The 137,046-nt window shown below is 43.0% G+C and overlaps 1 protein-coding gene across 1 annotated transcript; it reads left to right on the top strand.

The window, feature by feature from the left end:
- Positions 1–37,067: 37,067 nt before the first annotated feature.
- Positions 37,068–120,104, top strand: LOC138667804 (alpha-2-macroglobulin-like protein 1). Its single transcript, XM_069755895.1, has 36 exons — positions 37,068–37,296; positions 46,427–46,610; positions 47,931–48,090; positions 48,194–48,246; positions 49,972–49,992; positions 52,427–52,583; positions 53,083–53,167; positions 53,932–54,088; positions 55,630–55,744; positions 56,233–56,339; positions 60,553–60,714; positions 61,863–62,072; positions 62,734–62,806; positions 66,110–66,255; positions 68,752–68,907; positions 70,291–70,455; positions 72,488–72,608; positions 74,255–74,339; positions 76,845–77,070; positions 78,578–78,698; positions 82,219–82,340; positions 91,903–91,954; positions 93,006–93,089; positions 93,199–93,375; positions 94,989–95,064; positions 98,267–98,423; positions 99,211–99,285; positions 99,977–100,139; positions 103,687–103,868; positions 103,993–104,208; positions 109,745–109,869; positions 112,089–112,179; positions 115,190–115,258; positions 116,976–117,078; positions 117,836–117,877; positions 119,982–120,104. The coding sequence occupies exons 1-36, from the start codon at positions 37,229–37,231 to the stop codon at positions 119,993–119,995; spliced, it is 4,320 nt and encodes a 1,439-aa protein (XP_069611996.1). The 5' UTR covers positions 37,068–37,228; the 3' UTR covers positions 119,996–120,104.
- The last annotated feature ends 16,942 nt before the right edge of the window (positions 120,105–137,046 follow it).

Below are 137,046 nucleotides of genomic sequence, written 5' to 3'. Positions count from 1 at the left end.
AGGTACTGCAGTCTACAGAGATTCCACGTCTCAGAGCTCGTCCTATTGTTTTTGGTTATTGCCAGATCTCTGTATGTGCGCTGATTACTGCACGCTGTGTTGCCTGATTGCCAGCCATAACAGAACACCTTGGAGTGTAACACACCATCTCTCTCCACCCGATACCCATTTTGTAGGCCTAATGCAGTGTAGTTTTCTACAACTACTAAACAAGAGTCGGAAGATCGAAGCAATGGCGAGGAAACCTGGAGAACACCTTGGAGTGTAACACACCATCTCTCTCCACCCCATACCCATTTTGTAGGCCTAATGCTGTGTAGTTTTCTACAACTACTAAACGAGAGTCGGAAGACCGAAGCAATGGCAAGGCAACCTGGGGAACACCTTGGAGTGTAACACACCATCTCTCTCCACCCGATACCCATTTTGTAGGCCTAATGCAGTGTAGTTTTCTACAACTACTAAACGAGAGTCGGAAGACCGAAGCAATGGCAAGGAAACCTGGGGAACACCTTGGAGTGTAACACACCATCTCTCTCCACCCGATACCCATTTTGTAGGCCTAATGCAGTGTAGTTTTCTACAACTACTAAACGAGAGTCGGAAGATCGAAGCAATGGCGAGGAAACCTGGAGAACACCTTGGAGTGTAACACACCATCTCTCTCCACCCCATACCCATTTTGTAGGCCTAATGCAGTGTAGTTTTCTACAACTACTAAACGAGAGTCGGAAGACCGAAGCAATGGCAAGGAAACCTGGGGAACACCTTGGAGTGTAACACACCATCTCTCTCCACCCCATACCCAATTTGTAGGCCTAATGCAGCCTACTTTCCGACAACTACTAAACGAGAGCATGAAGATCGAAGCTCAGGAAAGGCAACCTGGTGAACACCTTGGAGTGTAACACACCCTCTCTCTACACCACGGAAGGGCTGATTCTTAGGAAGGAAGGCTGTCGGAAAGAAGCAGGGCGCGTCCGAGGGTGATTATATTCTTATTAGGTATATACTCACCCTCGGACGCGCCCTGCTTCTTTATTTGTAATGAATGTTTATTTGCAATGTGGTTTTGACTTACTCTATTTTTTTGGTAAATAATGATTTTATTATTTTCATTGTTTTGCATCTTCTTGGCAATAATATAAAGAAGACGCGACAGGACAACACTCGGTGGATGCCATATCTGTGTTTTAAGTTGAAAAAAACTTTCAGTTAACTACTTGCAGGAGAAAGTTATTGTAGCTGGTGGCCATTTTTAGTACTGTACCAGTTTTTTGTTGTATGTGTTTGTTTTTAATGTTAAAATGTCTGCATTTGATATCTCTCCAGTATTTTCTTTTTTATAAGCAAAATACTTATTTTTATATTTTCTGATGTTGGTTCAAGGGGTACACGGGCAGCAGTAGACAGGTCAGTGGAGGCCTAGTGGAAGGAGGGACCGCAGACAGGCTTCGAAGGCCTAACATAATAAATTGGGCTGGCTGTAGGCAATTTAAAATTGGTTCCAGGGGAACACAGGCAGCAGTGGCCTGGTCAGTGTAGTAGTAGTGGAAAGAACGGGCCGCAGACAGGCTTCGAAGGCCTAACATAACAAAAATTGGGCTGTAGGCAATTTAAAATTGGTTCCAGGGGAACACGGGCAGCAGTAGACAGGTCAGTGGAGGCCTAGTGGAAGGATGGACCGCAGACAGGCTTCGAAGCCCTAACATAATAAATTGGGCTGGCTGTAGGCAATTTAAAATTGGTTCCAGGGGAACACGGGCAGCAGTAGACAGGTCAGTGGAGGCCTAGTGGAAGGAGGGACCGCAGACAGGCTTCGAAGCCCTAACATAATAAATTGGGCTGGCTGTAGGCAATTTAAAATTGGTTCCAGGGGTACAAGGGCAGCAGTGGTATGGTCAGTGGAGGCCTAGTGGAAGGAGGGACCGCAGACAGGCTTCGAAGCCCTAACATAATAAATTGGGCTGGCTGTAGGCAATTTAAAATTGGTTCCAGGGGAACACGGGCAGCAGTGGCCTGGTCAGTGTAGTAGTAGTGGAAAGAACGGGCCGCAGACAGGCTTCGAAGGCCTAACATAACAAAAATTGGGCTGTAGGCAATTTAAAATTGGTTCCAGGGGAACACGGGCAGCAGTAGACAGGTCAGTGGAGGCCTAGTGGAAGGAGGGACCGCAGACAGGCTTCGAAGCCCTAACATAATAAATTGGGCTGGCTGTAGGCAATTTAAAATTGGTTCCAGGGGAACACGGGCAGCAGTGGCCTGGTCAGTGTAGTAGTAGTGGAAAGAACGGGCCGCAGACAGGCTTCGAAGGCCTAACATAACAAAAATTGGGCTGTAGGCAATTTAAAATTGGTTCCAGGGGAACACGGGCAGCAGTAGACAGGTCAGTGGAGGCCTAGTGGAAGGAGGGACCGCAGACAGGCTTCGAAGCCCTAACATAATAAATTGGGCTGGCTGTAGGCAATTTAAAATTGGTTCCAGGGGAACACGGGCAGCAGTGGCCTGGTCAGTGTAGTAGTAGTGGAAAGAACGAGCTGCAGACAGGCTTTGAAGGCCTAACATAACAAAAATTGGGCTGTAGGCAATTTAAAATTGGTTCCAGGGGAACACAGGCAGCAGTAGACAGGTCAGTGGAGGCCTAGTGGAAGGAGGGACCGCAGACAGGCTTCGAAGCCCTAACATAATAAATTGGGCTGGCTGCAGGCAATTTAAAATTGGTTCCAGGGGTACAAGGGCAGCAGTGGTATGGTCATTGGAGGCCTAGTGGAAGGAGGGACTGCAGACAGGCTTCGAAGCCGTTACATAATAAATTGGGCTGGCTGTAGGCAATTTAAAATTGGTTCCAGGGGAACACGGGCAGCAGTGGCCTGGTCAGTGTAGTAGTAGTGGAAAGAACGGGCCGCAGACAGGCTTCGAAGGCCTAACATAACAAAAATTGGGCTGTAGGCAATTTAAAATTGGTTCCAGGGGAACACGGGCAGCAGTAGACAGGTCAGTGGAGGCCTAGTGGAAGGAGGGACCGCAGACAGGCTTCGAAGCCCTAACATAATAAATTGGGCTGGCTGTAGGCAATTTAAAATTGGTTCCAGGGGAACACGGGCAGCAGTAGACAGGTCAGTGTAGTAGTAGTGGAAAGAACGGGCCGCAGACAGGCTTCGAAGGCCTAACATAACAAAAATTGGGCTGTAGGCAATTTAAAATTGGTTCCAGGGGAACACGGGCAGCAGTAGACAGGTCAGTGGAGGCCTAGTGGAAGGAGGGACCGCAGACAGGCTTCGAAGCCCTAACATAATAAATTGGGCTGGCTGTAGGCAATTTAAAATTGGTTCCAGGGGAACACGGGCAGCAGTGGCCTGGTCAGTGTAGTAGTAGTGGAAAGAACGGGCCGCAGACAGGCTTCGAAGGCCTAACATAACAAAAATGTCAATACAATGGTATTGACAGTGCCAGGCATTGAAGGATGTCAGCGCTTAGACTAAACATTGGTGGAGCTGTGAGAGAAAATTTTGCAAGTGGTAGAGTACTGTTTGAGCTGGGGGGGGGGATTGTCTTGTGGCCGGCGGTACAGGCCCAGGGCCCCTCATATTACAACGGTGTGTCTGACGTTGGGTGCGCACCACCACCGCCAGACACTTTATTGTACTATGAGGGACCAAGTGGCAGTGCCGTCGACCAAAAGCGGGCACACCCACCTCTTCAGACAAACAGTACTCTCACGGGTGCTGGCGCCAAGTGGCGATACCACGGCCCTGTGTGGGGACTTTGGCCATTTAGGGAGGTGTTAACATGTCGGATGCTGGACAATCAGGTGCTGCAAATTACGATATTGGAAAAGTCGTTCAGAATAGTCCACAGGCAAGAACTTTACATAGGAAAGCTAGGTGTCAGCCGGGCAAGGTGGGGCAAAAGATTTCGAAATCCAGTTGTGGTTCATTTTAATGAAGGTTAGATCATCTACATTTTGGGTAGCCAGACGAGTCCTTTTTTCTGTTAGTATTGAACCTGCAGCACTGAATACTAGGGTTGAGCGAAACGGGTCGAACATTTTCAAAAGTCGCCGACTTTTGACAAAGTCGGGTTTCATGAAACCCGATCCGACCCCTGTGCGGTGTCGGCCATGCGGTACGCGACTTTCACGCAAAAGTCGCATTTCAATGACGTGAAAAGCGCCATTTCTCAGCCAATGAAGGTAAACGCAGAGTGTGGGCAGCGTGATGACATAGGTCCTGGTCCCCACCATCTTAGAGAAGGGCATTGCAGTGATTGGCTTGCTGTCCGCGGCGTCACAGGGGCTATAAAGGGGCGTTCCCGCCGACCGCCATGTTACTGCTGCTGATCTGAGCTTAGGGAGAGGTTGCTGCCGCTTCGTCAGAAGCAGGGATAGCGTTAGGCAGGGTCCATTAACCACCAAACCGCTTGTGCTGTAGCGATTTCCACTGCCCAACACCACCTTCGGTGTGCAGGGACAGTGGAAGCTACATTTTTTTTTTTTTCCCCTCAGCACTGTAGCTCATTGGGCTGCCCTAGAAGGCTCCCTGATAGCTGCATTGCTGTGTGTACGCCGCTGTGCAAACCAACTGCTTTTTTCAAAGCACAAATCCTCTTGTTCCTTCCTTTCTGCACAGCTATCTTGTTTGTTTGTCCACACTTTTTATTTAATTTGTGCATCAGTCCACTCCTTATTGCTGCCTGCCATACCTGGCTGAGATTACTGCAGGGAGATAGCAATTGAAGGACAGTTCCTTTTTTTTTTTTTTTGTGGGAGATTAAGATTGGCATTTCTGCTAGAGTGCCATCCCTGTCTGTGTCATCTCTCACTCAGTGGGCCATAGAAAGCCTATTTATTTTTTTGCTTGATTTGGGTTCCAAAATCTACCTGAAAAAATCAATAAATCAATCAGTGGGAGAAAAATATTGGCCTTTGGGCTTGTGTGCCAGTCCTAAGCGTGCCATCTCTCTCTCTCAGATAGTGGGCCATAGAAAGCCTATTTATTATTTTTTTTATTGGGTTTATAAATTTTCCCTGGAAAAAAAAAAAAAAAGTGGGAGATTAATATTGGCCTCTGGGCTTGTGTGCCAGTCCTGAGCGTGCCATCTCTCTCACAAATAGTGGGCCATAGAAAGCCTATTTATTTTTTTGCTTGATTTGGGTTCCAAAATCTAACTGAAAAAATCAATAAATCAATCAGTGGGAGAAAAATATTGGCCTTTGGGCTTGTGTGCCAGTCCTAAGCGTGCCATCTCTCTCTCTCAGATAGTGGGCCATAGAAAGCCTATTTATTATTTTTTTTATTGGGTTTATAAATTTTCCCTGGAAAAAAAAAAAAAAAAAAAGTGGGAGATTAATATTGGCCTCTGGGCTTGTGTGCCAGTCCTGAGCGTGCCATCTCTCTCACAAATAGTGGGCCATAGAAAGCCTATTTATTTTTTTGCTTGATTTGGGTTCCAAAATCTACCTGAAAAAATCAATAAATCAATCAGTGGGAGAAAAATATTGGCCTTTGGGCTTGTGTGCCAGTCCTAAGCGTGCCATCTCTCTCTCTCAGATAGTGGGCCATAGAAAGCCTATTTATTATTTTTTTTATTGGGTTTATAAATTTTCCCTGGAAAAAAAAAAAAAAAGTGGGAGATTAATATTGGCCTCTGGGCTTGTGTGCCAGTCCTGAGCGTGCCATCTCTCTCACAAATAGTGGGCCATAGAAAGCCTATTTATTTTTTTGGTTGATTTGGGTTCTAAATTCTACCTGAAAAAATCACTTAATCAATCAGTGGGAGATAAGTATTGGCCTCTGGGCTTGTGTGCCACTCCTGACTCCTGTGTGCGTCCTCTCTCACTCAGTGGGCCCTAGAAAGCCTATATTTTTTTTTTTTCTAAATTCTCCCTGAAAAAATCATTTTATTTTATTTGGTTTCTAAATTATTCCTGAAAAAATCATTTTTTTTTTTTTTTTTTCTAAAGTCTCCCTGAAAAAAAAAAAAACAAACAAATCAGTGGGAGATTAATATTGCCCTTTCTGCTTGTGTGCCAGTCTTGACTCCTGGGTGTGCCATCTCTCTCTCTCCAATTGTGGGCCATAGAAAGCCTATTAATTTTTTTTGCTTGATTTGGGTTCCAAAATCTACCTGAAAAAATCACTTAATCAATCAGTGGGAGATAAATATTGGCCTCTGGGCTTGTGTGCCACTCCTGACTCCTGTGTGCGTCCTCTCTCACTCAGTGTGCCCTAGAAAGCCTATTTTTTGTTTTCTTTGTTTTCTAAATTCTCCCTGAAAAAATCATTTTATTTTATTTGGTTTCTAAATTATTCCTGAAAAAAATCATTTTTCTTGTATTTTTTTTTTCTAAAGTCTCCCTGAAAAAAAAAAAAAAAAATCAGTGGGAGATTAATATTGCCCTTTCTGCTTGTGTGCCAGTCTTGACTCCTGGGTGTGCCATCTCTCTCTCTCCAATTGTGGGCCATAGAAAGCCTATTAATTTTTTTGCTTGATTTGGGTTCCAAAATCTACCTGAAAAAATCACTTAATCAATCAGTGGGAGATAAATATTGGCCTCTGGGCTTGTGTGCCACTCCTGACTCCTGTGTGCGTCCTCTCTCACTCAGTGGGCCCTAGAAAGCCTATTTTTTGTTTTATTTGTTTTCTAAATTCTCCCTGAAAAAATCATTTTATTTTATTTGGTTTCAAAATTATTCCTGAAAAAAATCATTTTTTTTTTTTCTAAAGTCTCCTTTTTAAAAAAAAAAAAAATCAGTGGGAGATTAATATTAACATTTGCTCTTCAGTGACAGTCCTGCGTGTGTGCCATCTCTCTCATTTGTTGCCACCAACAACAGAGTGTGTAACATTGTGCCTGATTTTCGTTGTGGTCTCACCCACCTGTAAAGGGGTAGCTAAATCATACTGAATTTACAGCTCACCGTGTAAGTTGTGTGACAGCAACAAATACCGTTAGTTTGGTAACGTTTTTAAAACAATGAGGAAGTCTGGTGGAAGAGGTCGTGGCCGGGGGCGTTCATTGTCAGCTGGTAATGAGGGTAGTGGTAGTGGTGGAGCATCAGGTGGTCGTGGGAAAAAAAATATTGCACCTAAGTCTGGAGCTGTGGAGCCAGGTTCGTCGTCTGGCTACACAAGGCCTCGAACGCTCCCTTTTCTGGGAGTAGGAAAACCGCTTTTAAAGCCGGAGCAGCAAGAGCAAGTTTTGGCTTATCTTGCTGACTCAGCCTCTAGCTCTTTTGCCTCCTCTCGTGAAACTGGTAAAAGTAAAAGCAGCGCGTCGTTACTGGATGTTCACGGTCAGGGACAAGTCGCTTCCTTGTCCTCTTCAGCAAAAACGACAACAGAGAAGAATGCAGCAGGCGACACAACGGGTTACTCCATGGAGCTCTTTACACATACCGTCCCTGGCTTAGAAAGTGAAGCAGTTAACAGTCCATGCCCATTACAAGTTGAATCTGACATGGAGTGCACTGATGCACAGCCACAGCCAGACTACTATGCTGGTCCTTTGACTCAGACCACAACATTGCCCTCGCAGGGTGCTGATCAAGAATCAGACCCTGATGAGACTATGTTGCCCCATCACGAACGCTATACCACCGACCGACAAGGTGACACAGACGAAGTTGCACACGAGCTACAAGAAGAGGTAATAGATGACCCAGTTCTTGACCCCGATTGGCAGCCATTGGGGGAACAGGGTGCAGGCGGCAGCAGTTCTGAAGCGGAGGAGGAGGGGTCGCAGCAGGCATCAACATCGCAACAGGTTCCATCTGCCGGGCCCGTATCTTGCCCAAAACGCGTAGCAAAGTCAAAACCTGTTGGAGGACAGCGTGGCCATCCGGTTAAAGCTCAGTCTGCAATGCCTGAAAAGGTATCCGATGCTAGAAAGAGTGCAGTCTGGCATTTTTTTAAACAACATCCATTTGATCAGCGCAAAGTCATCTGTCAAAAATGTTCAACTACCTTAAGCAGAGGGCAGAATCTGAAAAGTCTCAATACAAGTTGCATGCATAGACATTTAACCACCATGCATTTGCAAGCTTGGACTAACTACCAAACGTCCCTTAAGGTTGTAGCACCCTCGGCCAATGAAGCTAGTCATCAACGCAACATCCCTTCCGGCAGTGTAGGGCCAACATTTTCTGCACCACCTGCAGTATCTGTGCAGGTTTCTTTGCCAGGCCAAAGCAGTCAGGGTCAGGGAATCACCAGTTTCGTAGTAGGAAACACTGCATCTAGGGCACCGGCGGCAACAATACCATCTCCCACCGTCTCTCAGTCTGCCATGTCCACCGGCACCCCCGCTAGTTCCACGATCTCCAGCTCTCCAGTCCAGCTCACCCTACATGAGACTATGGTTAGAAAAAGGAAGTACTTAGCCTCGCATCCGCGTACACAGGGTTTGAACGCCCACATAGCTAGACTAATCTCGTTAGAGATGATGCCCTACCGGTTAGTTGAAAGCGAAGCTTTCAAAGCCCTGATGGACTACGCTGTACCACGCTACGAGCTACCCAGTCGACACTTTTTTTCCAGAAAAGCCATCCCAGCCCTCCACCAGCATGTTAAAGAGCGCATCGTCCATGCACTCAGGCAATCTGTGAGCACAAAGGTGCACCTGACAACAGATGCATGGACCAGTAGGCATGGCCAGGGACGTTACGTGTCCATCACGGCACAGTGGGTAAATGTGGTGGATGCAGGGTCCACAGGGGACAGCAAGTTTGGGACAGTTCTGCCTAGCCCACGGTCTAGGAAACAGTTGGCTGTAGCCGTTCGCACCCCCTCCTCCTCCTCCTCGTCCTCCTGCAGAAGCGAGACCTCGTCCACAGACCGCAGTCGCACAACCACTCCATCCGCAGCTGCCACTGTTGCACACCAGGTCTCCCATTATGGGGCAGCTACTGGCAAACGTCAGCAGGCTGTATTCGCTATGAAGTGTTTGGGCGACAACAGACACACCGCTGAAGTTCTGTCCGAGTTCTTGCAGAAAGAAATGCAGTCGTGGCTGGGCACTGTAGATCTTGAGGCAGGCAAGGTAGTGAGTGATAACGGAAGGAATTTCATGGCTGCCATCTCCATTTCCCAACTGAAACACATTCCTTGCCTCGCTCACACCTTAAACCTGGTGGTGCAGTGCTTCCTGAAAAGTTATCCGGGGTTATCCGACCTGCTCCTCAAAGTGCGTGGACTTTGCTCACATATCCGCCGTTCGCCCGTACACTCCAGCCGTATGCAGACCTATCAGCGTTCTTTGAACCTTCCCCAGCATCGCCTAATCATAGACGTTGCAACAAGGTGGAACTCAACACTGCACATGCTTCAGAGACTGTGTGAACAGAGGCGGGCTGTTATGTTTTTGTGGGAGGATACACATACACGGGCAGGCAGTAGGATGGCAGACATGGAGTTGTCAGGTGTGCAGTGGTCGAAGATTCAAGACATGTGTCAAGTCCTTCAGTGTTTTGAGGAATGCACACGGCTGGTTAGTGCAGACAACGCCATAATAAGCATGAGCATCCCCCTAATGCGTCTGCTGATGCAAAGTTTGACGCACATAAAGGATCAGGCGTCTGCAGCTGAGGAAGAGGAAAGCCTTGATGACAGTCAGCCATTGTCTGGCCAGGGCAGTGTACAGGACGAGGTAGCGGGCGAAGAGGAGGAGGAGGATGAGGAGGATGATGGGGATGATTATATTTTTAATGAGGAAGCTTTTCCGGGGCCACTGGAAATTGGTGGCGCGGCAAGGCCGGGTTTTGGTTTTTTGAGGGACACAAGTGACGTGGATTTGCCTGAAACTGCCCCTCAACCAAGCACAACCGCAGATTTGAGAACTGGAACTTTGGCCCACATGGCGGATTATGCCTTACGTATCCTCAAAAGGGACACACGCATAACTAAAATGATGAATGATGACGATTACTGGTTGGCCTGCCTCCTTGATCCTCGCTATAAAGGCAAATTGCAAAATATAATGCCACATGAGAACTTGGAACTAATATTAGCAACCAAACAATCAACTTTTGTTGACCGTTTGCTTCTGGCATTCCCTGCACACAGCGCCCGTGATCGTTCTCACACGAGCTGCAGGGGCCAGCAGACCAGAGGAGTTAGAGGGGCAGAAATCAGAAGTGGCGTTGGCCAGAGGGGTTTTCTGACCAGGTTGTGGAGTGATTTTGCTATGACCGCAGACAGGACAGGTACTGCAGCATCAATTCAAAGTGACAGGAGACAACATTTGTCCAGTATGGTTACAAACTATTTTTCATCCCTTATCGATGTTCTCCCTCAACCGTCATTCCCATTTGATTACTGGGCATCAAAATTAGACACCTGGCCAGAATTGGCAGAATATGCATTGCAGGAGCTTGCTTGCCCGGCAGCTAGTGTCCTATCAGAAAGAGTATTCAGTGCTGCAGGTTCAATACTAACAGAAAAAAGGACTCGTCTGGCTACCCAAAATGTAGATGATCTAACCTTCATTAAAATGAACCACAACTGGATTTCGAAATCTTTTGCCCCACCTTGCCCGGCTGACACCTAGCTTTCCTATGAAAAGGTCTTGCCTGTGGACTATTCTGAATGCCTTTTCCAATCTCGTAATTTTCTGCACCTGATTGTCCAGCATACGACATGTTTACACCTCACTAAATGGCCAAACTCCCCACACGGGGCCGTGGTATCGACACTTGGCGGCAGCACCCGTGAGAGTGCACTTTGTCTGAAGAGGTGGGTGAGCCCGCTTTTGGTCGACGGCACTGCCACTGGGTCCCTCCTAGTACAATAAAGTGTCTCTGGCGGTGGTGGTGCGCACCCAACGTCAGACACACCGTTGTAATATGAGGGGCCCTGGGCCTGTACCGCCGGCCACAAGACAATCCCCCCCCCCAGCTCAAACAGTGCTCTACCACTTGCAAAATTATCTCACAGCTCCACCAATGTTTAGTCTATGCGCTGACATCCTTCAATGCCTGCCACTGACAATACCATTGTATTGACATTTTTGTTATGTTAGGCCTTCGATGCCTGTCTGCGGTCACTCCTTCCACTAGGCCTCCACTGACCACACCACTGCTGCCCGTGTACCCCTGGAACCAATTTAAAATTGCCTACAGCCATGTGTTATTATTTTAGGCCTTCGATGCCTGTCTGCGGTCACTCCTTCCACTAGGCCTCCACTGACCACACCACTGCTGCCCGTGTACCCCTGGAACCAATTTAAAATTGCCTACAGCCATGTGTTATTATTTTAGGCCTTCGATGCCTGTCTGCGGTCACTCCTTCCACTAGGCCTCCACTGACCACACCACTGCTGCCCGTGTACCCCTGGAACCAATTTAAAATTGCCTACAGCCATGTGTTATTATTTTAGGCCTTCGATGCCTGTCTGCGGTCACTCCTTCCACTAGGCCTCCACTGACCACACCACTGCTGCCCGTGTACCCCTGGAACCAATTTAAAATTGCCTACAGCCATGTGTTATTATTTTAGGCCTTCGATGCCTGTCTGCGGTCACTCCTTCCACTAGGCCTCCACTGACCACACCACTGCTGCCCGTGTACCCCTGGAACCAATTTAAAATTGCCTACAGCCATGTGTTATTATTTTAGGCCTTCGATGCCTGTCTGCGGTCACTCCTTCCACTAGGACTCCACTGACCACACCACTGCTGCCCGTGTACCCCTGGAACCAATTTAAAATTGCCTACAGCCATGTGTTATTATTTTAGGCCTTCGATGCCTGTCTGCGGTCACTCCTTCCACTAGGCCTCCACTGACCACACCACTGCTGCCCGTGTACCCCTGGAACCAATTTAAAATTGCCTACAGCCATGTGTTATTATTTTAGGCCTTCGATGCCTGTCTGCGGTCACTCCTTCCACTAGGCCTCCACTGACCACACCACTGCTGCCCGTGTACCCCTGGAACCAATTTAAAATTGCCTACAGCCATGTGTTATTATTTTAGGCCTTCGATGCCTGTCTGCGGTCACTCCTTCCACTAGGCCTCCACTGACCACACCACTGCTGCCCGTGTACCCCTGGAACCAATTTAAAATTGCCTACAGCCATGTGTTATTATTTTAGGCCTTCGATGCCTGTCTGCGGTCACTCCTTCCACTAGGCCTCCACTGACCACACCACTGCTGCCCGTGTACCCCTGGAACCAATTTAAAATTGCCTACAGCCATGTGTTATTATTTTAGGCCTTCGATGCCTGTCTGCGGTCACTCCTTCCACTAGGCCTCCACTGACCACACCACTGCTGCCCGTGTACCCCTGGAACCAACATCAGAAAATATAAAAATAAGTATTTTGCTTATAAAATAGAAAATACTGGAGAGATATCAAATGCAGACATTTTAACATTAAAAACAAACACATACAACAAAAATCTAGTACAGTACTAAAAATGGCCACCAGCTACAATAACTTTCTCCTGCAAGTAGTTAACTGAAAGGTTTTTTCAATTTTAAACACAGATATGGCATCCACCGAGTGTTGTCCTGTCGCGTCTTCTTTATATTATTGCCAAGAAGATGCAAAACAATGAAAATAATAAAATCATTATTTACCAAAAAAATAGAGTAAGTCAAAACCACATTGCAAATAAACATTCATTACAAATAAAGAAGCAGGGCGCGTCCGAGGGTGAGTATATACCTAATAAGAATATAATCACCCTCGGACGCGCCCTGCTTCTTTCCGACAGCCTTCCTTCCTAAGAATCAGCCCTTCCGTGGTGTAGAGAGAGGGTTTGTTACACTCCAAGGTGTTCCCCAGGTTGCCTTTCCTGAGCTTCGATCTTCCGGCTCTCGTTTAGTAGTTGTTGGAAACTACGCTGCATTAGGCCTACAAATTGGGTATGGGGTGTAGAGAGATGGTGTGTTCCACTCCAAGGTGTTCTCCAGGTTGCCTTTCCTGAGCTTCGATCTTCCGGCTCTCGTTTAGTAGTTGTTGGAAACTACGCTGCATTAGGCCTACAAATTGGGTATGGGGTGTAGAGAGATGGTGTGTTCCACTCCAAGGTGTTCCCCAGGTTTCCTCGCCAATGCTTCGATCATCATGATCTCGTTAAGTAGTTGTTGGAAACTCCGCTGCATTGGGCCTACAAATTGGGTATGGGGTGTAGAGAGATGGTGTGTTCCACTCCAAGGTGTTCTCCAGGTTGCCTTTCCTGAGCTTCGATCTTCCAGCTCTCGTTTAGTAGTTGTTGGAAACTACGCTGCATTAGGCCTACAAATTGGGTATGGGATGTAGAGAGATGGTGTGTTCCACTGTAGAGAGATGGTGTGTTCCACTCCAAGGTGTTCCCCAGGTTTCCTCGCCAATGCTTCGATCATCATGCTCTTGTTTAGTAGTTGTTGGAAACTACGCTGCATTAGGCCTACAAATTGGGTATGGGGTGTAGAGAGATGGTGTGTTCCACTCCAAGGTGTTCCCCAGGTTTCCTCGCCAATGCTTCGATCATCATGCTCTCGTTTAGTAGTTGTTGGAAACTACGCTGCATTGGGCCTACAAATTGGGTATGGGGTGTAGAGAGATGGTGTGTTCCACTCCAAGGTGTTCTCCAGGTTGCCTTTCCTGAGCTTTGATCTTCCGGCTCTCGTTTAGTAGTTGTTGGAAACTACGCTGCATTAGGCCTACAAATTGGGTATGGGGTGTAGAGAGATGGTGTGTTCCACTCCAAGGTGTTCTCCAGGTTGCCTTTCCTGAGCTTCGATCTTCCGGCTCTCGTTTAGTAGTTGTTGGAAACTACGCTGCATTAGGCCTACAAATTGGGTATGGGATGTAGAGAGATGGTGTGTTCCACTGTAGAGAGATGGTGTGTTCCACTCCAAGGTGTTCCCCAGGTTTCCTCGCCAATGCTTCGATCATCATGCTCTCGTTTAGTAGTTGTTGGAAACTACGCTGCATTAGACCTACAAATTGGGTATGGGGTGTAGAGAGATGGTGTGTTCCACTCCAAGGTGTTCTCCAGGTTGCCTTTCCTGAACTTCTATCTTCAGGCTCTCATTAAATTGTGGTTAAATGGAACAACTGCATTTGGCGTACTAGTTCGTTTGGGGCCTACTATCGGTGTCTGCCGCTCCTTGCTGTTCTCCTGGTTTCCTGTCCTGAAATTCCGTTTTCAGGCGCTCGTTAAGTAGTTGTTAATGTTAGACTGCATTTGGCCTACTAGTTGGGTTGGGGCCTACTATCGGTGTCTGCCACTCCTTGCTGTTCTCCTCCACTGAACAAAGCTGTGCCGCCTGTTTACTACTGTTGCCAATTTTGAACTGCATTTCGACTACTTACTGATTTGGGCCTACTCTCTGTGTCAGCCTCTCATTCCAGTTGTCCTCCACTGCAATGCCCCCTGGTTATTCCTGTGTTACCAATTTTGAACTGCATTTAGCCCACTTTATTCTTTGGGCCTATATCTGTGTTTCCTCCTCATCCTGCCCATTGCCCAGCCAGTGATAGATGAGTCTGCTGGTACATTGACCCATAACGCAACATTCCCCGTGCACGCTACACAACAACATTGTGACCCTGCTGAAAGTCAGGTTGCTCTTCCCGCATACCATACCACCTTACACGGGGACAAAGAGGAAGGTGCAGATGAAAGTGCAGGTTCCTTCATCAGGTGGGGGGAGGAATACTAGTTGGCGACGTCACTGGCACAGGGCCTCTCATAGTACGCAAAAGTGTTGCTGCTGGTGGGAGGCGCCCCCGCCGTGCAAACACATCGCTGTACTTTGAGGGGCCCTGTGCCAGTGCCAATGCCAATGAGTGGGCCCCCCCTGCTTGCTCAGGATCACAGCACTTGCAAAGTTGAAATACTTACCTCTCCCTGCTCCACTGCCGTGACGTGGTCCAGATTTCCTGGGCCCACTAATTACTTGAACCAGCCCTACCCACCACAACTTTAGCCAAATGACCCCCAATTTCAAATGCCGTCCAATTATTATAAGGTAAATTACGCTTGACAAGCTTCATTAAGAAGAATGGATGGTTTTGACATTAAAATGGGCACTCTAGGTGTTTTTCTGGCCCCCACTCACTGCCGACTATGCTGCCCCATTGACTTGCATTGGGTTTCGTGTTTCGGTCGATCCCGACTTTACGTCATAATCGGCCGATTTCACTCGACCCGACTTTTGAGATAGTCGGGTTTCGCGAAACCCGGCTCGACTCTAAAAAGGTCAAGGTCGCTCAACTCTACTGAATACTCTTTCTGATAGGACACTAGCTGCCGGGCAAGCAAGCTCCTGCGATGCATATTCTGCCAATTCTGGCCAGGTGTCTAATTTTGATGCCCAGTAATCAAATGGGAATGACGGTTGAGGGGGAACGTCGATAAGGGATGAAAAATAGTTAGTAACCATACTGGACAAATGTTGTCTCCTGTCACTTTGAATTGATGCTGCAGTACCTGTCCTGTCTGTGGTCATAGCAAAATCACTCCACAACCTGGTCAGAAAACCCCTCTGGCCAACGCCACTTCTAATTTCTGCCCCTCTAACACCTCTGGTCTGCTGGCCCCTGCAGCTCGTGTTAGAACGATCACGGGCGCTGTGTGCAGGGAATGCCAGAAGCAAACGGTCAATAAGAGTTGATTGTTTGGTTGCTAATATTAGTTCCAAGTTCTCATGTGGCATTATATTTTGCAATTTGCCTTTATAGCGAGGATCAAGGAGGCAGGCCAACCAGTTGTCGTCATCGTTCATCATTTTTGTTATGCGTGTGTCCCTTTTGAGGATACGTAAGGCATAATCCGCCATGTGGGCCAAAGTTCCAGTTCTCAAATCTGTGGTTGTGCTTGGTTGAGGGGCAGTTTCAGGCAAATCCACGTCACTTGTGTCCCTCAAAAAACCAGAACCCGGCCTTGCCGCGCCAACAATTTCCACTGGCCCCGGAAAAGCTTCCTCATTAAAAATATAATCATCCCCATCATCCTCCTCGTCCTCCTCCTCCTCTTCGCCCGCTACCTCGTCCTGTACACTGCCCTGGCCAGACAATGGCTGACTGTCATCAAGGCTTTCCTCTTCCTCAGCTGCAGACGTCTGATCCTTTATGTGCGTCAAACTTTGCATCAGCAGACGCATTAGGGGGATGCTCATGCTTATTATGGCATTGTCTGCACTAACCAGCCGTGTGCATTCCTCAAAACACTGAAGGACTTGACACATGTCTTGAATCTTCGACCACTGCACACCTGACAACTCCATGTCTGCCATCCTACTGCCTGCCCGTGTATGTGTATCCTCCCACAAAAACATAACAGCCCGCCTCTGTTCACACAGTCTCTGAAGCATGTGCAGTGTTGAGTTCCACCTTGTTGCAACGTCTATGATTAGGCGATGCTGGGGAAGGTTCAAAGAACGCTGATAGGTCTGCATACGGCTGGAGTGTACGGGCGAACGGCGGATATGTGAGCAAAGTCCACGCACTTTGAGGAGCAGGTCGGATAACCCCGGATAACTTTTCAGGAAGCACTGCACCACCAGGTTTAAGGTGTGAGCCAGGCAAGGAATGTGTTTCAGTTGGGAAAGGGAGATGGCAGCCATGAAATTCCTTCCGTTATCACTCACTACCTTGCCTGCCTCAAGATCTACAGTGCCCAGCCACGACTGCGTTTCTTTCTGCAAGAACTCGGACAGAACTTCAGCGGTGTGTCTGTTGTCGCCCAAACACTTCATAGCCAATACAGCCTGCTGACGTTTGCCAGTAGCTGCCCCATAATGGGAGACCTGGTGTGCAACAGTGGCAGCTGCGGATGGAGTGGTTGTGCGACTGCGGTCTGTGGACGAGGTCTCGCTTCTGCAGGAGAACGAGGAGGAGGGGGTGCGAACGGCTACAGCCAACTGTTTCCTAGACCGTGGGCTAGGCAGAACTGTCCCAAACTTGCTGTCCCCTGTGGACCCTGCATCCACCACATTTACCCACTGTGCCGTGATGGACACGTAACGTCCCTGGCCATGCCTACTGGTCCATGCATCTGTTGTCAGGTGCACCTTTGTGTTCACAGATTGCCTGAGTGCATGGACGATGCGCTCTTTAACATGCTGGTGGAGGGCTGGGATGGCTTTTCTGGAAAAAAAGTGTCGACTGGGTAGCTCGTAGCGTGGTACAGCATAGTCCATCAGGGCTTTGAAAGCTTCGCTTTCAACTAACCGGTAGGGCATCATCTCTAACGAGATTAGTCTAGCTATGTGGGCGTTCAAACCCTGTGTACGCGGATGCGAGGCTAAGTACTTCCTTTTTCTAACCATAGTCTCATGTAGGGTGAGCTGGACTGGAGAGCTGGAGATCGTGGAACTAGCGGGGGTGCCGGTGGACATGGCAGACTGAGAGACGGTGGGAGATGGTATTGTTGCCGCCGGTGCCCTAGATGCAGTGTTTCCTACTACGAAACTGGTGATTCCCTGACCCTGACTTCTTTGGCCTGGCAAAGAAACCTGCACAGATACTGCAGGTGGTGCAGAAAATGGTGGCCCTACACTGCCGGAAGGGATGTTGCGTTGATGACTAGCTTCATTGGCCGAGGGTGCTACAACCTTAAGGGACGTTTGGTAGTTAGTCCAAGCTTGCAAATGCATGGTGGTTAAATGTCTATGCATGCAACTTGTATTGAGACTTTTCAGATTCTGCCCTCTGCTTAAGGTAGTTGAACATTTTTGACAGATGACTTTGCGCTGATCAATTGGATGTTGTTTAAAAAAATGCCAGACTGCACTCTTTCTAGCATCGGATACCTTTTCAGGCATTGCAGACTGAGCTTTAACCGGATGGCCACGCTGTCCTCCAACAGGTTTTGACTTTGCCACGCGTTTTGGGCAAGATACGGGCCCGGCAGATGGAACCTGTTGCGATGTTGATGCCTGCTGCGGCCCCTCCTCCTCCGCTTCAGAACTGCTGCCGCCTGCACCCTGTTCCCCCAATGGCTGCCAATCGGGGTCAAGAACTGGGTCATCTATTACCTCTTCTTGTAGCTCGTGTGCAACTTCGTCTGTGTCACCGTGTCGGTCGGTGGTATAGCGTTCGTGATGGGGCAACATAGTCTCATCAGGGTCTGATTCTTGATCAGCACCCTGCGAGGGCAATGTTGTGGTCTGAGTCAAAGGACCAGCATAGTAGTCTGGCTGTGGCTGTGCATCAGTGCACTCCATGTCAGATTCAACTTGTAATGGGCATGGACTGTTAACTGCTTCACTTTCTAAGCCAGGGACGGTATGTGTAAAGAGCTCCATGGAGTAACCCGTTGTGTCGCCTGCTGCATTCTTCTCTGTTGTTGTTTTTGCTGAAGAGGACAAGGAAGCGACTTGTCCCTGACCGTGAACATCCACTAACGATGCGCTGCTTTTACTTTTACCAGTTTCACGAGAGGAGGCAAAAGAGCTAGAGGCTGAGTCAGCAAGATAAGCCAAAACTTGCTCTTGCTGCTCCTGCTTTAAAAGCGGTTTTCCTACTCCCAGAAAAGGGAGCGTTCGAGGCCTTGTGTAGCCAGACGACGAACCTGGCTCCACAGCTCCAGACTTAGGTGCAATATTTTTTTTCCCACGACCACCTGATGCTCCACCACTACCACTACCCTCATTACCAGCTGACAATGAACGCCCCCGGCCACGACCTCTTCCACCAGACTTCCTCATTGTTTTAAAAACGTTACCAAACTTCAGTATGATTTAGCTACCCCTTTACAGGTGGGTGAGACCACAACGAAAATCAGGCACAATGTTACACACTCTGTTGTTGGTGGCAACAAATGAGAGAGATGCCACACACGCAGGACTGTCACTGAAGCGCAAATGTAAATATTAATCTCCCACTGATTTTTTTTTTTTTTAAAAGGGAGACTTTAGAAAAAAAAAAAATGATTTTTTAAGGAAGAATTTATAAACCAAATAAAATGAAATGATTGTTTCAGAGAGAATTTAGAAAACAAATTTAAAAAAAATAGGCTTTCTATGGCCCACTGAGTGAGAGAGGACGCACACAGGAGTCAGGAGTGGCACACAAGCCCAGAGGCCAATATTTATCTCCCACTGATTGATTTAGTGATTTTTTCAGGTAGATTTTGGAACCCAAATCAAGCAAAAAAATTAATAGGCTTTCTATGGCCCACAATTGGAGAGAGAGAGATGGCACACCCAGGAGTCAAGACTGGCACACAAGCAGAAAGGGCAATATTAATCTCCCACTGATTTGATTTTTTTTTTTTTTTCAGGGAGACTTTAGAAAAAAAAAATACAAAAAAAATGATTTTTTCAGGAATAATTTAGAAACCAAATAAAATAAAAAGATTTTTTCAGGGAGAATTTAGAAAACAAATAATACAAAAAATAGGCTTTCTAGGGCCCACTGAGTGAGAGATGACGCACACAGGAGTCAGGAGTGGCACACAAGCCCAGAGGCCAATATTTATCTCCCACTGATTGATTAAGTGATTTTTTCAGGTAGATTTTGGAACCCAAATCAAGCAAAAAAATTAATAGGCTTTCTATGGCCCACAATTGGAGAGAGAGCGATGGCACACCCAGGAGTCAAGACTGGCACACAAGCAGAAAGGGCAATATTAATCTCCCACTGATTTGATTTTTTTTTTTTTTTTTCAGGGAGACTTTAGAAAAAAAAATACAAAAAAATGAATTTTTCAGGAAGAATTTAGAAACAAAATAAAATAAAATGATTGTTTCAGGGAGAATTTAGAAAACAAATAAACAAAAAATAGGCTTTGTAGGGCCCACTGAGTGAGAGAGGACGCACACAGGAGTCAGGAGTGGCACACAAGCCCAGAGGCCAATATTTATCTCCCACTGATTGATTTAGTGATTTTTTCAGGTAGATTTTGGAACCCAAATCAAGCAAAAAACTTAATAGGCTTTCTATGGCCCACAATTGGAGAGAGAGAGATGGCACACCCAGGAGTCAAGACTGGCACACAAGCAGAAAGGGCAATATTAATCTCCCACTGATTTTTTTTTTTTTTTTCAGGGAGACTTTAGAAAAAAAAATACAAAAAAATGAATTTTTCAGGAAGAATTTAGAAACAAAATAAAATAAAATGATTGTTTCAGGGAGAATTTAGAAAACAAATAAAAAAAAATAGGCTTTGTAGGGCCCACTGAGTGAGAGAGGACGCACACAGGAGTCAGGAGTGGCACACAAGCCCAGAGGCCAATATTTATCTCCCACTGATTGATTTAGTGATTTTTTCAGGTAGATTTTGGAACCCAAATCAAGCAAAAAAATTAATAGGCTTTCTATGGCCCACAATTGGAGAGAGAGAGATGGCACACCCAGGAGTCAAGACTGGCACACAAGCAGAAAGGGCAATATTAATCTCCCACTGATTTGATTTTTTTTTTTTTTCAGGGAGACTTTAGAAAAAAAAATACAAAAAAAATGATTTTTTTCAGGAATAATTTAGAAACCAAATAAAATAAAATGATTTTTTCAGGGAGAATTTAGAAAACAAATAAAACAAAAAATAGGCTTTCTAGGGCCCACTGAGTGAGAGATGACGCACACAGGAGTCAGGAGTGGCACACAAGCCCAGAGGCCAATATTTATCTCCCACTGATTGATTTATTGATTTTTTCAGGTAGAATTTAGAACCCAAATCAACCAAAAAAATAAATAGGCTTTCTATGGCCCACTATTTGTGAGAGAGATGGCACGCTCAGGACTGGCACACAAGCCCAGAGGCCAATATTAATCTCCCACTTTTTTTTTTTTTTTCCAGGGAAAATTTATAAACCCAATAAAAAAAATAATAAATAGGCTTTCTATGGCCCACTATCTAAGAGAGAGAGAGATGGCACGCTTAGGACTGGCACACAAGCCCAAAGGCCAATATTAATCTCCCACTGATTGATTTATTGATTTTTTCAGGTAGAATTTAGAACCCAAATCAAGCAAAAAAATTAATAGGCTTTCTATGGCCCACTATTTGTGAGAGAGATGGCACGCTCAGGACTGGCACACAAGCCCAGAGGCCAATATTAATCTCCCACTTTTTTTTTTTTTTTTCCAGGGAAAATTTATAAACCCAATAAAAAAAATAATAAATAGGCTTTCTATGGCCCACTATCTAAGAGAGAGAGAGATGGCACGCTTAGGACTGGCACACAAGCCCAAAGGCCAATATTAATCTCCCACTGATTGATTTATTGATTTTTTCAGGTAGAATTTAGAACCCAAATCAAGCAAAAAAAATTTATAGGCTTTCTATGGCCCACTGAGTGAGAGATGGCACACACAGGAGTCAGGAGTGGCACACAAGCCCTGAGGCCAATATTTTTCTCCCACTGATTGATGTGATTTTTTCAGGTAGATTTTGGAACCCAAATCAAGCAAAAAAATAAATAGGCTTTCTATGGCCCACTGAGTGAGAGATGGCACACACAGGAGTAAGGAGTGGCACACAAGCCCTGAGGCCAATATTTTTCTCCCACTGATTGATGTAGTGATTTTTTCAGGTAGATTTTAGAACCCAAATCAAGCAAAAAAATAAATAGGCTTTCTATGGCCCACTGAGTGAGAGATGACACAGACAGGGATGGCACTCTAGCAGAAATGCCAATCTTAATCTCCCACAAAAAAAAAAAAAAAAAAGGAACTGTCCTTCAATTACTATCTCCCTGCAGTAATCTCAGCCAGGTATGGCAGGCAGCAATAAGGAGTGGACTGATGCACAAATTAAATAAAAAGTGTGGACAAACAAACAAGATAGCTGTGCAGAAAGGAAGGAACAAGAGGATTTGTGCTTTGAAAAAAGCAGTTGGTTTGCACAGCGGCGTACACACAGCAATGCAGCTATCAGGGAGCCTTCTAGGGCAGCCCAATGAGCTACAGCGCTGAGGGGAAAAAAAAAAATGTAGCTTCCACTGTCCCTGCACACCGAAGGTGGTGTTGGGCAGTGGAAATCGCTACAGCACAAGCGGTTTGGTGGTTAATGGACCCTGCCTAACGCTATCCCTGCTTCTGACGAAGCGGCAGCAACCTCTCCCTAAGCTCAGATCAGCAGCAGTAACATGGCGGTCGGCGGGAACGCCCCTTTATAGCCCCTGTGATGCCGCGGACAGCAAGCCAATCACTGCAATGCCCTTCTCTAAGATGGTGGGGACCAGGACCTATGTCATCACGCTGCCCACACTCTGCGTTTACCTTCATTGGCTGAGAAATGGCGCTTTTCGCGTCATTGAAACGCGACTTTGGCGCGAAAGTCGCGTACCGCATGGCCGACCCCGCACAGGGGTCGGATCGGGTTTCATGAAACCCGACTTTGTTAAAAGTCGGCGACTTTTGAAAATGTTCGACCCGTTTCGCTCAACCCTAGTGACTGCTCCCGGTCAGGAAAAAGTTGCTTCCTTGCGTCCTTCACCCAAACCAAAAGTGAAGGATGCGGCAGGCGACACTACAGTTTACTCCATGGAGCTCTTTACACATACCGTGCCTGGGTTAGAGAGGTAAATTGTTAACAGCCCAGGTATCTGGACCCGTAGAAGCGCATATTGCGTGAAACGGCCGTCGTCCTGCTTCATTTGCCTGCATAACCTGCACTTGTTTTACCCGTAATACCTTGTCCATGATCTTTATTATGCAATAAAGGACTAAGGTTGTTTTTTCACCAAGAAGTGGAGTGTTGCTGCTTTTTTCTGTTTTATTGGACCCTGTATGCACCTTCTTCATAGGAAGCACCTCCAGCAAGGTGAAGGTTTCTGGAATGTGTCCGTGATTCAGAGCTCATTCATCCTTTATCAGTGAGTACTAAGAGCGGTTTTTCTCAGTGCCATTCATATCTCTTTTTATTGATTTGCATGTACTGGCCGAGTACTTGCAGCAACAAACTCAGTCATGGCTGGGCAGTGTACATCTTGATGCAGGCAAGGTATTCAGTGATAATGGAAGGAATTTTATGGCTGCCATAGCCTTTCAGAACTGAAACACATACCTTGCCTGGCTCACACCTTGAACCTGGTGGTGCAGTGCTTCCTCAAAAATTATCCAGAGTTACCATCCCTGCTCCTGAAGGTGTGAAAACTTTGCTCGCACATCCGCCGTTCGCCCGTACACTCCAGCCGTATGCTGAACCATCAGCGATCGCTGAATCTTCCCCAGCACTGCCTAATAATCTACGTTGCAACAAGGTGGAACTCCACACTGCACATGGTTCAGAGGCTGTGCGAACAGAGGCGTGCTGTAATTAATTTGTGGGAGGATACACATACACGGGCAGGCAGTTGGATGGCAGACATGGAGTTGTCTGGTGTGCAGTGGTCGAAGCTGCAAGACCTCTGTCAAGTCCTTCAGTGTTTTGAGGAATGCTGTTATGAAAGGCAATTCAGTATCACAATGGTCATGGAGGTCAGAGCACATACAGTGATCTGACAATAACCCAAAATCATAAAACGAGCTCTGAGACGTGGGAACTCTGCAGACCGCAATCCCTAATCCTCTCCAAACAACACTAGAGGCAGCCGTGGATTGCGCCTAACTCTGCCTATGCAACTCGGCACAGCCTGAGAAACTAACTAGCCTGAAGATAGAAAATAAGCCTACCTTGCCTCAGAGAAATACCCCAAAGGAAAAGGCAGCCCCCCACATATAATGACTGTGAGTAAAGATGAAAAGACAAACGTAGGGATGAAATAGATTCAGCAAGGTGAGGCCCGACTTTCTTAACAGAGCGAGGATAGGAAAGATAACTTTGCGGTCTACACAAAACCCTAAAGAAAACCACGCAAAGGGGGCAAAAAGACCCTCCGTACCGAACTAACGGCACGGAGGTACACCCTTTGCGTCCCAGAGCTTCCAGCAAAACAATTAGACAAGCTGGACAGAAAAAATAGCAAACAAATAGCAAAGAAGAACTTAGCTATGCAGAGCAGCAGGCCACAGGAATGATCCAGAGAAAAACAAGTCCAACACTGGAACATTGACAGGAAGCCAGGATCAAAGCATTAGGTGGAGTTAAGTAGAGAAGCACCTAACGACCTCACCAGATCAACCGAGGGAGGAAACTCAGAAGCCGCAGTACCACTTTCCTCCACAAACGGAAGCTCCCAGAGAGAATCAGCCGAAGTATCACTTGTGACCACAGGAGGGAGCTCTGCCACAGAATTCACAACAGTACCCCCCCTTGAGGAGGGGTCACCGAACCCTCACCAGAGCCCCCAGGCCGACCAGGATGAGCCACATGAAAGGCACGAACAAGATCGGGAGCATGGACATCAGAGGCAAAAACCCAGGAATTATCCTCCTGAGCATAACCCTTCCATTTAACCGGATACTGGAGTTTCCGTCTTGAAACACGAGAATCCAAAATCTTCTCCACAATATACTCCAATTCCCCCTCCACCAAAACCGGGGCAGGAGGGTCAACAGATGGAACCATAGGTGCCACGTATCTCCGCAACAATGACCTATGGAATACGTTATGTATGGAAAAAGAATCTGGGAGGGTCAGACGAAAAGACACAGGATTAAGAACCTCAGAAATCCTATACGGACCAATGAAACGAGGTTTAAACTTAGGAGAGGAAACCTTCATAGGAATATGACGAGAAGATAACCAAACCAGATCCCCAACACGAAGTCGGGGACCCACAAGGCGTCTGCGATTAGCAAAACGTTGAGCCTTCTCCTGGGACAAGGTCAAATTGTCCACTACATGAGTCCAAATCTGCGGCAACCTGTCCACCACAGTGTCCACACCAGGACAGTCCGAAGACTCAACCTGTCCTGAAGAGAAACGAGGATGGAACCCAGAATTGCAGAAAAATGGCGAAACCAAGGTAGCCGAGCTGGCCCGATTATTAAGGGCGAACTCAGCCAAAGGCAAAATGGACACCCAGTCATCCTGATCGGCAGAAACAAAGCATCTCAGATAAGTTTCCAAGGTCTGATTGGTTCGTTCGGTCTGGCCATTAGTCTGAGGATGGAAAGCCGAGGAAAAAGACAAGTCAATGCCCATCCTACCACAAAAGGCTCGCCAAAACCTCGAAACAAACTGGGAACCTCTGTCAGAAACGATATTCTCTGGAATGCCATGTAAACGAACCACATGCTGGAAGAACAATGGCACCAAATCAGAGGAGGAAGGCAATTTAGACAAGGGTACCAAATGGACCATCTTAGAAAAGCGATCACAGACCACCCAAATGACTGACATCTTTTGAGAAACTGGAAGATCTGAAATAAAATCCATAGAGATATGTGTCCAAGGCCTCTTCGGGACCGGCAAGGGCAAAAGCAACCCACTGGCATGAGAACAGCAGGGCTTAGCCCGAGCACAAATCCCACAGGACTGCACAAAAGTACGCACATCCCGCGACAGAGATGGCCACCAAAAGGATCTAGCCACTAACTCTCTGGTACCAAAGATTCCAGGATGACCAGCCAACACCGAACAATGAACCTCAGAGATAACTTTATTCGTCCACCTATCAGGGACAAACAGTTTCTCCGCTGGACAACGATCAGGTTTATTAGCCTGAAATTTTTGCAGCACCCGCCGCAAATCAGGGGAGATGGCAGACACAATTACTCCTTCCTTGAGGATACCCGCCGGCTCAGACAAACCCGGAGAGTCGGGCACAAAACTCCTAGACAGAGCATCCGCCTTCACATCTTTAGAGCCCGGAAGGTACGAAATCATAAAGTCAAAACGGGCAAAAAACAGCGACCAACGAGCCTGTCTAGGATTCAAACGCTTAGCAGACTCGATATAAGTCAAGTTCTTATGATCAGTCAATACCACCACGCGATGCTTAGCTCCTTCAAGCCAATGACGCCACTCCTCGATTGCCCACTTCATGGCCAGCAACTCTCAGTTGCCCACATCATAATTTCGCTCAGCAGGCGAAAACTTCCTGGAAAAGAAAGCGCATGGTTTCATCACTGAGCAATCAGAACCTCTCTGCGACAAAACAGCCCCTGCTCCAATCTCAGAAGCATCAACCTCGACCTGGAACGGAAGAGAAACATCTGGTTGACACAATACAGAGGCAGAAGAAAAACGACGCTTCAACTCCTGAAAAGCCTCCACAGCAGCAGAAGACCAATTGACCACATCAGCACCCTTCTTGGTCAAATCGGTCAATGGTTTGGCAATACTAGAAAAATTGCAGATGAAGCGACGATAAAAATTAGCAAAGCCCAGGAACTTTTGCAGACTTTTCAGAGATGTCGGCTGAGTCCAATCATGGATGGCTTGGACCTTAACAGGATCCATCTCGATAGTAGAAGGGGAAAAGATGAACCCCAAAAATGAAACCTTCTGCACACCAAAGAGACACTTTGATCCCTTCACAAACAAAGAATTAGCACGCAGGACCTGAAAAACCGTTCTGACCTGCTTCACATGAGACTCCCAATCATCCGAGAAGATCAAAATGTCATCCAAGTACACAATCAGGAATTTATCCAGGTACTCTCGGAAGATGTCATGCATAAAGGACTGAAACACTGATGGAGCATTGGCAAGTCCGAATGGCATCACTAGATACTCAAAATGACCCTCGGGCGTATTAAATGCAGTTTTCCATTCATCGCCTCGCCTGATTCGCACCAGATTATACGCACCACGAAGATCTATCTTGGTGAACCAACTAGCCCCCTTAATCCGAGCAAACAAATCAGATAACAATGGCAAGGGGTACTGAAATTTAACCGTGATCTTATTTAGAAGGCGGTAATCTATACAAGGTCTCAGCGAACCATCCTTCTTGGCTACAAAAAAGAACCCTGCTCCTAATGGCGACGATGACGGGCGAATATGCCCCTTCTCCAGGGATTCCTTCACATAACTGCGCATAGCGGCGTGCTCAGGCACGGATAAATTAAACAGTCGACCTTTTGGGAATTTACTACCAGGAATCAATTTGATAGCACAATCACAATCCCTATGCGGAGGTAGGGTATCGGACTTGGGCTCATCAAATACATCCCGGTAATCAGACAAGAACTCTGGAACCTCAGAAGGGGTGGATGACGAAATTGACAGAAATGGAACATCACCATGTACCCCCTGACAACTCCAGCTGGACACCGACATGGATTTCCAATCTAATACTGGATTATGGGCTTGTAGCTATGGCAATCCCAACACGACCACATCATGCAGATTATGCAATACCAGAAAGCGAATAACCTCCTGATGTGCAGGAGCCATGCACATGGTCAGCTGGGTCCAGTATTGAGGCTTATTCTTGGCCAAAGGCGTAGCATCAATTCCTCTCAAGGGAATAGGACACTGCAAGGGCTCCAAGAAAAACCCACAACGCTTAGCATATTCCAAGTCCATCAAATTCAGGGCAGCGCCTGAATCCACAAATGCCATGACAGAATACGATGACAAAGAGCAGATCAATGTAACGGACAGAAGAAATTTTGACTGTACTGTACCAATGGTGGCAGACCTAGCGAACCGCTTAGTGCGCTTAGGACAATCAGAGATAGCATGAGTGGAATCACCACAGTAGAAACACAGACCATTCAGACGTCTGTGTTCTTGCCGTTCAACTCTGGTCAAAGTCCTATCACACTGCATAGGCTCAGGTTTAAGCTCAGGTAATACCGCCAAATGGTGCACAGATTTACGCTCACGCAAGCGTCGACCGATCTGAATGGCCAAAGACATAGACTCATTCAAACCAGCAGGCATAGGAAATCCCACCATGACATCCTTAAGGGCTTCAGAGAGACCCTTTCTGAATATAGCTGCAAGCGCAGATTCATTCCATTGAGTGAGTACAGACCACTTTCTAAATTTCTGACAATATACCTCTATCTCATCCTGAGCCTGACAAAGAGCCAGCAAATTTTTTCCTGCCTGATCCACTGAATTAGGCTCATCGTACAGCAACCCAAGCGCCAGGAAAAACGCATCAATATTACTCAATGCAGGATCTCCTGACGCAAGAGAAAACGCCCAGTCCTGAGGGTCGCCACGCAAAAAAGAAATGACGATCCTAACCTGTTGAACTGGGTCACCAGAGGAGCGAGGTTTCAAAGCCAGAAATAGTTTACAATTATTTTTAAAACTCAGAAATTTAGTTCTATCTCCAAAAAACAAATCTGGAATAGGAATTCTCGGTTCTAGCAAAGAATTCTGAACCACAAAATCTTGAATATTTTGAACTCTTGCCGTGAGCTGATCCACACATGAAGACAGACCTTTAATGTCCATTGCTACACCTGTGTCCTGAACCACCCAAATGTCTAGGGGAAAAAAAAGGCAAAACACAGTGCAAAGAAAAAAAAATGGTCTCAGAATTTCTTTTTTCCCTCTATTGAGAATCATTAGCACTTTAGGCTTCCTGTACTGTTATGAAAGGCAATTCAGTATCACAATGGACATGGAGGTCAGAGCACATACAGTGATCTGACAATAACCCAAAATCATAGAACGAGCTCTGAGACGTGGGAACTCTGCAGACCGCAATCCCTAATCCTCTCCAAACAACACTAGAGGCAGCCGTGGATTGCGCCTAACTCTGCCTATGCAACTCGGCACAGCCTGAGAAACTAACTAGCCTGAAGATAGAAAATAAACCTACCTTGCCTCAGAGAAATACTCCAAAGGAAAAGGCAGCCCCCCACATATAATGACTGTGAGTAAAGATGAAAAGACAAACGTAGGGATGAAATAGATTCAGCAAGGTGAGGCCCGACTTTCTTAACAGAGCGAGGATAGGAAAGATAACTTTGCGGTCTACACAAAACCCTAAAGAAAACCACGCAAAGGGGGCAAAAAGACCCTCCGTACCGAACTAACGGCACGGAGGTACACCCTTTGCGTCCCAGAGCTTCCAGCAAAACAATTAGACAAGCTGGACAGAAAAAATAGCAAACAAATAGCAAAGAAGAACTTAGCTATGCAGAGCAGCAGGCCACAGGAATGATCCAGAGAAAAACAAGTCCAACACTGGAACATTGACAGGAAGCCAGGATCAAAGCATTAGGTGGAGTTAAGTAGAGAAGCACCTAACGACCTCACCAGATCAACCGAGGGAGGAAACTCAGAAGCCGCAGTACCACTTTCCTCCACAAACGGAAGCTCCCAGAGAGAATCAGCCGAAGTACCACTTGTGACCACAGGAGGGAGCTCTGCCACAGAATTCACAACAGAATGCACACAGCTGGTAAGTGCAGACGACGGCATTATAAGCATGCACGTCCAACTAATGCGTCTGCTGATGCAAAGTTTGACGCACATTAAAGAGCTGGCGTCTGCAGCCGAGGAGGAGGGAAGCCTTGATGACTGTCAGCCATTGTCTGCTGTGGGAACTCTCCTGGACGAGGAGGAGGAGGATGATGGGGATGAATATTTATGGGAGGAGGATGCTTCTCAGGGGGCAATAGAAACTGATGGCTTGCAAGGTCAGGTACAGGGTTTTTGCGGGACACAAGTGATGTTGATTTGCAAGAAAGTGCTCCTCAACCCAGTACAAGCAGTGAATTGAAACCTGGAACATTGGCCCACATGGCTGAGCCTGCCTTGCGTATCCTAAAAAGGGACCCCCACATTATCAAAATGATGACCGATGATGATTACTGGTTGGCCTGCCTCCTGGATCCACGATATAAAGGAAAATTACAAAATATCATGCCACATGAGAACCTTGAGCAAATATTAGCTACCAAACAAGCAACTCTTGTAGACCATTTGGTTCAGGCATTCCCAGCACACAGCGGCGGTGATGGTTCTCACACAAGCCGTGGGGGGCAACATGGCAGAGGTATTAGAGGTGCACAAATCCAAAGTGGCGTTGGACAGCGGGGTTTTATGACCAGGTCGTGGAGTGATTTTGCAATGACCGCTGAAACGACAGGTACTGCTGCATCGATTCAAAGTGACAGGAGACAGCATTTGTCCAGTATGGTTACAAACTACTTTTCCTGCCTTATCGATGTTCTCCCTCACAGGTCATTCCCCTTTGATTACTGGGCATCTAAAATAGACACCTGGCCTGAATTGGCAGAATATGTATTACAGGAGCTTGCTTTCCCTGCAGCAAGTGTGCTATCAGAAAAAGTCTTCAGTGCTGCTGGTTGAATACTGACTGAAAAAAGGACACGTCTGGCGACCCAGAATGTTGATGATCTAACCTTCATTAAAATGAACCAATCATGGATTTCAAATTATTTTGCCTCACCTTCCCCTGCTGACACTTAGCTTGCCTGAAAAATGTCTTGCTTTTGGCCTCCTCTTACTGACTCCTCCAATTCCTCCATTTGCAGTTGCTGAATGTCCACCATTGGCCATTTTTACACCTCCCTAAATGGGCTGACTCCCCGCACAGGGCCGTGGTCACCACCTGGCGCAAGCACCCGTGCGAGTGCCGTTTGACTGGACAGGTGGGTGGGTCCACTCTTGGGCGACAGCACTGGCACAGGGTCCCTCATAGTACAATGAAGTGTCTCTGATGGTGGTGGTGCACAACCAACGTCAGACACACCGTTGTAATATGAGGTGCCCTGTGCCAGTACCGCCGCCCACGAGAGAGTGTTCCCCCCCAGCTCGAACAGTGCTCTACCGCTTGCAATACTTACCTCTCCCTGCTCTACCACTGTGTAGTCTGTGCTGTTAAATCCTTCAATGGCACTGCCAATGCAAATTTGTTGAAATGGTAGATGATAGTTAAAATATACAGGGGCCCTGGCCTCCATTTAGACCAGTGAATACTTTGCGCCTACTACCACTGTCTGCTACTCAGCAGAGGAGCCCACCCCTGTACCTAGCTATGCCACCTGTTTATTTATGAAATATTTTTTGGCAGACATTTAGCCCACTTTATTATTTGGGCCTACTAACTGTGTCTGCCACTCATTACAGTTGTCCTCCACTGAACAAAGCAATGCCGCCTGTTTAGTCCTGTTACCAATTTTGAACTGCATTTAGCCTATTTTATTATTGGGGCCTATTAACTGTGTCTGCCACTCATTACAGTTGTCCTCCACTGAACAAAGCAATGCCGCCTGTTTAGTCCTGTTACCAATTTTGAACTGCATTTAGCCTACTTTATTATTGGGGCCTACTAACTGTGTCTGCCACTCATTACAATTGTCCTCCTCTGAACAAAGCAATGCCACCTGTTTAGTCCTGTTACCAATTTTGAACTGCATTTAGCCTATTTTATTATTGGGGCCTGTTAACTGTGTCTGCCACTCATTACAGTTGTCCTCCACTGAACAAAGCAATGCCGCCTGTTTAGTCCTGTTACCAATTTTGAACTGCATTTAGCCTAGTTTATTATTGGGGCCTACTAAATGTGTCTGCCACTAATTACAGTTGTCCTCCACTGAACAAAGCAATGCAGCCTGTTTAGTCCTGTTACCAATTTTGAACTGCATTTAGCCTACTTTATTATTTGGGCCTATATCTGTGTTTCCTCCTCATCCTGCCCATTGGCCAGCCACTGTTAGATGAGTCTGCTGGTACATTGACCCAGATCACTACATTCCCCTTGCACTCTACACAGCCTGAATCTGACCCTGCTGAAAGTCAGGTTCCCCTTCCCGCATACTATACCACCTTGCACGGGGACAAAGAGGAAGGTGCAAATGAAAGTGCAGAATCCTTCATCAGGTGGGGGGCATACTCGTTGGCAACGTCACTGGCACAGGGCCCCTCATAATACGCAAAAGTGTCTCTGACAGTGGGAGGCGCCCCCTCCGTGCAAACACACCGCAGTACTATGAGGGGCCCTATGCCAGTGTCAATGAGTGCCCCCCCCTGCTTGCTTAGGTTCACAGCACTTGCAAAGTTGAAATACTTACTTCTCCCTGCTCCACCGCCGTGACGTATTCCGCGTTTCCTGGGCCCATGAAAATCTTGAGTCAGCCTTACTTCCCCACAACTTTAGCCAAATGACCCCCAGTTTTCAATGCCAAACTATTATTATAAAGTAAATTAAGATTGACAAGCTTAAGTAATAAGAATTGATGTTTTTGGCATTAAAATGGGCACTGTAGGTGTTTTCCTGTCCTCCACTCACTGCCGACTTTGATTCCCCATTGACTTGCATTGGGTTTAGTGTTTCGGTCGGCCCCCGACTTTTCGAAATAATCGGCTGATTTCACCCGACCCGACTTTTGACAATGTCGGGTTTTGCGAAACCCGACTCGATCTGAAAAATGTAAAAGTCGCTCAACTCTATAGAAAACCATTAATCAAAGTTCAGTAGCTGCATATTGCCCTAGTGACCTCTTCTATTTTCAGAATGTTCAGACGTATACACCATCACTTTCTATGGCTTTTAAATAATAAAGTGAAAGTGTCCTTCTAACCGGAGTCTTGTCTTACATCGCACTGTTGTGAACTTAAAAAAGGAACAAAAATAGATTGTGTTTATAAAGTGTACATTTTTGCAAAGATGAAATTTAAATCGTCAGAATTCTCCCATCTAAAATTTTTTCCTAAAACCATAAATCGAAGGTAGTGAAGCGGGACCTGCAGCAGTATCTCTACTACTGCAAGACTAGTGCCGTGAGAGAATGGTGGTGGAGAGTGGAGAATGACTGGCTAGAGCTTGAACAGTCCGGCTCTACAACTCCACACCAGAATAAGCCCATCCACCAAGAACAGTTGTAGAGAGAAAGTTCACATAGTTATACAGAAGAAAGTAAAAGACCCAAGAAATAAAGGTTTAGCACACTATCCTAGGTTGCACTATATGTGGTACATATCTAGACTGTTGCATACTTACTGGATGGACTGTCTGTGTATTGAAGAGCCTAGCTTAATCAGAGCAATGCATATCAATAAGCATTCTCCCGCCAGTATTAGGTATTCGGGGCACTGGTTCAGTCATCGAGCGACTGTAATCGTGCCCTGGCCCTTACTGACATTCGTTTACATTAAGACTGGCTGTCAGTCAGGTCGGTAGCACGGTTACAGCGACCGCTTTGTATGCTCAGAGCAGTGACTGAACCGGCGCTGAAATGCTCCTTAACTGATCACCGAATCCTGGCAGTGAGAATAAAGATCATTTTCTTTCCACTGCATTCGACTATGTTCAGGCGCCGGACAGCATAATAACACTGTTAGCCTGCGGATTAACTACATATTTGCAGGTTAACAGCATTGCTTCTGGTGACAGGTTCCCTTTAAAACAAAGTTCTTCTGTGAAAAATCCTTTCCTCTAGTCCCGGAACTTATATATTATTGTCTAAATTAACATCACATTTTTAAAAGGCTTTATGTTTGGCAGAATCCCCCTGGTGCCCCATAGTAGACAAAAAGTTTGAAGATGCTATTAAACTTGACCACTAAGTTATTTAATAACCCTTTATTGGCCTCATCCAAAGTTCACTGTTTATTGACTTCGGTATGTTTGAGTTGAGAGCTCCACATTGGCACAATTCTCTGAATGACACAAGAGTAAAATAGATTTATCTGTTAGCAGTTATTTGATCAAGAACTTGCAATGTTGCAATGTAACATTTAAGGCAAAATTCCCTCACACAAAAAGATCTCTTGTCCTTAGTCATTTCTCAAAGTCACAGAAGACGTCTAATCTGCCCTAATGTTAGTAGTGCTAGACAATCTCACAATAAAAGAACGAAAGTCTTAACTCAAAATGTGGATTCTCCTCTTATCCATATGTTTCTCCATCTTATCCTTGGAAAAAGCATCAGCTTCAGAACCGTGAGTTTCCATATTTTTTAGGTTATAAGACGCACTTTTTACCCCAAAATGTAGAGGAAAAATGGGGGTGCCTCTTACAATTCAAGTATACCTTACCTGCCACGGTGGAGCAGGGTCCCAGGGTCGTTGTTGGAGGAGGCAAGAGTGGTGCGTTGCTGCAGGCTGTGATGAGATGGTGTTTGGAGGTGCGACACTGCGGATGTTCGGTGATGCGGGGGTTCTGCCCACATTTTGCAAAAGCCCGGGACCCCTGCACTTCCGTGGTTTATATTGTGGTGGACTCCGGAAAAATGGCTGGCAAGGGTAGTGCATGCACAGATGGAGATCTCAGCACCAAGCTCTTGGGAGATAAGATCTCAGAGCCAACATCTCCATGTGCGCATGCGCCAACCCCCGGCAGCCATTTTCCTGGAGTCCACTGCAAAGTAAACCATGGAAGTACGGGGGCTCCAGGCTTTCACAAAATGTCAGCGGATGGAGCCCCTGAACCAGCGAACATCCACAGCGTCACGCTTTCCAAAAACCCTTTCTCCCAGTCTGGGGTCCGCAACATCGCCCCACTCCTACCTCCGCCAGCAGCGAACCTGGGGCCCCGCTTCAATGCAGCCACCACCCCAGTAAGCAATAAGATGCATGGATTGTAAGAAGCTCCACCATTTTATTAAAAAAGGGTTTTTTACTATTTTTCTCTTCGTGCGCCTTATAATCTGGTGCATCTTAAAAAACACAAAATATGGTAATGAATAGTTTTCTACTTGACTTTACTTTATCTTAACTAAAAATATGAGTTGATCTGACAAGTAATTCACAATTTCATGTTAGCCAAAAGCCTAAAAGCCAATACATCCAGACCAAGTTTACATTTTTTCTTTTTCTTTACACTTTTAAATTCTTCATTTGCTTTACTTTTTCCATTTATTAATCTCAATTATTCAGCTTCTCATGATAGAGCGTATAAAAAGCTAATTCTGTAGGAGCTGATGAACATTGATGTAAACATCTGGTATATCTAAAAGGATTACTCTTCTGGTGTACAAAACCCATGCTGCTGATACATTATTGCAGGTGGTCCATTACAAATCTAGTGGTCTTGTTTAAACTCTCAGATCATTCACATCCAAGGCTCATAAAATCATCTTACTAACCAGATATTCTCAGAATTATTTTACGAATTAGTAGCAAACACCAACATTCTGATATAAACATTAAAGAGAACCTGTCACCATTAAAATGCAGTGCAATCTGCAGGCTCCATGTTATAGAGCTATTATAGAGTTAATGTGGAATATTCTGAGAAGTTATGACTGTTCCAAATTAAATTGTAAAATTCAAATACGTGCATGGAAGAGCCACTCTCATACATTAAAGGGAATCGGTCACCCCATTTTTCGACTATAAGCTGCGGCCACCACCATCAGGGGCTTATCTACAGCATTCTGTAATGCTGTAGATAAGCCCCCAGTGTAACCTGAAAGATAAGAAAAACAAGTTAGATTATACTCACCCAGGGGCGGTCCCGGTGAGGTCCGGTCCGATGGGTGTCGCGGTCCGGGTCCAGCGCCTCCCATCTTCATACGATGACATCCTGTTCCTTGCTTTGTGTCATGGCTCCTGCACAGACGTGCTTTATTTGCCCTGTTGAGGGCAGAACAAAGTACTGCAGTGCGCAGGCGCCGGGCAAGGTCAGAGAGGCCCGGCGCCTGCGTACTGCAGTACTTTAGGCTGTTTTTCTTATCTTTCAGGTTACATCGGGGGGCTTATCTACAGCATTGCAGAATGCTGTAGATAAGCCCCTCATGGCGGTGGCCGCAGCTTATAGTCGAAAAATGGGGTGAGAGATTCCCTTTAAGAATCAAAGCAGATCTCTCTTTATTACATCATCAGGTCAGTCTTTATCTAGGTTATTAGTATTCATACATGGTAATGTGCTGGCATTAGCTTACATACATCTCATTGGCTAAAGGTGATTCTGTCTACACCCATCTGGAAAGTTACGTGTGTTTCCTCTCCTTAGTTAAGTGTATCCAACTTTTCTATGTTTTCGTTAAGTCCGTCAGCCATAGACATTCCTAAGGGACATCTTATTACAAAGCACACACATTTTGGCTCAAACTCCATCTTGGAAAACTGAAGAGAATATATGCAGAATATCTACAATAGAGTCAGGATAGATAAATAATTCCTGCCATAACATCATGAGAGACATAAACAGTGAGAAAGATTTCAGCATTCATTACCTTGACTCCCTCAGTTGGCGAGGGGCAAGGAGGGGTTTAATATGCTCTGCGTCTATTGCCCCTGCCACAAGGTCGTACAAGGTGTCTCCTTCCTTTGCTGACATCAGGTCCTCTAAATCTCACCAACAACAGGAGAAAGAATTATTAATTTTTTTCAAAACTCTGTAACAAATGGCATGGGAAACATTTCAGGGTCTGACCTTCTACTCATCATGACCAGCATTTCACTAGGATTCCAGGGATGCCACACACCCTCCTGGAGCTCTACAGCATGGGCGAGCACTGCCATCGAGCAGCAGAGGAAGGGGTTGAGGTGGGCTGCCCACCTTGACTGAGTAATTGTCCTAGTCAGTCTTGGATGGCAGCAAAAGACTGACGTATAACTGCTGCATCCATTTGGGTTGTGTCAGGGAAGGAGCTGGAGGACAAGGCCTGAAGGGGCATTGGTGCCATCCAGTGCAGGCATGATATTCATTGGGGGCATGGCACTTGGGGCACTGTCCAGGGAGGCAACACTATGCAAATGGAATGTGGGGCGATAACAAAGGATACAATCCTGGCTTAAGAATAGAAGGTTTATGGTTTTTATGTACCTTCAAGGGGCACCACAAACATGACAGGTCTCCACCCAAGCTAAATTCTGGTTCTTATATACACAACATGTCCATCCTTCAGGGACAATGTAAGGGGGTGGAGTCAAACTGGGAGCAGCAGGGCGATCAGCGCCATCTTTGTTTCATACTTTCACATACAAAAACTTAGTTATCACCATAATTTTCTTCCTTCGCCTCACCTCTAGTTGCACAGAGGTTTATCCACCATATCTCCGCCTGACCTAACAAGCCAGCATCATTTAAACATCCTCTCTGTTCCTTCAATACACTTCCAGAAACATTCATTAAGCCTTCTACCAGGCAGTCAACCACACACTGAACAAAACCTGTGCATTTTCTGCATTAATTTATGTTTGGCAGAATCCCCCTGGTGCCCCATAGTAGAAAAAAAGTTTGAAGTTGCTGTTAAACTTGACCACTAAGTTAATGTAATGTAATGTAATAACCTGTATATATTGGCCTCATCCAAGGTTCACTGTTTATTGACTTCTGTATGTTTGAGTTGAGAGCTCCACATTGGCACAATTCTCTGAATGACACAAGAGTAAAATAGATTTGTCTGTCAGCAGTTATTTGATCCAGAACTTGTGTTGCAATGTAATATTTAAGCCAAAATTCCCTCGCACAAAAAAGATCTCTTGCCCTTAGTCATTTCATCAAAGTCATAGAAGAGGTCTAATTAATGTTAGGAGTACTAGACAATCTCACAAAAAAGCAAAAGTCTTAAATTGAAATGCGGCTTCTCCTCTTATCCATATGTTTCTGCATCTTATCCTTGGAAGAAGCATCAGCTTCAGAACCGTGAGTTGATTAATAGTTTTTTACTTGACTTTACTTTAGCTTAACTAAAATATGTGTTGATCCAAAAAGTAATTCACAATTTCATGTTAGCCAAAAGCCTGAAAGCCAATACATCCAGACCAATATAACCTGTGATTTAAACATTTAAATTCTGGGTTTTTTTTAAAAAATGTTGGTCCAATGGGTGATCCTATCACTGACTGACAGCTGTCTTTGTATGCACTCTTATACAAAGAAAGCTGTCAGTCGTTTTTAGGACCTCACACGCTTCTAATAATCTCACAAAGAGATTTAATTGATTAAAACCCAGGTTATACTGAATTTTTTTTCTAAAAAAAACTATATTTCAATCTATTATGATCCCCCTGATTTTAACAGGATATCTGCAGGTTGGACTACATTTTCACGGAGACAAGTTGTTAGGGGTCGAGTTCCCACCTCTGCACAGGGGGAATCTCGGGACATCTCCGCTGCAGCCTCCCATTCTTCTCCTGCCACAGTGGAGCCTGCTCAGCGGAGATGTCGGTCCCAGTGTCTCGCTCAGTCTGACTCTGTGTAAAGGGTTACTGCTGCCTTCTGCCATTACAGCCAGTACTGGGCAGCGGCGAGCAGACATTTTTGGGACTAAGTCCTACTTTTCCCCTTCTGAGCATGCCCAGGGTAAGATCTCTCGTTGGAGATCAAGGGTCACATGCTTAGTTACTGCAGCAAATCCCATTGGTCCTCCAGGAAGGTCCTGAAGGTGCTCAACTCATGTGGCAGCCTCCCATTGGTCCTTCTGGGAAGGTCCTGTACTTGCTGCAGCTATAAAAGGTTTGCATGACCGCACGGCCATGTGCTAGTATCAATTCATGTCATGGGTTTTGCGCCAATGTGGTCATTCATGTGTGTATTCAGGGCCCTGGCTGAAATAAGCCACTCGAATACCGGCACCTCCGGTGAGGAGATTGTGTGTATGCATTCAGGGCCCCGGCTGAAATAAGCCACTAGAATACAGGCTCCTCCGGTGAGGAGATTGTATGATTGCCTCTTTGACTGCGTGACCACAAACTGCTATCTGCTCGGCAGTTGCTGTGTACTCCAGTGAGCTAAACAGGACATAGTGCTTTCTTTATAGGTGACTCGGTGAAGTAACAGAGTTCGATTCTACCGCCATATAGGGCCGCCATTTGCCAGCAGCAGGTTCTCTCCTGTGCGGTGGACCCCGGGCTGGGAACGCACCAAATATCATCTCACTATTTACTTGGTGCATTCCGACAGCCCTAACAGAATACTAGTGCCAGGGTCTGGCTAGTAAATGGCAGACAAACAGCGTCTACAGCGGTACATCCAGCAGCTGGAGGGTAGGTTGGCGGCTCTTGAACGCACAACCTCAACTGTGGATGTTACCGCTAGGGTTGAGCGACTTTTACTTTTATAGGATCGGGTCGGGTTTCACGAAACCCGACTTTCTCAAAAGTCGGATCGAGTGAAATCGGCCGATCCTATAGAAAAGTCGGGGTCGGCCGAAACACGAAACCCAATGCAGTGCAATGGGATACTATGGTTCCCAGGGTCTGAAGGAGAGGAAACTCTCCTTCAGGCCCTGGGATCCATATTTAAGTGTAAAATAAAGAATTAAAATAAAAAATATTGCTATACTTACCCTCTGACGCGCCCTGGTACTAACCGGCAGCCTTCCTTCCTTAGAATCAGCGCGTGAAAGACCTTAGATGACGTCGCGGCTTGTGATTGGTCGCGCGACCGCCCATGTGACCACTCACGAGACCAATCACAAGCCGCGGCGTCACCGAAGGTCCTTCAAGCGCTGATTCTTAGGAAGGAAGGCTGCCGGAAAGAAGCAGGGCGCGTCCGAGGGTGAGTATATTCCTATTAGGTCTTTCACGCGCTGATTCTAAGGAAGGAAGGCTGCCGGTTAGTACCAGGGCGCGTCAGAGGGTAAGTATAGCAATATTTTTTATTTTAATTCTTTATTTTACACTTAAATATGGATTCCGATACCGATTTCCGATATTGCAAACATATCGGAACTCGGTATCGGAATTCCGATACCAGATTCAGAAGATCGCCGACCTCATGGCCGACCCCACACAGGGGTCGGGTCGGGTTTCATGAAACCCGACTTTGCCAAAAGTCGGCGACTTCTGAAAATGGCCGACCCGTTTCGCTCAACCCTAGTTACCGCAGTCGCTGTTCAGGCTGCAAGTGTAGCTGCAGCCAGTTTGTCCTCTGCCACCCTTTCTCCAACTTTATCCTATCTCCCACTTCCAGACAAGTTTGCTGGTGACAGTAAGCTATATCGGGGATTCGTGAGACAGTGCTCCATACATCTAGAGATCCTGGCTGTACGTTTTCCTACGGAATTGGCGAAAGTGGGATTCATTTTATCCCTTTTGTCGAGCAGGCATTGTAGTGTGCAACGCCGCTGTGGGAGCGTGATGATCGTGTGGTGCAGAGTGCTCCTCTCTTCCTGGACGCTCTGAAGCAGGTCTTTTTAGAACCTTGTGTCACCCACGATACCGCGCTCCAATTGTTGGCAATTACACAGGGTTCGTCCATGGTCAGCCAGTTCACTGTCCAATTCCGGACTCTGGTCTCTGAGCTGGAGTGGCCAGATAAAGTCCTTATTCCGGTGTTCTGGAAAGGACTGGCAGACGATGTGAAGGACGCCTTGGCCACCAGGGAGATTCCCGCCACACTGGAGGAGCTCATTTTAATATCTACTTGCATCGACCTCCGTTTTAACGAGCGGAGGTTAGAGTGGACCCAGTGTAGGCAGAAGTTTTGGCTGGGTCCTACCTTCTCCAGCCCACTAGAATCTCCTGTTCAGGCGTCTGACTCCCATGAGGCCATGGAGGTTTCTCGAGCGGGACCAAAGTCTCAGACAGCTCGAGTACCCGTGGTTTGTAAAAATTGCTAACAGCTAGGACATTATGCCAATAAATGTCCACGGCGGTCGGGAAACGATTGCGTCTAGTAACCATTGGAAGAGGTTCACTAGACACAGCGGCATTTTCCTCCAAGCTGTCCTTTAAAGGGACAATCAGGTTAGGCTCATCCACTCTAACAGTCGAGCTCTGTGTGGACTCTGGAGCAGAGGGGAATTTCATGTCCTCTGCTTTTGCTCTGCGCCATGCAATACCTCTGGTGATGCTCGCCAAACCGGTGACTGTTAGAGTAGTGAATGGGTCGACACTTCCCTCACAAATCACACACTAGACTGTCCCTTTCACGTTATCCATGTCCCCTTCTCACCAGGAGATTATTTCCCTTCTTGTCCTTCCCAATGGAATGGATGAGATTCTTCTGGGAATACCCTGGCTCCGTTTCCACTCCCCACATATTGAGTGGACCTCTGGGAGGATATTGGGTTGGAGTGAATCATGTAAGGGTAGATGTGTGAGGGAGTGCATTCAGGTTTCCACTACCGGGATACCCGCAGATCTTTCTTCCCTTCCCAAGTGCTATTGGTCCTATGCAGACGTCTTCTCCAAAAAGGCTGCGGAGACCCTTTCGCCTCACCGCCGGTATGACTGTCCTATTGATCTCATGCCAGGAGCAGAACCTCCTTGGGGACGGGTCTATCCCCTCTATCTCCCAGAAACGGAGGCTATGTCCCAATACATCCAGGAGAATTTGGCAAGAGGGTTCATTAGGAAGTCAGTGTCACCTGCAGGGGCGGGGTTCTTCTTTGTGCAGAAGAAGAAGGGAGAATTACATCCATGCATAGATTACAGGGGTCTTAACGCCATCACCGTTAAGAATAAGTACCTGTTTCCCCTGATTTCTGAGCTCTTTGATAGGCTACATGGAGCAAAGCTATTTACCAAATTAGATCTGCGGGGTGCTTATAACCTGCTTCGCATCCGTGAGGGGGACAAATGGAAGATGGCTTTTAATACCAGGGATGGGCACTATGAGAATCTGGTGATGCCCTTCGGGCTCTATAATGCCCCAGCTGTTTTCCAAGACTTTTTTAATGATATCTTCCGGGATATGCTCTCCACTTCAGTCATAGTCTACCTGGATGATATTCTCATCTTCTCTCCAGATATTGACTCCCACTGGAGAGATGTTAGCAGTCTTCAACCTCTTACGGTCAAATTCCCTCTATGCAAAGTTGGAGAAGTGTATGTTTGAGCAGGAATCTTTACCTTTCCTGGGCTATATCATCTCCGCCCAGGGGTTGGCTATGGATCCTGCCAAGCTACAGGCTGTGATGGACTGGCAAGAACCCCATTCTCTTAAAGCGGTGCAGCGCTTTATGGGGTTCATTAATTACTATCACCAATTCATTCCCCACTTCTCATCTTTGGTAGCTTCCTTGGTAGCCCTCACCAAGAAAGGAGCAAATCCCAAATTATGGTCTGAAGAAGTCTCCAAGGCTTTCTCTTCTATTAAGTCTCATTTTGCTAGCGCTCCCATCCTACATCATCCCGATGTTGATAAGCCGTTTATAATGGAGGTGGATGCCTCATCCGTTGGTGCTGGAGCAGTCCTCCTCCAAAAGGATGCTCAAGGTTGGAAGCATCCTTGTTTCTTCTTCTCCGAGACCTTCACACCAGCGGACAGGAATTATTCCATCGGGAACAGGGAGTTGCTAGCAATGAAGTTGGTCTTCTCGGAGTGGAGATATCTTTTTGAGGGGGCTCGCTTTCCCTTCCAAGTCTTCACGGACAACAAAAATTTGATATATTTACAAACAGCCCAGGCCAGATGGTCCTTGTTCTTCTCCCAGTTCCACTTCACCCTCAATTATCTCGCTGGGGAGAAGAACATTCGCGCTGATGCCCTCTCTCGCTCCATTGTGTCTTCTGAGGAGGAGGAAGGGGAACCTCGGCTTATTGTCCCTTCGGAGAGCCTGAGAACCGTAGCTCTGGTTTCACTAGAGTCAGTGCCTCCGAGCAAGACTTTTGTACCTATTAAATTGTGACCGGAGGTTCTCTCTTGGGTTCATTCGTCCAGGGAGGGTGCACATTTTGGGACAAAAAGGACATCTGAGCTACTGGTGAGGACGTACTGGTGGCTGCATATGGTCCGTGACGTCGGAGATTATATTCGGGTGTGTGTCCCCTGCGCCAAAAATAAGTCTCCTCCGCAACGGCCAGCTGGGTTACTTTATCCCTTGCCGGTGGCAGACAGGCCCTGGGAGATGTTCGGGATGGACTTTGTGGTGGGCTTGCCCAAGTCTCGTGGCTGTATCATCATTTGGGTTATCACCGATCATTTTTCTAAAATGGTGCACTTGGTGCCGCTTGGTGGCAGCGTTGTTTATAAAACACATCTTCCGCCTACACGGTATGCCGGACAAAATTGTAAGGGACCGGGGTCCCCAGTTTGCGTCTCGGTTCTGGAGAGAGCTTTGTCGTCTTGTCAGCATTGAGTGGAATCTCTTTTCTGCATATCATCCCGAGACGAATGGGTTGGTAGAGAGTGCCAACCAGACCTTGGTCACATATCTGTGACATTTTGTCTCAGCCAGGCAGGATGACTGGGCATCCTTGCTATCATGGGCGGAGTTTGCACTGAACAAAGCCGTAGCCAACTCACTGGACAGGCCCCATTCCTCCTTAACTATGGTCAGCATCCGCGGGTACCTGTGTCTATGCCCATGTCTTCCGCCGAGTCCAGGGTGGCATACTGGGCTGTGGAGGCACGGGACATTTGGGACCGCACTCAGGATGCCATTCGGGCCTCCAAGGAGAGAATTAGGTCCTCCGCCGATGCACATCGGCGCCCCACTCTGACCTTTGCTCCTAGCGACTTAAGGTACCGTCACATTTAGCGACTTTAGAACGATAACGATAGCGATCCGTGACGTTGCAGCATCCTGGATAGCGATATCATTGTGATTCACACGCAGCAAGCAGTGATCAGGATCCTGCTGTGACATCGCTGGTCATTGCTGAAAGTCCAGAACTTTATTTTGTCGCTGGATCACCCGCTGACATCGCTGAATCGGCGTGTGTGATGCCGATTCAGCGATGTCTTCACTGGTAACCAGGGTAAACATCGGGTTACTAAGCGCAGGGCCGCGCTTAGTAACCCGATGTTTACCCTGGTTACCATTGTAAAAGTAAAAAAAAAAACACTACATACTTACATTCCTGTCAAGTTCCCCAGCGTCAGCTTCCCTGCGTCCCCCAGTGTCAGCGCTGGCCGGCCATAAAGCAGAGCACAGCGGTGACGTCACCGCTCTGCTTTCCGGACGGCGCTTACACAGTGCAGGGAAGCTGACGCCGGGGACGCGACAGGAATGTAAGTATGTAGTGTTTTTTTTTTTACTTTTACAATGGTAACCAGGGTAAACATCGGGTTACTAGGCGCGGCCCTGACCTTAGTAACCCGATGTAAACCCTGGTTACCCGGGGACTTCGACATCATTGGTCGCTGGAGAGCTGTCTGTGTGACAGCTCTCCAGCGACCAAACAGCGACGCAGCGATCGGCATCGTTGTGACGGTACCTTTAGTGTGGCTCTCCGCCCGTAACATCAGGCTGCGAATAGAGTCCACTAAGTTTGCACCTCGCTACTTGGGCACTTTTAAGGTCTTTGAACAAGTTAACCCTGTGGTCTACCGTTTGGCCTTTCCATCATGCCTGGGTATCACCGACACCTTTCATGTGTCCCTCTTGAAGCCCGTATACATGTCCCGGATTTCCAAGTCATCTGCCGGGACATCGGGTTCATCTACAGACGATTACGAGGTGAACGCTATTTTTGGGGCGCAAGGTGGTACATGGCAAAAGATTTTATTTAGTGGACTGGAAGGGTTATGGTCCTGAGAGCCTGCTGAGCACATTCCCCCTGATTTTAACAGGATATATGCAAGTTGGACTACATTTTCACAGAGACAAGTTGGTAGGGGTCGAGTTCCCGCCTCTGCACAGTGGGAATCTCAGGACATCTCCGCTGCGGTCTCCCATTCTTCTCCTGCCGCAGTGCAGCCTGCTCAGTGAAAACGTCGGTCCCAGTGTCTTGCTCAGTCTGACTCTGTGTAAAGGGTTACTGCTGCCTTTCCAGCTTCTGCCATTGTAGCCAGTACTGGACAGCGGCGAGCAGACTTTTTGGGACTAAGTCCTACTTTTCCCCTTCTGAGCATGCCCAGAGTAATATCTCTCGTTGGAGATCAAGGGTCACATGCTTAGTTACTGCAGCAAATCCCATTGGTCCTCCAGGAAGGTCGTGAAGGTGCTCAACTCATGTGGCAGCCTCCCATTGGTCCTTCTGGGAAGGTCCTGTACTTGCTGCAGCTATAAAAGGTTTGCATGACCGCACGGCCATGCGCTAGTATCAATTCATGTCATGAGTTTTGCGCCAATGTGGTCATTCATGTGTGTATTCAGGGCCCTGGCTGAAATAAGCCACTCGAATACCGGCACCTCCGGTGAGGAGAATGTGTGTATGCATTCAGGGCCCCGGCTGAAATAAGCCACTAGAATATAGGCTCCTCCAGTGAGGAGATTGCATGATTGCCTCTTTGACTTCGTGACCACAAACTGCTATATGCTCGGCAGTTGCTGTGTACTCCTGTGAGCTAAACAGGACACAGTGCTTTCTTTATAAGCAACTCGGTGAAGTAACAGAGTTCACTTCTACCGCCATATAGGGCCGCCATTTGCCAGCAGCAGGTTCTCTCCTGCAGGGTGGACCCCGGGCTGGGAACGCACCAAATATCATCTCACTATTTGCTCTGTGCGTTCCGCCAGCCCTAACACAGGTTCCCTTTAAATTATTGGGTTTGTGGATTGAAAAATTAGAAAAAGTCTACAAACACAAATAATTGACTAGCTAGAAACATTGAACCTTCACACATTGCAAAAAAATTGCAAAAATACTACATAGCCAAAAATTATTTGAAGACACCATCCAATGCGCTAAAAATGCTCCACCTCCAGTCCCCACCACTCCACTAACCAACATAGGCTATTTTTTTCTACATTGGGTTACCACTATTTGAACCCTACAGGACTTACTTTTCCCTAGTCCCCTACTTCTCCTTGACCATCATATTTCATTTCAGTATAGGAAATTCCTACAGGACACAGTTCTGGTCACATCTTTGGCATTATTGCCTATAATGGAACAGAATAACAAAATGATGGCAGATGACAGAAACTAACAGTATCTGATAGATCCTGAATTGTCCAACTTTTTCGCAAATTCTGCAATGGATCCTCCAATGCAGATGGAAACACAGTCTTGGATGGGATTTCTGGCCTTAAGACATTGATTCAGCATCATTTAGATAAGTCGTCAATATAAGATTGGCGGTGGTCCGAGATCTGGCATTCCCACGAATCAGCTGCAGTTAGCTCCGCCAGCCAGACGTAAACGGTAAATGGAGGTGAACAATACAATTACACGTCCCTGCTTTCAGTCTAGTGGCCACTGCCAAAAGCTGCAACTCAGCTCCTATTTTCTTCAATAGGGGCTGAGCTGCAGTTCTTGACAGTGGCAAATAAACAGGGATCAAGGATGTGAGCCTGACTAATAACAGTTGTTGTTGGAGGTGGTAATGATAGGTTAGGTCATCATTATCCTAAGGCTGGAAAATCCTTTTATGTGTGGGTTGTTAATTACAGACTGGACAATACTCATGGAATAGCAATTATTTTGACTGCATTTCATATTTATACTTCTTTTGGTGTATTCTTTAGATGTTTTCATTTCTCTTCTTTTATAAAAAAACTAAAAACAAATATTCAGTACAGGAATCCAGATGATGAAGAAATCCAATATAATCTAAACCTTAGCAAATGATAGTTCCTTATAATAACCAACGGTTTGGGGTATGGTGAATCTAAAATATAGGTGGCTATAATTATATATGTATCTATATAACCATGTTATGAATGCAAAATGATCAAACTTAGTAGATCAGTCACATTATAAATTGAGCATAAACAGGTTAGGACCGTCTCAATAGGTACACCTTGTCATGATGGGATGGCTTTCATGTTTTGTTTTTTTTTATCAAAATAGCGTTAACTAAGAACCTTATGATTTTTACAGTACATATACTACTATCATTTACTAATTTAATTGTTGTAGGGCATTTGCTCATTTTTGTTTTCTTTTTCTTTGGTTTGTCGAATATAAACTTATAAAAATGTTTGATCTCATTCAAGGTACTATGCAATTACAGTACCTGCTCAGATGATCTACCCATCAGAGGAGAAAGCATGTATTTCTATCCTGAAGTTGAGGGGGGAGCTACAACTTAAAATGGAGTTAAGGAGAGAACAGAAAAGTGTGCTGGTGACAGAGGACACAATCAACACCCCAACATATTTTCACTGTTACTCTTTTGAGGTTAGTGCAATGCTCTTACAAATCGTAGACATTGTTACCTGAAAGATAAATTCTTAAGTTCTACGTAGTGTGACAAAGTCACTGGTAAGGTGCTGGTGCGGAGATATGTATCGCTGCAGTTAATGGCTTCAATTATATAAAACCTAGAGGTTTTCCTCTAGCCCATTAAGTGCTGCAAGGGTTAAACAGCCAATTTGTTTACAGGGCAGTTTTTTTTGTGGACAACCATAGAACGGGTGGGAGGCTGTCCACCTTAATTCCATCCCAGAGTGTGGTCAAGGGCTTAATTAGCTGGCCTCCAGAGGCAGTCATTGTTCATTCAGTAGGGCTGGAGAGAGAGGAACTCCAGCAATTTGGGTCCTGAGGAGGAAATACTGAACCTGTGCTGTCCCTGTGTTGCTCCAGAGCGAGCAGCTTCCCACAGATGTATGGACTGTGTCACAGCATTTTGTTTTTTTGTTTTCCTGTTTTGTCCAAAGGACTACATTTACTTTTCCTTTCATGCTGGTTTATGAATAAACCAACAGAAGATTTAAGGAGACAGCTACAAAAATGGTGAAGGTCATGTCATGTGCCTTGGTGTCAGATTCCAAACTGTGTAAACCAATTGTCGTGCATCTTGGTTTGAACCCTTAAGCCTGTGGTTTGTGATTGGCTTCTGAGTCAGAGCAGATTCAATTTCTCAATGTGTTTATTGTCTGTTAGATTCCTCCTTGAGGTGTTTCCTGCTAGTGATATTCTCATTTTGATTTCCAGCCATACTACTGTTGTTTATTCCATTCAGTGAAAGACCAGCTAGGGTTTATCTCTTGCTGACTATGCTTTTTATCCTGCACCTATCTTCTGATTCTTGTTTAGTGAGTAGGCTGCATACTCTTTAGCAGTATGTAAATCTTTGTATTTTGCATTTTGTGGTTTGTTTTAACTCACTCTGGGATCTCTTTCTATCTTAGCACTACTTCCCTTCTGTAGGAAAATTGTACTCTGCTCTGCACTCCAGTTCCTAAGGAGGAATGTGAAGCTCTTGATGGCTTTTCAGGCAACATAAGTTCGAGTTGCCATTTCTTAGTCTGTTGTTAGGTCTATTCCAGCCCATGTAGGTATCACTGGGGATTGCGAGGTCAGAATCTCTAGTCTGTACAGTAACTGGCTGGGCCAGTTGCAGTTTCTAGTGTTTTACCTATTTTCCCGTGTGAGTGGTTACACAATCATAACACCAATAAGCCTTTGCCACCATATTTAGACACAGGGCTAGGGTTATGAACTGAACATATAAGGAAAAATTTGTAAGAATTTCAATAAAACTTCATGCTTGCTTAGCTTCCGACTGTGTTGGACGAGAACGAAGTCTGGTTCTTTCATGTTTCTGCTCATGGAGACAACATAAATATTGACCAGATCAAGAAGATCAAGCTCATTAAAGGAGATCAAATGACTTTCATCCAGACTGATAAACCCAACTATAAGCCTGGACAAACAGGTAGATATCTTACAGTCACATTCTTTTTATATCTTTTGGATGTCAATGGAAAATAGTTGGATCCACAGCTGAAGTTTTTGACATCACATGTTTATTATTCCAGTGAGTTTCCGTATTATAACCTTGGACACGAATTATCATGCAAAAGATGACAAGGTGAGATGTTTCTATACTTACCTGTGTGGATAACTAAATGAACGTGAATGCCCTTACATATAGCCTTCTGGCTTCGATTGATACAGTATACAGTATGATGAGGCTGTGTGCATGAGTTGTGTGTACAGTAAAGTAGCCACATTGATAATTTAGATGTAATTGATATAATTAAACTACTGTATGTAAGCCTGCAATGGAAACTCTTAAATTCAGAACAAACTTGAGATTGAGGCTTTGTAACACAAATTATGGATGGAATGGTGGCCACTATATTCATGGATAGGTGATAACGTTTCCAGTTGGGTTAACCCTTTTAGTGTAATATTTAAAGGAAATTTCTGAAAACAGAGTCTATGTAAATCAGAGATATCGTAAAAGTAATCCCTCCACTGAGAACAAAAAACTTTACCACCTAGTCCTGATACCATTTTTTATTTTTAGGATGTATCTGATTACCTATAAGAGAATATAGTGTATTAGAAACTCAGATCTGATGTTTGGATAGAGAGAAATATTACAAATCGAGAATGAGTTTTAAGTTTTGGATAGGATTGTTCTTCAAATTCAGATGAATATCCTACTGCCTATTTCATGCATCCTGGTGGTTAAAAGGGTTGTCCAAGATTTTTTGCATTGATGTTCTATCCTTAGGATAAGTCATCAATATCTGATCAGTGAGGAGGTCGCAACCCAGCACCCCCAGTGATCAGCTATTCCTAGTCGGAAGTGCTTAATTGTGGAGCTACATGTCACAGATCTATCAACTACAGTTGTGCTCTGAAGTTTACATACTCCAGCAGAATTTTTGCTTTCCTGGCCTTTTTTCAGAGAATATGAATGATAACACGAAAACTTTTTCTCCACTCATGGTTAGTGGTTGGATGAAGCCATTTATTGTCAAACTACTGTGTTTTCTCTTTTTAATCTTAATGACAACCGAAAACATTAAAAACTTATTTACGTTGGCCACAGCTGGGTACTGCACATACGTCCCCTAATGATTTGAACAGACACTATGCAGTTAAGGACCCGTTGAAGTGCCGTATAGCACGAAACGGCCGTAGTCCGTTCACCGTTCACTTTCCTCCCTGCCGATGTTTTAAATTCGTCCGAATAAAACTGTGACTATCGTACCTGGGGTAAGTGCGCTTCTTTTTCTTGTGCTTTTGCATGACATGGATTGTTTGGATTTTTCTTGAAGCTGCACCCCCAATGGTATCAGAGGGAACATTCTGAGTAGGCATTGAACGCTGTTCACACTGTCTGGGTTGAAGATTTTAGGGTCAGGCATAGAGCAGCGGTGCGGTGACATTTTTCTTTTGCTCTTGGTTGGACTGTTTACTATGCAGTTAATGGTATTGTCCTGTGCAGCTTCACAACTAAGCATTTCCAGCCATCAGCTGCATCAGAAACAGCTGATAGTTGAGGTGCCAGATGTCGTAACCCCAACAATTAGAAATTAATGACCTATCCTAAGGAAAGGCTATAATTGTAAAGGTCTCTGACAACCTCTTTAAGTGATTAGTACTGTAACTTTGCAACATGAGTACTGAGCTTGGTTAATACTAAGCAAACTTTGGCTTAGAATCTGAATGTTCTCCCAGTTCTTTCATCGGATTCCCTAATCATCTATAGTTTCTTCCTACACCTTAAACTTTATTCATGGTATAACTGGCTTCATATAAAACCATTCTTATTGTAACCATGTAATCATTTATTTTACAGTTTCCACTTGTGGAATTGATTGTAAGTATTAAAAGCTCCTGATACATGCACAGATACCCACAAATACATATGATCACTAAGTGAAGTGACCACTGAGAATCCACAGAATACTGGAATAGGGATCTCCAAATTCCGTGCGTGAATGGAGTAGTAATGATCAAGTGTAAGAGCAGGCCTATTTACTTTTTTGAGGAGTGGTGGTCTCCCATGCTCACTACGGCTCCATTCCCATGGGGGATACGTGATAAATATTATTGATGGGACAACCACTGTAAAGTTTTCTTCACTGAGACTCTGACATGTTGGGAAATGCATACTTTTAGAAGTTTAAAGGTTTTTTCTCATTACTCCTACCCCTGGCCATATGTTCTTTTAGAGCATAGGATAGTCAGATGGGGTTTCCCGCTTGTAATCTTCCATATGACAGACTCAATAGACATTTTGTAGAGGAAAATGTGACTGACTTCCATCGGTGATGTCTTAAGGATATGTATAATTGGGAGGTTAGGTCATATAGATAAAAAAGTAAGGTAGTATAAATCCAATTGAGCTCAGTCATGTGAATGTAATTGAGAGCAATGTTATGATGCATCAAGAGTAGTTACTGTGCTAACACAGGAGGAGCCTAAGGGACAGAGTGCTTGAAACAATTTTGCACTTCTATGTGGAACTTTTCCTAGATTTACTTCTTAAAAAATATTTTTCTCTTCACCCATAGCTTGTTTTTGAATAGAGTTTCATGCCACAATCTAGCTAGTGAATGAGACCTCCTTATCTTAGATCAATCGTTACCAACAGATCGATACAGGAGGGGCACATAGGAAACTATTACATAACTAGCTCTGATTAGCTCCACTTGGTTGTCAAGACTAGTCTGTGACTGCATTCTGGATACATTGCCAGCATAGCTGGCAATAAATGCATGCTTATAGTGCCTTATGAGAAATCTGGCCATGACTAGGAGTAAGACAGAGAGAAGACACATTGGACTAAGGGTACCTTCACACTGAGCGACTTTGTAACGATAACGATACCGATCCATGACGTTGCAGCGTCCTGGATAGCGATATTGTTGTGTTTGACACGCAGCAGCGATCTGGATCCTGCTGTGACATTGTTGGTCGGAGCAAAAAGGCCAGAACTTTATTTCGTCGCTGGATCTCCTGCAGACATCGCTGAATCGGCGTGTGTGACACCGATTCAGCGATGTCTTCACTGGTAACCAGGGTAAACATCGGGTTACTAAGCGCAGGGCTGCGCTTAGTAACCCGATATTTACCCTGGTTACCAGTGTAAATGTAAAAAAAACCACTACATACTTACATTCCGGTGTCTGTCGCGTCCCCCGGCGCTCTGCTTCCCTGCACTCCTCCTGCATCCTGTGTCAGCGCTGGCCGGCCATAAAGCAGAGCACAGCAGTGACATCACGGCTCTGCTTTACGGCCGGCGTTTACACAGTGCAGGGAAGCAGAGCGCCGGGGGACGCGACAGACACCGGAATATAAGTATGTAGTGTTTTTTTTTTTTTTACATTTACACTGGTAACCAGGGTAAACATCAGGTTACTAAGCGTGGCCCTCGCTTAGTAACCCGATGGCATCGTTGGTTGCTGGAGAGCTGTCTATGTGACAGCTCCCCAGCGACCACACAGCGACGCTGCAGCGATCAGCATCGTTGTCTAGATCGCTGCAGCATCGCTAAATGTGAAAGTACCTTAAGTTGTGGGCGATTTTGTTGGTCAAAAAGGTACAAAGTATCTTAAAAGGGTTGTCCACTACTAGAACAACCCCTTCTTAAACTAAATGTTATGCCCTGATAACATAATAAAGCCTATACTCACCTCCCGTACCGGCACCATTCCAGTGGTGTCGGCACTTGGGGTCCCGGAACTGTGATGCTGTAGAATGACACGAGATGCCCGGCACCCAATCAGTGCTGGTGTCACTGTCTCCACCTTCGGACAAACTGAATATGAAGAGGAAGTCTGGGATCAGCTGCAGCTTGGACTTCCTCTTCATGTTCAGGTTTTCCAAAGGCGGAGACAATGACGCCAGTGCTGATTGGGCGACGGCATCACGTGTCACAACACCGCATAACAGTCCCAAGACCGCGAGTGCCTACACCGTGGAAAAGGTGCCAGCATTGGAGATGAGTATAGACTTTATTATGTTATCAGGGCATAACATTTAGTTTCCGAAGGGGCTGTCCTAGTAGTTGACAACCCATTCAAGACATCAATTAAAAGTTGCAATTGTGGTAAACATAGCATTTCACAGATGTCACTTTTCAGCTGTTCTGACAGGTTTTTATGGCCACTTCATCATCATGTAAGACAAGATTAATAATCAGAAAATCAGTAATGAGCTCATGTTACCTTCCACATAGAACACAACACTAACGTGTCTTCACAAGTAACTTTATTATATCAGACCAATATGTGTCTGCTTACTGACAGGATCCGGATAATAATCGGATTGGACAATGGTTGGATGTCTTGCCACATCAAGGAATCGCAGATTTAAGTTTTCCTTTGGCAAATGAGCTATCACTAGGACGATACACCATAATTATACCCAATGCATACAGAGCTGTTTTTTCGGTATCTGAAGCTGGTAAGATCCATATCTTGTATGCTGTGAATAATTTTAAATCATTGGGTGTACAGGTTGGTCATAACATTATCCATTGGCCAGGTGATAACGTGCTAATCAGTGGAGCTTCAACCACTGAAAAATTACATGGAGCGTTTCCCACACATGCATGTCTCCATTTTATTTCCTTTGGAACTGCTGGAAATAGCTGAGTACAGCACTCGCATCGCTCTCAGTCCTGGTCAGTACAGTAAAGTTTTAGTAAGTAGCTCTCACACCATGTAACTTGCAAGCCATATCCTCTTTCTATTGGCACTTTGCAAACTTTAAGAAGAGGGTTGGTGGACTTGAAGAATATTTCGGCAAGCGAAAATATTGCTGTTTCATTGCAAATTTGCACCAGAAAAAAACCCACACAATTTCATCTCTTATGTCTGAATGTGGTTGATTTTTTATATTTGATTTTACATACGAGATTCTTGTTGCTAATACTTTCTAACACGTGAATTTTTCACTTCAGTTGTAAAGAGATTTGCTGTTAAAATGGATGTTCCAAATTGGCTATCTAAGATGGATAAATCCTTTACCGTGAAAGTATGTGGAAGGTATCAGTCCTATATTTATAATATTATAGATTAAATATAAGTTCAAGCAGGACTGTACATAGAAGACAGGGGCTACACAGTAAAGATCATACTGGGCTCCCTATTATGATAACGGGTTGAACCACAAATGTCTGAAAGGCGTAGTGTTTGCTTTCTCCATTACCAAAGAGCTGATTTATCAGACCACTTACTTGCTAACAGTTCCTCAGGGGAGGGCAATCCTGTACAGATTCTTGCCCACTCAGATGCCAAGGTGATTGGACCAACCAGAGCAGAGCTATCTCTCCAAGGAGCACAGCATAGTCTATCTTTATATTATGTATACTCTTCCATCAAGGCAAACATTAATTTTATGCTAATATAGATAGGGATGTGGGACTTTAAAATCTGTGATTCTCCTTTTTGGTGCGCTCAAACAAACAAAATGATAGAAGCAACAAGATTGTCACTGACGAGTTTCTGTCATGGACTAACCAAATGGAGATTCTGCATGGTAAAAAATGGTTGTATCAACAAGACATATCCCGGTACATGACCCCCTTTCAAGTAAATGGATTAAATATAATTGGTTGGATTAAGTATTCACATTCTTAATACATTTCTAATCATTGTGTGAGGTTTCCAACTGGGGACCCTTTGTATGATATCCATATGCTTTAAAAAGCTATATTGACGGAAATTACCTTTTTGAGGTAACTCTTATAAGAATTCTTTCTGACCCTATAGATGACACTGAAAATAAATGATATATCATTATATTTTAGGTATACTTATGGAAAGCCAATTTCAGGATCTTTTCATCTCCTTGTCTGTAAAGAAACTGCACAATCATCTAGTTTTTTTTTTCTCGATCCTAATGACAACATTGATATTATTGATAAAATAGATATTGGTTATTGCCAAAACATAACTGGAGTCCATGTAAGTATGAATACAAAAGTATATAATTACACTAGATTCACACCGTCATAATATCATCAGCTCACTTATAGGTTAAAATTTTGCTTTGGAGAGCCCGAAACAGATGCCATTGTGAGGAGGTGATCAAATAAAAAGAAGGACATACATTTGTCTTGCTCGAGCCTCATATAATAAAAATCATCACTTTATTTCAGTACTTAATTATATGCCCCAAATGTCTAACTGGGGGGTCTGCATGTGGGGGAAATAGGACAAATTTTAGAGCAAGAATGAATTCTCATTGCTACACAATAAAAGAAAAAAGAATGGATCTACAAACATTTTTGTAGCCCTGATCACAGCATCATAGACATGAAATTGCTGGTATTGAAAAGTAACTTCACATCTTCTAGTGTGGAAGTACATACTTATTATGACCTTTGACACATTCAGAGCAAGAATGAATGGGTTTCATGGATTTATGTCTTTTTACACCAATTAAGGAATGTGCTCAGCATCACAACCCTGGACAAGGCCTAAATCAGAGGAAAATAAAACTTTCACACTCCTTATCTATGAAGAACTGCTCTAATACTTACTGCCATAACTGTTTTTTTCTACCTATCCACATTGATAGTTCTGCTATCAATATATAGCTCTAGATTTTGTGTTAAAGTATGCCTGATGAAGAGACCTGAGGAGTCTTGAAGGCTGCTAAATGTTATAGTCTTTTCATTTAGCCATTAAAAGGTTTCCACCACTGAGGACTCTCGAATTTTAATATTTTTCCATCTACTGGCTAACAAGGTACAAAGATATATTTTTGCTATTTCACTTTAACTCAAACTTTTAAAATCCATGTAAGAGTTTATGAGTTATAAGTGAAAAATATTCATCAACTCGTTTCAAACACTGTGTGCATGCTTCTTCATGATTAAGAACACACATGGTGTTTGAGACGTGTAGATGAATATTTTTTGTTCACCACTTTTACATGGGTTTTAAAAGTTTGAAATAAAGTGATGATTTTCTTTTATTCGACTTGAGCTGGTCAAATGATTGTCTTTCTTTTCATAGCCTAAGCATCCAAAATTCTCTCTTTTCCCAAAGTCCTACTTCATTGGACTTAGTCTAGACCAGTGTTTTTCAACTCCAGTCCTCAAGACCCACCAGCAGGTCATGTTTTCAGGATTTCCTTAGTATTGCATAGGCGATGGAATTAATGCTTGAGCAGGTAATGAAATTATCACCTGTGCAATACTAAGGAAATCCTGAAAACGTGACCTGTTGGTGGGTCTTGAGGACTGGGGTTGAGAAACACTGGTCTAGACCTTCACATGGGGAGGAATGGATGGAAATGATATACTGTAGGTCATCCTCTCAAAAATAAAGCGTATGGCAGGACCCCTACATTGTAAATCTTCTACTAATTGGTGATAACAAAGGTGGGATCAACCTGTTAAACAATTAATCTATATTATTCCAAATATTCATATAAAAAAATGGTGAGATATTTTTGTTTTTTTCTAGTTTTCCTTTACTCTCATATTTTTTTTCATCAGACTGATGACAAGGGGTGTCTATCAAGAGAGATTGACCTTGCTTTTTTCAATATCTCCACTACAATTCGATATATGCCTTTATTAATCATAGCTTCATTAACAGAGGACATTTCTGGTGAGTTACATTCTATATAAAGGTGTTGTAATAACTTGTTAACCAGTGAGGCATTAACCTCTGAGACGTGCATCGGTTGGCAGAATGGGGAACTTTTAGAATGTAGCAGCAGTCAGTGCACACCCTTGATTGTAACTCTCTTCATTCCTTATGTGGCTTCCGAGCATTGAGCTCAGCGTTTTCCAGAAGCCTCATTGAGAATGAATGAAGCAGTCAGAAACTCGAGTAACAATTTTGGTGTAAGGAACACCGCAGCTTTGAATGAATTTTTTCCGGCGGTCTTTGTCACGCCCTGTTGCACCTTCGGCTATTCTCCACTTCGACCATTTTGCCCAAAACTGGTGTGTACACGGAAAAAGTCACCAAATTTTTGGCAACTTAGTTTTTCACAAAAAATTATTTGACATTTAAAGGTATTTTATTCCAAAATTCCGATGTAAACAGCATGATGTATCACAGCCATAATCATTTTGTTTGTGTATTAATAGGTTACATTGAAAGAACGTTTGCCGTTGCTTTGGTTTCCAGAAGACTGGAGATGAAGTTTGAGAACGTTCCTAATTTTTATCAGAAAGGAATCCCGCTTACTGTTAAGGTGATGATATAAGTATAAGAAGAATTGTTTTTTTGAGAAAATAGGGTCTTGTAAAAAAAGAACATGGCATGGAGAATGCATACCAGCACACAGAGCCAGAGCTACTATACAAAACCTTAGATGCCGCGTGTACAAAGTTTTTAGAGGAAAAGACTCCATACATAAGACTTTAATGGGATATGCCACAATTTTTTTTCCTGTGAAATTAAAAATAAAAATACCTGTGCATGCCTCCATATGAAATTAACCTCATAACACCTTCCTGTGCTTCCGTTTTTTTGCTTTCCCTCCTTTGAGTTTTTACAAGATAAAAAAGAAAAGTGACTTAAAAAAATGTAAATGATGAGTCGGACCAGTAGACTTAGCACATGAAAATTTTACTCCAGAATGCTGAATTAAATTTTAATTTACAGATTTATGCTTTACCATTCCTCTTGGCTTTATATAAGATGAGTCGTTTATGTAACTTTTTGCAATTTGATGCCACTTTTAAAAAGTGTGGGAGGGACAGAGTTAGATATGCAATTATGATTTAAGAGAGATTAAAAATTAGGATTTTTTTTTTAAAAAGTTGTTATTGTCACTCTAGTTGGGGATGGTGTAAAATGTGGAAAATTGGTTATAACAGAAACATTATATCTAAAGATATAGAAAAAATTGACAATGTGTGACACTTTAAGGAGAACCTGTGACTTTCCATAAATATGTAATTTTTACATGGATTAAATGTCACTGTTCTCCTTAACCCGGCCTTGTTGGATTTTTTTGTTTTTTCGCCTCTTGATTCCTGACAAATGGTCCACTCTTCCAAGTAAATATAGTCTTCTGAGATGCGAAGGGTCATAGTCTTCCAGAAAACGCTCACAAGGGTTCCTAACCATGCCCCCTTGGCTTAGAAGACCATATGTATGTGCTGGTTAGAAATACCATATCTCGGGATCTGAGACACAGGAACAAATGGAAAAAAAAACATTCCAGATTGAGGAGAACAGTGACATTTACACTGAGTAGATAATTTACATATTTACAGTATTAGAAGTGATAGGTCTCCTTTAATGAATTTGGGGCTAATTAAGACAAAGCAGCCACGAGCTAATCTGACTTCATAATTTCCCCCCATGATAAATTACCCTGGTGACCATGAGTACTCTCCCTGCTCTGGAGCCTTTTAATGGTTATTATTATTATTATTATTTATTATTTATTATTATGGCGCCATTTATTCCATGGCATTTTACATGTGAGATGGGGTACACAAAATAAAAATAAGTACAATAATCTTAAACAATACAAGTCACAACTGGTACAGGAGGAGAGAGGACCCTGCCCACGAAGGCTCACAATCTACAAGGGATGGGTGAGAATACAGTAGGTGAGGATAGAGCTGGTCGTGCAGTGGTTTGGTCGATTGGTGATTACTGCAGGTTGTAGGCTTGTCGGAAGAGGTGGGTCTTCAGGTTGTTTTTGAAGGTTTCGATGGTAGGTGAGAGTCTGATATGTTGTAGTAGAGAGTTTCAGAGTAGGGGTGATGCGCGAGAGGAATCTTGTATGAAGAGGAGATAAGAGGGGAGTAGAGAAGGAAATCTTGTGAGGATCGGAGGTTGCTTGCAGGAAAGTACCGGGAGACGAGATCACAGATGTATGTAGGAGACAGGTTGTGGATGGCTTTGTATGTCATGGTTAGAGTTTTGTACTGGAGTCTCTGGGTAATGGGGATCCAGGGAAGGGATTGACAGAGGGCAGAGGCCGGGGAATAGTGGGGGAACAGGTGGATTAGTTGGGCAGCTGAGTTTAGAATAGATTGGAGAGGTGCAAGAGTGTTAGAGGGGAGGCCACGGAGCAGGAGGTTACAGTAGTCGAGGCGGGAGATGATGAGGGCATGGACTAGGGTTTTTACAGATTTTTGATTTAGGAATGTTCAGATCCGTGAAATATTTTTGAGTTGAAGGCAGCAGGAAGTGGAAAGGGCTTGGATATGTGGTTTGAAGGAGAGATCAATGTCAAAGATTACCCCGAGACAGCGAGCTTGTGGGACTGGGGAGAGTGGGCAGCCGTTTACTGTAATGGATAGGTTCATTGGGGGGGGTCACGTGAGATGGGAGAAAGATGATGAATTCTTTTTTGTCCATGTGAAGTTTTAGAAATTTAGCAGAGAAGAAGGATTAAATAGCTGATATACATTGAGGGATTCTGGTTAGTCGGGTGGCGATATCTGGTCCATAGATGTAGATCTGTGTGTCGTCAGCATAGAGATGATACTGAAAACCATAAGATTCTATGAGCTGTCCCAGGCCAAAAGTGTAAATGGAGAAGAGCAGGGGCCCTAGAACTGAATCTTGCGTGACTCTGACAGATAGGGGGTGAGATGAGGAGGTGGTGTGTGAGTGGGAGATGCTGAATGTCCGGTCAGTTAGGTATGACGAGATCAAGGATAGGGCCAAGTTTGTGATGCCAAGGGATGAGAGGGTCCGCAGCAACAGAGAATGGCCCACTGTGTCAAAGGCAGAGGACAGGTCCAGGAGGAGGAGGATAGAGTAGTGTTGTTTGCTCTTGGCGGTTAATAGGTCATTGGTGACCTTAGTTAGGGCAGTTTCAGTGGAGTGGTGTGACCGGAAGTCTGATTGTAAGCAGTCGAAGAGGGAGCAGGAAGATAGATGGGAGGACAGTTCAAGATGGACGTGTTGTTCCAGTAGTTTTGAGGCATAGGGGAGAAGTGATATAAGGCGATAGCTAGATACAGAGGATGGATCAAGAGAGAGCTTTTTGAGGATAGGTGTGATTGAGGCATGTTTAAAGCTGGAGGGGAAAACACCAGTTGTGAGTGATAGGTTGAAGAGATGGATTAGGGTTGGGATGAAGACTGTGGCGAGGTTTGGGATGAAGTGGGAAGGGATCGGGTCAAGTGCACAGGTGGTGAGATGTGATCTTGAGAGTAGAGTGGAAAGTCGATTTTCTGTAATGGTGGAGAAGTTGGTTTTGGAGGTGGAGGGCTGGGTAGTTGGGGGGAAGAGCCCAGGGGGTTGTCGACTAAAACTGTCTCTGATGTTCTCAATCTTCTGCTTGAAAAATGAGGCAAAGTCTTCAGCTGAGATGAGTGGGGAGGGAGGAGGTGCTGGGGGACGGAGGAGAGAATTGAAGGTGTTGAATAACTGTTTAGGGTTGTGAGACGGGGAGGATATGAGAGATGAGAAGTAGGTTTGTTTTGCTGTGGCGAGTGTGGTCTTGAAAGTAGTGAGGGACTGTTTGAATGCGATGAAGTGCTCGTTGGAGTGGGATCTTTTCCATCTCCTCTCAGCAGCCCTGGAAGCTCGCCTCAGTTCTTTGGTAAGGCTGGTGTGCCAGGGCTTTCTGTTGATTTAGTGAGCTGTGGTATGTGTGAGAGGGGCAAGAGATTCCAAAGCTACGGCTATTGTGGTGTTATATAGAGCAGCAGTGTCATCTGCATTGTGTAGGGAACTTATGTCTGTGAGAGGTAGGAGGGATTCAGAAAGTGAGTGTAGGTGGAAGCAACCATACGAAAGTGCAGCAGGAGAGGCTGTGTCAGAAGGGGGGAACCAGGTTTCGGTGATGGCGAGGAAGGAAAGTTTGTTAGTAATAAAATGATCACGGATGTAGGAAAGCTTGTTGCAGACAGAATGAGCGTTCCATAGAGCTCCTGTTAGTGGGACTGGGGAAGGGGGGCCGGGCAAATGGGTATAAGGTTAGAGAGGTTACGGAAATGTGTGATAGAGCGTGGATGGGAGGTAGAATTGAATGTGAGGATATGGTGAGGAGGACAAGGATTTGGAGAGATATCACCAGCAGTGAGAAGGAGCAGAGAAAGTGTTAGCAGGTGGGAGCAGGAGAAGGCATGAGGTGGCTATCTGTACTTTGAGACAGAGGATTTTATGTTGAGGGAGAGGTGAGATGGATGGGGAGGATTGAAGAAGAGATGAACAGTTCCTTACTAGGTACAGGGATTAGGGGAGTTAGCAGAAAGTGAAAGATTATAGGAGCGAGAGTGAAAATAAACAGAAACATTGTTTACAGTGACTGGCCAGTTTCCTTCAGTTCCCTTCTGGTTCAATTCTGGTTTTAATTCTACATTAATCTTCACACTACATAACATTACCCCCACCAGTGTAGCAGTGCCAGTTCAATAGGTTACCACCAGTTTGTGCTTGCCTCTGGAGGCAATGACTATTAGTAGACTATGTGTCTTTTTCTTTCACAGTTAAATGTTTTAGAAAATGATCAGCCTAAAGTGAATGAAACAGTCTACTTGGTATTGGGCTTTGAGGAAGAAGATTTAAACCTGACGGCAGTAACAAATGAAAAGGGAATTGCCGTTTTCACTCTGGACACTTCAACGTGGGATGACATGGTGTCTGTGCATGTAGGTTGACTCTCCAATCCTTATCTATTATGTTTTAAAATTTATGAAGAAGTAAATCTTGTTCCGTCATTAGTAACTGCTATAAAGGATGCTGCCAATCTGGAATTGCAAGTGGCCCATAGCAGAAAAATGACCCAGTCTATGGTAAATCCACCCTTGGTAGCTACAAAGTCTGATGTGCCAAAAAAGAAGCATCAGAATCCTGTGTCTATACTGGCCATGGGAGAACTTGACATTGACTTTGGGATGTTTAGTCCCGAAACACATCAGCTATGATATATGCCTTATGGTTTGCAATAGAAAATCAAAATAAAGAATGCGTACAGAAGAAGATAGAGTGTGAGTGGTTTTGTTTTCCTCTACTGAAAGAGCGATGGTGTCACTACTTAGAATTGTGCTATGGTGCTGCCATGGAATGGAGGTTTTAGAAGGTGATAAAAGTAAGAGGCAACATAAAAGATGAAGAGAGAGCCTGTAACAGCATGTGGAGTCAGAGATACCTGATATGAGAGAATCTGTTGGTCAGAAGCATTTGAGAAGCATCAGGACTTGACAGTTGAAAGATTCCTGATCTGTGCGCAGAGGATGCAGCTGCCCTCAGAATTGTCTCTAAGGTCTATCTTCGTGTAGCTCTTTGAATTATTGGGAGAGTTTATGTAACATTCGCAGATGACAAATAGTTGGTATCTGTAAAAGGTAATAACATATTGGGCACTGTGATCCATGGAGAGAAGTTGGTTGGTGTTTGAGAATAGTGTTTTGTCCTTGCAGGTTGTGGCAGAGCCCCATAGATTCCCAAGTTGGAACAGTAAAATTAGTTGGCCTTGGGGTGGGTTTTTGTTGAGCTGAGAGACCCGACCCTGGTTAAAGGACCAAGGAAAGGAGTTGTGCCATAATTATTCAATGCAAAAAGTTGTTTTATTGCAACAATTCTGTCTTACTTGGGAGCTCCTGATCCAGTAGCCCAACTTGAGTTTTCTTTTCTGTAGCCTCTATATCTCCTTCCCTTTAGGATTCTTCTTCCAGTACAGGACTAGTACAGGAGAACCAATAACGCCACAAGTATTTTCGCTCAGGACTATGTAAAAAAAAATGGCAAATAAGATAAATAAGATAATATGAATTTATTGCTCTACTTCTGTATCCAGGGAAAATTCTCTCTAGAAGAAGATGAGGCCCAGCTTCCAAGAGTTTATAAATGGCTGTATCCGTTTTACTCTGAAAGTAACAGCTACCTGACGGTACAAGCAAATACAAGTGACTTGTCGTGTGACTCTGACGAGTATCTAACAGTGGAATACTTCATCAGTACGTCCCAGCTGGATCCTGCAGATGGACAACTCCACTTCTTCTACTTTGTGAGTATCCTATAGGTCAAAAATATATGACGTAAAAGTCAACTAACAAGAGTGAATTGTAAAAAAAAAATGTAATAGAAAGGTGATGACTAAAGATTCACCTTTGAGGGTCTCATCTCTATATCTTCATGCTTTATATTTATGGTGCAGGATTGTCAACTTGATTTTTTAGTTTTTTCTGGGCAGCGTCTCAAAATGAAATCAGATAGCCATCATTTTTTATAAACACACACACTAGAAAAGCATATTACATCATTAAAATGAGTGATCTATGTCTATTTTCCATAATTTTGACTTGAAGACATTAGCTTCATTCACTGTGAAATGTAAAATGATAATAATGGCAGTCTTAATAATCTTCGCAAGTTTTTCCAGCTGCAAAAAAAAAAATCAGATGCATCAATTTTAAGTGCTCTTTTTATAACTATTTTTATGGACTGTCCACAAATTTCTGGACAGTTGACCAGTCTACTGTGGTAGATGCAACCATCTATATAACAAGGGCAAATAATATAACGTTAAAATCATCTAGTCTACAAGTAAAAAAGGTAAAAAAAAAAGCAAAAAATAAAGACTAAATACACTTCAGATCCTGTTTTGTCCTGCATCTCGCCATAAACACAATTGATTTAATATATATTTTTTATTTGTGGTCCTGTAGTATATGTCAAAAGGGGTCATTTTATCTCATGGTGAACATGATGTGGATATTAGAGGACAGCCCCTGGGCTCTGGTGAGTATATTAATTCCAATTCTGAAGCAATATGCTGATTGCTAAAGGTGGTTTAACGAACCTACATTTTAGAAACAGTTAGTTAAGCTAGGTGTAGATGACCATGTTTTCTCTCATCTGAGAGAACAGGCTCAATTATGCAAATCACAGAGCTTACTCAGCATAGTGTAATTCAATGCTCTCAGATGAGGAGAAAAAAATTTCTCCATCTCCTCCATTCTGTTAGCTCATAGAAATCAGACTGCACTTAATGTCATCCGAGTGCAGTCCGATAGTTTCCATGAACTCATTGACTTGCATGGCTAAGTGTGATTCAAAATCGGATCAAACTCAGGCATGCTGCGATATTTTCTAATGAGTCATGTGCACATCCAAATAGAATAACGTCCAAGAGCACCCATGCAATAATAGAGATGGGTGTACGGGTGAAATTTATCTTGCGGAGACACGTGTTTCCAGAAGATAAATAGACATTCTAAGGTCTGGAGAGATTTGCCGCATGTCCGTCTCCACAGGGAAGCCTCAGGCATCGGTGCACACATTGTGGGCAAGGGATTTCTTGAAATCCCGTCCACTAAGCTGTAACATCTGGACTCTGACAAGTACGCAGTGTCCCAACCCACATCGTTTACTGTTCGTGTGCACCTACCTGTACTCTGGCTGAGGAAGAATGATTGGTATAGATAGTCCTCGATACAGTATAATGCAGGTTCCATATAGTACATATAGTAAAATGCACTTCCCATGGTCCTTGATAGAGTATAATGCAGCCCCCCTCAGAGTATACTGCAGCCCTCTCAGAGTATAATGTAGCCCCCTCAGAGTATAATGCAGCCCCCCTCTGAATATAATGCAGCCCCCACACACAGTATAATGCAGCCCCTTCACAGTATAATGTATCCCCCTCAGAGTATAATGCAGCACCGAGAGTATAATGCGGGCCACTCAGAGAATGCTGCAGCCCCACACACAGTATAATGCAGCCCCTTCACAGTATAATGTATCCCCCTCAGAGTATAATGCAGCAGCCAGAGTATAATGTGGCCCGCTCAGAGAATGCTGCAGCCCCACACACAGTATAATGCAGCACCCCTGAGTATAAAACAGCCCCGTCAGAGTATAATGCAGCCCCCACACAGTATAATTCAGCCCCCAACAAACACAGTGTAGTGCAGCCCCCTTGCACACACACAGTATAATACAGCCACTCACACACACACACAGTATAATGCAGCCCCCCACACACAGTATAATGCAGCTCCTTCAGAGTATAATGCAGCCACCTAAGAGTCTAATGCAGCCCTCTAAGAGTATAATGCAGCACCTTCAGAGTATAACGCAGCGCCCTCAGAATATAATGTAGCGCCCTCAGAATATAATGTAGCCACACACAGTATAATGCAGCCCCAAGAGCCTAGATCAACCATTCAGAGTATAATGCAGCCCCCAGAGTATAAAGCAGCCCCCTCAAAGTAAAAGGCAATGCAGCCCCACCCATAGTATAATGCAGAATCCCACACACACACACAGTATAATTCAGCTCCCCCCACAAACACACAGTATAGTGCAGCCCCCAAACACACAGTATAATGCAGCAGCCACACACACAATCTAATGCAGCCCCCCACACAAAGTATAATGCAGCCCCCCACACACAGTATAGTGCAGTCCCCCACACTCAGTATAGTGCAGTCACACCACACACAGTATAGTGCTGCCCACACACACAGTATAGTGCAGCAGACACACACACACAACACAGTATCGTGCAGCAGACACACACACAATACTTCACAATACATACCTCTGGGACATGCTCAGTCAGAGGCAGAGGAAGCGTGATGGGAGAAGGAGCATCACCTGATGCTCTCTCCTCCATCACTGCTTTCAATTGTATCGGCATCTATGATCCCAATAAGTTGAATGCGCGATGTGGGGGGGGCTGATGCAGGGCCCCTATTACTCAGGGGCCCCATAGCGGCCGCATGGTGTGCCGCTATTAGCAGCACGCCACTGGCTGGAGGCCACTGGAGGAGCAGGGGTCCTAGGCGACTGCCTGGTCTGCTTGCCCCTAACTCAGGCCCTTACTGTATGCACAGACGTGTCCCATCTGCAAATTGTGAGGATTGCTCTGTACTCTTGTCTGCATCAGACAGGTGCTGGAGCTACCTGACGTGAACAGAAGCATTGACTATATCATAAGGTATGAGAAACATAAAACATCTTTCTTCTCAAAAATACTCTAATAAATCTTGAGAGAAAAAAATAGTGTTCACTGATCAGTAGATCAGAAATTCATATTATGGCTGTCTGCATGGTCTTTAAAGCGGTAACTGTCACTAAATGTCCCAATATAATTTGCATGCATCTTTAAAAATAGATGTCTTAGGCCAGGTTCACATTGCATCTATGGCTTCCGTTAGACGGACTACGTTACACCACGGCATAACATGGTGTAACGCAGTCTGTTAACGCCGCCATTATGCCCTATGTCGGACGCATCGCTAGCGCACGCCCACAATGGGCGTGCACTAGCGATGTGTCGACATTGAATGACAGACCCTGGGACGCGTGCTGCAGAGTTTCCGGGTCCGTCACTGCTAGGGCAGATAGAGCATCTGCTAGCTCTATCTGGCTAGTGCTATATTAAATCGCCACTTGCGTTAACTGCTAGCAGCCCATTAACTCATATGTTGAACGGGCTGCTGTTAATGCAATGTGAACTTAGCCTTAGCCTTACTGAAGTTCGCATACTCACTATGAAGATCCCTGTAGACATGGCTGTAAAATCCACCCCTAGCCTGATTGACAGCTCCTCATGGTCCCTCCTCCCTGCTGACACCTCACATTGCTCAGTACAAGCTGTTGCTGTCAATCAGGTTGGAAAGGCAGAGACTGAATACACATGGACTCATAACTTTAACTGGACTCATAAAATGCTGATTTTATTATCAGGATTATACATCTATTCTGTTGTGATTGTTTGAAGTACATACACCAAGCTCATTAGGTCTAAGAGAGATGTTTACTTATTTGTGTCATCTGTATTATAAACTTTAGTGACAGATCCACTTAAAGTACATTAAAATGCAGGTTAGCATCTTAGAAAGCAAATTTGTTCCAGGGGATATCATCATCTCTTCTGGGATCCTTAATGGTCAGAAGAAGAAAGTAGCAAGGATCCCTTAGATGCAAAGGTGGACGAGTAGTAACTAAAGTACAACAAATATTGAGAATTTAATAGCTTCTTTGACTAGAGAGATATTGAATATTAATATTGATTTAATATTTTTTTATTTTCAGTCCTTCAAGGAAAGTACAACCTAAAGATCCCAACTGGTGTTGAATATTATCCTGAATTTATTTTTGTTGTCCATACAATATTGGACAATGGTGATATCCCGGTCTATACAAGAGAGTTCACAACGACTTTATGCCTGAAGAATAAGGTGCGACCGCAAATGAATTATGGATATTATTGTTATTATTAAGATTTTATGTTAATATTATATGTACACAACTAGACCATAGCTATAAGGATGCAGAGGTAGCAGTCCACCAAGTTAAAATAAACAGTGTCACCATCCCATCGTCTGTTGATTGAGTTGTTTCTGGTCTTGCAGCTCAATCCTATTTAATTACTTCCCGACACGTTAAGTGCCAGAATCAAAGGCTGAACCCGCTCTATACTGTTTCCTGGCTGTCTTATACAGCCGGTATCTGCTTTTAAGAGCGGCGACTGGAGCAAAATCCGAGAGCTGCCGATAGCCCCTTCAATACTGCCATTAATCTCTGACATCAGCTTTTAAGGTACATAATTCCACTATTTTGCTATTTCAGACACCCACAGGTCCCACATTACCACATAGTGATTATGGGGTGCCGGTGAGTTGCCATGGCTGATGGGAACCTTGCAAAGGTCCCCATGGCTGCAATATTGGTACTGTTGTAAAGCCAAGCTACACATGGGGCTTCATAGGAGACCTTCATTTCAATTATATACTGTAATGATGTGATATTGCAGTATAAAGAACAAGCGACCATGTGATTGCAAGTCCCCTAAGGAAACTTAAAAATAAAGTAGAAAAAGATATAAAAAATGTAAAAAATCACTTCCCTTTTCCCAGTTTAAAAACACATAAACAAAAAAATATGGACATATCATAGCCTCCGTATATCAAAATATGAAATTATTTAACCCATATGGTAAATGCTGTAAATCAAAAAAAAATCAAAACAGAATTGCCGTCTTTTAGTTGCCACTCATAAGGTTTCATAAAATGGCCACACAACCAAATTCTTTTCTTTACAAATTTCAAATCAAATTCAACACTTACAATAATAAAAAAAAAAAAATATATATATATATATATATAACTTCGGTACTGCTTCAATCAGCAATGGGCAAATCAATCAATGGAGGATCGAGTTTGAGTCAAATTTCCTGAAATTCACAAATTCAAGCAAATTTGAAATTTGATTTGCAATTTGCAAAAAAAGAAAAGACTTGCTTGGCACCATTAACAACACTGCTGAAGCTGAAGTGACTGCGCTGCCTTCCCCATAACAACATAGTGTATCTTGATACCATATTATCGTACTTTGTACATTAACGGTCAGTATCTGGGTCATTAGAGATCAGCAGTTCCCAGTAGAGCACAGCTGGGCACAGATCTTTCTTTCTCTCTCTGTACATCTATCTTTTAATTCTCTTTTCCAGTACTAACATGTGCTAACAAATTTTTTAAGAAAATTTGGTACAACCAGCAAAGATTTGCCATTTTCTAGCTGTAATCATATTGACCTGAAGAATAATGTTGTTAAGTCAATTACAGTATACAACAAAATGAACACAATAAAAGCGAAACCCAAAACCAAAATCAAGAATTGCAGTTCCTTGTGCATCCTCAATGCACTTGGAGTCTTTTCCAATTTTTCTGGTACATTGGTGGTAAAATGAGTGATGTCAATCAAATTACAATTCATCCTGCACAAAAAAACAGGCCCTCAAATGTCTAACTTTTCAGTAAAATTAAAAATGATGGATCTGGAAAGAAGGGGATGAAAAAATGAAATTGGAGTTGAGTTCCTTTTAACCAGGACATGGGGCAAAGATACAGAACCAGACAGAACATATTAACAGGAACGGCAGTGTAGGAAAAAAAAAAAGCAGCCCATTCAATGGAGTTGTTCACTTCAGCACTAAATAAAAAAAAGCTCAGAACTTCATGAAACAGAAGAAATACTAAACCTGATTAATCACCCACTGCTGATCCCTACTTTCTGGTACTTCTCTAAAGACAAGAAGTGACTAAGGATGAGCGGACCATGAAAGTTGGAGTTCTGGAACCCAACCCAAACTTTAAGCCAAAGTTTGGTTTGGGTACTAAAACTGTTCCTGAACTTCAGCCAGAACCCATTGACAACAATGGTGACCAGGGCTTTTGAACAATTTTTTTTTATTTCTCTCTCTCTCTCTCTCTCTCAGACTTCCCCCTTAAACTTCGAACATTGCAACGGACTTTTGGGGAAAGTCCATGTTTGACATTTACACCGGACACTAACTGTCTGGTACGAACCCCATTAACTGTCTGGTACGAACCTCTAACTTTTGAGTTTGGATGAGCCCATCTCAAGTAATGACCACTAAGCCAAACACTGGACTTTGCCGGCACCTGCTGAGCAAGTGATTGGCTGCATTGGTCAAATGTCTACTATATGTGACTAGATGTCAGCGTTCCTGCAGATTAGAGAACGTTACAGGATGGGACAGTATCAGAATTAAAGTAAAATCAGAGTACAGCTTTTATTTTATTTTTTTAATCCATTCTATATTTTTTTGATATTGTCAAAGTGGACAACCCTCTGGTTTTCTATTCCGAGAAAGGTTATTTTTCAATTATCACTGAATTTTTAGCATATACATCAAAATTGTTTTTTTGCAGGTTGTGCTTAAGTTCTCTAAAGAAGAGGTGCGCCCGGGAGAAAAAGTAAATCTGGAAGTTCAAGCAGATTCTGGATCACTGTGTTCTGTTCGCTCAGTGGATACAGGACTATTAATCAATAGGAACCGTGAAACGTTTGATGACATCAGTTCAATGGTGAGATTCAATGATCCTAAGCAGTCAATAAATCAATACCTTGCATTCTCGTATACCGTATAAAGTGGTTGCTCCAGAAGCAGCCTCGTTAGAATATGTGATAAAGTGATATATAAAATCTCAGATATGTACATGAATGGTTTCACAATCTGATTACTCTAACTGTAAAGAACCCTTTCGGATACTGATGTCTAAATCACATTTCATCCACAGTCAAAGTGCAATTCTCATATTATAAAATTGATAAAATAGTTAAAGAGGACCTTTCTCCAAATTCTTTATCGTGTACTGGACATGCAATGTAATAGTGGCTGCCGAGCGCAATATAATATTTTCTCTCTGTTGCAGAGATAGTAGAAATCAAATGATTTGGCACCCAACAAGTTAACTTTTGTTAAGTTTAAGTGGGTGTTATCATATAGTTTTCATTGGGGGCATATAATTTTGTCCTTGTATAAGTTGCCCAATCATAATCAAGCAGCAACACAGCAGAAAAAAAACACACCTTCACAAAAGCTTAGATTTCTCAGTGTGTGAGATGTAAGGATACAGATCTGATCTCTTGTCCTAACCTCCTGCAGGATTAGAAAGTGCTGGGAGATTAGACCCCAGATGAATCCCCTCTTTCAGATAAGATCCCTGTGGTTTAAGGGGCAGCACAGCTGAGTTTACATGTGTCACATTATAAATAATTTTATCAGCTCTCCTACTCTCATAGTACTGTCAGGTCTACTGTACTGCCCCTTTCCCTATGCTGCTTGTCCAGTTACTTTGAGCGTAACAGACATAAGAGACATAAGTGTGATTCATCTCCAGACAAGCAGTGTGGAGAGAAAGACAACACAGCAGATCTAACAGTGCTTTGAGAGAATCAAAGAGGATAGAATGGCTTGTAATGTGACCCAGCTAAATTCTGCTGTGCTGCTCTATTCCCTACAGAGACCTTATCTGAAAGGTGTGAGTCATCAATGCTGTACTCACAGCACTTTATAATAATGCAGGAGATTAGATTGATAGATCAGAATAATATTGTTACATTAGCTTTCCAGTTTTTGTAAAACTCAACATCCCAGTATGCAATGAAAGCCTCTGACTTTTCGGTATATTGGGAGTCATGTTTTTTGCAACATCTAAAGACCCAGGATCAGAGACCACATGAATGCTGAGAGAGCACATGAATGCTGAGGTACATACAATGAAAGATTACGTTCCGACACCAGTGCCAATGTCAGGACCTACTTTGTGGGCGGAAATAGATTGCAATATGTTTGACCCCCGAAGGATGGTATAAATATTTGAATGGCCCTTGGCAGAAAAAATGTTCCCGTCATCTGATTTATAAGATTTCACTGACCCTGGAACTATTTTTTTTCTTTCACAAAGCTTAGAACCATGAAATATTGGGTAATGGTGAACAAGCGAGGCTTTCCTTACTCAATTGAAGATTTTGAAAAATATCCCTGTTTGAGAAACGAGAAGGATCCTCAAGCTGGAATCCAAGAGGCAGCATGGTACCATGGGGACGCTGATGTGTACATGGTGCTCAAGGTAATAATGTCTGAGCAAACTTTTTGCTTGCTGCAAAATCTGGTGAATGTACTGTATTACAAATATAACTTAGTTTCCATGCAGACGTCAGTTTTCACGCATATGTTCTCTCTGATTTTCATGATCAGAAGGCATATTCATTATAGCCCTTGGTGCATTGAGTCATGGATCAAAATCACCCAAATATTTGTATGTGCCTGAGAAAAATCCCGGACAGCACCCATTGCCATATAAGTGCCATTCATGTATTGTCCATTTTCAACATTGTAATGGGTGGAAGAGGCACGGAAATGTATTTGTTTATTCATGGCATAAGAGAAAATCATTCAGGGTCTGTTCACACATTGAGGAATTTTTTGGTTACTTGTTTTTTATGCACTCAATTGAATTAGTGAAAAACATTGCAAAAATGATGAAAGAATTGACATGCTGCATGCTGATGCTGAAACAAATGCTGCAAATGCTCAATGTGTGAACAAGCTCTTATGGTTAAAACAAACACACTGACCAAACACTGATGAAAAATCAGATTCACTGATGAAAATCGGTCCTTTTTTTCACATAAGAAACAAAAAAGTATCGTTTGACCGCGGCCTTAAGGTCTAAAATCCTTTGGAGATATACATCTGTTTACATTTTTCAGAAATATATATTATATATCTTTATTTATATTATTTGTGTGCCTGGAGGTGTGTGTGTGTGTATATATATATATATATATATATATATATATATATATATATATATATATATATATATATACAGTACAGACCAAAAGTTTGGACACACCTTCTCATTTAAAGATTTTTCTGTATTTTCATGACTATGAAAATTGTACATTCACACTGAAGACATCAAGACCATGAATTAACACATGTGGAACTATATATTTAACAAAAAGGTGTGAAACAACTGAAATTATGTCTTATATTCTAGGTTCTTCGAAGTAGCCACCTTTTGCTTTGATGACTTCTTTGCACACTCTTGCCATTCTCTTGATGAGCTGCAAGAGGTAGTCACCGGAAATGGTCTTCCAACAATCTTGAAGGAGTTCCCAGAGATGCTTAGCACTTGTTGGCCCTTTTGCCTTCACTCTGTGGTCCAGCTCACCCCAAACCATCTCGATTGGGTTCAGGTCTGGTGACTGTGGAGGCCAGGTAATCTGGCGTAGCACCCCATCACTCTCCTTCTTGGTCAAAGCCCTTACATAGCCTGGAGGTGTGTTTGGGGTCATTGTCCTGTTGAAAAATAAATGATGGTCCAACTAAACGCAAACCGGATGGAATAGCATGCTGCTGCAAGATGCTGTGGTAGCCATGCTGGTTCAGTATGCCTTCAATTTTAAACAAATCCCCAACAGTGTCACCAGTGTCACCTCTTGGTCTTCCTTTCCTGGGGCGGTGCTCATGTGAGCCAGTTTCTTTGTAGCGCTTGATTGTTTTTGCCACTGCACTTGGGGACACATTCAAAGTTTTGCCAATTTTTCGGACTGACTGACCTTCATTTCTTAAAGTAATGATGGCCGCTTGTTTTTCTTTACTTAGCTGCTTTTTTCTTGCCATAATGCAAATTCTAACAGTCTATTCAGTAGGACTATCAGCTGTGTATCCACCAGACTTCTGCACAACACAACTGATGGTCCCAACACCATTTATAAGGCAAGAAATCCCACTTATTAAACCTGACAGGGCACACCTGTGAAGTGAAAACCATTCCTGGTGACTACCTCTGGAAGATCATCAAGAGAATGCCAAGAGTGTGCAAAGCAGTCATCAAAGCAAAAGGTGGCTACTTTGAAGAACCTAGAATATAGGACATAATTTCAGTTGTTTCACACTTTTTTGTTAAGTATATAATTCCACATGTGTTAATTCATAGTTTTGATGCCTTCAGTGTGAATGTACAATTTATGCACAATTATGCACAAATATCACTTACAAACAACTGCCATAGGGGAAATCATAAATGACCCCCAGCAGCTCTGAAAGGAGGAAACATCATTATTCACATGTGTATTCTTTATTAATAACAGGAAAGCAATCTGAAGATTTTTACAAATACTAAGATAAGAAAACCCGTGACGTGCGCTTCTCCGACCATCACAAGGCGCATCTCCAATCAGCATAAGAAAGTCATGTCACAGAGTTCTCCCGGTATATATGTAACCTTCACCTATAATAATCTACTGTACAAGCCTCTACTGTAGGGAAAGTTGTTTTTACATATGTGCCTATCCATTACAAAGACTAAATCACAAGATTATTTATAACCCAATCAAAGATTATGGAGAAGGCGCATGGGGCCAGAACCTGGGGGCCTCTACCACCTTCAGCCATATTTTCTGGCCAAGCTGTTCTTCCAATCTGCCCTATTCAGCTAATTCTAGTTATGTTCCTAGCAGTCACTATTTATAGTAGTAGTTTGTGTTTCTCGATTGATGTCCCCCAGTAAAAAAAGAAGGGTCTTCTGACAGCCATTGGTTAAGTCTATTTAATAAAAAGGAGGTGGCTCTCATTTTTGGAGTCTTTGCCATTGACTTGGTTGTCTGCCAAAACTCCAGTTGATGATAACAGAGAAGGATTGTTTACAGAGATGAGCAAATGGATTTGATGCAAATCAAGAGAGAGAGAAAGGCATAAACACTAAATAAACTATACATAAGGTGTGTGACAGCGTAGCACTAAAGTAGATTAGTGTGGCAAAAAATGAGAATAGTGACATAAATGTTTTTAATGGCAAATAGAGGCTTTTGATCACTTTCGATTTGTCACTATTTTGACTTGTCACTAATCAAATTTTTGGGGAAAATTTAGCAATACTGGAGAATTAGAATTTCAAAAAATGTGCTAATTTCTAATTGTCAGGTTAAGGAAAACCATTTATTTTCTAATAGTTTTTAGGGCTTTTCTAATTAAGGAAATTGTTCCCTTGTTCCAGACATTCTCTTAACGGGAGTGAGGAGTAGTAACTAAGGCTACCTTCACACATCAGGTTTTTTGTTTCAGCCAGAATCCAGCTGATGTTAAAAAAAACGGATCCATTGCAAATAGTGAAAAAACTGATGCAACGGATCCGTTTTTCTGCTGGATCCGGTTTTTATTTTTAAAATGGAGTTTACAGTGACTTCCTTTCTGAGACAGAGAGAGAGAGACCAGAACGGAAAATCTGCATGATTTCAATGGAAAATGCTTTGAAAACCAGATCCGAAGGCGGGATTCATTGTTTCATATCTCCGTTTCACGCGTTTTTGGCCGGTTCCGTCACTGTGTGCTTTTTTTCACCAGACAAAAAAAACGTTCCTTTGGACGTTTTCTCCATCCGCCGGAAACGACTATTTGGACAGATCCGGGAAAAAAACGGATGAAACGTCTGGACATCTGGCGCTAGTATAACTCTATGAGAAAAAAACGGATCCGGCGGAAAAAAAAACTCTCCGTTTTTTTCAAAACTTGCCGGATTGAGCCTGAAACAAAAAAACCTGATGTGTGAAAGAAGCCTAAGGAATTTCTCCCTCTGAAGGACTTTTACATCCACGTATTTCACTGGCAGCTTATCGTTTGGGGAGGACAGTGCAGTTCTTGACTTCTCCAGTAGTGGTGCTGTAGGATAGCAAAATATTCGCTCAAGGATTTCCCCGCAGATCGCACACAAGAAATCACTGATCTTATCATTAAGGGACATTTTTTGCAGAAAGAGATTGACTGCTCCTTATTTACGAGTTGCATGTTCTCTTTTTTATTTGTTTGTGCCGCATTTTCATTCATGCTTAACATCTTACCGTGTCATTGCTCCTTTACAGATTCAAAAAGTGAAGAAGAGAAGAAAAAACCTATGAAAAGAAAAGTTTTCCCGGAAACATGGCTGTTTGACTTAGTTTCTGTGGGGTGAGGACATTTCTATGTTTTCTGTAAACTTTATGGATTTCTAGAAAAGACCCAGACTTCAAAAAAGACCCAGATTTCAAAGACTTTTGAACATTAGATAACACTCATATAGGGAATTAATCGAGGTGTTTTATGAGAAAGTACACATTCAGGTATCTGTAATGTTGCCTATTTTAATATGTGTCATCAACATCAGGAAAATCTGTGGATATGGAATATTTTAATTCAAGATACAGATTTATAAGTGTCAAAATCTCCTGCTGCTATTCACATAGCCTTTTGTTTAAAGGTTTATTCCCCAAAAAACACACAAAAATTGAGCTTAACTTGAGTTGGTACACATGCAGAAGTTAAATGCATGTTAACATTGGCCACAAAACATATAAAACCTACAAGAGAAAAACTGAGCAAAAAACCTGATGTAACTAAGTAAAAAAGCAAAAGTACATTTAAATAACACAGAATTTTTAGCAAATTGAGAAAAGGGGGGGGAAGCCAGCGCTGCTTATGGTCAGAACGCTATACATAAAGTGCACATGCACATATTGATTTCTAACTGCATTTCAAAATGAAACATTTAGCAAACAATTGATCAATTCTTTGAGCCACCCCGCCACACCAAGGCATTCTCATAATGGGGCAGTCCTACTCTACGTTTTTTATATTCGCTGTTCCATTAAGGCCTTTAGTGATGGCACAGCGAATATAAGAATATATTTAGAGTTTTTAGTAATACTGTTTTTTGATCAAAAAATTGCACAAGACTTTTCTTCTGCAATCTTTTACTCACAGTTTAGGCCCAGGGAATAACTTACTATTTTGGGAATAAAACCTTCAAGAGAAAAAGTGAGCAAAAAACCCTGCTGTAACTAAGTAAAAAAGCAAAGGTGCATTTAAATAACACAGTTTTTAGCAATACTGGTTTTTGATAAAAAAAAAAAATAGCACAAAAGCCATCCCACCACGTCAAGATAACTCTGATCGGGACAGTCCTACGCTGTGTAATATTAAAACTTTACCATGTGTCAATGTTGAATAACGGCAGACAAAAGGACTGGGCCCAACCAGTAAAACACCAGGCTGGGGAAGACTTATATACAATTTCCAGCTCAGGAGAGGGGAAGGCCACACCCCAACTTGCACAGAATGCAACAATACAAAGAAAAAAAACACACAAAAATTGAGCTTAACTTGAGTTGGTACACATGCAGAAGTTAAACGCATGTTAATATTGGCCACAAAACATATAAAACCTACAAGAGAAAAAGTGAGCAAAAAACCCTGCTGTAACTAAGTAAAAAAACCAAAAGTATATTTAAATAACACAGAGTTTTTAGTAATTCTGTTTTTTGATCAAAAAATAGCACAAAAGCCATCCCACCACGTCAAGGTAACTGTATATAAGGCTTCCCCAGTCTGGTGTCTCACTGGTTGGGCCCAGTCCTTTTGTCTGCCATTATTCACACTGAGGTCAACATTGACACATGGTAAGGTTTTAATATTAGACAGCGTAGGGCTGCCCCGATCAGAGTTACCTTGGCATGGTAGGATGGCTTTTGTGCTATTTTTTTTTATCAAAATCAGTATTACTAAAAATTGTGTTATTTAAATGCAGTTTTGCTTTTTTACTTAGTTACAGCAGGGTTTTTTGCTCGCTTTTTCTCTTGTAGGTTTTATTCCCAAAATACTAAGTTGTACCCTAAACTGTGAGTAAAGGATTGCAGAAGAAAAGTCTGCAGTCACTATGTAACTGCAGATTATTGCTGAATCATGAAACTGTGCAATGTGCACACTGTTATCATTCCAATGTATTACCCAAGCAGGTAGGTTATCATGTTATTTCACATATGTGATTTGGATACGAGTGGTCACATGCTGACAAGTCTCATTCTCTTAATTCTCTTCTATGAGACTAGTCAGCATGTGACCACAAGTATCGAAATTGCATACAAGCGATCATTTGAACACCCACCTACAAGAGTAAAACAGCACACTGTCATGACTCTACAGTCACATAGATTAAGTGCAGATTTTTATTTTAAAATCAGATAATTTCCTTAAACTGATGTTTAATTTGCTGATAAAACAAAAAGATCAGGTTACAGGCTGCAGCCCAAAGATATCTATGGGCCGGGGAGGGTAAGGAACATGGAGAAGCTGTATGGATATTAGAGAGTATCTTAAAATTAGAGATGTAGAGCAGGACCTCCCCTTCTGTGTGCCCAACCAATGTAAGGCATCATAGTAGCTAATCCACACCTCCCAGGAGCTGAGTTTAGGGAAAACTACAGAAAAAGCCTGCAAGATACAAGGAGAAAGCTGCAGCATGCGAGTGATTATACAATAATGCTATGCCATGTACATCCCTACTCGTGGACATCAAACTTTCTATAATGGAGAATAAGTAAATTAGACATTGAGGCCTTAAAAGCTCAGCGATATAGCCTGTATATATTTTTATTTTAAAGAAATTTGAACATAATATGTTTTTTTCTTGCTTTTCAGTCCACAAGGACATATTACATTAAACCTGACAACTCCACATAGTATCACCACATGGGAGACTGATGCATTCTGCCTGGGCAAGTCTGGTTTTGGGGAAGCCAGTGTTGTTGGACTCCCCAGCTTTCAGCCTTATTTCATTGACCTGATTTCCCCTTCTTCTGTGGTACAAGGAGAGCAATTCACCATCACTGCCCACGTCTTCAGCTACATAAAGGCCTGTATGATGGTACGGAAAATCAGATGGTGATGTTGCATTATTTCCTTTCCTCCATGGCTAATGTTTCTTTTTGCATATTTGTTTTTTTTACCTCCCTCCCTCTAAGCCATTAACTTTTTTTTTCAGTTGACATAGCTTGAGGGCTTGATAATTGCAGAACGTATTCATCACATGGGTTAATTCATTTTATATTTTGATAAAGCAGAATTTAATGGATGCACAAATTGTTAATTATGCTTTTATTTTTTTACTTATTTCTAAACTTTGAAAAGGAGGTAATTCAAACTGTTATATTTTGTTTATATATTTTTAAACTTCTTTTTATTTCTTACTTTTTTTAGACCACCGTATTGCAGTATATACTGGTATGGTGCAGGTTCAATTCCTGAGCCTGCTCCCTATATTCATACACAAAGTAAGGCATGCCATTACGTGCTAGGTTGAGAATAGGTTAAAAAAAAATCCGTAAATTAATGAAAAATATAAAAAGGAATTAAACCTCATTGTTTTTCAGTCTGCAGGTCCGCAGGAATTCCTGCATGGCCCAGAAAAAAAAACTTTGACAGACCTGAACTGAGGTCTCGGGGTTAATTTCCTCCAGATTATTTCATTCTGGAAAGTACGTGACAACAGAACTAGGAGTAATCGGGGGGCTGGAGGGGCAGTTCTGCTGGAGTCAGTTGCCTAACATCCAGTGTCAAAAGTGGTCTGAAGTTTGAGAAAACAAAATGGATAAATGGAAAGCATTCTTTATATATTTCAAGGTTTGATTTTAATATTAGGCAGTATGAAAAAAGTAACAGGTCAATATTAAAGGCAAAGTCGTTGAGAGATTTTTTGTTTGTTCTGTATGTTTACCTTTAAGGAAATACAACCACAGTTTTGACAGTTACCGAGCTTCCCCCAAAATAAAACTTACCCTGAAAATAATCCCTGGCATGATTTAACCGGATTTTTGAAGTATGCTTGAAATATAAGGCCTACTCCAAAAATAAGCCCTAGTTCCATTCAGAGCCAGTGTTATTGGGAGAGGGCAGCAAGGTGGACAATTGCCCTGGGTCTCCACTCTCTTAGGGTACCCATAGTTTTTATTCCGATGATAAGATGTTTAAGTACCTTTGATGACCATGATGTCACCAAAGGTCTTGTAAATGCAGGAGTCTAGATGAACTGAAGAGGATACAGGCTGCTAGGTATGTGCTGTGCTGTGTGTGTGCGGGTTTGTGTGTGTATGTGCAATGTATGTGTAGTGTATGTGTGTATATACATGTGTATGTGCAGCGTGTGATGACATGATTATATTTGAATAAATGTTGATTTTTTTTTTGCTCAATAATTTATGTGGATTGTTGTTCACGGGAAACAAAAAAGACATCCTCTGAAAATAAGCCCTAACCCATCTTTCAGAGTAAAAAATTATATAAGACACTGTCATATTTTTAAAGTAATACCGTAGAACTATTATTTTCCATACATCGTAGAAATCACACTTCCCTATTTTATCTGCTTGGACCAGGTATCTGTGTCTCTTTCTGACCTGAAGAATTACCCATCAGTCGAGAACAAGGAGCAGTCACAATGTATCTGTGAAGATCAGTTTGTGAGTTTCACATGGAACATAACGGCTTCAGAACCAGGTACATTGGAGCTGTCAAACGATAGTTATTCAAGTAGTTTGATTTATTAGTAAATTGTTGGAAAAGCAGGGAAGAATGAAAAAAATCAAATAGGTTATGATTAAAAATGTATGTCTGCTTTATTCTAGAACAGTCCTGTACCAGCCTATAGGTTGTGTCTGGAGTTTCAGTTCAGCTCAGTTATCTTGAATTAATCTGAGTTGCATAACCACACAATTGAAAGTTAGGTGTGGTGCTCGTTTAAGGAAAAAGTAGCCATGTTTTACTAATTCTAAACAGCCCCTTTAAAGAGGACCTTTCACTGGATATTAATATTAAACTGAGTACCTCCTCTAATTGCTGCTGCTTCGCTGTTTCTGGAACAGTTTTTCTTTTTCTTCTTGGCCACTTCTATTTGAAAGTTATGCCCTTCCTTGAACCCTTGTACAAAAAGTGCAAATTTTCCATTCAAGCGACTGGGCGAGTGCCACAGAACTTCTCTGTGGGTTCAGCCATTAGTCAATATGTCACAGGATAAAAATCAAACACTCACAGAGAATCTCTATGGTATACCTCGTTCTGGCTCTCATCGAGTTAGGCCGGTGTCACACTTAGCGTAAGGAAATACGAACAGTTTTTTCTCTAAAAATTATCCGTGTGTCATCTGTGTGGCATCCGTACGGTGAGATTTTCTCGCCGGCTTGCAAAATGGACATAGAATGGATCCATGGGCTCAAATATTCGTGAAAACATATATACATTCTATATATATATATGTCAGTGAGACCCATATATATATATATATTTATATTTCATACAGCGCTAGATAGCAGAAAAGCCGGTAATTCAATTGCCGGCTTTTGCTCTCTCCTTATCAAACCCGACAGGATATGAGACATGGATTACATACAGTAAACCATTTCATATCCCTTATTTTTTTACATATTCCTCACTACTAGTGTTAGAAGTGTCTGTGTGCAAAATTCGGGGGCTCTAGGTGTTAAAATAAAGGGTTAAATCACAGAAAAAACTGGCGTGGGCTTCTGCGCAATTTTCTCTGCCAGAGTGGGAAAGCCAGTGACTGAGGGCAGATATTAATAGCCTAGAGAGGGTCCATGGGTATAGGACCCCCCCGGCTAAAAACATCTGCCCCCAGCCACCACATGTCTCATATCCTGTCGGGTTTGATAAAGAGATAGCAAAAGCCGGCAATTGAATTACCGGCTTTTAAGCTATCTAGCGCTGTATGAAATATAAATATATATATATATATATATATATGTGTCTCACTGACATATATATACAGTGGGGCAAAAAAGTATTTAGTCACTCAGCAATAGTGCAAGTTCCACCACTTAAAAAGATGAGAGGCGTCTGTAATTTACATCATAGGTAGACCTCAACTATGGGAGACAAACTGAGAAAAAAAAATCCAGAAAATCACATTGTCTGTTTTTTTAACATTTTATTTGCATAATATGGTGGAAAATAAGTATTTGGTCAGAAACAAACAATCAAGATTTCTGGCTCTCACAGACCTGTAACTTCTTCTTTAAGAGTCTCCTCTTTCCTCCACTCATTACCTGTAGTAATGGCACCTGTTTAAACTTGTTATCAGTATAAAAAGACACCTGTGCACACCCTCAAACAGTCTGACTCCAAACTCCACTATGGTGAAGACCAAAGAGCTGTCAAAGGACACCAGAAACAAAATTGTAGCCCTGCACCAGGCTGGGAAGACTGAATCTGCAATAGCCAACCAGCTTGGAGTGAAGAAATCAACAGTGGGAGCAATAATTAGAAAATGGAAGACATACAAGACCACTGATAATCTCCCTCGATCTGGGGCTCCACGCAAAATCCCACCCCGTGGGGTCAGAATGATCACAAGAACGGTGAGCAAAAATCCCAGAACCACGCGGGGGGACCTAGTGAATGAACTGCAGAGAGCTGGGACCAATGTAACAAGGCCTACCATAAGTAACACACTACGCCACCATGGACTCAGATCCTGCAGTGCCAGACGTGTTCCACTGCTTAAGCCAGTACATGTTCGGGCCCGTCTGAAGTTTGCTAGAGAGCATTTGGATGATCCAGAGGAGTTTTGGGAGAATGTCCTATAGTCTGATGAAACCAAACTGGAACTGTTTGGTAGAAACACAACTTGTCGTGTTTGGAGGAAAAAGAATACTGAGTTGCATCCATCAAACACCATACCTACTGTAAAGCATGGTGGTGGAAACATCATGCTTTGGGGCTGTTTCTCTGCAAAGGGGCCAGGACGACTGATCCGGGTACATGAAAGAATGAATGGGGCCATGTATCGTGAGATTTTGAGTGCAAACCTCCTTCCATCAGCAAGGGCATTGAAGATGAAACGTGGCTGGGTCTTTCAACATGACAATGATCCAAAGCACACCGCCAGGGCAACGAAGGAGTGGCTTCGTAAGAAGAATTTCAAGGCCCTGGAGTGGCATAGCCAGTCTCCAGATCTCAACCCTATAGAAAACCTTTGGAGGGAGTTGAAAGTCCGTGTTGCCAAGCGAAAAGCCAAAAACATCACTGCTCTAGAGGAGATCTGCATGGAGGAATGGGCCAACATACCAACAACAGTGTGTGGCAACCTTGTGAAGACTTACAGAAAACGTTTGACCTCTGTCATTGCCAACAAAGGATATATTACAAAGTATTGAGATGAAATTTTGTTTCTGACCAAATACTTATTTTCCACCATAATATGCAAATAAAATGTTAAAAAAACAGACAATGTGATTTTCTGGATTTTTTTTTCTCAGTTTGTCTCCCATAGTTGAGGTCTACCTATGATGTAAATTAGAGACGCCTCTCATCTTTTTAAGTGGTGGAACTTGCACTATTGCTGACTGACTAAATACTTTTTTGCCCCACTGTATATATATATATATATATATATATATATACCTATTCTATGTGAACACATTTATTCTAACTATTCTATTCTAACCTGTCACTGTGATTTTACTGTACACCGCACTGAATTACCGGCATTTCTATAGTACACTGGTGCGTATTTCTCACAAATCACACGCATGGTCCGTGTGTAATCCGTATTTTTCTCACCCCCATAGACTTTCATTGGTGGATTTTTTGCGCATTACGCTGACAAACGCAGCATGCTGCGATTTTCTCAGCCCGTAAAATACGGCCAAGAAATATACGGCAGATAGGAGCTACCCCATAGAGAATCATTGGTCCGTGTGCAATGCGTTGTTTTTGTGCCTCTCATACATCCATAAAACTCTCTAGTGTGATGCCGGCCTTACACTGAGAAGTGACTTCCGGTGCGCCCAGCGAAAACTGGCGCAATCCGGCAGGTCAAAGCTGGTAGGTGATGACACTGAGACGGCGGTTGGTAAATATTTTAATACAGGCATGGAAGAGACCTTAGTGATACCATTCCGGCTCTGAAATAAAAAAAAAATGCTGGAGTGGTGCTTTAAGGCAGTTTTATTATTTCTATTCGATCGATTAACATCTGAACCTAATCTTCTTCTACTGTAAGGTAACATTCAGGTCAATGTGAGAAGTACTGCTCTAGTGCTTGAAGGAGGATGCACAGACTACGTCCAAACTGTGGGAAAGGATGAAAAAGAAGACATTGTCGAGAAAAATATCTTAGTAAAGGTGTGTAGAATATCATATATCTCGGATTTAATATTTTCACATTTTAACTAAGCATCATACATGAGACGCATGACAGCTGCATATGGATCGCCCTCATGGGGCCGTGGGGTACTCGGTACAGGGTCCTGCAGTTCACAGGGGGGTGTCACGGTGGCTGACCCGGACCGTGGCCCTGGGGCATCCGTGTAAAAGGGAAAGGTCTTTAAAGGGATATAGTTTGTGTTTGTGACGCCACCTGTGGTATTCGGTCAGGGTGACCGACGCTGCTTTAAGGGGTCTGCTGGGGTGATGTTATGGCAGCTAGATGGTATACATTGCCACAGGTGAAGTAGGCCCCTAGGGCTTCCCGGTGTGTAAATGGTGGTATGGTGAGAGCCACACAGAGAAGAACGAGGACACAAGGTTGCAGTCTCTTTACCTTTACTGAAGACTTCAGCATCCACAGTCCTGGACACCAGATCACAGGGCAGGCAGAGTCCGGTCGGTTTGGAGGCAGGTCCAGAGTCCCCTTGTCCAGGTGGAAATCAGTAGCCTTCCCTTGCGCTGCAGTGGTGTAGTCCCTTACTGCCTAAGGCTTCACATAAGGGTCTCACAGATGTGGAGTCTCTCTCTCTGTCTTCCGTAGTCAGATAGGACAAAACCCGCATGACTGGTGGCTTGAGGCTGTTTATAGGGACTCTAGCACGCCCCGGCCTCTGAGGGGTGCCACCGTGCCTCCTGGGTATAGGTGTGGACAGGTAACTTGCAATTAGCTTACCTGCCGGTCTCTGAAGTAAAGCATAGTGGCCCTTACTTCCTTGGTGTTCTGGCTACCGGGCTTCTGCGCCTCAGAGTGAGGCAGCCTCTTCGAGACTGGTCCCCCTCTGGTATCCTCTCCTTTGCTCTGACTTCCTTCATGCTCGCTGCAATATGTTTGGCTTTCTATCCATCTGTTTCCTAGGAGCTGCAGCACTTTAGGCCACAGGGCTCCTCTCCATCCTTTCCCTCTGTCTCTCTGACAGGAACTGGGCCCTTTCCCTCCAGATCAGGAATGTTATTATAGGGGAGTTCACCTTAAACAGGCTTAGAGCTCCCCCTTCTGGTCTGGAGTGTGAACATATTGCATGTTTGTGACACCCGAATGCAGTAATCCTTCTTTGTCTCCAAACGTAATGTATTGCATGCTTGACAATTTTTCTCGAAATACTCAGGAGGTCGAAAATCTGTTTGGCACCACTGAAGCCTTCAGAGAAGCAGTATTTTATCAGGAGGAACCCCAGTATCCAAATGTATATTTAGGGAGCATGAATCAGGACGTGGGATCGGCAAGGAGGGGTGTAGTCTGAAAAAAAGCAGGGTCATGAAAAATTTTACAGCAACCCGCAATCTCTTCGAAGCTCATCCCTCAAACATGGCAAGGAGGACTCACTGTCTACTGTCACTGTCTTTTGTGAGCACAAAAAGCGTAAAAATAAAACCTACAAAATTGTCATTCCACTCTGGTACTGCTTCCTTCATACAGCGGTGCGGTCTAAATATCAAATCTCTGTTTTCTATTAGCATATTACATAGATTGAGATTAAACACAAAAATTCAGTTCCATACCAATTTGCCTCTCCCTTGAGAAGTGTTCATCCACTTTTCAAAGTCTGGTACTGACTCCTGGGCCCCAAAAACATCAGTTGATTTGTTTAGCCAATAAACAAAGAAAGGCTCTGCTTACTAGCTAGTCTGTCTTCAGACATTTTTGGCCAACCTCTTCTGTGACTACACCTATGCACCATGACTCTGTCTAACCTTGCCGACACGCTGTCAGTCAGCCAATGTTGCCTTTACTCTGCAAATTGCCGTATGCTGATTTTATTAGGCGGAAGTTATCAATTTGCATTTTTGCTGATGGGCCCCATCATTTATGTATACCCCACTGAAACATATCTTTGCCAATGATTTCAGACTTGGTAACTACTGACAACTACTGACAGTTGTCACCTAACTAGCCGTAAGCCCCCAAATATCTCCCCACAAGAAGGTTTCTCCATAGCTTTTTATTATCAGGCATAAAACTGGGGAGCAAAAGAGCGCAATAGGGTTTTATCAAATGGTACACATGAAAAGGATATAGAAACCTTGCTCATCTAGTGAGTTTATGATCACGCCACCATTTTATGAGCAAATTGAACCAGCTGGTGCAAGCCATGAGTTAAAAACCATGATACTATTCAATTGGGATTTATAAGTGGTTTTCTGCGCTGCTGGTGAAGTGTCACGGATTAATCAGAACATAGAGGAAAAAGGAACATGCACTTTTTAATATCTATGCGTTTCAAAGTTACCCCACTTCTTCCTCAGGATATAACCGCAGGAAAAAGATTAACAAACAACCCGTCTGTAAGTATTCGGACAGAAATCCGAGAGTGGACCCTCTGGGTCGTGACTCTAGAGCCCCCGGGGTCGAGCGGACCAGATGGAATCACCCCCTATACAGGGAGTGTTAGGAGCAGGACCTCGGGGGAATGGAGACACAACAGCTAGAGCCAAAGGGACGACCCAAAATAAAGAAGGAAACCACAGGCTATAAGGATGGCAGGGAATAATAGGAAAACAAGACTTAACTGAAAGAATGTCTGGAACACGGAACGGCAGGACTCAGCAGGAACACGGACCGGCAGGATACAACAGGAACACGGACTGGCGGGATACAGGAGGAACACGGACAGGCAGGATACAGCAGGAACACGGGCTGGCAGGACACAGCAGGAACACGGACTGGCAGGATACAGCAGGAACATGGACTGGCAGAATACAGCAGGAACACGGACAGGCAGGATACAGCAGGAACACGGACTGGCAGAATACAGCAGGAACACGGACTGGGAGGATACAGCAGGAACACGGACTGGCAGGATACAGCAGGAACACGGACTGGCAGGATACAGCAGGAACACGGGCTGGCAGGACACAGCAGGAACACGGACTGGCAGGATACAACAGGAACACGGACTGGCAGGATACAGAGACAAAGCAAGGACTGGGCTGAGAAAAGACACTGGTACAGGGGAGCCTAGGGCATAGGGACACTGACGGCAGACAGTGCACCTACAAAGCAAAGGCGTCTTACCTAGGAAGACGCCGGGAAGAAAAACCCGATGGGCGCCGCCATGTTGGGGCGGAGCCACCGGGTCGCGACCTCCCAGAAGGCTCAGCGACGGGGGAGACGCGACCGCGCATGCGCGAAGAGACCAGACGCCGAGAGCCGGCGAAGGAGGAGGCAGAGCGGCGCGGGACAGGATCGTGAGCGCGCCGAGGGATGGGAGAAGCCGGGTAAGTATGTGCGGGTGTGACAGTACCCCCCTCCTTAGTCCCCCTCCTTTTAAGGCTAGAAAGGAATCTTTTCATGATAAGGGGAGCGTTGATGTTCTCTCGGGGCTCCCAGGACCTCTCCTCAGGGCCAAATCCCTCCCAATCAATCAAAAAATAAGTTTTACCCCTAACTACTTTTTTGGCAAGAATATCTTTAACATTAAAGATTCCATCCGAAGTACAGAGCTGAGGAGAGGAAGAGGTAGCGGAGTGAAAACAATTAAAGACTGCGGGTTTAAGAAGAGACACATGGAAGGCATTGGGGATGCGCAAAGAGGCAGGTAGCTTCAACTTATAAGAGACATCATCAATGCGACTCAAGATAGGAAAAGGACCAATGTAGCGAGGACCCAGTTTGTAAGAGGGAATTTTAAGCTTGATATAGCGAGAGGAGAGCCAAACTTTATCACCCGGAGAATATGGCGGAGCATCCAAACGCTTCTTGTCAGCAAACTTTTTCATATTAAGGCTAGCTTTCTCAAGAGCCACTTTGGTCTCATTCCAAATTGTAGAGAATTCCCGGGACAAGAAATCCGCTGCCGGTACCCCCGAGGAAAGAGAAACAGGAAGAGGAATGTTCGGATGTTGACCATAGACTACGAAAAAGGGAGATTTGGAGGAAAACTCGCTGGGAAGATTGTTGTAAGAGAATTCAGCCCAAGGGAGAAGAGAGACCCAGTCATCTTGGTGTGCATTGGAGAAGTGTCGCAGATATGTAGTCAGAACTTGATTAACTCGCTCCACTTGTCCGTTGGACTGAGGGTGATAGGCGGAAGAGAAGTCCAAGTTAACCTTTAATAGACTGCAGAGAGCTCTCCAAAAACGTGAGGTAAATTGTACTCCACGGTCAGAGACAATATGATGTGGAAAACCATGAAGACGGAAGACTTGGTGTAAAAAGATCTTTGCCAACTCAGGAGCGGAAGGCAGACCAGGCAAAGCGATGAAGTGAGCCATTTTAGAGAACCGATCTACAACAACCAAGATGACAGAGCAATTCAAGGAAGAAGGTAGATCAGTGATGAAGTCCATAGCGATATGACTCCATGGAACGGAAGGCACAGGCAGAGGATGCAGGAGACCGGAGGGAAGCTGCCTAGGGACTTTATTTTTAGCACAAGAAGGACAAGAAGCGATGAATTTGGTGACGTCTTGACGGAGAGATGGCCACCAGTAGTGCCGAGAGATAAGAGACAGTGTCTTCTTGACTCCTACATGTCCTGCAATTTTGGAGGAGTGACCCCAACGTAAAACTCTCTCCTTGTCTTGATTAGCCACAAGAGTCTTGCCAGGAGGAGTAGGAATCACTCTTAGAGGAGCAAGAGTGACGATCCTCGCAGGATCAATGATGTGAGCCGGAGAATCCTCCATGTCCTGAGGTTGAAAGGATCTCGAAAGAGCATCTGCTTTGACATTCTTATTTCCAGGTCGGAAATGAAGTTCAAACTCAAATCGTCCGAAGAATAAAGACCATCTGGCTTGTCGTGGATTTAGTCTTTGGGTAGACTGAATATAGGCCAGATTCTTGTGGTCAGTGTAAATGATGAATGGATGAAGAGACCCTTCAAGAAGATAACGCCATTCTTCCAAGGCTAGCTTGATAGCCAATAGCTCCTTATCCCCTATAGAGTAGTTACGCTCAGGAGCGGAAAAAGTTTTAGAAAAGAAACCACAGGTCACCAAACGTCCGGACGAAGATCTTTGCAAAAGTACTGCTCCAGCTCCAATAGAAGATGCGTCGACCTCAAGGACAAACGGTCTATTAGCATCAGGACGATGAAGCACAGGGGCCGTAGCGAAACTTTGTTTAAGGGACAAAAAAGACTCTTCAGCCTCAGGGGTCCAAAGGCTGGAATTGACTCCCTTGCGAACTAGGGCAGAGATAGGCTTGGTCATGGAAGAAAAATGAGGAATAAATTGTCTATAGTAGTTGGCAAAGCCAAGAAAACGTTGGATTGCTTTTGTTCCAAGAGGACGAGGCCAATTCAGGACAGCAGAAACCTTCTCTGGATCCATCTCTAAGCCAGATCTTGAGACAATATACCCAAGGAAGGGAAGAGAGGACTGTTCAAAGACGCACTTTTCAATCTTAGCGAACAGATGATTCTCTCTTAGCCTTTGCAGGACTCGGCGGACATCTCGCCTGTGAGTGGAGAGATCCGGAGAGAAGATGAGGATGTCGTCAAGGTAAACCACGACTGAGGAGTAGAGAAGATCCCGAAATACATCGTTCACAAATTCCTGGAAAACCGCGGGGGCGTTGCAGAGACCAAACGGCATAACCAAGTATTCGTAGTGACCGTCACGAGTATTGAAGGCGGTCTTCCACTCATCGCCTGCACGAATACGAACCAGATTGTATGCGCCACGTAGATCTAATTTGGTAAAGATTTGCGCACCCCGAAGACGGTCGAAGAGTTCCGGAATGAGTGGCAGAGGATATTTGTTCTTCACCGTGATGTTGTTTAGGCCTCGATAATCAATGCAGGGACGGAGGGAACCGTCTTTCTTCTTCACGAAAAAAAAACCCTGCTCCGGCCGGAGAAGAAGACTTGCGGATGAAACCTTTAGCAAGATTTTCTTGAATGTACTCAGACATAGCTTGAGTCTCAGCAGGAGAGAGAGGATAGATTCTGCCCCTGGGCGGGTTAGTTCCAGGCACGAGATCTATGGGACAATCATAGAGACGGTGAGGCGGAAGCTCCTCAGCCTCCTTCTTGTTGAAGACATCAGAAAAAGCGCTGTAGACAGAGGGTAAGGCGGGAAAGGAAGAAGAAGGAGAAGAATTAGAGGAATATCCCACAGGACGCACCGGCAGCAGACAACGTTCCCGACAAAGCTCACCCCAGCGCAAGATATTACCATTGCGCCAATCTAAAATGGGCTCGTGGCTCCGTAACCAAGGAAGACCTAAGAGCATAGGATGAGACAGACCCGCTAAAACGTAAAATGCAATTCTCTTCTTGTGCAGAGCCCCAACCTGAAGTTCCACCTCAAGTGTCACTTGAGTAATGGTCTCCTGTAAAGGTTTACCATCCACAGATGCTAGAATCACAGGAGCCTCTAAGGTTCTGACTGGAACGGAGAATTTCAAAACCTCTTCCAACCTAATAAAATTCCCTGCAGCGCCCGAATCCACATACGCATCCAGAGAAACGCCCTTGCCCGCAATATGCAAAAGAACGGACAAAGTAAGGGGTTGAGAGGAATCACACACACCTAGGGAGGCCTCTCTTACCTGACCTAGGCGGAGGAGTTTTCCGGACGTTCAGGGCAAGAGCGCAATAAATGAGCAGCACTTCCGCAGTAAAAACATAACCCCTGAGTGCGCCTCTCTTTACGACGTTGTTCGGACATTTTAAGACGGTCCACTTGCATAGGTTCCGGTGCGGACGCCTGAGAGGAGGTTCTAGGCTGTGGACTGAGTGGCTTACGGGTGGCAGAAGAAGGACGAAGAGACCTCCGCTCGCGAGCGCGTTCTTGGAACCGAAGGTCAATATGGGTCGCTAAGGAAATTAATTCCTCCAAAACCGTAGGGGTGTCCCGACCAGCTAACTCATCCTTTATGCGCCCAGAGAGACCCCGCCAGAAAGCACCCACCAACGCCTCATTGTTCCAGCCCAAGTCAGAGGAGAGGGTGCGGAACTGAATAGCGTACTGGCCTACGGATAACGATCCCTGATGGAGAGAGAATAGGGCTTCAGTTGTAGAGGCCAGTCGTCCAGGTTCGTCAAAGACAAGACGGAAAGTCTCCAAAAATTCAGACAACCGGGAGACTAGGGGATCGTCTCGCTCCCAGAGTGGATTAACCCATGCCAAGGCGTCACCCTCTAGATGGGAAATCAAAAACGCAACTTTGGACCGATCCGTCGGGTAATGCTGGGGCAGAAGCTCAAAGTGAAGACGGCATTGGTTTAGAAATCCTCGGCAGGACTTAGGATCCCCATTGTACCGAGGCGGTTTAGCCAAGCGGGGTGGAGGGTGGGAAGCAGGAGCAGACGTAGAAGCGGCTGTCTGGATGGAAAGCAGCCGATCGTCAATAGAAGACATATAACTAAGTATATGGGCCTGGGTGTCACGCTGCTGAGCTAACTCTTGCTGTAAGCCAATGAGTAGAGCGGCGTTGCCAGGATCGGAGGACTGGAGCGTGGACAAACGAGAATCCATAGCCTTCATAAAGGACATCATACGGGACTGATTCTCCCGCAAAAAGAGTAGCTCTTTTTGCGTAGCAGAGGCCCCAGCGGGGTCCATCGCCTTTGCTTCCTGTAAGTATTCGGACAGAAATCCGAGAGTGGACCCTCTGGGTCATGACTCTAGAGCCCCCGGGGTCGAGCGGACCAGATGGAATCACCCCCTATACAGGGAGTGTTAGGAGCAGGACCTCGGGGGAATGGAGACACAACAGCTAGAGCCAAAGGGACGACCCAAAATAAAGAAGGAAACCACAGGCTATAAGGATGGCAGGGAATAATAGGAAAACAAGACTTAACTGAAAGAATGTCTGGAACACGGAACGGCAGGACTCAGCAGGAACACGGACCGGCAGGATACAACAGGAACACGGACTGGCGGGATACAGCAGGAACACGGACAGGCAGGATACAGCAGGAACACGGGCTGGCAGGACACAGCAGGAACACGGACTGGCAGGATACAGCAGGAACACGGACTGGCAGAATACAGCAGGAACACGGACAGGCAGGATACAGCAGGAACACGGACTGGCAGAATACAGCAGGAACACGGACTGGGAGGATACAGCAGGAACACGGACTGGCAGGATACAGCAGGAACACGGACTGGCAGGATACAGCAGGAACACGGGCTGGCAGGACACAGCAGGAACACGGACTGGCAGGATACAACAGGAACACGGACTGGCAGGATACAGAGACAAAGCAAGGACTGGGCTGAGAAAAGACACTGGTACAGGGGAGCCTAGGGCATAGGGACACTGACGGCAGACAGTGCACCTACAAAGCAAAGGCGTCTTACCTAGGAAGACGCCGGGAAGAAATACCCGATGGGCGCCGCCATGTTGGGGCGGAGCCACCGGGTCGCGACCTCCCAGAAGGCTCAGCGACGGGGGAGACGTGACCGCGCATGCGCGAAGAGACCAGACGCCGAGAACCGGCGAAGGAGGAGGCAGAGCGGCGCGGGACAGGATCGTGAGCGCGCCGAGGGATGGGAGAAGCCGGGTAAGTATGTGCGGGCGTGACACCGTCTTATATGGTCCACTAGTCTTTGGTATGGTCCACTAGTCTTTGGTATGTCCACTAGTCTTTGGTATGGTCCACTAGTCTTTTGTATGGTCCACTAGTCTTTGCTATGGTCCACTAGTCTTTGCTATGTCCACTAGTCTTTCGTATGGTCCAATAGTCTTTGCTATGATCCACAAGTCTTTGCTATGGTCCACTAGTCTTTGCTATGGTCCACTAGTCTTTGGTATGTTCAACTAGTCTTTGCTATGGTCCACTAGTCTTTGCTATGGTCCACTAGTCTTTGCTATGGTCCACTAGTCTTTGCTATGGTCCACTAGTCTTTGGTATGTTCAACTAGTCTTTGCTATGGTCTACTAGTATTTGCTATGGTCCACTAGTCTTTGCTATGGTCCCCACTAGTCTTTGCTATGGTCCACTAGTCTTTGCTATGGTCCACTAGTCTTTGCTATGGTCCACTAGTTTTTGCTATGGTCCACTAGTCTTTGCTATTGTCCACTAGAGGATCATATAAAGTGGGTCTGTGGATCTTTTTCCTGTGGTTATATCCAGGGGAAGAAACCTGGATAATGTTGAAAAGCATAGATAATAAAAACCGCATGTTCCTGCATCCTGAATGTTCTGGTTCATCTGTGGAACTTCACCAGCAGCATAGAAAACCACCTATAAATCCCATTTGCGTCTCTCTTTACTGATATTATGTTAACAAAAAGGAGGCTATGGGCCTCTCCAGTGTAGAAAAGCACTTCAGCGCATGTGATCATTACAGGACATTATTTGCAATGGAAGCCACCAATAAAATCAAATACAACCAAAGCAATAATCATTTTATATTGAAAAATGATTTGTTATTTTGAATTATTATTAGGGGACAAAATTCTCTTGTTATGATTATGAAAACACAAACAGAACCTGGACTGTACATTGTTGCAATGTTATTTATATTTTGACGTTAATTCACGGCATTAATATAGTTTTTCTTTTTTTTTATCTTTCACCAGCCCTCTGGAATTTTAGAAGAAAGTACACAGTCATTTCTCCTGTGCCCATCAGGTAAAGAATTGTTGTTGGGATTATTTTTAAGATACATACTGTATGTACAAGGTTGGTGAATTTTCTCAGCGCTTTTAACTAAAAACACAACTAAAAACTTCTAATGGTGTCAGTTGCAAGAAGACAGAATTTTATTTTTTAACATTAAGCCTATGTAGGAGATTTGGAGGTCTGGATAAGAAAACTAAAGCTCTAATTATGATTTTTGTAAAAGAAAAAAATGTTTTATAAGTTCTGCATAAATAGTGGTGATCTGGGGTGACAAGGACCCACCAGTAACATTTAATCTATTGACCCACTGTGAAAATAATTTGAACCTAGAAGATAAATTTACGGTACTTGTGCTGCTATATAATATAAACTGGGTTTTTTGTTTAATGAATCATTAGTTGATGCCTTTCTTTGTAAATATCAAATCAGGTGTTATAGCCCCACCCATTAGCGCTTCTGCACAGTGGCCCACCGGAGGATTCACCAGCTCCCCTGTGGGCCAGTCCAAGCCTGAGTACAACATAATTAAAAAAAAGAAATGTAAATAAATGGAGCGACACTTCTTTAAAGTTATAGACAAACCAATACTGCGAGCCAGATTACAATTGTAAAAGTTCCTCTACTCACATTTACTCTTTTAGGCCACATTCACACGTCATATTTTTGATCAGTATTTCATCAGTATTTGTATGCCAAAACCAGGAGTTTCTCCAAAACACAGAACAGATGTCAATCTTTTGAATACAGTTTTTCTCTGCCAGTTCCACTCCTGGCTTTGGCTTACAAACACTGATGCAAAAATACTGATGTGTGAATGAAGCCTTACATGGAATTCACACCTTATTCCCTGACGTGATTTTAGCCACTTTTTTTTTTCGGAAAAAAAAACACATCATAATAAAGCTAAAAAAATATGTGATGCATTCTTCCTCTAAACAACATAATAACTAAGGCAAAAACGCAAACAAATATACAATAAAAATAATAAAGAAGTTATCAGGATACATTCTCATCCAAGTCCACTTCACAAAGGTGTTACCGGTATTTCCTATTCTCGTAGGTGACAGTATAAGGAAAACGGTTACGGTGGAAGTTCCAGAGAAGATGGTGCCAGATTCAGACCGAGCCTATATCACTGTTTTAGGTGAGAAGTAAAGAAATAGATATGTGATCTCACCTAAATGAATGTGACATTGTACAATGCCTTATGAAATCATTGGGTCAGCCATGGTCTGTTGGTTGTGTTTTGGTAGGTGACTTAATGGGCAATACCATTTCTAACATTGGAGAGTCACTTGAACTTCCCTCTGGATCTGGGGTACAGAATATGGTGAATTTTATTCCAATTTCTCATATTGTTAAATATTTGGAGAGCACCAAGAAACTAACACCGAAAATAAAAGAGAAGGCTTTCACTTATCTAACCAAAGGTGAGTTACATTGATAAGTGTGAGACAACAGGTTTGATGCCCGAAACTTCCAAAAAGGTGAACAGATGTGCGCACTTTTTGGCACTATCACAAGTAATTTTACTCAAAATTTTGATAGTACATTTGATCTTAGGCTATGAACGAATACTGCATTTGTGCACTTAAAGACCCCATACACATTGGTCTATTGTTGGACAAACCCACTGTTATCAGCGGGATGTGCATGGTCATCTCCTGACATTTCCCACAGATGTTGTCGAGGAAGAGCCACTGGAATTTCAATGGCTGATCCTCATATTCGGCGAGGAGATAAGTTGCTTCCAGATTTGTTTGTAGATACTCTAGAAAAAAAACTAGAGCACTCAGCGGCACCAAGAAGAATAGGACGAATTGGAAGAGATAGCTGACAGCCAGACAATCTAAGATTTATGAGAGCCTTTAATCTAAAGCTTACCGTATCGGCAGCATTAAGGCTACTTTCACACATAAGGTTTTGGTTTCAGGCACAATCCGGCAAATTTGCTAAAAAACGGATCAGGTGTACATAGTGAAAGCTGGGCATGATTTTTGAGGAGAGAGAGAGAGAGACAAACAATCAGGCGTAAGAAAAAAACTGATCCAGATTGTGCCTGAAACTGCCGGATTGTGCCTGAAACCAAAAACCTGATGTGTGAAAGCAGCCTTACCAAAGTATATTTTAACAATCCCAGAGGCAATCATTTACGATAAGTAGGCCATTATTATGTTTTTTGGTCTCAGTGTGGCTAATGCCCATTCTCATTCCATTTGTTTATAGGAAATCAACGCAAAATGTGATTTTTTTTTTTCCTTACAGAGCGCCAAAGCAAAAAAAAAGCATATACCTTGTTATATATTTTTCTTTGTAATGTATCTCTATGGTGGACACATATTTCATCAATCCATCAAATATTGTTAGCTGCCAGAGGGGGAAGAAAACTGATTCTGTCCACGGTCTGTCCCCAGCAACACAAATTAGCAACTGCCAAATAATTTGTTATACGATCATTCTTCTCATGACAAATTAGTAGTGATGAGCGAATATACTCGTTACTTGAGATTTCCTGAGCACGCTTGGGGGTCCTCCGAGTATTTTTTAGTGCTCGGAGATTTAGTTTTTCTTGCCGCAGCTGAATGATTTACATCTGTTAGCCAGCATAAGTACATGTGGGGGTTGCCTGGTTGCTAGGGAATCCCCACATGTAATCAAGCTGGCTAACAGATGTAAATCATTCAGCTGCGGCAATAAAAACGAAATCTCCGAGCACTAAAAAATACTCGGAGGACACCCAAGCGTGCTGGAGAAATCTCGAGTACCGAGTATATTCGCTCATCAGTACTAATTAGTTATTGGAAAGCAAGTAGACCAACACTTTAGCGCCAAAGCAGAACTTTATCGATGTCAGTCAGTAGCATCAAGGAATGGACATTACTAATGATCCGGGTAACATCATTGGGGTTGGCATATTATGCATAATTGCGATCACATCTGACCATTTTCAGGTTGTGGCTTGTTTTAGTTTTTTTTTTCTGTTGTGCTGATGATATGGAGAGATATGAACAAGTCCTAATTTGTAATTTATTTTGCTATGCAGGTTATCTTAGACAACTGTTGTTTAAGAAAAGTGACGGCTCTTATAGCATATACCATGGTTCGAACAGTAGCACATGGTACGTACTGAAGCCAAGAGTTAGGACTCTCGGAGAAAGACATTTCTGAATAAAATGTGACTGCCTGTGGCTTGATGGGTTTATAGCAAATAGGGGGGGGTCTTATATGAGCAACCAGCCATTTGCAATGTGATTGTTAAACATTCTGATGTTGGAAACAACTGGCAATAACCACCTTTTGCAATTTAACGGTTTTGTCCATGATTCATTTTTTCCAACAGTTGGTAATGGTAAAAATATAAAAGCAATGCTCATTTCTTAAATCCCCCAAAAATCAACATACTATAGATCCTCTAATGGTTCGCATTAGTCACTGTTTTGTTTGCTTCAGTAAAAGCATGTTTTATGTATACCTAACCGCTGCAGCCAATCACTGGGCTTTGCTGTCAATGTGCTCTAAGGATGTTTTCCTCATCACCGTCATCTTTAAGAAAAAGAACAGAGAAAATATACGGACAATATATGTTTTTTTTGGAGTGTCATTTTTGACATATTACGTATATGTATATGGGTAACATTGTGTGAGGATATACTATACATTATATAATAATTGGATTTTGGTCATATTAATTACATATTATTTTGAATGTTGAAATCGGGATTGTGTAATAGGTATGGCATGTCCATGTGGAAATACAAAACCCTTTAGGCTGGTTTACTAGAAATATTATTTTTGGGTTCACAGGAGATTAGATATAGCCCTATTAAGGGTGGGATATGGTAGGTCAAGTATTCATGATTGTTTTCGCACTTTTGCACTTTATTAACAAAATCATATGCGAAATTGGCATTTAAAGCACTTTATTTTCAATTTGTTGGATATACTACTAAGCACATATTTTATTATATTAAGGTATACCTTTGTTGGTGTGACTCACTATAATATTTGTGTATTTTTGATAAATTCAAAGCTCACTTTATTCTAATTTTAGATATGCGGCATCTATTTCATCATATCACGTTATACCTCTATCGGGTTATTCACTTTAATATAGGTATGGAATTAATAATAATGAGTTCACTTCACACGTTAAATACATAATATATGTATAAATAGATCTATATTCACACTATTAGGCAGTCCATTAGACATATTGTCAAAGGACTGACACTTTTTATGATGTAGCATATACTCACTGGCCGGTTTTCCTCTTTCCTTTCCTCCCCAGCTCCCTTAATGGCTTTTTGGATAGTGCGCATGCGCGATACGTCCTAGCTCTTGGCATTTTTGTGAGCGCTCGTATCTGGTTACACTTGCGTTCCAGCAGGCGTTCCAGTGAGCGCGTGCCCAGAAATGCACATTACATAGAGAGCAGGACCGAAGCTACATGCGCCATTGAACTCCGTCGTCATCATTATAATTACCGCCCCCTCCAGTGACGTACAGCACTTTCATTGGCTGTTGGTTACATAAGAAGCCATACCATCCTTACTAATACACACCCCCGGAAGACGCTCTGGGCGGAACGCGCGTCTGGGCGTACAAGGGAGGATCAATCAGCTCCTATTCCACATCACTGCGCCTTTTCGGGGACCTGTCTCCTTAGGTATTTATGGCATCTTGATATAACAGTTAGATATGCTGGCTTATTATGACTGGACTGGCTCACTATGGATAAGGGGGATTTAACATGGATTACCATGGCTCGTATATATCTGTAGCAGTGAACATTGTCATTAGCCATAGAAGCACTATACCGGAGTATCTAATAGATTAATGAATATATGATGAGATAAGTGGCAGGAGCTTGATCTGATCTTTCCTTAGGACATTTGTTTCTGTGATATCGCTTTGTCTTGTTGGTTTTATGTATTATGGATTAATAAAGATTTCAAAATATTTTTTTATTTATGGTTCTCTTCTTGCGGCTAAGCTAATCTAAGTCCACTTTGGGTCATATATTGTTGTTGAAGTGCCATAACAATTGGATAAAGGACAATTTGAGGATGTAGAAGATTTGCTGTAAATGTGTTGGAGGGGGCCAGGGCGGTAGTCATAGCTGTGAGTAATCCCTGTATCACACCCTGGCCTCTCTCCACAGTACAATAGTGCCTTTCCTTCAGCATACCTGCATTCTGGGTCTCCTTACCATCAGGGTTCACCCTGGGCCGCCAGTGATGCTTTGTAGACGGCACCGCACAAAGAGAGATACAGTCTAGCTCAACATTTACAACAAAAGCTTTACTTTGTTCTGTACGCAGCATATTCACATTGTTTTCAGCATCAACATCAGGTTTCACAACATGCAACTTCTTTTCTGTCCCTGTCCTTCTCTCTCCGTCGCTAAGCTCGCTTCCAGGACGGACTGTACCTTTTGGTCTCTCAGCGTCCTCTCTGCTCCACCTTACTCCGTCTGGGGACTCCCTCAGCCGTTTCTCACCGGCTCTGAGGGCGTTGGCCCATGCAATAAGCTGCCACATGATGAGCGACCTGCCCGTACTGCTTAGCCTTCTAGCTATTGCAGTCCCACTAATACTGCACCGCTAGCACTGTTGCTGTTGCTCCTTCCGATGGGTTCCTAGTCAAGGATGCTGTATGGCTGGGCCTTATGCTTCTCCAATGTTGCATGGCATGGTGTTGCCCAGGGCTGGCTAGCCCAAGTGAGCTGCACGGGCACCCTGGCCCCAACTAACTACTATCAGGAAGTCCTCCCTGCCTTATCCACCATGCCCCTTCTATATTTAACTATTTGCTACACAGAATACCCATTTACAGCTTGGTCACTATAGTGCCCCCATCTAGTGGCCAAAACGAAATACTGCACTTTCCCTTTATAAATGCAATACAGTGACAGCAACGATACTTTCCAAAAATACACAGTAACATATACAGTAATAATATAATTAAAGAGGTTGGGGCGCACATCAGTCCTGGTAACCCCTTACACATGCTGCATTACTAGTGAGGCCATTGACTGGCTGCCGTGGTCTCATGCCTATATTACATGTGATCATTCCGACATACACATAGAGTTTGTCTGGTAACACCAGAGTGTTGGCGCTGGAGCGCGGTTTGAATTTCACAGGTAGGTACTGCATATTTTTTCAAAACATGAACAACTCCTTTAAGAGGTTGCAAATTGGGCTGAGCTGAAGTATCAGCCCATGGGAAAAATTGTCACTGTTCTTGATGGTGAAAAAAAATCAAATATTATGATATAACAATCAGTTACTAGATGTGTGAGACAGTCTCTTATTTTAGGCTCACGGCCTTCACGTTGAGGTCCTTCAGTCACGCTCAAGACCTTATCTACATCCAGGAAAAGCATATTCAGGATGCTGTAAAATGGCTCAGTAGTTTGCAGTTGCCTAGTGGATGCTTCGAAGAAGTTGGAAACATCTTTAACAACTACTTAATGGTATCTATTTTTGCCGTTGGGGTACTTTTGGGGGCACTTTTACTCATTGTGGAGACCACAAACCTCTGTAAGGAGATTTGTAAGCTACGGTATGTAATGCTCCTTGAGAAAAGGTTATGCAAATTAGCTCTCCTCCAGGGAGAAGAATGATGGTTCTATAATGTCACCTATAATTGGAGACCGACATACTTTTATCTTTAAAGGGCCACTGTCACCCCCTCCAGCCGTTATAAACTAAAAGAGCCACCTTGTGCAGCAGTAATGCTGCATTCTAATAAGGTGGCTCTTTTAGTTTTTGGTGCATTTATTCCCAAAATAAAGTGTTTTATAACTTCTCCAAAATACCTGTCTTTAGACAGGGAGGCGGGTCCTCACCCCCCTGCTTGAAACGCCACAATGCCGTCACTCAAATCTTCAGGGGTGCCGGGCCTCGCCCCCTCCGCGCTGTTTTCCCATGAAATCCGGCACCTGCGCTGTGTAGTACTGTCTGGTGCAGGCGCAGTGAGCTCTGGCCGTCTGACTTCACATCCAGGCTTGCAGACTGCACTTGTGCGGCCACCCACCTTGGGAATCCCAGCCCCGCAGTGTGTTAAGCATTATGCACAGTGCGGGGCTGGGATTCATAGGCAGGGCGGCCGCACAGGCGCAGTCTGCAAGCCTGAGCTTGCTATTAGTACAATATGGCCATAAGTGAATATTAAAAAGTCACTACATCCAGAAAAACTCTATTTGAACGTGGATGATGAATTTATTTTTGACATTTGATGTCTTTGCTTTTTTCTTATAGAGAGAATCTGATGACAATGTGACTCTTACAGCATACATAGCAATAGCTCTGCTGGAACATGGCCAAGTGTATAATGTAAGTCGCTGTTTTCTTTCCTGGACGTTTTACGTTTTACTGGGATTCGTTATTGTTCCCTGAATCATAAGTAATGGGCTTTAATTTATATAACTATGCAAAGTTTATTTTCTCGTTTTTTGTTCACTGTTTTTCGCTTTGTTTTACCCTAAATAATTTACTTTTTCCAGCAAACTAAATAATTAAATGAGTCTGTCAACAGGTTTTTACTATTTAATCTGAGAGCAACATAAAGTAGGGTCAGAGAGCCTGATTCCAGGGATTTGTCACTTGCTTAGCAGCTTGTTGTAGTTTCCATACAATCGGTGTTTTATCAGCAGGAGATTATCAGTGTAGCCAGACAAGGTGCCATGTGCCAGTCAGTCCAGCTAATCTGTGTAATCCCACCCCCTCCAACCACTGATTGGCAGATTGTTGACAATGTAAACTGAAATCTGCAAATCAGTTGTGTGGGCGGAGTTATAAACAGCTCTGCATTCCGTGCTCTGCTAGATCTACAGCAGGGAAAGCAAAAAACTGCACCAAACAGTCCAGTAAGTGACATATCACTGGAATCAGGGTCTCGGCCCCTACGTCATACTGCTCTCAGAATCCCTTTAAAGGATGAAATGAGAAAGGAAAACTCAATGTCTGACCTGGGAACCATTATAGGTGACACTTAGTTTGCCCTAATCACATATCACACTTACAGGGTCCAGTTGTTGAGAACGCACTGAAGTGCCTGAAGAACGCAGTCGATGATGTGAGGACGACCTACACTCAGGCTCTTCTCACCTATGCATTTACATTGTCAAGGGACAGCGATCTAAGAAACCGAATGTTGGAAATCCTGGAGAAAGCTGCTATAAGGAAAGGTAGACAGGTGTCCACCCTTAGAAGGGTTTTCGGGTTTCAGCAAACTATTGTCCCCAAGCCAGGTTCTCTGTTTGTCTGCAGTGCTGCTGTCACGTCGACAATGCTGCAGCCAATCATTGAGCTCAGCAGCTTGTGCTGCCTACATCGGCAGAGCTGCTGACCTCACTGACTGGCTGCAGTGCTGTTGATATGACATCAGCACTGCAGACAAACAGACACTGGGGCAGTAATGGAGAGATCATTCTAAAACCATAAAGAGTAAATAAAGCAAAATTAGCTTTTTTTACACTGACCAGCGCCTGGGGTCAATAATTTATTGAAACCGGAAACCCCTTTAAGTTTTTTTTTAATGCATTAAGTTATGCAATTTGCAATCATATCAACTAGTTTATTATAATGGTAAGAAAAACGAACATTACATGTAAATATGCGTTTAACATGAGAGCTCTTACATACAGTCTCTAGCATAGATGACTGAAGGTGTCAGGGGTATTTTAGCGTCTGGCGCCATACATCTCCAGCTTTATAAGGCCGGGTAGTCTATTGCCATCTCCATTTTAGGATCTGAAAAATGGAAATTTTGCCAGTGCCAGGCAGCAGCTGCCAAGGCAAACAGGATCATGGGGTGCATTAAAAGAGGTCTGGATACACATGATGAGAGCATTATACTGCCTCTGTACAAATCCCTAGTTAGACCGCACATGGAGTACTGTGTCTAGTTTTGGGCACCGGTGCTCAGGAAGGATATAATGGAACTAGAGAGAGTACAAAGGAGGGCAACAAAATTAATAAAGGGGATGGGAGAACTACAATACCCAGATAGATTAGCGAAATTAGGATTATTTAGTCTAGAAAAAAGACGACTGAGGGGCGATCTAATAACCATGTATAAGTATATAAGGGGACAATACAAATATCTCGCTGAGGATCTGTTTATACCAAGGAAGGTGACGGGCACAAGGGGGCATTCTTTGCGTCTGGAGGAGAGAAGGTTTTTCCACCAACATAGAAGAGGATTCTTTACTGTTAGGGCAGTGAGAATCTGGAATTGCTTGCCTGAGGAGGTGGTGATGGCGAACTCAGTCGAGGGGTTCAAGAGAGGCCTGGATGTCTTCCTGGAGCAGAACAATATTGTATCATACAATTATTAGGTTCTGTAGAAGGACGTAGATCTGGGGATTTATTATGATGGAATATAGGCTGAACTGGATGGACAAATGTCTTTTTTCGGCCTTACTAACTATGTTACTATGTTACTATGTAAAATAATCTAGTTCATGGTCTATTTATTTCAACGGGGACGAAAATGTTCTAAAATATCCTTTCTTAAGCTGCTATCTGTTTTTTTTTAGCTGGACCAAAAAATGTAACCTGGATAACTTTTTTCGTCTGGCCAAATAAAAAATGGATAGTAACAGGATAATTTTTAAAAAATATTGAAGGCTATAGTATACTGATGGTAACGGGAAGTCATCATTTATGTCATCTGTTGAGGTTGTTAAGCCCAGCACATGTCCAGAACAAAAGACAGACTCCTTTATTTTGCAAACGGAATAAAAACACATGCAAATCCAAAGAGTGCATTCAATTTAGCTCCATTTGTAAATAATCCCTTTTTTTTAATACAGCTGGACATGTGAACAAAGCCGAAAAACACGTGTAATCTAAGATAGATGGATGGATAGATAGATGGATGGATGGATGGATGGATGGATGGATGGATGGATAGATAGATAGATAGATGGATAGATGAATGGAAAGATGGATAGATGGAAGGATGGATGGATATAAAGATGGATAGATGGATAGATAGATGATAGATAGGTGGATAGATAGATGGATAGATGGATAGATAGATAGATAGATAGATAGATAGATAGATAGATAGATAGATAGATAGATGAATAGATAGATGGATAGATAGATAGATAGATAGATAGATAGATAGATAGATAGATAGATAGATAGATAGATAGATAGATACCTGGATAGATGAATGGAAAGATGGATAGATGGAAGGATGGATGGATATAAAGATGGATAGATGGATAGATAGATGGATAGATAGATGGATAGATAGATAGATAGATAGATAGATAGATAGATAGATAGATAGATAGATAGATAGATAGATACCTGGATAGATGAATGGAAAGATGGATAGATGGAAGGATGGATGGATATAAAGATGGATAGATGGATAGATAGATGGATAGATAGATGGATAGATAGATAGATAGATAGATAGATAGATACCTGGATAGATGAATGGAAAGATGGATAGATGGAAGGATGGATGGATATAAAGATGGATAGATGGATAGATAGATGGATAGATAGATGGATAGATAGATAGATAGATAGATAGATAGATAGATAGATAGATAGATAGATAGATAGATAGATACCTGGATAGATGAATGGAAAGATGGATAGATGGAAGGATGGATGGATATAAAGATGGATAGATGGATAGATAGATGGATAGATAGATGGATGGATAGATAGATAGATAGATAGATAGATAGATAGATAGATAGATAGATAGATAGATAGATAGATAGATAGATAGATACCTGGATAGATGAATGGAAAGATGGATAGATGGAAGGATGGATGGATATAATGATGGATAGATGGATAGATGGATAGATAGATGGATAGATAGATAGATAGATAGATAGATAGATAGATAGATAGATAGATAGATAGATAGATAGATTGATAGATAGATTGATAGATAGATAGATAGATACCTGGATAGATGAATGGAAAGATGGATAGATGGAAGGATGGATGGATATAAAGATGGATAGATGGATAGATAGATGGATAGATAGATAGATAGATAGATAGATAGATAGATAGATAGATACCTGGATAGATGAATGGAAAGATGGATAGATGGAAGGATGGATGGATATAAAGATGGATAGATGGATAGATAGATGGATAGATAGATGGATGGATAGATAGATAGATAGATAGATAGATAGATAGATAGATAGATAGATAGATGGATAGACGAATAGATAGATGGATAGATGAATAGATACTCTATATATATATATATATGTATATATATATATATATATATATATATATATATAAAATAAAGATTATTATAGATAGATGGATAGATAGACGAATGGATAGATGGAAGGATGAATGGATATATAGATGAATAGATAGATGGATAGACTGATAGATGGCTAGATGGATGATAGATAGATAAATAGATAGATGGATGATAGAGAGATAGATAGGTAGATAGATAGATAGATAGATATAGATAGATAATAGATAGATAGATAGATAGATAGATAGATAGATAGAGATAGATAGATAGATAGATAGATAGATAGATAGATATAGATAGATAGATAGATAGATAGAGATAGATAGATAATAGATAGATAGATAGATAGATAGATAGATAGATAGATAGATAGATAGATAGATAAAGATAGATAGATAGATAGATAGATCCATACATTGGTGTTCTTTTGTTTGTTATCTCACATGTATTATTATTATTTTTGTCAGATGGGACCAAGCATTGGGCAGCAGATGAAATTGATAATGGAGATGTTGTGATCTCCTCCTATCTTCTCCTTGCATTACTCTCCTATCAAACAACTTCAGAAAGAGACGTCGAGGAGGCTTCTCTTATAGTCAACTGGATTATCAGACGGCAGAGCCCATATGGCGGCTTCCGATCCCCTCAGGTTGAACTATTACTATATGAAAACAATAATAATAATTATCAGCCTTCATAATATAATATCTTGTAATATATACTAGCTCTTTTATTAGTCCTAGGTTGACCTGAACATGTTTCCTGTCTTACAGGATACGGCATTGGCGCTTCAAGCATTGACAAAATATACAAAGGCAACTTACAAAGACGATTTGGAGGTAGCGGTGACAGTCAGGTCGCTGTCTGGTTTTCATAGGCAGTTCCATGTGGACACAAAGAACAGTCTGCTTACCCAAAGAGAGATGTTACCAGAAATCCCAGGAGAGTACACACTGACAGCTACAGGGAGCGGCTGTGCCTATATACAGGTAAGGGAAGGCTACTGGATTAGGGGAAGCTCCCGCCGGGGTTACATGCAATATGGTGGATTTCACCCATTGCAATGAAAAGGGAAAATGTGACTAATACAGAGCATTTCTGTTAATACTATATCTAATGTAGAAATTCCTCCAGTGAGAGCATACTGTCCCCTAAGGGCACTTTCCGACATTTGCGCAAATCGGTCCAAGATTGGATGGCAATGCATGGACTGGCCGCAGCTCTTCCAATCTCGGGAGACCTGCTGCCAGTCTGTGCATTGCTGTCCAATATTGATCCAACTTGCACAGATGTCTGAATGCACCCTTATAGTTAGCAAACGTCATATGGTTACGGCTTTACTTCCTTCTAAGGCACGTTTTGCTGCACTTTTGCTGTGTTTTTTTGCTGCGAATTTGCATCGTGTTGCATTTTTTTTAGCTGCGTTTTTATTGTCTCTTGTGCATGCTGACAAAGTTTAGTGCCCTCCAAGAAAAACATGATGCAACTTCCTTAGGTTTTGTATCAAACACTCAGCAAAACCTAATGCTTGTGTTTTTTTGCTGCATGTTTTTTACTTACCCATTGCTTTCTATGGGTGAAAAAAGTTGCAAAAATGCAGAAAAAAAAATGCAAAAAAACGCAGAAGGAAGTGACGTGCTACATTTTTTAAAAAAACGCAGCAGTTTTCCAATATAAGGTACCTTCACACATAACGATATTGTTAACGATATCGTTGCTTTTTGTGACGTAGCAACGATATCGTTAATGAAATCGTTATGTGTGACAGCGACCAACGATCAGGCCCCTGCTGGGAGATCGTTGGTCGCTGAACAAAGTCCAGAACTTTATTTCGTCGCTGGATCTCCCGTGGACATCGCTGGATCGGCGTGTGTGACACCGATCCAGCGATGTCTTCACTGGTAACCAGGGTAAACATCGGGTTACTAAGCGCAGGGCCGCGTTTAGTAACCCGATGTTTACCCTGGTTACCATCCTAAAAGTAAAAAAAAAACAAACACTACATACTTATCTACCGCCGTCTGTCCTCCAGCGCTGTGCTCTGCACTCCTCCTGCTCTGGCTGTGAGCGTCGGTCAGCCGGAAAGCAGAGCGGTGACGTCACCGCTCTGCTTTCCGGCCGCTGTGCTCACAGCCAGAGCAGGAGGAGTGCAGAGCACAGCGCTGGAGGACAGACGGCGGTAGGTAAGTATGTAGTGTTTGTTTTTTTTTTACTTTTAGGATGGTAGCCAGGGTAAACATCGGGTTACTAAGCGCGGCCCTGCGCTTAGTTACCCGATGTTTACCCTGGTTACCGGCATCGTTGGTCGCTGGAGAGCGGTCTGTGTGACAGCTCTCCAGCGACCAAACAGCGACGCTGCAGCGATCCGGATCGTTGTCGGTATCGCTGCAGCGTCGCTTAATGTGAAGGGGCCTTTAGTCTGGGAAAAAAAAACAATGTGTGCGTATAAGATTTCTGAACTCTCCTAGACTTTAATGGTGCTGAAAAATGCAGCTGAAAATTTGCATTAAAAAGCAGCAAAAAAAAAAAATGCAACGTGCGAACATAGCCTAAAGTAGAAGAAAAAGTTCAGAATGCCAAGACTATTAATGTTAGCCAACATGGACGGTGACCAGCAAGGCTACAAGACCATTTGTACATTCTTTTCTTTCGTCCTTTTTGTACATCCGTTTTTACAGCATTTATTCTTTGCTTTTTTTTACAGTATATAAAGAACCACTATGAGGCTATGGGCATACAGAGTCCTTCTGCATTGTTTTTTGAGCAGAAACTGAGCAAATCCTCCACGTTTTTGAGGAGTTTTGAATTTAAGAAACATGATTTGAAAAACTGAAGGCTCTCGGTGGTTGGTAGAAATATTGTTTTTCTATCGATTAACTAACCCAGTGTTAGGTCTCGAGTTCCCGCTTCTGCACAGGGGGAATCTCGAGCCATCTCTGCTGCGGTCTCCCATTCTTATCCAGCCGCAGTGGAGTCTGCTCAGCAAAGACATCGGTCCCAGCGTCTTGCTCAGTCTCACTCTGTACAGAGAGTTACTGCTGCTTCTTCAGCTTCTGCCATTAAAGCCAGTGCTGGTCAGCAGCGAGCGGACTTCTCTGGGACTAAGTCCTTGTCTGCACACACTGAGCATGCCCAGAGCAAGATCTCCCGTTGGAGATCGAGGGTCATGTGCTCAGGCCCTGCAGCACATTCCATTGGTCCTCTTGGCAGGTCTTGGAAGGGCAAAGTTTCTGTGGCCACTTCCTGTGCTGCAACTATATAAACTGTGCATGACCGCACGGCCATGCGCTAGTGTACATTTGCATATGTGTGTTTGTTGTGAGTGCAAGTCGTCCTTGGATACCCCTACCCTATTGAATGTCTGTTCGCGAAAGGTGTATGGTTGCTATCTAGCGCCCGACTTAGCCTACAGCACTAATCACACATTACAGCGTCCAGTTGCTGTGACCGCCAGTACGGCGCCGTGCACTTCCTCTGTGCTTTCCTTACCCAAGCCTGGGTGGTTAGTGGCGTTCGTCAGTGCGGCACCGCATGCACTCTTGTGCCCTAATATTGTTATTGAGCTTCCTTACACATCCAGTTGCGGTGTTGTGCCAGCAAGGGTCTAATCGGACTTCAATCCTAGTTGGGGTTGAGTTCGCTGACTACTTGCTCGCGCTCTATGTGCGGTACCGCGATCCTGTGACGCAACAGGATCGCTTCCTTCACGCTGGGTGAAGTTTAACCCACGTGTGTATACTTATGAGTACCGCCATATAGTCCGTCATTACTTGGCAGCAGGTTCCATCTCTGCACGGTGGACCCCGGGCTGCGAACGCACCGTACTCTATCTGTCTTTGTATTTGGTGCGTTCCGCTAGCCCTAACACCCAGTACACAGATATATTTTTCCTGAGATGGATTCAATGAATTTTCACTCAGTTTCCGCTCAGTCTACTTCAAAGCCTCCTAACAAAAAAGCTCTTTGTGCACACACTCTAAGCCTACCATATTTTTTTTTGAGGCTTTCCGAAACAACAGTTATTCTAGTGGAAACCACTCCAGGAACTGTTCCTTCTTTAGGAACCTATTGGAGGTGTAATACGCTTCCTAAAGAATTTTAGAAGAGTTTTTTTTTTCATTCCTGCAGTGTTTTTTTGGAGCAGATTCTATCAGTAACCGCTTGAAAGAAGTAACGTGCACTTTATTTTTTTTTCTAAGTTGCGTTTTTCAAAATCTGAAGAGGGAAAAAAAGGCTTAAAAGACTGAAAATAACTAGCAAAGAGAATTTACAACAAAAATGAATAGGAAGAGTTTTTAGGCATTTTCAGACAAGCATGCAGAGTTTTTAAGAGGAGTTTTTGGAATTGAAACTCTCTAAATCCTACTCTAAATTTCAAAACGCCTCAAAAACGTGGGGTATCCACTCAGCTTTTTCTCCAAAAATTCAGAAAAAAGGCTCCGTGTGAACATAGACTTACTACGCAGTCAGACAGCCGTGTAAATCAGAACTAGATCAATATACAGTGTATAGACTGGCTGGCGGCTCTCCCGAGCATGACAGCTTCATGTATTTCTATGCAGTTCTCATGCACAGACTGGGAGAGCCACCGGCCACTCCATGTACTGCGTTCCAATCTCGTTCCAATTTATAAAGCCAACTGACTGAGCCCCTATAGAGATTTTCCTACTGTTTTTTCAAAAAGGACTTGCTCCTAGATGCATGTTCACACTAAATTTTATCTGATATTTTTTAAGTTGGTCTGTTCTGAAAAAAACATTAAATAAAAGCACTTACAAAATGCTCAAAATAATCTTTCATTTCTATGGAAAAGTGACACGCTGTTCAAATATTCAGGCTTTTCAGCGTCTTTTAAACACTTCAGACGTTCAAGGACACCAAATGATTAAAAGAATAAACCTAAGCAATCTTCTGCTTTTTCCACTAAGAAAAAATATTTTACAACAGAAGTAAAGGGAAAGGCTAAATAAATGCCGTATCTGCTTTTTGTAGGCATTTTTGCCTCAAAAACACTAAAGTTTCATACTTTAGTTTTGATGCATTTCAAAAAACACCAGAAAATTACGTCTAATTAAAAGTGCTAATAAGAATCTGCAAAACAGAAAAAAATCCAAACAGAGGAAAAAAACAATGAAAAAGTTAACAAAATGCTCCAGAAAATGAAAAATTTGTTGTTTTTGACTGGTGAAATGGGGATATACCCTAAAGCAGTGTTCATACAAAGTAATTTGCTGTGATTTTCCAAAAATGTAGGAAAAAACGTGGCAATTTTCTCCTAGTTTTTGGAAAATCGCAGTAAATGAAACATATTGCAAGCGCATCTTGTGAACATAATACTACAATGAAAAGTTTTAATCTTACTACCAAACAGTGCACAAATAATGTAATGCCATGAGGAGCCCTTAAGGCTGGGTTCACATTGCGTTGAACCCGTCCGTTAGACGGACTATGTTACACCACGGCATAACGCGGTGTAACGCAGTCCGGTAACGCCGCCATTGAATCCAATGTCAGACGCATCGCTAGCGCACACCCACAATGGGCGTGTGCTATCGATGGGCCGTCATTGAGTGACGGACCCCAAGACGCGGGCTGCAGCGTTTCCGGGTCCGTCACCGCTAGCGCAGATAGAGCTAGCAGATGCTCTATCTGCGCTAGCGCGCTGCCATGCCGGCACTTGCGTTAACAGCAGCCCCTTAACGTATGTGTTGAACGGGCTGCTGTTAACGCAATGTGAACCCGGCCTAAGATATGGCAACAGATACTGTGACAGAGAACAGTGCCCAAGTAAGAAAACCATGTGATGTGCAAATTACAATATTATAATTGCAGTCAAAATGCAGCTGTTTATTGTACTGAAATAATACCGCCAAACAGTTTCCTAAAAAAATCAATGCTCGGCCTAGTAATATTGCTAGTATACAAACACTAGTGATACACAATGTAATGTTACTAGTGCCAAACAATGCTTACCTATACTGCACGTAAACATAGTGTAACATAGTATACCGTACATGTGAAATTTATTGACTACGACCACATAATTTTACTATATCCACATAGGGAAAAAACTGTCAATCAAGTCTTAGTTTGCTACTATCTGCCGACATTTGCACTGTGTCTTCTCAGAAACGCTGCGGTAAAGCATAAACAGTGGGGAAAATAAGTATTTGATAAACTGACGATTTTGCGTGTTTCCCCACCTACAAAGAATGGAGAGGTCTGTAATTTATATCGTAGGTATACTTCAACTGCGAGAGACAGAATCTAAAAATAAAAAAAACAGAAAATCACATTGGATGATTTTTACATACGGTAATTAATTTGCATTTAACTGCATGAAATATGGTAAGTATTTTTCCTCACTGTATATTAGCAATGAGGTAATCTGTCTTCATATATGATTTTCATTATTGCTGTGTTCAACTCAATATTTAAAGACCATGATACACTTGTCAGATATTTTGCTTTCCTGTCATTCTTGGATACTAAATCCATGCCATTATAATGTCCTTCTATATGCAGACACATTTGAAGTATCATACCTCTCTGATCAAGTCTGACGCCTTCTTCGCGCTCACCGCCAGCACTCAGCCATCGGTTTGCACCGATGAAGCAAAGACAAGATTGGAAATATTAGTGGAGGCAAGGTAAGAAAGAGCTCGTTAAAAAGGAGACTGGGTCTTCATGTTGATAGAAACCACTGAGAAGGAACCTGTCGGAGAATGGCCGTGGTGCGGGCAATTAGAACCAATTCTGGATGCCAGATTGCAGCTAGCTATTTTTTTTCTGAAACACTCCAGCATTTTAATGAAAGCAAAGTTTAAACATTTTGGATTATAGCCAGAGATGAGACTAGTCCAGCACTTCCCTGCCCTTCTCTCAACTCCAGTGGACTGACAAGTGTCTCACGTGCATATGGAGAGACCTGTCAATCAAATAGATCAGTGCAGGGACCACTGACCGCACCAGACAAATCTCATTTTTCCCTATGGTCCCTGACCGGATCATAAAGCTGTGCTTTCTTTGAAATGCCAGTCGTCCATCCAGCCTCTGATTCATGCTGCCCGTGGTTTGCGCAGCATGAACTTACTGAAAGCTCTCTTTAAAATGACTGAAAGCTCTCTTTAAAATCTGAAACCTACAGTAAATTCTCTTAAAGGGAACCTGTCAGCTATCTAAACCCCATAAACCTTTTCCTATATCCTAAGAAGCTCTATTTTGTGGCTTATTGATTACTCAAATGATATAAAGTTAATTTTAAAGGGAACCCATCATGTGAAAAATGCTATTAATTTGCACATATAGGGTTAATCTGCAGGTTAATAGTGCTCTGAAGCCATGTGCCTGCCAAACTGAAATTTCTGTTACCAGGAGGAAATAAACTTTATTTCTCCCAGCAGCCTCAGGCTTTCAGTCACAGAGATCTGGCTGGTCAGGCTCCAGTCACTACTCATAGTGAAGAAACAAACAAAAAATGGAGTTCCATACAAAATAGTAAGATCAGATGAAAAATTTTTTATTGCACATAATAAAAAAGTACAAAAAAATACCACATAATATATGTAGACTAGAATACAAACAAGGAAAAAGACCCTAGTAGAAAGCACCTGGGTCCAAGGCATCAAAAAATGTATGTAATGGATATAATCATGGTATTGGTACAGGGCACTAATCATGTACACAATTAAATATGACGTCAACCACGTGTATTGATGATGGAATTAAATTCCATATAATCCTATGATATTAGGCAACTTTTCTATCAAGGGCACTTTATCCTTTTCTTTTTGAGGGCGGTACACTGTCACTAAGGCAGCCTAGGAAATCTAGTATGTACCATGCGTTTTCATTGTATGGTGACTAATATCATAGGATTATACGGAATTTAATTCCATCATCAATACTCGTGGTTGACATCATATTTACATACATTTTTTGATGCCTTGGACCCATGTGTTTTTTACTAGGGTCTTTTTCCTTGTTTGTATTCTAGTCTACATATATTCTGTGGTATGTTTTGTACATTTTTATTATGTGCAATAAAAAAAAATTCATCTGATCTTACTATTTTGTATGGAACTCTATGTTTTGTGTGTTTCTTAATTGTATTGGGAGCATACATTTACTGTCCTGCAACTTACATGGGTATAACTAGACATTCACTAGGACTTAGATACTTGTTACATGGGACCCATGTTATCTCTGGGAGTTTGATTATACTACTCATAGTGAGTGGCATCTGTAACCGCACTCCGGCACTGACAGATAGCCAGCTCTAATGGCGCACAATTGCAGAAATCAGACAAGTGTTATCCGTCATTTCGATGGATAACACTCATGCAAATGTTATTCAAAGGGGACATGCACATGTTCAATTTTTTATTCGCACCAAGCAGGTCCAAGAAAAAAATCCAGCAAGCATGGGTTACCTCTGATCAAAAATGACATTCGCCCAATTCTATGGGTCAGTGGAAAAAAATCTGACTCCACTTGGATGATATCACTGACACACTGAATGGAGGAGATGGAGAATTTTTTTTTTAATTCTCCAGATACTAGAAAATTGGATGACACTATGCTCACACTTTGTTAATACTCTGATCAAATTCTGATCAGTGTGATAAGCATAATCAAACCAATTTTATTGGATCAGAGAAAATCGGTCGTGTGACCCTATCCTTATACTGAGTTATTCTCCTATAAAGTACAGATTCTAGGGATAAAATTTTCGTACATACAGAGTATAATGTAGCCAATAGGACATGTACTGTCTTCCAGGCTCTTTGGAACAAATCAGTCAAATCCATAGTGTATGTCCTCGTTCCTATTATTACGGTAGTTTTGAACTTGGATTCTTCTGTTTTAGGTATTCAGGCAAAAGAACCGTAACCAATATGGTAATATTAGAGGTGCAACTTCTATCAGGATTTCTTCCTAGTAAAAGAAGTGTCAAAAAGGTAAGGTGCATGTATTTCCATTATTTAAGAAGCTTCATCCAAACATCTCTCATCAACTATATGCAGTTGGCTCCAAGCAGTTGTCAACAACTTTTTGCTGTAAAACTACCTGACATGTTACAAAAATATTGGTGTAGTGCAAAGTTTAGCAAACTGTGAAAAATTTTGGAGATTTAATTTCATGTTAATCATTTGTATCATATTTGTCAGGGGATTATAAACCCTCTTTCAATGTGCAGTTGTATCAGGAGACCAGGTGGTCAAGCCTCAAATGTCTGTGAGTGACAGATCTCACACCTTGAATTAGCTAAGCTTAGAACAAAAGGATTGCTTGTAAATAAGATACATGCGGTCTAACTGCTTTGTTGAGTCAGCTATAATTTCATAAGGAAAATCTGGACTTTTCCTGGTCACACACCGGTTACATTTTCGAGATCTCTGGACCTGACTGAACACCTTCCTGGGTCTCGATTCGCTGTAGCACCATATGGTAGAAAGCTAGGTGGCTTTTCTAGTTGGAACAAGGTAGGAAAGATGTGTTTAGTCTCTACGTGTAGCAGAGGCCGGCTATGATGGTGCCAAATCCTTCTCCCTAGGACCGTCCATTAAGTAGTTATGACCCATCTTAAGTTTTGGAATTTTCAGTTGCTAGAAGCAAGGGGAGGGGATTTTAGTTCAGCCCAGAGGGCAGGAGGGAAGTGACCGAAAAGGGATAAAGGCTAGTGTAAGGCCATGTGGCCACTTTCTGGTATGCTTGCTGGTCTCTCAAAAGAGGGGGCCACGTTGAGTAACTATGAAGGGACTAAGAACTAGCTGGCAGCCTATGCCCCCTGCTGCCCAGCACACACATGGTCAAAAATGAAACCGGTAGTATACACGATCCATCTGCTTATATCTATTGTACGTCACCTGTATTTGCATATCTTTTCATTGTATATGCATAACAATTGTGTATATAGTGTATTGTCTAGTTTGGCCTTAAGGCCCCTTCACATTAAGCGACGCTGCAGCGATACCGACAACGATTCGGATCGCTGCAGCGTCGCTGTTTGGTCGCTGGAGAGCTGTCACACAGACCGCTCTCCAGCGACCAACGATGCCGGTAACCAGGGTAAACATCGGGTAACTAAGCGCAGGGCCGCGCTTAGTAACCCGATGCTTACCCTGGATACCATGCTAAAAGTTAAAAAAAACAAACAGTACATACTTACCTACAGCCGTCTGTCCTCCAGCGCTGCGCTCTGCTTCTCTGCTCTCCTCCTGTACTGTCTGTGAGCCGGAAAGCAGAGCGGTGACGTCACCGCTCTGCTTTCCGGCTCACAGACAGTACAGGAGGAGAGCAGAGCACAGCGCTGGAGGACAGACGGCTGTAGGTAAGTATGTAGTGTTTGTTTTTTTTTACTTTTAGCATGGTATCCAGGGTAAACATCGGGTTACTAAGCGCGGCCCTGCGCTTAGTTACCCGATGTTTACCCTGGTTACCAGTGAAGACATCGCTGGATCGGTGTCACACACGCCGATCCAGCGATGTCTCCAGGGAGTCCAGCGACGAAATAAAGTTCTGGACTTTGTTCAGCGACCAACGATCTCCCAGCAGGGGCCTGATCGTTGGTCGCTGTCACACAGAACGATTTCATTAACGATATCGTTGCTACGTCACAAATAGCAACGATATCGTTAACAATATGGTTATGTGTGAAGGTACCTTTAAGGCGATTAAATATATAGTTTGACCCTGGGCTGCTCTTTTATCTCTATCCACACTTCCATTTATCGGCTTAACTTTCCACGCTACCAGGGCTGGTTTCTTCCTCAATATAATCCCGTTCTTGGAGCGGGCCTATTTAACAAGGAACTGATGGCAGTCCTGCCGGGTTGACCAGGGGCTGTTTCACTGGTGATTGTGAAAGGGGCCTCTCAACCTGTCAGGGTGGTGGGCGAGTGTGGTGCTCCGTCAGTGGCTGTGTGGGTTACATCCTCTCACTCCCCATGCCTACCTGGGCCCATGTGGACAGGGGGTGTTTGTGTAAAACTGTATGAAGCTGACCTTACGTGTCTTGGGGGATGAAACATCACGTTGGTGAAAGTGGGGAGACTACATTATTTGATCCTCGTGACGTAATAGTGACATCAGGTGGGTTGACGAGGTGTAAGTTCATCACACAAATATGTTACCACTTTTGGCATTTTAACATCAGTCCTGGCTATCTCCAGCAACTTTTAGAAAATCAGGCAAAGTTCAGATTGCATCCAATAAGTTCATTTCTGACTGGAGTAACATTTCTTGCGGTGGCACATGGCAGTTGAAAGATGTTCCAAATTGATTAAGAATTAAAGAACTTGCAGTGACGCATGTATTATGGGATAGATTGGTGTGGCATGAAATAATACATTATGTGGAAGAAATCCTCCAGCTCCAAAAAGCCCAGGCAGGGTACCACTAAGCAGCAGTAGTGAAGTTTGAACTTGATTAATGGAGAGCAGAAAGGGTTAAAAAAAAACCTGTTTGCTGTAAATGGAGTTAATATTTGTATGCTTGTCTACGCCACCCATGTTACAGGGAACAAGAAAAAAGGAGAAACATGCAGACTGGCAGCCAGACAGGAAGTCTAGTCAATAGGTTGTTGCAAAAGTGTGCAATTTGCCAGACAAGAGCTACTGTCAAATGAGGTGACTGTCTCAGATCCGAACTGCATATGTGTGCTGTACGGCATTGTGAGAGCTGCTGAAGTGATTGCCAGCAGACAATTGCAAGGAAAAAGTGTCACAAGTGTTAGCTCAGTGGAATATACTTGCTGACTACCTCTATTCAAGCCTATTGCCTCAGCCACCTACTATACTTTCAAAAATAAGAAATACAGTTTGTTTGTTTGTTTGTTTTTTATTTTAATTTTATATTGTTATTTTAACCTTAAATTTTACCTACTTGCATTATTTTTGATTTATAAAAGTTCAAAGCAATGGCATTATAATTACTGTATTTCTCAGCCATTAACCTTATTTATTTTAGTTGAAAAACAATCCTATTGTTGAAAGAACAGAGATCACACCTGATAAAGTTATAATTTACTTGGAGAAGGTAATGTGACTTACAGTGTTTTCTTATTTTATGAGGCCTTTCCCTAATAAGTCAAATTCATTTTTTTAATCAATTGTCTATCTCTACTGTATTCAGACTATAATTTGAATTCTTTATTATGTCAATGTACAATCATAATTCTAGAAAATATAACAGATATTTTCTCTAATTAGATATTGTCTATAATTTTCCATGTCCATATCTGTATTAAAGAAGCACTCGTCCTCCCATCAAAGTTTGTATTATCTTAATAAATTGTAATCATTATATAGCACTGTGTACTTACAGTTGCTCATTTTGCCTTTCTACCCAGCTAATTCTTCTCTTTTCTCTGCTCTATGTAGAAACAGGAAGTCCCTTCTCCCTGCATTTATCATTCCCCTCTTCACCTTCTGACCCAGCTGCTCCCTACTCCCCTGCCAGGGATTTTTGCAGTGACTTATGACTCATGCAGGGAAAATTGACCTCCTGTTTCTACATTTAGAGTGTAGAAGGATTCAGCTAGTCAGTTTTTAATCATGTAATATCATATATCATGGATGTTCATATTCTAATGATAATATCCTCAATATTTTTGAGAGTCACCTTCAAGTAGTTGCATTAATCTTTATACAGTATTTGCATGGCAAGACACTCATCGCTATGTAATACATTTAAGAAGTTATCTCACCAGCATTATCACTTATCTACAAGATAGGAAATAGTTGTTCAACTTCATTTCCAAACAAGTTGGGACGCTGTGTAAAATGTAAAGAAAACGTACCGTAAATGCAATTAAATGGAAAATCGTAGTTCATCCATAATATAAGAGAGAACACAGATCAGAAGGTGAACGTTAGATATTTTTCTATTTCATTTTGAAAAAAAAAAAAGCGAATTTAGAAATTGATTCAGCAACACATCTCAAAACTGTTCTCCAATGTGTAGCATCTCATTTTCTTTCTACAACAGTCTGTAAAAGTCTGGGAAGCGAGGAGACCAATTACTGGAGTTTTGGGAGAGGAATGTTGTCTCACACAGTGTCCAAAGTTTTTTGGAATTGGGGTTGTATAATCAGTAGAAGTTTGAACTCTATCAATCCCAATAATCTGTTCCCAAGTCTCTGGGGTGTGAATATGTGCTCACTGATTCTTTCACTTTTTTGGGTTTATGGGAGCAATAGTGCACATGCATTAGCACAACTCCTATAGACACTGAAGAAGGTTGTAATCACGCAAGCTCACTTCGACACACAAGAAACAGTTCCCGGTTCTTAGGAGTAGTTGCGGCCCCAGCAATCTGCCCTGACTGATTCTTTGGATATGGTAAAATGTTGTTGAAGTAACTCATTTAAAGTTTCCTAAATGACCTAGCTTATCACTGAATACCACATCAAGTTTGACCACAGTTGGCATGATTTAGGTAGGCTCTTGGTGTACCACCCAAATTCCTGCTGTGTAGGACTCCTCAGTTGCGCAGCAAGTTGTCAGATCTTAACTTTTTCCTCTTCAATGGCAGATTTGCAGCATATTGTGTATGACCCCTGATTTTCTTGAACAGTATCTGCATCTTAGCCGCCAAATTATTGATCAAAGTTGGGTAGAGTTATCATACTCTGTGTCATTAGTTTTGCATTTTTAGTTTTTGATAATAAAAGTTCAAATACAATTGTGGCCACATAGCAGCAATTATACATCTGTGCACATGTCCAGTTCTTTCAGTTTTTTTTCATCCACAGCTCACCCATGAAGTTGAGCATTTAACATTCTCCATCAAGCAGGAATTAAACATAAGCAATCTGCAAGCTGCAAAAGTGAAGATTTATGACTGCTATGCCCCAGGTGTGTAGTAAATAAGACCTAAATTAAAAATTTTAATGACACTGCTTATTTTGGTGATTGTTTTTTTTATCTTTGGGAAAATGAAGCTCAAGGGATTTGTCCACCTTTGGGGACTCTTTTTTTTTTCCTTCCTTAAAGGAGTAGTCTGGCCTTGGGGTACAGGTCTGCCGTCACTATATGTGACTGCAAACTTGTGAATACTCATATAGCGCACACTGCGCTCTGTGAGGATTCTCAATGCCAGCGCGGGAAGCAGATGGTCATGTGATCACAAGCATGCGATATGCATACTCAACATTCCGACTCAACTGTTTTCGGCATCTCTCAATACACTTGTATTGAGTGAGACCGCGCGCACATGTATGCAAATCGCATACTTGCAATCAGAGTCCTGACAGCATACACTGTGCAGTTCGGTGCGGTTCCCAAACAGTCGCACCATCAGTGATCAGCTGCCGGTAGCTCCGGCGGTGACCAGATATGCACATTGCATGGAGTTGGTGGTGTGCAGCACTGTTGAATGCGTAGCGGCAGTCCCTCTATGGCCTCTGTAGCTCCAGTCAATTTTTTATTCCGGTCAGTGCTGAACTGCTAGCTGCTGATTGCTGGGGGCCTTCTGTCATGCCCCCACTGATCTAATACTGTAGACCTATCCTAAGAGTAGTTCATCAATATCTTGTGACCGGACAACCTCTTGAGCTTGTATCGTGTTTTTTTACCTTTGGTCATCTGCATCTTATGTTTCTACCAATTTTAGATGAGCAAGCCGTGACTGAATACAATTCCCCGTGCAGTACAGGTACGTAATAACAATTCTTTTGAATCTAATCTGCGGTAGGTTTTTATGCCAGTGATAGATCATTGTGCACAGGGAAGCCTTTACGCTATTGGTTGCCCCGCACGGGACTATTTTGGTGCCCTAGATGTATTAGCTCATTTTTTTCAGACTGTAAAATGCACCGCATCATAGGACACATTTAGGATTTGGTCAACAGAAAATTTAAAAAAATGTCATGCCGATTAAAACTGTTAATCTAAGGAATCTGAGGGGTTAAAGTGACCAACTATGCAAAGATCCAAGAGCAGGATGATAGGATACAACAGCGGCCATGTAGGGACACTTGTCTCCTTACATGGTCTCACACGGAGTTTGGGAAATGTAAGACACCTCTATTCACCGGAGCTATACAGCGTGCAAGAAGTGGGGATGGACTCACATTTCTACATATAGCTTCAACAAAGGGATATCCAACAAAGTTAGGAATCTAATAAAAAGGACAAGTTAGGATGTGGCTGTCAAGGGGAGCATATCCAAATGCCCCACCAACCCCCAGCAAAGATGCCCGTCACTGCGTAAGAAACCTCACCCCTAAAAAAGGCAGCTGCTCCAGCAGCAGAGACCATCAGCAAATCAATTGTCCATCCTGTACGGGACGGGTCAGTCATTTATAATTTAGTAATCTGATTCAGATATTCCTAAAAAAAATATCTGGAGATGTCAGCATGAGTTCTGCAAGAATAGTAAAAGATGAGAAAACATCACCTTCTACTGGACACCTGACCACTGCAGCCAATCACCGCAAGGATGATATGCCGAATACCTGCAAGCCTCAGTGGTCATATGCCAACTGTGCTACCATCACTGCTGTTCCCAGTGATTGACTGCAGCAAACACATGCAGGAAGTAGAAACATCTTCACCGAAGGGCTACCAACAAAGATAGTTCATTCAGGCGGTGCTAGATCACATGAAGGAGGGGGATTAACCAGGTGAGTATAAGTATTTTGATATTTTCATGCATCCTATTCTTTTTGATCCTTGGAAAGATAACAGAGAAAAGGGAGCAAAAATGTGCTGATGATAAGCCTTAGCTGTAGATCAGGGAGAGAGTAAGTTGTCCAGAGTAGAAGCTGTAGAGAGTGTAATGTTGTAGAGGCCTAGAGGGATGTTTATAGGCAATGACACTACCAGTACCGGTATCTGTACTCAGGAGAAGTGATGGGCCTGTGGGACCTGTGCGGTTGCAGAGATTGGCCCTTGCATGAAGTCACAGCAGGTCCGTTGAAGTAATTGTCTTGCCGTGATAAACCCCGCTTTCAGTTTTGGCAGGTCCAGTTATCAGCTAATGGTCATGGTTTAAACTTCTAAAATCCCCTTATTGCCAGTAGAGCTATCACTGACCTTGAGTTCCCCTCCAATGGCCAGTAGAAATGTAATATTATATGTTAGATATTCAGTTGAATGACCGGCTATGATGGGTACACAATCTTTCGGGATCTCTGCTCTGCTATATTTATAGGGCAAGTGAAAAGATTTTGTTAAGATGGGATAACCTCTTAAACCAAACATTGGCTAAAGGATGAAATCAACTTGTTCAAAGTGATTTCTGGTTGTCGGGCCCTCACTAATTTGTACACTGTGATCCTCCAGCATGTTTATTGTCTTGCATAGTGTGAATTGATGTGAATACGAACTTATGTGTTTCAGTATACAACATTTGTTAAAGTTCCTAATATCTGTATACAGTACTTAAGGCAAGAAATGATAAAGTCATTAATGGCTTTCTATATGAAATAGAATTGAAAACGGTATCCAACAGATAATTAGCTAGTAACCATACTGTCTCTTACTAATTATCATTTCTTATAAGTTGCATTTCCTGATGATTGTCAGACCTGCATAGTCTCCAGATATTGAGTCCACTGAGGAACAGTAGGTCAAATAGCCTACAATGGTGGTTGTACCATCAAACATCTTGTGGACTGTTTACCCCTGGTGAAGGAGGTTCAGACAAGACATTCAATCAACTACCAGGAAATTGTAGCCATTGTGTACATAATTGATTGCTGTTTGCTAATGATATAATTTTTGAGTTATGAATTTCTTTTTTTTTTTACCAAAAGGAAAAGACCTTTGAACATAACAGTCATCTGAAGTCACGTGAAGCTCCTATGGAATTGTTAACACCTGTCAGCTTTCAATAAATCACAAATATTCCCTTTATTGAGAAACGTCTCTTCTTTTAAAAACCTGAAAACTGAGTCATTAAAGGGGTTGTCTCAACAAATATGTAGTAAATTAAAGTACTGCATAGATATAAAGTGAACAATAAGTACATTTTAAATGTAATATTGTCTGAATGGGCACTATGAGGAATATTCTCAATAATTAACATATTGTAATATTCTGTAAAGAAAATCAATTCAATTCTGAATAAATTGATAACTTAGAGAGAACCTGTCACTTTCCTTAAATATGTCATCTTCTACCCGGTGTAATGCCACTGTTCTCTCGAATCTGGTGCTGTTTTACTTTTGTTCCCGCGCTTCTCAATTCCTGAGATATGGCCCTCATGTCTCGGCATTTTAAAATTAGTCTTTTTAACCAATTGGGTGTAGTCCTCGAGAAGACATCTATAGAGAGATGATGATCATGCCCACTTTGCTGTAAAAAATAGATTTACATACAGAAGAGAAAATATTTTATGGCAACATCAATCAAAAATGCACTAGAAAGATCAAGAGGATAAACAAAAAGAAAAAAAAAATTGTCTATGCAGGAAATGAATTCTTCATTTTTGTAATAATTAATAGTATGCTACAAGAATTGTATTACACTTATCTATTGCATGTGTTTTGCGAGACTCTTCATATTATGCAAATTTGATAATTATTGGGGTCTCACCTACTGTACTTACCTAAATCTACGGAAATCCGTCATTAGATGTGACATACCGTACAGTGAAATAAATAATTATTTGATCCCTTGCTCATTTTGTAAGTTTGCCCACTGACAAAGACATGAACAGTCTATAGTTGTAAGGGTAGGTTAATTTTAGCATTAAGAGATAGAATATCAAAAATAAAATCCTGAAAATCACAGTGCATAAATTATATAAATGTATTTTCATTTTGCAGTAAGAAATAAGTATATGATCCCTCTGGCAAACAAGACTTAATACTTGGTGGCAAAATCCTTGTTGGCAAGCACAACAGTCAGACATATTTTGCAGTTAATGATGAGGTTTGCGCACATGTCAGGAGGAATTTTTGGTCCACTCCTCTTTGCAGATCATCTCGAAATTATTAAGATTTTGATGCTGTCGCTTGGCAACTCGGAGCTTCAACTCCCTCCATAAGTTTTCTATGGGATTAAGGTCTGGAGATTGGCTAGGCCACTGCATGACCTTAATGTGCTTCTTTTTGAGCCACTCCTTTGTTGCCTTGGCTGTATGTCTTGGGTCATTGTCTTGCTGGAAGACCCATTTTTAATGTCCTGGCGGAGGTCTGGAGGTTGTCACTCAGGATTTTACGATACATGGCTCCATCCATTCTCCCATTGATGTGGTGAAGTAGTCCTGTGCCCTTAGCAGAGAAATACCCGCAAAACATAATGTTTCCACCTCCATGCTTGACAGTGGGGATGGTGTTCTTTGTATCATAGGCAGCATTTCTTGTCCTCCAAACACGGTGAGTTGAGTAGATGTCAAAGAGCTCAATTTTTGTCTCATCTGACCACAGCACCTTCTCTCTGTCGCAATCCATTTTTGGATGCATGACAGCCCTGGTTCCACTATGATTTAAATGTAGTTTTTTTGCTTTCATGCTAACAGGGGGTATTGTCAGTTTCCCTTGCTGCAACTGCAGAGTTGCTGGGTCAGCTGATGTGGATGGTGACCACTCCCATCATCCTTTAAATAGTCACCTGATGCATCAGCTGACTGTCGGTGATAGAACAATCCATGTTGACCAAGCCTGGAGTAGGAGCTCTCTGGTAGCATCAGTGAATCTGCTGATTTCGTGGAGTTTGTAGTCCTGGTATCTTTTGTATGCTGTGCGGTGCTTTGCAGCAGAGAAAGTTAAGCTAAATTTGGTGTTTTTACCTCATCTGTCTCATGCTTGTCACTCTCCCCTGTGTTGCACCATCTGCAGTGGTGAGGCTAGTGCCCTTACCGGCCAATGTACTGGCCAGTGCAATGTCAGGTGACAGTGAGGGATGAGGATCATGATGGCGGAGGGGGAAAGAGCGCGCTATGAGAATGCAGGGACAAACTCAAGTTCGAGCTCAGGAGGTGTCCATCCCTCATTCTCTATCGGTAGAGCCTTCCTCTTCTCTTTACCATCCCGTTGTGTGTGTGTTGTGCCGTCAGCGGAACCAACCTCTGTTGGGTCGTGACATATTGTGACACTCCCAATCCCTCACAGAATCATCCAGGTCTTCATTGGCAAACTTCAGACGGGCCTGCACATGTGCCATCTTGAGCAGTGGGACCTTGAGGGCACTGCAAGATTTTAAACCATTAAGGCGTATTGTGTTACCAATGGTTTTCTTGGTGACTGTGGTCCCAGCTGCCTTGAGATCATTAACAAGTTCCCCCATGGAGTTTTAGGCTGATATCTCACCTTCCTCATGATGAAGGATACCCCATAAGATGAGATTTTGAATGGTGCCCCAGATCGATGTCGATTGACAGTCATTTTGTATTTCAACCATTTTCTTACTATTGTAGCAACAGTTGTCTCCTTCTCACCAGCGTCTTACATATGGTTTTGTAGCCCACTCCAGCTTTGTGCAGGTCTATGATCTTGTCCCTGACATCCTTAGAAAGCTTTTTGGTCTTGCCCATGTTGTAGAGGTTAGAGTCTGACTGATTAATTGAGTCTGTGGACAGGAGTCTTTTATAAAGGTGACTATGTAAGACAGCTGTCTTTAATGTAGGGAACAAGTTGATTAGGAGCGTCTAACTGGTCTGTAGGAGCCAGAACTCTTAATAGTTGGTTTGGGGATCAAACACTTTTTTCTCACTGCAAAATGCAAATAAATTTATATAATATATACAATGTGATTTTCTGGATTATATTTTTGAAATTCTATCTCTCAATGTTAAAATTAACCTACCCTTAAAATTATAGACTGTTCTTGTCTTTGTCAGTGGGTAAACTTACAAAATCAGCAAGGTATCAATTATTTCCTTCACTGTATTATTGAATAGATGGAAGAAGACTCCTGGGGCTACTGGCAGAGATGAGGCTCCTTCTTTACGATGTGAATCACACTAATGGAAACACGTGTACTGGATTACAGCAACACGTGACGTGAAATTGTACCAGTGCCAGAGAGTAGCAGAAATCTTTGTTGGCCTTTGTTAACCAGAAAAACTGAGAAGTTAAGTTGTATCCAGAATACACAACAGACAATACAGTCTTTCAACTTAAAAATCCATTGTCATATGCACCATCCTCCTCACTGGCATAATCACAAGTGTTAGAATTCCCACAAGGTCACCACATTAATTAATATATTTGTGTCACTGTGTCATAATTAAAGGCTTGGGCCCCCAATACACATTAAACTAATATCGGCTGAACCTCCTAAGTTCAACGGGTTTGGCCGATGGTCTAATGTGTTTGATGGAGCCAGCCGGCTGATGGTCAAGAGAAATGACAATTGTGCATATATGATTTCGGACTGATGATCACATTATTCTTGGTGAGATGACCAACTGAATAACGTGTCAACTGGCAACTTTGTCAAAGAGAACACAAGAGCATTTGGCCGAAAGGGCACGCCTGTGAATGGGAGTGTTGTCTGTGATAGCTGCTAAAAGCCGTCTAATGTGTATGGTCAGCCTGGCTATGAGAATCCCATTGATTTTGAATGGAATGACAGCTTTGTTACAAAATTATTCAAACGGCGAGCTCACCATCAACCACCCAGACACTTACCACATATATTGTAGATATGTGTTATAATGGAGAAAATACTGTATATACTCGAATATAAGCTAACCCAAATATAAGCCAAATCACCTAATTTTACCACAAAACCTGAGAAAACTAATTGACTATAGTATATTCCTGGAATGCATGGCCCCATCTTCTCTATATTGGTATGCATAGCCTCCTCATCCACATCCTGGTATGCATGCCCCCCTCATCCCTATCTTGGTATGCATGGTCCTCCATCAGAAAAGTATTAAAAAAACAAAAACCATTCTACTTACCTTCCCTGCTCTCCCTCACAGCGTCCTGTTCGGATACCAGTAGCTGATTTATGCTTGAAAGGAGGGTATGCCAGTGATGTCATGCCCTGCTTACAAGCAGAGGACAGCTGCCAGAATACTCACTGCTCTCCATGCAGGGACTATGGGAGTGTGGAGCAGTGAATATTCATTGATCTTGATCTTTAATAGTGTACACAGTAACCTCAGGCGCTGGCTTGCTGCTGCGGCCAGGTGATCACGTGTGCCCGCTACTAAAGGGAATGAATATTCATTGCTCTCCATGTCCATGGGAGTGGAGAGCAGTGAATATTCATTCTCTTAAATAGCGGGCACACTTCAGAGTCCAGCAGCTGCAGGAAGCCATCTTTTGTGGCTAACAGTGTGTCCATTATTAAAGAGAAATTAATATTCACTGCTCTCCACTCCCTTGGGCACGGAGAGCAGTGAATATTAATTTCTCTTTAATTACAGAAGTCAGATATTTCCTGTAGTTCTTCACCAAATTTGCACACACTGCAGCATGGATTTTGACCAACACCTCCACACAGATCTTCTCCAGATCTTTCACGTTTCGGGGCTATCCTTGGGCAACAATGAATTTCACCTCACTCCAAAGATTTTCAGATTGAGTTCAGGTGTGGAGACTGACTAGGCCACTACAAGACCTTGAAATGCTCCTAACGGAGCCCTTGCCTAGTTGCCTTGGCTGTGTCTCATTGTCACACCCCATCTTCATTGCTCTTACTGAGGGAAGTAGGTTGTTGACCAAAACCGCGTGATACATGACCCCATCCATTATCTCTTTAATACGTTGCAGACATCCTGTCCCCTTTGCAGAAAAGCACCCCCAAGGTATGGTGTTTCCCCCACTATATGCTTCATGGTTGGGATGATGTTCTTGGAGTTACATTCATCCTTCTTCTTCCTCCAAATACAGCAAGTGGAGTTCATTCTGAAAAAAGTTCTATTTTGGTCTAATCTGACCACAGGACTATTTAACATAGCTCCTCAAGATGGTCATTGGCGAACTTTGAATGGGCCTGGACATGTGTTGTAGTGAGCAGGGATACCTTGTGTGCCCTGCAGGATTTTAATCCATGATGGCACAGTGTGTTACTTACGGTAATGTTTGAGACTGTGGTCCCAGCTCTCTTCTGGTGTTGCCCAGGTCCTCCTGTGTAGTTCTGAGCTAATTCCTGACATTTCTCAGAATAATTCTTACCCAAGTGGAGCCCCAGACCAAGGAAAATTGACAGTAATCTTGTGCTTCATCCATTTCCTAATAATTGCGCCAACAGTAGTTGCCTTCTCTCCAAGAGGCTTGCGTATTGTCCAATAGCCCATCCCAGCATTATACAGAAGACCTATATACCAAGCCAACACCCACAGAGCATATAACCAACCTATAGGGGTACAAGAATGTATAGAAGGGGTTCATTGCAAGAACAATGATAATCATATAAGAAAAAAGCACAGCTAGGAACCAAAGTATCAAAAAGTAAAAAAAAGAAACATAGGAAGGATAACAAAGAGATGACAATAGTAAGCCAAAATGAAGGGACCACGGTTGGAAACAGGCAAAAAGAAACCGCAGGCAAGGTAAACATTAATAAGCCTGTCTGTCAGCTCAGTGTATTGTACTACAAAGTGTGACAATATAAGTAATATAGATAATAATAGATAATATAATATTAATGTATAGATAGTATATCCAAGAGTGTAGGCATACTTGCAGCATGAGAGAAATCACTAAACGTTAACTGCCACAATAGACAAAGTCAGGAGCAATGACCATAAGAATAAAGGGCATAAGTGCCTGGGGAATTACCTGAGAAACCGTGGTGCCACCCACCCCAAAGCGCATTTCGGCATGGTACCTTCGAAATTTTTGTTGGTCTACCTGACAGTGGTTTTGTTTTAACAGAGCCCCTGATTTTCCATTTGTTAATCACAGTTTGAACGCTGCTAATTGGCATTATCAATTCCTTGGATATCTTTTTGTATCCCTTTCCGGTTTTATATAGTTCAACTACCTTTTCCCATAGATCCGTTGACAATTCTTTTGCTTTCCCCATGACTCACAATCCAGAAATGTCAGTGGCTGGATGAAAGATGCAAGAGTCTCTCTGGATCGCAGAAACTCACTCAGCTTTTATGCACACACACTGATTACAAGCAAACGGGTCACAGGTGAGGTGTTACCTTTAGTAGCCATTCAAACCCATTTGTGTCTACTTCTGTGCATGTTATCATGCCAAATTCTCCAGGGTATGTAAACTTTTGATCAGGGGTATTTGGATGTTTTGGGTTGTCATTATGATTTAAAAAGAGAAAACACAGTAGTTTGACAATAAATGGCTTCACCCAACCACTAACTATAAGTGGAGAAAAAGTTTTGGTGTTATCATTTATATTCTCTGAAAAAAGGCCAAGAAAGCAAAAATTCTGCCGTGGTATGTAAACTTTTAAGCACAACTGTATACGCAGTTTTCAACCTGGATGGTGCCAAGATGCGACCATCCAGTCTGAGAATCACTGGGGAGCTGCTGAGAATGCAGCATCAATGACCAGTGGCAACATCATCAAGGTTGCTGGCAGTCACTGAGGCTGCGTTCACAGCCAGGAAAATGAACTGCCGTGACGTTGGCGAGATCACCACATGCACAGTGAGAAAGTCTAATGGTGCAGAGGTGAGTTGACAGCAGTTTTAATTCACCACAGTGAAATTCTTCTGATGAACTGAGTTGAACTCGCCTCTGCACCGTGAGACTTTCTGGCTGTGCAAACGGTGATCTCACCGACATCGCTGCTGTTCATTTGCCTGGCTTGGAACACTGCCTCAGCGACTGTCAGTAACCTCGATGATGTCAGCGCTAGTCACTGAGGCCCAATGGGACCCATTATGTATGGAGCAATAAATGGGGCTTATCATACTGTATGGAGCATTATGTGGGGCTCATTATACTGTTTGGAGCATTATATGTGGCTCATTATACTGTATGGCACAATATACGAGGCTCGTTATTCTGTATCGAGCAATATATAGGGCTCATTATACTGTATGGAGCAATATATGTGGCTCATTACACTGTATGGAGCATTATATGGGGTCCATCATTCTGTATGGAGCAATATATAGGGCTCATTATTCTGTATGGAGCACTGTGTGGTATCCATAATACTGTGTGGCGTATTATATGGGGCTTATTATTCTGTATGGAGCACTATATGGTGCCCATAATACTGTATGGAGCAATATATGGGGCTCATTATTTTGTATGGAGCGCTTTATGGTGCCCATAATTCTGTATGTAGGAGTATGTGATGCCCATAATACTCTATGGAGGACTATGTTGTGCCCATTATACTGTATGAAGGACTATGTTGTGCCCATAATACTGTTTGGAGAACTATATGGTGCCCATAATACTATATGGAAGCCTATGTGGTACCCATAATACTGTATGGAGGACTACACTGTTCGGCTTCTGAACTATTGTAGAATTTACAATAGATATCACTCATGTAATGTAAGAAGTAAGTGAAGTTTTTAGCATTGTACTATACCTATATTTCTCTACCTTATCTGTGCATCATGAATTGTGGTATGTGCTAAAGGGGCCCATTGAGACTCTTTCACCAGGGCATGAAAGATAGCAAAATATCACCTGCAAAATGGGAACATCTGTGTTCTACTGGTCCCACCAAGATCCCCTTATTGCTGGTGACTCAAATAAATAGGAGACAGGCTGTACATCTATGAGTATATATCTCTATATCATCTGAAAAAATCCCCCGACCTGCACAAAGGAATGCGCCACTTGTCTACCTCCCAATTTCCTGTTTGACAGTTGGAGTTCTAGTAAATATTGGCATCTCAGGCCAGAGGCTGTGGTTGCACCGCTGGTCTTTGCATGCCCCTCGACTTAGAAATTAGTCACCTCTAATAGACTGGTCGGTATCCTAGTCAACTATGTACTGTACTTTCCGGCGTATAAGAAGACTGGGCATATAAGACGACCCTCCAACTTTTCCAGTTAAAATATAAAATATTCTTAAAAGTCGGAGGTCTTCTTATACACCGTGTGTTGTTTTATAGGGTGGGTGCAGACCAATCTGCATATGGTGGGGGGAATGATCCGATGACGAAGAGAGGGGGCGTCTCAGGCAAGGTGTAAGTGGAGCATCTCCCTATTACTTCATTGTGGCAGGGATGCTCTCTGCAAGTCTCTGTGCTGGGGGGCAGTGGCAGCTCTTCTTTGTGCAGCATGGGGTCTCTGTGCTGGGGGCAGCAGTGGCTCTTTGTGCAGCATTGGGGCTCCGCCGGCATTTCCCCAAAGCCTGGAAGCTCCGGCAGCTCCATTGCTGCGATGCGGTGGCCTCCGAGAAAATGGCCGCTGGGGGCGGCGCATGCTCAGTTTCATATCTTGTCTCCCGAGATCTCGGGAGTCTTCGAGTCATCGGGAACACTCCCCCCCACCATGTGCACATTGGTCTGCACCTGCCCTATAAGACGACATCCAGCATATAGAACGACCCCCGACTTCTTAGAAGATTAAAAGGTTATCTGATATGCCGGAAAATACGGTAATTAGCAAAATCTAAAAAACTAAAAACAATGATGAAATACTATGCTGTAAGTAAATAAATAATAGTAATATGTGTAAAAAAAAACATAGGGTACTTTGATCAAAACAGCATACAAGCAATCCCACCATAACAAGGTGACCCCAGTAGGGCAGGTCTCTACTCTAGTAATTCACTTCATCATGCGCCAACCAGATCTCAAAGTAGATAGACTGTGCACTCTTGTCTTTATTTAGCTTTCCAAAGTCAGGTTCAAGTCCTTCTCTGTTCCCTACATGTAACAAAGTGAGACACTAGCGTTAGGGACCATCCTTTGATGCACCTTGTCATGGTGGGGGACTGTTATTCTCTTTTGATCAAACTACTGTTAACTTAGTACCCTATGGTATTCCATGTATCAAATGGAATATCTATGGAATATCTAGCTTTTGTCTGTTAATGGCCACAGTGTGAATGTGCGCATACACAATGAAAGTTTACCAACAGTTTACCATCTTCCAGATGTGCCTTTTCTGGGGTGGCTGGGGGCAGATATTTTTAGCCGGGGGGGCCAATAACCATGGACCCTCTCCAGACTATTAATATCTGCCCTCAGTCACTGGCTTTACCACTCTGGCGTAGAAAATTGTGCGGGAGCCCACGGCAATTTTTTCCGCCATTTAACCCCTTAATTTAATAGCTAGACAGCCCAAATTTTGCACATACACACTACTAACATTAGTAGTGTGGATTATGCAAAAAAAATTGGGATATGAGATGGTTTACTGTATGTAAACCAGGTCTCATATCATGTCGGGTTTAGGAAGGAGATAGCAAAAGACGGCAATTGAATTACCGGCTTTTAAGCTATCTCGCACTGGATGAAATATTAATATATATATATATATATGTGTCTCACTGACATTATATATATATATATATATATATATATATATATATATAGACAGTACATATGTTTTTATGTTTTTGGGAGCACATGGATCCATTGTATGTCCGTATGTCAGTTTTGCAAGCCTGCGAGAAAATCTCGCAGTACGGATGCCATACGGATTACATACGGAGGATGCCACGCGCAAAATACGCTGACACACCCTGCCTACGGAGGAGATACGGACCACTATTTTGGGGACTTTTCTGCGTATTACGGCCGTAAATTACGGACTCTATTTTTATACGCTGAGTGTGACGGCCTTAAAGTGGGGTAAAATTGTGAAAATAATGCAATTCCGCTATTATTTCTTGGGATTTGTTTTTAAGGTGTTCATTGTGTGATAAAAATCACCTGGCAATAATCTGAAATTAAAAAACATTAGTTTATTCCACTATTTTCTGACTCCTGTAACTTTTTAATTTTTCCATTAATGAAGTTGTAGTGGGTCTTGTTCTTTGTGCACTAAGCAATATTTTTCATTGTAAAACAGCCAGTGTCTGCCCCACGTGGAGCGGGTTTTGCTCCTATGGCTGCTCCATACACCTCGCTGGCAACTTGTGATAAAAATGTAGGTCATTAATAGAGTAAAAATCCTTGTTCTTAAAAAAGTAGAGATTCTTAATAAGAATTGAATGGCAAACCTCCTTGGTTTTATAAATTAAAACAACCCATTTAACAAGTTTTGATAACAGTGAAGAATGTAATAAATCTGTATTCAATTCCAATCCAAAAAATAATTGTTGCTTTTGATTATGGTCTCTGCAGTTTTTGTTTTGCCCATTTTTTCATTCCTGCCATGTTTTTCCAAACACATTTCCATATTCTTCTAAGTGTAAAATTACTCTTGAATAAAAATAAAACAACAGAAAAATGCTCATAAAAATGTATTAAATTCATGGGGTTTTTTTCAACTTTCCAAAGTACTGTACGTGGAGATATTTTTTTTCTCACACCTATTTATATTCCCCCAAAAAAATGTTTGATAATTTTGTTAAGAACCTTCCAACGTTCTACCTACATGAGCAATGATGGAAACCTCTTAGAGAGAAGCCTAATGCCAATCCAAATACCATTCAAAGACTGCAAAGAATAGAAAATCAACGGAAGTTGACCTAAGACCAATAGCCTGGGGGCATCTTTAACCTACTTCTGTGCTGTATCATATATCATTTTCCACCATTGTTATGGAATATATTTCCACCTTCCAAAGCAACAACAATGCCAAGCAATTAATTTATTACAACTTCATTTTAGTTAGTTATGAATCAAAGAAGATTTTGCTAAAATATTCTGGCACTTATCATCGGATGTGATCACAAATACTCACAAATGACCAAGCAGATGCCGAAACGCGCGTCGGGTGGGCTCATCCAAGGGACATCACTACGTGCACCAGGTATTTATTAGAGTACTGTACTTTCTACTGATTATTTACAGATGCACATTCATTGCCTTACCATGTCACTTGACTAAGATTATAAGTAGCTGTGCTCGTGTTGCCTCTTTGGTTTGGTAACCTTTGGCACATGCACTTTGTTCCTTTATCCCAAATTCCTATACCTGCACATTATCACTTCTGTTGATTGCGTTGTATCATCTACACATAACAGTATACTCATACTATTCTGCCATTTATTATAATCCAGCACATAGAACTGTCTTTCACTTGAATTTTAACAATTTACTTCTCATTGTTTATTTATTTTGCAATCCCCTTTTGTCCCTTGTGATGTGTCATTTTCTTCCTGATATTTCTCCTACCTCACCTTTTGTTGTATAGCTCAATAAAAATCATTGAACTTCTTGTCATTGTTTTCTTTGCTTTTCTGTCAAAGTTTGAGGGAGAATGTTTGTTTGCTAAATTACAGAAATGTGTTTTTTCTGTTCAGAAAATGTAATTCTTGGGGTTTATCCCGTTAGCAGAAGGGTTTGAGTTGCAGGCCATAATTGATTGGGTTCAATTATGGTGCAGGCCATAAATGATTGTGTTCAACCTTGTGATCTTAATGCTTTCAAGGGTTTTTCTCAGATTGCTAAACCTCTTACTGACCTTAGATGTAGGTTTGGTGGCCGAGTGCTATCTGGGCTTTCAGAAAATTAGGAGTGTTTCATGTTTGCTCACATTCTGATCCAACCTGATCTCCAAGAACCATTCATTGTGGAGGTGAATGCCTCAGAGGTCAGAGTAGGGGCAGTTTTATTGCAGGGAACCAAAACTCTGTCTAACCTGTGTGCACGGGCTATTTTTAAAAAAATTTAATCTGCGAAAAGAAATTATGATGTTGGGAATCATGAGATACATGGTGTAAAATTGACCTTTGAGGAATGGAGGCATTTTTTGGAGGGACCGTTTCATCCAGGTAGGTACTGTGGGCACTATTCACAAGAATCTAGCTGACATTAAATCAGTTAAAAGATTAACTTCTAGACAGACCTTGTTTTCTCTAGGTGTAATTTTTCTATTACTTTCTGGCCTGGTTCTAAGAATGTGAAAGCTGAAGCATTATCTCATAGTCTCGATTCAGTTTCTCCTCCAGAACCTCCATCATCCATTATTACTCAGGGTATTGTAGTTTCTAATGCAACCTCAGAATTGGAAGAGGAGAATGGGAAAGTCCAGTCATTAGCTCCTTCCGCTACTCCAGGGTCCAAATTATTTGTGCCTGTGTGCCTAAAATTGCGGGTGTTACAGGAATGGTGGCTGTCCATGCATAATGATATTAAAGATTTTGCATCTGTCTGTGAAGTCTGTGTGTATACTAAAGTCAGTCATAGCCTGCCGGCCAAGGAATTGGCTCCATTGGTGGCTCAGTGGTTAGCACTGCAGTCTTGCAGCGCTGGAGTCTTGGGTTCAAACCCCAACAAGGACAACATTTGCAAAGAGTTTGTATGTTCTCCCCGTGTTTGCATGGGTTTCCTCTGGGTACCTCGGTTTCCTCCCACAGTCCAAAGACATACTGATAGTTAATTTAGATTATGAGCCCCATAGGGGACAGCGATGATAATGTGTGCAAACTGTAAAGCGCTGCAGAATATGTTAGCGCTACTGTATATAAAAATAAAGATTATTATTATTATTGCCAATTCTAGAAAGACCATGGATGCATTTGTCCATGGATTTCATCACGGATTTGCCTCTGTCTGGTGGGAATACTGCTATCTGGGCTGTAGTTGAACAATTCAGCAAACAGGCTCATTTTGTTCCTTTGTCAGGATTACCTATTGCAAAGACACTCTCAAGTATTTTTCTCTCATATTGTAAGGTTACATTGGGTCCTTCTCAACATTGCATCATATGGAGTACAATTTGTGTCTAAATTCTGGAGAGCTTTTTGCAGTAAACTAGGGATTGACTTGTCATTTTTCATCTGCTTATCACCCTGAAACCAATGGTCAGACTGAGAGGACAAATTAATCTTTAGAAAAAAAATTTAAGGTGCTTTGTGGCAGCTTGGCAGGAGGACTGGTCTTCATTTTTACCTCTCGCTGAGTATACTTTTAAGGCTGCCATCACACTAGCAGGATTTGGTCAGTATTTTACATCAGTATTTGTAAGCCAAAACCAGGAGTAGAAGAATTAGAGAAAAAGTATAATAGAAACATATGCACCACTTCTGTATTTATCACCCACTCCTGGTTTTGGCTTCCAAATACTGATGTAAAATACTGACCAAACACTGCTAGTGTGATGGCAGCCTAACAATCGAGTAAATCAGTCTACTAGAACCTCTGCAATTATAGTTTTCATCCCCATTTTAGTGAATTTTCTAGGATTAGTTCTGAATATCCTGGGATGGAGGCTGCCGTACAGAAACTTAAGGATGTCTATACGGAGGTGTAACACCCCAGGTAACCGGTTGTTACAGTGGGATTGCTTTCCTCACAGGGAGAGTGATGTCACGCTTGGAAGTGAGAAAGGATCCCTTTGACAGGTATTCAACACATACAACACTGTTCTGACTCCAGGCCAGAAGGGGGAGCTCTACACCCGACTTCAGGGGAGCTGCTCTCTCTGGTTGGGAGGAGGAGTCAGTTTCTAGGCAGTTGCTAGGCAGTTTGAGTTAGACAGTTGGTGAGAGGAGAGAGAAGAGAGAGGAAGGAAAGCTGGGGCCGTGGAGACGAGTGATTCTGCAGCTCCTGGGAAGGAAAAAGAAAGCAGAGCAGTCTGTAGGAGACTGAGAGGGAAAAGAAGTACAGGGGAGTGAAGAGCTGGAGAGAGGAGCTGCAACTGGACTTCCTCCATGCTGAGCGCAGATACCGGTAGCCAGAAGACCGAAGTTGTGAAGGTAACTTCATGCCCCATGGCAGAAACTGGCGGACAGCTGATTGAAAGTTACCTGTCCACCATTAACACCCAAGGACACAGTAGCAAATAATGCCCGGGTCGTGATAGAGATCCTGTAAAAAGGCTCGAGCTACCTGTCATATGGGTAGTGTCCTACCTAAAGGAGGACAGAGAGAAAATGTGAGGACCTTGAGTGAGGTCTAAGACAGCAAGGGACTACAACACCACAGCACTAGAAGGAAGGCTTCCAACCCCACCTGGATAGAGGGATTCACCAATTTGCTTCCAAGCGGCCAGACCACACCATCATCCGTGATCCGGTAACCTGAACTGTGGCTGCCTTGAACCAAGTAAAGAGGTAAAGAGACTGCAATCCTGTGTCCTCCGTTTCTTACTACACCACTTATCACCATCTTCATCTATTACACCGGGAGCCCTGGGGACCCAGCTTCACCTGTGGGAAGCCATACCATCCCTGCTGCCACAACATCACCCCAGTGGACCCCTTAAAGCAGCATCGGTCTCTCCTGACCGAATACCACAGGTGACATCATGAACTTTTATTATTCAACTAACCCCTTTAAAGACCGTCCCTTTAACATGGGCACCAAGGGCCATGGACTGGGTTGCTGCCGCCATAACACATCCCTTTAAGTAGTGGACCCGGTACCGAGTACCCCACAGCCTTGGCGGGTGTTTCAGAGGATCAAAAGAATATTTAGACTGCTCAGATTCATCAACAATGCAAGGTCGATAAAAGACTTTGGTGGGTCCTGTTTTTAATATTAGGGATAAGGTTTGGTTGTCATCTAGGAACATTAAACTTAAAGTGCAATTAGTATTCTGACCTTGGAACATAACCTATGTTTTTGTCTCTTACTTTTGTTTATGATGCACCTTCCTGGATTTTGACCTTGGACTCCTGACTATCCCATCTCATGGCTTGGTTGTGAGAAGTGACTCATCGTCACAGTAACTATGAAATCTAGTGGACTATCATACCTCATACACTTGTGGTCAGTACCAGGGCCATCTCAGATCAACAGTTCAAAGCAGAGCAGAGTTTGTACGGCGGAGTCATTTTCTATCCCCAGAGTCACTGGATAAGTCGCCCTCTTCTATAGAGCGTTAGCTCGTATGGGCAGCGGGGTACTCTTATTTTATTTTATTTATTTACTTAGCTCACTTACATAGCGCAATTAATTACACACCACTTTACAGGCAAGTCTTCACAGCAAGTCTTCACAGGAGGATCATTACGACAGGCAAAGGGGTCATCAGCACACCCCCGGCTGTCATGGCAACCCATCTGTGCCCCATGATCACATCACAGGCACGCCAATGGGAGCGTGGAATGATTCACGCCCCCGTCAGCTCATGTTAAATCCCCCTGTCAGAGATTGACAGGTTAATAGCCGCGTGAGGTGCTCCACCCGCTGCTGTTAAAAGCACAAGATAGCTGATTAAATCAGCTGTCATGTGCGGGAAAAAACGTGGGCTCAGTGTCTGAGTCCACATCAAAGGCTGAGACAAGACATATGACGTGAATATATGTCATGTGTCATAAAAGGGTTAAAGGCATGTGTTGACTAAGGCTACTTTCGCCCATCAGGTTTTTTGCATGAGGCACAATCCGGCGAATGTTGGAAAAATCGGATCCGGCGCAGATTGTGAAAAACTGATGCGATGGATTCGTTTTTTCGACAGGTCAGGCTAGCATATCTAGATTATTAGATAAAAAAAAATTTGGAGCATGCTATAGACGTTTTTTCCAGAAACCGGAAACGGCAGATTTGCCAGATCCAGTAAAAAAACGGACGTAACGCAATGTCATCCGGCGCAATCTGGCACTAATACAAGTCTATGGGGAAAAAAACAGATCCGGTGGCAACATTACAATGTTGCCGCCGGATCCATTTTTTTAAAATTTAGCCAGATTGAGCCTGACAGCGAAAATCTGATGTGTGAAAGTGGCCTAACATAGCCAGCATCTGCCGTGTATGGCGCAGGCTCAGCACGTGTCGAGAAAGGATGCCTTTCAGACTGTGCGGGTTTTTTATGAGCAAGGCATTTTATATTTATGAATAATGCATTTTTAACTACCGTAGATTGTTTTTCTATACATTATCATATTGTTCAGGGTGCAAATTTTGCACTTCTAGCTTCATTTGCATATTTGTTCAAAATATGATTTCTCGCCATTGGAGCAATGGCATAGGACAGAAAGGTATTGATTGTCTACTATTGATTGTCAACACTATACCTTACATTATCCCATCCTACCTTACCAACACTATTCTAGCACACTCTACACTACAAATCACATGTCACAACATACACACAGTGCGATTGGTGTCTTCAGGAGTAGGAGTGGAACAGCACAGTCCACCATCCTTACACTAATATCAAGTTTAGAAAAGAGAGCAGAGAGTGGAGTCAGTCAATCCTGTCAATAGAAGCAATTAAAACTTTCAACAGGATGGAGTGGTCCTTCCTCATGGTTAGGAAACTATGATTCTTAGGGTAGGTGAGGATCTTATATAATGAGATATAAAAAGCTTATAGAAAAGAAACCAAGGACAGTTTGACAATCAAAGGAGAAAAAACAAGTTCATTCAACCAATCAATGACCAGAGAGTTGTCCCTCCTCATGAATTGATTGGCTGAGTAAGCGCTTCTAGACATTTGTTTCCTTTGAAGACTTGATCAAGAAGTAAATACCAGACGGAACTGGATTAATGTCAAAAGTGGGGAATCGGCGTGAGTATTATTTATTTCATTTTAAAACAATTTTTAACAGTATGAAATACTTCTTAAAATATTTTTACCTTATAAAAACCCCCTTTAACCTTTTTTTATGTCAATCAATGGCTTCAAAACACAGATTTGAGCTTTGTGACCAATGGAATTGCAAAATCGTTTTTTTGCAGTAATATGTAATTACCATCATATTTTTTGGTAATATACAGTAAGATATGTAGGAGTGATCACACAATATTAGTTGTTTTTTTATAACAATCATTCTACTACCTCTTGTGATGGCTTGTAGCTTCTTCCCGGGTAGTTCTATGACTCCATTCCTTAACACTAATTGTGAGAAATCCATCACTAGCTGTGACAAATTATAGAATAGATGGAGGAAGACTCCTGGGGCTACTGACA

The sequence above is a fragment of the Ranitomeya imitator genome, chromosome 2 (genome assembly GCF_032444005.1).
Source record: "Ranitomeya imitator isolate aRanImi1 chromosome 2, aRanImi1.pri, whole genome shotgun sequence".
Classification (NCBI taxonomy): domain Eukaryota; kingdom Metazoa; phylum Chordata; class Amphibia; order Anura; family Dendrobatidae; genus Ranitomeya; species Ranitomeya imitator.
Note: the sequence above shows the minus strand (reverse complement) of the source record. Positions and strands in the feature narration are given on the sequence as shown.

What these genes read in the sequence shown, in the direction of transcription:
- LOC138667804 (XM_069755895.1), top strand. Translation starts at nt 37,229, where the DNA reads ATGCGGCTTCTCCTCTTATCCATATGTTTCTGCATCTTATCCTTGGAA. An exon ending in CTTTATGCCTGAAGAATAAG is followed by an intron (nt 66,256 to 68,751) that starts GTGCGACCGCAA and finishes GTTTTTTTGCAG; the next exon opens with GTTGTGCTTAAGTTCTCTAA. An exon ending in AGAAAAATATCTTAGTAAAG is followed by an intron (nt 82,341 to 91,902) that starts GTGTGTAGAATA and finishes ATCTTTCACCAG; the next exon opens with CCCTCTGGAATTTTAGAAGA.